The 144,179-nt window shown below is 39.2% G+C and overlaps 7 protein-coding genes and 2 pseudogenes across 7 annotated transcripts; 8 read left to right on the top strand and 1 right to left on the bottom strand.

Annotated features, from left to right (window-relative positions):
* Positions 1-23,603: 23,603 nt before the first annotated feature.
* On the top strand, positions 23,604-24,664 carry LOC111167441 (olfactory receptor 8B8-like). The gene is given in 2 exon segments (XM_022560331.2): positions 23,604-24,240; positions 24,242-24,664. Coding segments are annotated over 2 exon segments (750 nt in total). The 5' UTR covers positions 23,604-23,740; the 3' UTR covers positions 24,492-24,664.
* A 13,293-nt stretch (positions 24,665-37,957) lies between these two features.
* On the top strand, positions 37,958-39,886 carry LOC111167469 (olfactory receptor 8B4-like). Its single transcript, XM_022560379.2, is given in 3 exon segments — positions 37,958-39,510; positions 39,512-39,729; positions 39,732-39,886. Coding segments are annotated over 3 exon segments (921 nt in total). The 5' UTR covers positions 37,958-38,884; the 3' UTR covers positions 39,809-39,886.
* Positions 39,887-60,906: 21,020 nt separating this feature from the next.
* On the bottom strand, positions 60,907-62,589 carry LOC111167440 (olfactory receptor 8C8-like). The gene is given in 3 exon segments (XM_022560330.2): positions 60,907-61,123; positions 61,125-61,565; positions 61,568-62,589. Coding segments are annotated over 3 exon segments (906 nt in total). The 5' UTR covers positions 61,844-62,589; the 3' UTR covers positions 60,907-60,934.
* A 14,210-nt stretch (positions 62,590-76,799) lies between these two features.
* Positions 76,800-79,060, top strand: LOC111167455 (olfactory receptor 8B3-like). Its single transcript, XM_022560356.2, is given in 3 exon segments — positions 76,800-78,640; positions 78,643-78,758; positions 78,760-79,060. Coding segments are annotated over 3 exon segments (939 nt in total). The 5' UTR covers positions 76,800-77,893; the 3' UTR covers positions 78,836-79,060.
* Positions 79,061-88,429: 9,369 nt separating this feature from the next.
* On the top strand, positions 88,430-91,491 carry LOC149748829 (olfactory receptor 8B3-like; annotated as a pseudogene).
* A 1,262-nt stretch (positions 91,492-92,753) lies between these two features.
* Positions 92,754-94,015, top strand: LOC111167462 (olfactory receptor 8B3-like). The gene is given in 2 exon segments (XM_022560363.2): positions 92,754-93,680; positions 93,682-94,015. Coding segments are annotated over 2 exon segments (936 nt in total). The 5' UTR covers positions 92,754-92,768; the 3' UTR covers positions 93,706-94,015.
* Positions 94,016-99,536: 5,521 nt separating this feature from the next.
* LOC111167464 (olfactory receptor 8C8-like) lies at positions 99,537-101,387 on the top strand (annotated as a pseudogene).
* A 25,879-nt stretch (positions 101,388-127,266) lies between these two features.
* On the top strand, positions 127,267-130,583 carry LOC111167461 (olfactory receptor 6M1-like). The gene has a single exon (XM_089914201.1). It carries the CDS (start codon positions 127,743-127,745, stop codon positions 128,688-128,690), a length of 948 nt encoding a protein of 315 aa, XP_089770327.1. The 5' UTR covers positions 127,267-127,742; the 3' UTR covers positions 128,691-130,583.
* A 10,403-nt stretch (positions 130,584-140,986) lies between these two features.
* LOC111167460 (olfactory receptor 6M1-like) lies at positions 140,987-142,940 on the top strand. Its single transcript, XM_030764504.2, is given in 2 exon segments — positions 140,987-142,314; positions 142,317-142,940. Coding segments are annotated over 2 exon segments (945 nt in total). The 5' UTR covers positions 140,987-141,791; the 3' UTR covers positions 142,739-142,940.
* Positions 142,941-144,179: the final 1,239 nt, after the last annotated feature.

The raw sequence follows: 144,179 nt of genomic DNA, 5'->3' as shown, positions 1-144,179 counted from the left end.
GAGAAATGGAAATAAAAACAAAAATAAACAAATGGGACCTAATGAAACTTCAAAGCTTTTGCACAGCAAAGGAAACCCTAAACAAGACCAAAAGACAACCCTCAGAATGGGAGAAAATATTTGCAAATGAAGCAACTGACAAAGGATTAATCTCCAAAATTTACAAGCAGCTCATGCAGCTCAATAACAAAAAAACAAACAACCCAATCCAAAAATGGGCAGAAGACCTAAATAGACATTTCTCCAAAGAAGATATACAGAATGCCAACAAACACATGAAAGAATGCTCAACATCATTAATCATTAGAGAAATGCAAATCAAAACTACAATGAGATATCATCTCACACCGGTCAGAATGGCCATCATCAAAAAATCTAGAAACAATAAATGCTGGAGACGGTGTGGAGAAAAGGGAACACTCTTGCACTGCAGGTGGGAATGTGAATTGGTACAGCCACTATGGAGAACAGTATGCAGATTCCTCAAAAAACTACAAATAGAACTACCATATGACCCAGCAATCCCACTACTGGGCATATACCCTGAGAAAACCATAATTCAAAAGAGTCATGTACCAAAATGTTCATTGCAGCTCTATTTACAATAGCCAGGAGATGGAAACAACCTAAGTGTCCATCATTGGATGAATGGATAAAGACGATGTGGCACATATATACAATGGAATATTACTCAACCATAAAAAGAAACGAAATTGAGCTACTTGTAATGAGGTGGATGGACCTAGAGTCTGTCATACAGAGTGAAGTAAGTCAGAAAGAGAAAGACAAATACTGTATGCTAACACATATATATGGAATATAAGAAAAAAAATGTCATGAAGAACCTAGGGGTAAGACAGGAATAAAGACACAGACCTACTAGAGAATGGACTTGAAGATATGGGGAGGGGAAAGGGTAACCTGTGACAAAGCGAGAGAGTGGCATGGACATATATACACTACCAAAGGTAAAACAGATAGCTAGTGGGAAGCAGCCGCATGGCACAGGGAGATCAGCTCAGTGCTCTGTGACCGCCTAGAGGGGTGGGATAGGGAGGGTGGGAGGGTGGGAGACGCAAGAGGGAAGAGATATGGGAACATATGTATATGTATAACTGATTCACTTTGTTTTAAAGCAGAAACTAACACACCATTGTAAAGCAATTATACTCCAATAAAGATGTAAAAAAAAAAATGGACCATAGACCTAAATGTGAAATGCAAAACTGTACATCTTATTATAGATGATAATACAGAGAAATTCTAAGTGGCCTTAGGTTTAGTCAAAGAGCTTTCAGATAAAACACCAAAAGCACAATCTATGAAAGAAAAAATTGATACACTGGATTTCATTAAAATTAAAAACTGCTTTTCAAAAGATACTTAAAAAAAAAAACCAGACAAGTCACAGGCTAAGAAAAAATTTTTGCAAACCACACATCTAATAAAGTACTTATACACAGAATATACAAAGAAATCTTAAAAGTCAACAATAAGAAAACAAACAACCCGATTTTTAAAAATGGCAAAATTCTGAACAGACGCCTCACCCAAGAAGATATACACACAGAAAACAACTGTTTGAAAAGTTGTTCAACATTATATATCATTAAGGAATAGCAAATTAAAATGACACCGAGATACTACTACACACCTATTAGAATGGCTAAAATTCAAAAAAACCTGACAATACCATATTCTAGTGAGGATGGGGACCTAGAAGAACTTTCATTCATTGCTAGTGGGAGTGCAAAATGGTACAGCTACTTTGGCAATCTTTCCATTTGACTCAGTAATCACACTTTAGTTATTTACCCAAATGAGTTGGAAATTTATGTCTACATAAAATCCTGCATAAGAATGTTTATAGAGCTTCCCTGGTGGCGCAGTGATTGAGAGTCCGCCTGCCGATGCAGGGGACACGGGTTCGTGCCCCGGTCCGGGAAGATCCCACATGCCGCGGAGCGGCTGGGCCCGTGAGCCATGGCCACTGAGCCTGCGCGTCCGGAGCCTGTGCTCCGCAACGGGAGAGGCCACAACGGTGAGAGGCCCGCGTACCGCAAAAAAAAAAAAAAAAAAAATGTTTATAGCAGCTATATTCATAATTTCAAAACAAACCCTTGGGTTGAAGGAATCAACCAAGATGTCCTTCAAAATACAAATGCGTAAACAATGGTACATCCATACAATGGATATTATGTGGTTATAAAAAGAAATGAACTATAAAGTCATGAAATGACATTGCGGTACCTTTAATGCATATTGCTTGGTGAAAGAAGCCAATGTGAACAGGCTACTCCAATGGGAAATCATTCTGGAAAAGGAAAAACTATAGAAATAGCAAAAAGATCAGTGGTTGCCATGGGGGAAGGCGAGAGGGATGACTGGGTGGAGCACAGAATAATCTTAGGGCAGTGAAACTACTCTGATGATACTGTAATGGTAGATACATGACACTATGCATTTATCAAAGCCCAGAGAACCGTACAACAGAAAGAATGAAACTATGGACTTTACTTAATAATAGTGTATTAATGTTGGCTCATATACTGTAATAAGTGTATACCTCACTAGTGGCAAGGTATTAATAGAGAAAACTGTGAATGAGGAAGAAGGGGTACATGGAATCTCTCTGAACTATCTGTTCAATTTTCTGTAAGCCTAAAACTGTTAAAAAAAAGTCTATTAATGAAAAAAATAACAGTTATGATCATTTTCTTTTCTGAGTCTTGAGGTAATACAAACTTTTTTAGGAATTTGGAAAGTAAGAAAATTGTTAAGAAAGAAATTTACCCTTACGACTACTAAGCAAAGATCAGGAAAGGTTCTCACTTTGAAGCATTTTCTTTCAGTAGGATTATACTTTATATTTTATGTTACAAAATGTTTCCACGTGTTATTGTCATGAGTTTTTTGTTGTTATTATTCTTTAAATTATAGTTTTGCTACATATGATTTCATCATATGACTGTATCATACTTTATAACATTTTTGTCCTGTTTCAAATCCTCCAATGTTTTATTAGTATAAATAATACTGTGACTATCACCTTTGTGTAAAAAATCTCTGGCTAGATTTATGGCGATTTCCTCAGGATAGATTCTCCACAGGAAACTGTAGCATCAAACGGCATGATGTGTTGAATTTGTTATTTCTTTCCCAGTGAATTCATTCCAATTTAAACTCCCAACAATAGATTAATACCTTTATGAAATGTCTACTCTTTTCCAGACACATTGTACTAGTAAGCCTATATGGTAGCTCATAAAAAGTAATCACCCTGATTATTTAAGCACAGTTCACATTATTTTCTTCTCCTTACTTGCCTCTCTTACTAGGATGACAGTGAAAGGGCATTGTACATCTATCTTTTCTTCTTGTTTTTCTCTCTGGATACATAAACCTTATCCACTAAGACTTCATCTCATTAATTTTACCACAGTTTTGGCATGCTTCAAATTGGAGGACAGGAATATAGGGCTTTGTGAAGCACGTAAGACACTCTGTCAGTTATAATAAATTTTTTAGAGATGTGTAACATAAATACCCATTTCTTCCTTTTCCCATTAAGACCAGGTGCCTCTATATGTGCTCCCACAGCACTCTTCACTTAACCTGTTAGAACACTTACTGCACATAAAGCAGTTGCCTATTTATGCATGGCTGATCCCCACACAGAATATAAGTTCAGTGAGGGCAGTGTCTGTGGTGTCTGTCTGGTTATCTCAACGTTGCTGACGAGAGTAACTGGCATACAATAGATGCTTAATAACTAGTGGAGGCAAAAAAAGAAGACTCCAGGAGATTAAGAAGATTATTTTTTAAAAGGCCATGTCTGATTTCCAGACCTATGATTCTATACACACTTGAAAAGAAAAGACAGCATTTTAAAACAGAGGTGAATGGTGCACTTTTCCCACAGCAATTGCTCTCTGTTCTTGCTGGTTTGTCTGGGTACAGGCTGTCCGTCAGCCTCCTCTAACTCTGGATGAGAAGGGTCTTTTCCTAGATCAAGTGACTCAGGTCTAAGTATGATATGCAATGCACACTGTCAGAAATTTAGCCTCGTTTAGGGTGGTGTTTTGTAAGAAGCACAGATTCTACGTAAATGTTTTTGTCAGCGCTCACTGCCATGATCTTTCGGTTTACCTTACATCTTGGAGCTGTCTTCATTAACACTTAGGGAGCTGGAGTATTGATGCTTTCACACTAATCAATCATTCATTCTGGGCTGCCTTCAAAGGAACGCACATTCTCAGGAACTTCTGTCTCTCCTGAGTAGGCAAACCAGTCTCCAGCATCCCAAGCCAAGCTTTCTGGCAAAAAGAAGCAGGGACAGGTGTTGGAATTTTGTGAAAGCTTATTTGAAGCTGGCATGCATAAATATTTGATAAAGGGACCTGAGGGAGATGGGTGAAGCACTGACAGTATGTAGTATACTCCCCAACAGACAGACATGTCTTTATGTTACTGCTGTCGTATTAGTGAAAAAAAAAAAGAGAGAGAACTAAAAACACATCACAACTGAATTGTCCATTTGTCTCTTGAGCTTTTCCTCTTTCTGATGTACTTCTCTATGTTCTAAGGTTCTTATGTTGGGTGAGGTTTTGGTTGTGGAATCAACTGCTCCCTTTTGTAATGGAACGCAACAGGCCTGTTTTGCTGTTAGTGGTAAGTATCTTGGTTTCTGCTAAGTTTGCTTTTCCCAAGGCATTTAGATCTGGAACCACTGATTCCTTCTCACTTAATGCTGGCCGTATTCCAATTCTTACAAAACCTGGCAGTTTTCAACATACCTCACTCCCCTGGAGAACGTGGATGTCTTCTTGCTGCTCCCAGCTTCCTGTTTTGATACGCCCGAGATATCTGGGTAGCCTACATTTTATCATTTTGTTCTTTCTATCCATTTGGGTCTCATTTTTAGGGCTGTGTGTAGGACTATGCTGATTATCCTCCTTTTGCTCCATCCAAATCCATTCTTTACACTGGTCCATCCTGCTCTGTCCTCTGGGAGTCTGACTGATATGGACTGCATTAGCAGACTCTTTTATCCTCTGCAGCAAGCAATGCGGGGAAAGGGAGAGTGAAGACAGGGTATTTATTCCTCCGGCCTTCCCCTGTGGGAGTGCTGTGGGCTGCATCCATCCACCAAGAGTCACACTCAGGTAGAGTTGCTGCCCTCCCCACACAGCTTGCTCTCCTTTCCACTTCAGGCCTACGGGTGGTACCAGCTCCTGCATTATCCCTGTGGTTTTCCTACCTCCTACCTACGATCTTGTAAACTATATGGCTTTGCCCTGGTTTATGGGCCTTAAGCACCTAGCTGGAGAACCAGATGATCAGAGGTTTTCTAAGCCCTCATCTGGCCAGCGCTGGTATACTTACCTACCTCACCAGGCTGTAGGATAGAGGCACAAGGTGAAACAGAGATACAATCGGCAGTTACATATCTCTTTCCCCTGCCTACCCACACAGAGAATGGCAGAGGGCCTTGTGCACGCTCTGAATTCAGGAATGTCGTCCTAAGTAGGAAGTGCTGGTGAATATCTTCAGAGCAGGGTCTCTACCCTTTCTCTTCTTGAAGTTATTTATGCTGTGGGAGAGCAGGCTCCTTAAATAACAGCCCCCAAATAGAGCTAACGTCTCTCTGAATTGCTCTTGCACAGTTATGATAATTGTTCAGAAAAATTTTATTCCTTTATCAAAAAAATGTACCTGAATATCCTGGGCTCGCAGATCATGGCACAGTATTAATTAATACAGGAAAACAGAAAATATGAGGGGGAAACAATGCATGAGAATTTGTGTTTTTAACTTTTTTTAGATACTTCTTTGACTTTAAAAGTGTTTCGTATTAAAGATATTTGATTTATATTTATGGAACTTTGGAAGCAAGTATTTAGCGTGTCATTATGTGCATATGTGGTACATGCATTTATATGCTTATCTGTGAAAGGAAATATGGCTTTGTGCAAATAATTCCTGTGAATGGGCAGATTTTCTTTGGTCTAATTGGGTACCTATCTTTCCAGGCCCCAGGAGGATAAAGAGTGGGAGGAATTTCCTTCCTCATTCTTCCTCAAGGGGGAGGAATGCTCCTAACTGCTAGGACTGGGAGACCAAGCTGAGCATATGATGTGCTTCTCCCCTTCTGTAGGGAAGGCCAGTTTCCCCAGGGTAAGAGCAAGCTCACCTACTTCATTTTATTCCCATCTTCTTATCTTTTCTGCCCCTCCCAGGAACTTCTTTACTTTCCTGACAGCTAAGTCAGGCACCAAAATTGTGCTTTTTAAAAAAAAAAATCCAGCATTTTAATGCATGCTGAACTGGAAGGACTGTTTTTGAATTTCAAACAGTAATATAGCCAAAAATCGTTGCCTATACATATTTTTAGATCTTATAAATGAATAGAGTGATAGACAATAAATTATAAAATGAAAGAAAGGAGTTTTATTTTATACCCCAAGGAACCAAGATAATTACTTTTGTCTCATGTCTTTGCTTGGTTATTGCTTTACGTTTGCTGAAACTCACGGGAGAATGAAAAACACGCTGAGTAGAAGAGTCTTCATGCTAAAAGAGAATGCTATTCTTCTAAAAGTTAACCTTAGAACGTTCAAAATTGAAACGGGAAGGAGATTCTCTGAGTACAGAGAAGTTATTGGACCAAGTGACCCAGACTCTTCACTGGAGATTCCTTCTCCTCTTGCCCTTAGGTCTTCTACCTGAGGCCAACAACACTGCCCAGCATGCAGGCCTCACAGGCTGTCCCTGGAAAAAGGGCTGCATAAAAGCCAGGCCATTGACTTTCAAATATTTTTTTTAATACTTAATTTACTTTTTTAATATTTATATTTTCATTTTTGGTGCTGCCGGGTCTTAGTTGGCAGCATGAAGGATCTTTGTTGCGGCATGCGGGATCTTTTTTTTTTTAGTTGCAGCATGTGGACTCTTTGTTGCAGCATGCATGCAGAACCTAGTTCCCCGACTAGGGATTGAACCTGGGTCCCTTGCATTGAGAGTGTGGAGTCTTACCCACTGGACCACCAGGGAAGTCCCTAGGCCACTGACTTTCAAATGAAGCTTCCAAAATGGTTGTCCTGAAGGCTAGGGAGTACCTGCATTGTATGTATATAGATCTATCATATGGAAAAATTCAGTGACACTTAAGATTCTTTTTTGTCTGTATAATATGTATTAATACATAAGAAAAAATGTACATATATATGTATACACACACACAAACACTTTTGTGGAGAATGTGTCTTACATGTTACTCATCTTCAGTGTGTGCCCCCCAGGGGTTACTCTCATTCCATCTCCTGTGGAAGAAGCCACCTTCCACCCTCAGTATTTAAAGTCTCATGTGCATAATGTCTATGTCTTAATGTTCAGACATAGTGGGACACTGACTTCTCCTTCCTCACTGCACTTAGGACTATCTTTCTCAGAGTCGGCTTTTGTTTATCGACTTCTCCCTTGGGAGACCAGCACTGCCAATGCCTTTAACCTGCAAAAGGAATCCTACTACCTTGCAGAGTTCATTTTTGTTCTCGAAATAAATGAAGGAGCTAGAGATTGAACCAGCTCCAACTAGCCATACATCCCATATACTTTGCACTGAATGATATTGGTATATGGCTTCAATTTTTCTGAGAATTAAAGAATTGATTCTTCCCTGAAGCCCACCTAATTTGTAACTACAAATTTCTAATCAGAGTTATAACGTAAACGTTTGGTTATACTGTAGCACGGTGCACTGGTGAGAGCATAACCTGAGATATGGCAGGCATGGGTTTGCAGCTCTGCTCTATCTTTTACTAACCAAGTGTATTTGAGCCAATTATTTCCCTTCCTTAAACCCTGTTTAGTTACCTGTAAAATAGAAATAATACTAGTCTCACAAGGCTGCTACTAATGTTAATGTACATAATTTATGAAAAGCATTTTGCATAGTGCTTGAAACTCCTCCCCCCCACCGCCATTTTCTTCCTTTCAAAAGGAAATGTGAGGCTTCATATCCCACATACAATTTAGTGAAATTTGTTCTTGAAAATCTATACACTGCATAGGGATAAAAAAGAGGCCCACTTCCTGAGCTGCACAATGGTGAAGATAGGTTTTATTAACCCATTTAACAGATGAGGTAACTGGAGTTTAGCGCCTTTAAGCAACTTGCTACTGAGAAATAAAATATTGCCTGCCATATCAGTAAACAAAGGATGTCACAGTCAACAGTGATTGCAGCCACCACCGATGAGCTGGTGAGCCCTGAGGGAACTCAGGCAGGAAAAGAATACCTGCCATCTAGCAGCCATCAGACTGCAGCCACTCCCCACGGTGAGCCCTGAGGAAACTCAGGACGTGAAAACACAGGATACTGGTCCCAGATAGCTGAGGTGCATATCAAAGGAATGATTCCAGTGAGCCCAGACTCCTGCATCTTCCCATACATAGAAAAGGGCTAAATTCCTTAACTTGAGATATCTAGTTTTCTTTTACTAACAATAATCTTTTGTTCCTACTACCTGCCCTTTGTTGCCAAACTCCTATATATCCTGCTCCCCCTTTGCCTCCTCAGAGCAGTTTTCTCAGGCTTACTTGAAATGCTGCCTCCTGGGCTTGAAGTCCTCAGTGTGTCCTCCGAATAAAACATAACTCTCAACTTTTAGGCTGTGAACATTTTTTTAGTTGACACTACTTATATTAATACGTCAGAATAATTGTTGACATAATACATGCTCTTTCTTTCTTACTCCCCTCCCCTCTCACAGGTACAGTTTTGCAATTTTCCTGTCCTTCCGTGGCCTGGCAGAAATCTTAAGGTTTACTCTTTGGAGAGTTTGAACCAGGGGTACCCTGGACCCTGGACACCAGGCACAGCCATGGGCAGGGGACTGAACTGAAAAGACAGGGTTGAAATTTTTGGACTTAATCACCAAACTCTCTGAATGTGGGCAGCATTGTTATTAAGGCCACTCTCTCTCCACTCTTAAATTAGGAGACTGGGCTCTCCTTTCTGGTGAAACTGACCAGCCTATGAGGAAAGACCTATAGATACTGAAGTTAGGGTTTCTCCAATAAAATAGCCCACGTGACCCACTGAAGAGTGAAGTCCTCTAGTTTCCAAGTGTGGCCCAAACCCACTGAGTGTCCTTAGGATATTCTTAGTTTCAAGAGAACAGCCAAGGATCACCCAGCATTTGAAGAAGGATTATAACATGAATAAAAGAAACTCAGATGAAACAGAGAATGTGATGCTGCCACTGTTGTCTCAAGCAGCAGAAGGTATCTAGAGGTGGGCTGTGAATCTAACCCAGGAAAATGGGACTTGCCATCTTGTCTTGGCGAGTCTCGTGTTTGTGGTGAGTGTCTGTGGTGAGTGTTTGTGGTGAGCCCAGTTCCCACATGGGCTGACCACAAAGGCACCCTACTGGTTACTGAAGTTACTGGGAAAGAAGCCCCCATAGGAAGCCCTGGAACAGGAATACTGTTCAGGCAGCCCTCTGCTGCGATAAAGGATGAGAACTGAGACAAAGGAATTCTCTGGGGGCTACTTCTTAGCCTCTTTCCAGATTTTTGCATTTGGCAGGTGCTGTCCATCTCCTGTGCCCAAGTCTTCTGGTTGGGCCTTGCTGTGCCATGGTAGGAAAGGGGACAGCATTCACTCTTCTGTTTGCCCTGGGCCAGCTAAATACACTGACTCAGGCTTCTAGTCTGGGAGTTCTCTTTCCAAACGGCTACTGGACCCAGACAGGCCAGCGGCTGGCTGTGTCTGCTAACCTGCATTTTGGTACCAGTGCTCCTGCAGGATGATGTTGATATCCACTTCCTGGGATAGGTGACATCTTTTAGAGGACTTATTGCCGCAGAGGAGCGGTATAGGTTGGGAATGATCTTGGAGGAAAGGAGTGAATACAGTGGGAATGCCCTTGGCTTCGGTTTTCCCATCATCGTTCCCCAAGAAAGAGAAATTAGAGACACTGATGCTTTTCCCCATTTTATGGTGAAGAAACAGGCAATGTGAGTTTGAGGGTCCCTCCATGAATAATTTAGAAACAGATAGCATCATAAGAAAAAAAAAGGGTCAGATCTCCCAGCTCTTCCACGTTCTCTTTAACAGGGATTGTGGAGTGGCTGAATAAATCAAGAGCCCAAACAGTACAAGTAATAATGATTTAGATGGGGTTTATAAGAGGTGGGAAGAAAAGCAAAGAAGAAATACAAGCAACAACATTTATTTAGCACATACTATGTACCAGGAAGCGTTAGGCACAAACCATATGTAATCAATAGCTTTCGGGGATAAGGAGTGAAAGACAGTTCAGAGATGATAACTGTCTTGCCTAAGAACTTTTGAGACTTCTAAGTCCTGAAAACATATTGTGCCCCAAAAGTAAGAACTACATAATTAGAAATTTTATTTCCCAAGATAATAAAAACTAACCTGAAGATAAAACAGCTTGTTTCTAGGTTTTTGATTGAAAAATTATGGTGCTGATAATAATTATGGAGGTGATAATATAATAATAACTTTCTTACATTTTTTGTCTTTTCTCTTTTTGTCTCCAAAGGACATGCATGCTTTTCAGACTAGGGTTTTTCAAAATATGGGCTACAATTCAAAAGTGGACCATGGCAGTAAGGAGAACACTTGGGAAAATGCCAACATCAGCAACAGTGGGAAGCCTATAGCTATGAACTTGACCATCAGATCCAAGGGGTGCATTGGGCCCAATCCCTTAGGGTGGGGCCCCTGTGGAGGCAGTGGGGTGCCTGGAAGCATCCATGTGCTTTGCAGCTGTATATGTGACATGGTGTTACTAAGTGTGGCAGTATTGGGAGTATCTGTGCTAGGAGCAAGAGATGATTCTCTAAATAACACAGCATGCTATGGGCCAGGACGGTGGTAATTACAGGGAGGTTTGACCTGGACTGGGTCCTTGCTGGTGGAAGATGCAGAGGCTGGGACTTCACCTGGGCCTGGTGCCAGGCTGCTCTCCCGAGTAGGTGGAGCCCTGTGGCTTTATGCTGCTCTCTCATTAATGAGGTGAGTGGAGGAGAGGGAGTGCTGTGGAGCCAGACCACCCATTTAATTGCTGTGGGATTTGGTTTGATTTTTTTAAACACATTGAAGGCCTTCATTTTGTTGTCTGGGATGCAACTGGAGATCCAAACTCATCTAGGATTGCTCCCCCTCATAGTACACTTTGTCCCAGGGACGTTGGCTCTGAGCTCTGATTCATCCCCCAACACGGTTTGTCTCCCTGAGCCTGATCTTTTTCCAAAATGTTTCAATCTCACTGTTAGAATTTCCTTTTAGACCCAAAGGTCTTCTGAAGAAGTCAGGGGATGAATTGCATGATAGAATATTAGAAAGGTCATAAATTTTGAAACTTGAAGGCAAAAGACCTCCACTGGGGTTACAGAGGCTATATATGCCCCAGTCTTCTTTTCTGTAAAATAGGAAAATAGTACGTTCTCCCAGAATTGCAAGGATTGATTAAGATATGGTATTAAGTGGGTTTTAAACTATACAGTGGGGTACCACTGCCAGCTCGTGCTTTAAATGTGGGTTTTGAACTTACAGGGGCAGGGTGATAGCAGATGCAGAAGTTAGGGGCAGGAAAATGTGGACTATTTAGTCAGGACTATATCCTTCCTTGGTCATATGAAAGAAGTTCCCTCTAAAGAGAGGGAGTTGGGGGCAGATACTGGAAGAAGGGGATCTAAGGAAGCTATTTTGGGGGAGATATTGAAATTTGAAGTGTATGTTTATGCAAAACTATTAGGCCAGGTACAGAGAGATTACAAACTCAGAGAAAACAGATTGTCTTTGGCTAAGAATTTGATTGCTAGAGTATGACAATCTGAATTAGCTTCCTGGACCTCTTACTTTTGTGAATTCTAGAAAATTACCAACTTCCATAAATTTCAGTTCCTTCATTTGTAAAATTAGTATAATAACAGAAACTATTTCATTAAGAATTAAATGAGGGCTTCCCTGGTGGCTCAGTGCTTAAGAGTCTGTCTGCCAATGCAGGGCACACGGGTTTGAGCCCTGGTCTGGGAAGATCCCACATGCCACGGAGCAACTAAGCCCGTGTGCCACAACTACTGAGCCTGTGCTCTAAAGCCCGTGAGCCACAACTACTGAGCCCGCGTGCCACAACTACTGAAGCCTGCGTGCCTAGAGCCCATGCTCCGCAACAAGCGAAGCCACCTCAATGAGAAGCTGGCACACTGCAATGAAGAGTAGCCCCAGCTCACCGCAACTAGAGAAAGCCCGCGCACAGCAACGAAGACCCAATGCAGCCATAAATAAATAAATAATTTTATTAAAAAAAAATTAAATGAGATAAAGTATATAAAGACTGAGTACAATGTCTGGCTTCTATTAAGCATCCAAGAAATAACTATTCATATTATTGCTATTAATTTGAAAAAGCTTGACTCAAATATTTACTTGTTATTAGCACATGTCAAAATTTAATTTTATTTATTAATGAGGCAACTAGTAAGAAGACAAAGAAACTGTTTCTAAGAACAGCTTACACACACACACACACACAATTTTATATAGGAATATATAAAATCAAACACATATATGTAAATAGCTAGGAAAACGATGCTAGAGTAAGACTGCCATGCTAGATATATGACTGATTAATGTCCTACAGGTTAGTAAAACCATATTCCCTTTAGGGTTAACTCCTTTAATAAATTATACAAATTATGATGACATCAATTTATGCAAAAATCTCACCTTATAAGGCTTATAAAAATGCCTGCCCCTTTATCATTTGTGAATTGTTAGTCAAATACACTGTGATATTCTCCAAGAGTATCAGATTAGGGTCAAGCAGGTATTTTGGAAAATGCTCCAGCTCGATGTCAAAGAATTAGTCAATCATCTACATACATTTTTTCCATGTTTGGGATACATTTTTCTTTACCATTATTAAAGGAATTTTTGGAAGGGACAACCTAGAAATTATTGAGTAGAAACGAGACAACTGACTATAGGAACTTCTCCTCTCTATCAAACCAACCAGGGTCTTCTTGATTCTGAAATCATGAAGGTGAGACGAAATGAGGCGCAAGACCTGGAGGTTTTGCTACCTGCAACAATGCTCCCTAACCTTGGTTGTCCTTTGGCATCACCCGAGGAGCTTTAAAAAACTACTGCTGCCAGGGCCCCATCTCAAGCTTCTGATTTAATTGGTTTGGCATTTGGATTTATCGTTAGTTTTTCCCTGGGCCTGAAACTTTTTAGTCCAATACAGCTGGGTCCTCTGCGAATCTGGAGAGAGGTTATTAAAAGCTGAAACAGGAGGCATAAATTGGGGTGAAAGCATTGTTTGTTGATAACTGAGCCTCATTCTAGGCAGAATCTGAAGGTATTAGCTTTAATGGAGTAAAAGCAGTCAAACACCAAGAAGATAACAGAAAATCTTACTTTTTAAAAATATTTATTTATTTGTTTGCGTGGGGTCTTAGTTGCAGCAGGCAGGCTCCTTAGTTGCAGCTCATCAGCTCCTTAGTTGTGGCATGTGGCCCCCTTAGTTGCAACATGTGGCCTTCTTAGTTGCGGCATGTGAATTCTTAGTTGCGGCATGCATGTGGGATCTAGTTCCCTGACTGGGGATTGAACCCAGGCCCCCTGCATTGGGAGCACAGAGTCTTATCCACTGCACCACCAGGGAAGTCCCAGAAAAACTTCCTTTTTTTAGACACCACATCAATAATGTCTGTACTGTGGCCAGGTTGTCCTCAAAAAGAGTTTTCAAAAGGGCTGCACTATTTTATTCATTTCCTATTCACCCCATTGATGAGGGATCCCTACCCATGGTTATGGGGATGGCTGGACACACAACACCCAGCATTGGACAGATGGGTTAACAGAAGTTTACTACTCACGTATACTCACAACCTGGGGTGGGGGGAACACTGCAGGTCATGCAGGTTCACGAGAGGGTTGCACTAGAAACAGAGAGGACATCCAGGGGCTGTGGGAAGCAGGCTTCCTAGTATTGAGAGGATGAGGTGCCCCTGGTTCCCAGGGGAGAAGGTAATTGGCTTATCTGAATACCTTCTCAGGCTAACAGGGCACTGAAACTCTAGGATACTCAGGGAGAAGCAGGGACTGTGCCTGGACCCCATGATAAGGGGGGGTTGCTTGGTTGGGAGACCTCATCAGTGGGACTGGAGTTGGGTGGGGAACTCATGGTTAGGCCATTCGAGGCCCTCCTGGTTTCCCTCAGATGTCAAGGCAACACATAATGTTGGGCCTTATATCAAGTGCACACATTCACAAAAAATCATGTGTCTGCATTTATGCATTAATGCAAAGTTATGCATATATATGTGGGTATATACAGTCATCCCTCAGTATCTGCTGGTTCCAGGACTGGTTCCAGGATGCCCCCCACCCTGTGGATGCCAAGACTCGGGGATGCTCAAGTCCCTTATATAAAATGGAGTAGTACTTGCATATAACCTACACACATCCTCCCATATACTTGTATATTTTAAATCATCTCAAGATTGCTTATAATACCTAATACAACGTAAATACTATGTAAATAGTTGTAAATACAATGTAAATGTTATGTAAATAGTTGGTGGTATGAGGCAAATTCAAGTTAACTTTTTGGAACTTTCTGGAATTTTTTCTTTTTTGAATATTTTCAATCTCTGGTTGAACCCGCAAATGCAGAACCTGAGGATACAGAGAGCTAACTTTGTGTATTAACAACGAAATAAAAAGATTAAAAATAAAAAGACGTAGCTCTCTGATTATCCATGCCAAATAACTTGTTTTGCTTTGCATATGGTAACTAACTACTAAGTGACAGGTGTTTTTTTTTTTTAAACATCTTTATTGGAGTATAATTGCTTTACAATGGTGTGTTAGTTTCTGCTGTATAACAAAGTGAATCAGCTATACATAAACATATATCGCCATATCTCCTCTCTCTTTCGTCTCGCCCCCACCTTCCCTATCTCACCCCTCTAGGTGGTCACAAAGCACGGAGCTGATCTCCCTGTGCCATGTGGCTGCTTCCCACTAGCTATCTATTTTACATTTGGTAGTGTATATATGTCCATGCCACTCTCTTACTTCGTCCCAGCTTACCCTTCCCCCTCCCCATGTCCTTAAGTCCATTCTCTACATCTGTGTCTTTATTCCTGTTCTACCCCAGGTTCTTCAGAACCATATTTTTTTTCTTAAATTCCATATATATGTGTTAGCATACGGTATTTGTTTTTCTCTTTCTGACTTACTTCACTGTATGACAGACTCTAGGTCCATCCACCTCACTACAAATAACTCAGTTTCGTTTCTTTTTATGGCTGAGTAATATTCCATTGTATATATGTGCCACAACTTCTTTATCCATTCATCTGTTGATGGATACTGAGGTTGCTTCCACGTCCTGGCTAGTGACAGGCTTTTTGAATCCTTACTGAGAAGTTAAGTTTCAGCTCAATTATCAATATCTATGATTTGGGACTGGATGGAGAGGTCAGCAAATAAGAAGACTGTGTTAATTTTCTTTGTTAATTTTGTATTTTGCCTTCATTAAAGAACATTTTAGGGAGAAGAGAAATTTATTGCACATGACTGAGTTTTAGGTGTTTGAGATATTCAAGTGGGGATGTCTGATAGGCTGTTGATAGTAGAGGGTATAAGTCTGAGCTAGACACATACATTTGGCAGCTATCAATTTTATAGCATGGGTTCATTTTAGCCAGTATGGATTGATTGCATGTTTATCTTCAGAGCTCCCTGAGGCATGGTACTGACCAGTGGCCAAGGCTATGGAATATAGTTACCAAAGATGAGAGTGTTTTATAACTGTGGGCTCCTGAACCGTTTTAGGGCAGGATGTACCAGCTTGCCAACACTGTCTGGTAATAATAATTGGATTATAATAATTTAATAAAATAATAATAGCAATAATAATACTTGGTTTTGGCAGAGGCTGAGGGGTCTCAACGGTTCAGGCTGGTCTCATAGGTAGACTATGTCTACAAGACCAGTTCATTATAAAAGGAGCAGACTTGGGACTTCTCGGTACCAAGAAACTTCCCACGTATGATGGTGGTGATTCAGGACCCAGTGACAAAGTGCATTTTATGTAATCCAGTGGTGGGAGGGCAAGGAAGCCCATGCCAAAAATATCTGGACCTCTTTCATTGCATACCCTTCTTGTGCTGTTGCTGTACTTGTGATAAAGCTGTTCTGTGAGTGTAAAACGTTTGAATGTTGTGAGTCCTTTCAACAATTAAATACTTAAAGCAATTAATTCATAATTAACACATCAGTTAATGACATTTAAACCATAGGAGTGGACGGAATTATTCTGGGAAACTGTATGGGACAGGCAGATAAGAAAGGGGAGGTTGGAAATTTGAGAAACTTCATTTAATGATGAGCAGGGAAGGAATACACCTGGTGTACTGTAGATAACATCATGAGGTAGATAAAGCAGGTTTGATATTCCTGTTTACGGAAGAGGAAATCACAGACTGAAAACTATTTTTACTTTTCCAAGGCCACACAACTAGATCTTTAGACTCCTAAACCTGGTTCCTTCAACTACATCACATTGCATCTTGATTAAAACTAGTCTTTAGAAAAGTTCCCTAGAAAAAGCTTTGAAAAGTACATTTTACATAGGTTTTGTGGCTTTCCTGACCAGTAAAGATGTTAAAAAATAGCAGCGTCTTCACCATCCTGCAATTAGGATTTCTGAGACATCTCTGTCCAACAAAGAAAGGCTGTTGCTTTCTACAAAATTAGTGAATCTTAATTTTTAGGATTTATTTTTAAAAAATCCATTGAGACATCCCCACCAACGCCTAGAATAACCTCCCCTCCATCGAACTGCCTTTAAATAAGGCCATGCTATGGCCTTGCATTTTTCTCCCTCTGGCACAGTCTTGGAACATGGTGTACCCTTAACACACCTTGAAATCATATATTTTACATTGCTAGTGTTAGTGTAATTTGCTTTTTATAGTAGCATACATATTCCTGAGATAAATGTCACTTAAAAATGGATTCCTATTTTAAGAGCCCCAAACTGTGGGCTATGATGAAACTGAGCTCTGGGCAGCTCCTGACTTGGGAAGACTTTGCAGCTCTTTCTGTCACTGAGTAACTCTCCTTTGCCAGTCGTCAAAATATCAGGAGGTTCTTTCTATTCTGTAAATACCTGGTTTACGGAGGTCACACCCAATAGGTACACACCATCTAACATGACTGTCCATTCAGTGCCAACATTAGCATATTTAAGATGTCAAAAATATACTAAAACCACTTGTGTGAAATCTACATTATTTATCTTTTGGAAATGGGTTTACCACATAGCTATTTAGGAAAACTCTTAACAAATTCCTTAATATTTGAAAAAAATAAATGTATCCCTGAACTTATCAATTTTCAAATCTGGACTTTATTCAACCACATTTACGCTTCTTTCTATTGAACTTAGTAAATATTAATGAACAATGTGTGCACTTGTCACTGTGTTCAATATTGGGTGTGCAAATTAAACAGTATTTCGACATACCATCTTGCCTTGCAGTAACTTATGATATAGCTGGAGCTGGGGAAATTCAATCCTGAAACAGTGGATGAAAAGTAAAAGGCAGAATTTGACCAAGTGGATAAAAAGAGATATGCAACAATTCGGATCTTAAGATATTTCATTAATTCAAAATTACTTATTAAAATTATGATAACTGCTCCCCACAACAATCCTGTATGTTAGATGTTAATCTCTCTGCTTACAGACTGGGTCCCTAAGGGGCAAACACTATAATCTTACTTGGCCAGTGAGTGATGTGATCAGGACTCAAGTCATCTGACTACAAAGCCTGCTCAGGGCCAACACACTGGCCTTCTCTGTCACATTTACTAATAACTTCCTCCTCCCTTTGTATTGAAAAGTTTCATCCTTAATCCTTGACTTGTGGTGTCTGTGATCACCCCTGTTTACATGATTTCCCAGTGCACATCTTGATGACCTCCTCCTCATGCCTCCATCTCACACAGCTTTTCCTGACCATCCCTCTTAGATGTACTTTCAGCACTTGACAGGTCTAAATCTAGGTCTTTATTTGCCATCTTTACTTCCTTTTTTCATTGTCCTGGGATTGAAATCTCAGTCACCTTTGATATTTGGTCTTTCCTCTCCACTCTTCTCCTATGATCATTAATCCTAGCTAATTAATCTGTTAATTCCTCCATCACTACAAACACCTGGAGGCTTAAGGAGACCAGGCTGTCCTAAGAGATAACCAAGTCAGGGGCTTCCCTGGTGGTGCAGTGGTTGAGAGTCTGCCTGCCAATGCAGGGACACGGGTTCGAGCCCTGGTCTGGGAAGACCCCACATGCCATGGAGCAACTAGGCCCGTGTGCCAGAACTACTGAGCCTGCGCGTCTGGAGCTTGTGCTCCACAACAAGAGAGTCCGCGACAGTGAGAAGCCTGCGCACCGCGATGAAGAGTGGTCCCCGCTCACCACAACTAGAGAAAGCCCTCACACAGTAAACGAAGACCCAACACAGCCAAAAATAAATAAATAATTTAAAAAGAAAAACAGAAAAAGAATTCATTGCTAAAAAAAAAAAAAAAGAGATAACCAAGTCTGATTCCTCTGAGTCAAGGAAACGTTCTTGTGCCAAGCAGGATAATAACAGTACCTACTTCATAGGATTTTTAAAAACATTAAGTGAGTTATTATGTGTAAAGCACTTCGCATAGCTTTTGGCACATAGTAAGCACTTAAAGATATAAAATATTAGTACTAGTATTAGTATTCTTGTATTCTATAATCCATTGGATGATATTTTTAAGCATGCCAAATCTGTACTTTGGGTAGATTATTCATTTTCTATAAATGACATAATGTATGTAAAATTACTAGCAGAGTACTTGGTACACAGGTGTTCAATACATGTTAATTACCCCCAATATAGACCTCCAAGTTCCCTTCTTATTCTAGGACTCTATGTTAAATACATATACCATTTATGTACAGATTTGCATGTTAAGGAGTTGAAAATGTTTAATAAAAGTATATTGAGATTGAATATAATGCAGAGCCACATAATTCCTGATATTTGTTTTCTCAGGAGCTAACAGAGGCTATGTCAAATGAAGACCTGTCAGCTGCCATCTTTTCCCTTTGGTCAGGTTCTGTGCCTTTTCTTATGAAACTGTAACTTGCACTTGGCCGCCTCTGGTGGGTAGTGATGGTCAATACACTTGGGGCCAACTTTGTGCCACCAGAAATCTGAGGGTTAATACATGTGCATGAGAGCCATTGTATTGAATTTACACGTGTCACACATGGAAGGACACAAATAGATCATAATTCTAAAAAGACAGAAAAACTGGAAATAAATAAAGTAAAGAAGCACTAGATAGAGATTCAAGTTTAGGAAAGAGGGCAGTTCTGCAACAAAAGGAATACAGTTAAGAATAGTTCTTCCTACACTGTTTCCTGCTCGGGCTTCATCTGCTCTTCAGGGAACATGACTTTAGTGAAGCCCCAGTTGAGAAGATTTTGAAATGTAGTTCCCATGGCAACGGGCTCTGAAGTGACATAAATCCAGAGAAACTTTCCTTGGTTGTTCTATTATCCAAACAAGAATCCTCTAAGCTCCTAGAGAAGTCAACTTTTAATGAAGCTTGGGTCCTCCTTGCTTTCTGTGCCCCAAGGTGCCCCTTTCCTGTGAGGGTCATTTCAGGTTTGTAGTAATGATTTATTTTCTTTAACTGTGAGTCGACTACAGTGGGGGTGAGAGTAAGGATTGGAATTTCTTGTAATCACCAAGGCAGTGGCAAATTTCTAAGTGTTAAGATTCATGGTTGAGGCCTCTTGTTATTGAGCTGTGAGCAAAATATATTCCCCGTATGGAGGACTGGCAAGCACCGGGTATGTGCAAGTGTCACACAACACTCACACACAAAACACACACACACATACAAAGGACTGACATAGGGATTATAATTAGCTTGCCAAGTGGAAGACAGACAGCTACCAATGAGATTCTCATTATAAACCCAGTGCATGATGACTCCAAATGCCTCATTCTGACCCAGTGCATGATGACTCCAAATGCCTCATTCTGACCAAAATGTACCTCTCATCAATTGAGTACTGTCTGAAAGTTCATAATTAGAGATGTGTTTTTTTGGTTAAAGATTCGGTCTTCATTAAAAATAATACCTGGAAGAGGGTGTGGAATGTCTGTGATCTCCCATAAGCTTTAGTCGACTGTTGATGAATCTGCGAGATCTTTCTAGAGAATTGGTTCTGACACAGAATTGAAGGTAAAGAAAGCTTAGGACTGTGAGTTTGGGGAAGAGGGATTTTTACCGAGACTAGAAGTGGGTACAGAAAGAGAAGACTGGAGACTGTAAAGGAAAGCTCACCTGACTTGGTGATTTGGCCTTTGTGGTGTGGTAGAGTGTGGTTATTTGAAAACAAAGCATTGGTTTTGGACAGGAAGTAGGGACAAGGTGAAATATTCAAGGACCTTGAGCCTGTCTGTGGATTAAGTTGTGTCGGAAAGATGGGCCTTACATAAAATTTTGAAGAAAAAAAAATTATTTCAGAGCTCCTCTCATTCCTGTCAGCTCTCTTCCTCTTCTACCCTGTATGAGCTCCTCTTGCCCCTTTCAGGTTCATCTACCTCTTGATGAGCTTTTTCTCTTCCTTATTCCTCTCTAAATTATACATATTTTATATTTGTTTTATGTATATTTCTTATAACATTTATAAAGGCTTTTCTATGTGCCCACCTCCTTGCGAAAGTCTTCCATTATTTGATTTAACTCTCACAACAACCCTGTGAATTATTATCATTATCCCCATTCTGCAGATGACGAGATTGAGAATCTGAGATTAATGAACATGTTGTGAGTTGCTGCAAGCCAGGTTCTATGTTCGATTTAAAGATACATTGAATAAACGTAGTGCCCATCCTTCATTTTCCTGGAGGGATGTGGATGTTCACAAAGACAAAGATATGTTGGGAGGAGAGCTGCAGCAGATCTCAGGACAAGGCACTACAGGATTTTTTGGCTAATCTCCATTAGGCTGTGACCTGGTGATGATTTCAGATCCTACTCCTTCTGGCTTTTTTGGCATTTTGATAGAACATACTCCAAACTTTCTGCAAAATGGAATTTCAGGTACTCAATAAATTCATGATTCACATTTAGTTTTCTGCCTGGAATCAAACAGCTTTGGGGGAGGCTGCTTCTCCCAGGTGGAATGAGGAACATTTTGGTCAGACCTGCTCCAAATACTGTTTTAGTACTTGTCTTTGTCTTTGACTTACTTCACTCAGTATGACAATCTCTAGGTCCATCCATGTTGCTGCAAATGGCATTATTTCATTCTTTTTTATGGCTGGGTAATATTCCATTGTATATACGTACCGCATCTTCTCTAACCATCCATCTGTTGATGGAAATTTAGGTTGCTTCCATGTCCTGGCTATTATAAATAGTGCTGCAACAAACATTGTGGCCCATGTATCTTTTCAATTTATGGTTTTCTCTGTATATATGCCCAGGAGTGGAACTGCTGGATCATACGGTAGCTCTATTTTTAGTTTTTTAAGGAATCTCCATACTGTTCTCCATAGTGGCTCTACCAATTTCATGTGCTTTTTGGCCATTTGTATGTCTTCTTTGGAGAAATGTCTATTTAGATCTTCCACCCATTTTTTTGATTGGGTTGCTTTTTTGATATTGAGCTGCATGAGTTGTTTGTATATTTTGGAGATTAATCTCTTGTTGGTCACTTTGTTTGCAAATATTTTCTTCCATTATGAGGGCTATCTTTTGGTTTTGTTTATGGTTTCTTTGCTGTGCAAAAGCTTTTAAGTTTAATTAGGTCCCATTTGTTTATTTTTGTTTTTGTTTTCATTACTCTAGGAGGTGGATCGAAATTATGTCAAAGAGTGTTCTGCCTATGTTTTCCTCTAAGAGTTTTATAGTGTCCAGCCTTACATTTAGGTCTTTAATCCATTTTGAGTTTATTTTTGTGTATGGTGTTAAGGAATGTTCTAATTTCATTCGTTTACATGTAGCTGTCCAGTTTTCCCAGCACCACTTATTGAACAGATGCATTTTATTTTTAATAAATAATTTTTTCTGGATCTTATTACTTTTTTTGCATATTTAGTCAGATATATTCTATCTTATCTTTTCCAAGAGAATGTCAGAGCCTTGAAGATAAGACTTTATACATTTAGTTATCTCCCACAGGGAGATATTAAATGCAATTGTTAAAAATACCAGATTTGGAGTTAGATGGACCTAGATTTCATATGACCTTTGTAACATTTAGTAAAATACTTCATCTCTAAAATTGGAGTGATAAAACTTAGTTCGTAGGATTTGGGGGAGAATTAAAATAAAGTATTATATGTAAAATGCTTTGGATCCTTGCATGCTGGGTTCAGCATACAACTGCTAGGAGAGGAAGACTGCTGGGTATACGTATATAATAAGTGCTCAATAAATGGTAAATTATTATTTTTTTCATTTCACTGAGTAGCTGTTAACTGAACAAATAATGTTTCTAAAACCCCATTCAAATATTATCCAGGGTATAAGCAAAAGTTCCTTCTTTTTAGAGTTAATTTTTAGGGCTGTGGCCCCGGGGGACCTCTGGCTTTCTACTTCTAATCAGGTCCCTAGATCTCTAAAACCAGAATAAAACTGCTCAGTCTCCTGTCACCGCCTGACACTGATTACAGGTGAGGATGCTGTCTCCCTTCTGCAAGCTGGAAAAAAGCCTTGGGGCAAAGCCTCAATCAGATATCAAGTTCCTCAGTTCAGAAAGAATTCGAAGGCAGTCCAAGTTCTGATCTCCCAAATAGAACAGGGACTAAAGGGGCCACACTTAGTTCCTTCACCTGTGTTAGCACCAGAGCCATTTGTCTGTCTGAACAATCGAGGGCAAGAGTTGGACCGACAGGGACAGGGCTAAAGCTGCAGACTGAAAGAGGTGAGTGACGGCATTTGGGCTGAACTTTTCCTAAGTCCCCACCCTCAGGTAGTAAAGGTTTTGGGAAGGACCACCTTCCTTTTCTGGTCTGCCCAAGTTGACCACGAGGTGGACACTCTAGCACAGCTGGGCTGGCTCCATCCTCTCAGAGGACTCTTCCCAGAGACTGACCCCAGTTACTGTAAACTTGAGCAGACACTGGAGTTGGAATGACACAATAAATGGACTGAAGTAAAGATCCGGGAGACTCCTCAGTGCATCCTTGGGTCCCTTCTTCCCAGCAGCAGTGGCCCTCCTCTTGGAGGCAGATCCGTCCCCCGATGGTGCTTCAGAGGCAGAATCACTAGGGGGTCATGGGAACAGACCCATAGCTTCTGGAAAGGCCTTTCTGCTGAAGTCCAAAATATCCAAGTGTGGATCTAATTCTAAAGAACTGGGAGGTGACAGGGAGGGCAGCAGTGCTCTCTCCCCCTCTCCCTCTAAGTGACTCTTTTCCCTTGTTCCCACAGAGTGCCTTAAATAAGAGCAGTAGCTGAGAACTCTTCTGTGACGGAGTTTATCCTCGAAGGCTTAACCAACCATCAGGAGCTCCAGATCCCCCTCTTCTTCCTGTTTCTAGGTTTCTACGTGGTCACTGTGGTGGGGATCCTGAGCTTGATAACCCTGACTGGACTCAACTCTCACCTGCACACCCCCATGTACTTTTTCCTTTATAATTTGTCCTTCATAGATTTCTGCTATTCCACTGTTATCACTCCCAAAATGCTGATGAGTTTTGTCTCAACGAAGAACATCATCTCCTATGCAGGGTGTATGACTCAGCTCTTCTTCTTTACCTTCTTTGCTGTCTCTGAGTCCTTCATCCTGTCAGCGATGGCATATGACTGCTATGTCACCATCTGTAACCCACCGGTGTACACGGCCACCATGTCTCCCCAGGTCTGCTTACCGATTTTGCTGGGTGTCTACGTGATGGGGTTTGTTAGGGCCATGGCCCACACAGCATGCATGGGGAGACTGACCTTCTGTGCCAACAATCTTGTTGACCACTTCAGGTGTGACATCCTTCCCCATCTTGAGCGCTCTTGCACCAGCACATATGTAAATGAGCCGGTAGTTTTTGTTGTTGTGGGTATTGATATTGGTGTGTCCACAGCTACCATCTTCATTTCTTATGCCCTCATCCTCTCCAGTATCCTCCACCGAGGGCAGGTCCAAAGCCTTCAGCACCTGTGGCTCCCACATAATTGCGGTTTCTCTTTTCTTTGGGTCAGGGGCGTTCATGTACCTCAAACCATCTTCTCTTTTACCCATGAACCTGGGGAAAGTGTCCTCCTTGTTCTATACCATTGTGGTGCCCATACTCAACCCATTAATCTATAGCCTGAGGAATAAGGACATCAAAATTGCCATGAAGAAAACTTTGAGCAAAAAATCATTCTCCTGAGAAAGAGGCAATGCTTAGGAAAGGGACATTTTTCCTTCCATAGATGATTCAAGTTCCACTGGTTACATGGAGGAAATTTTTACTTTTTCTCAAACAAGTTTGTCCTTCCCATTTTAAGAGCCCTTTAAATTAAGACTCTTAAAACTAGAGGATACTCACATTTAGTGGACGTTTAGGATCATTTAGTTAAGTTCTATCATATTTCTGAGAATAGATACAGGCTTATGTACCTTCACCAAGGTTCATTAGTTATGCAATTACTCAGCAGGGGAACTGTGACTAGAATCCAGGCTCTTGATTTCTAATACGATTTCCTTCCATTGCTGTTCACTTTCTTCCTCCCTCAGCCCTGGAAGGTTTCATTTCAAATGTGAGCTGGTCTAGGACATGAAAGTCTGGTTCTGTCTACAGAAATTTCAGGCAACTTTTCAAGGGCTAATTTTAAATATCACATTTTTGCATGAAGGTAGGAGGTATAACATTTTGTTGAGATGGTCTTGGCTAAATGACCAGACAAATTCTTGAAGAATTTTGCAGAGTGTGTGGGGGAAGTGTGCTAGGACCTGGAGAGCAGCAAGCATGGTACCTCCTGAGACAGTGATGTGGAGCTTCTGGGACTTGGACTTTAAGGGATTTGGCCAGGCTGGGTGGAAGACCTCAGAGAACATGTCAAAGTTACGAAGGACAGGCTTTGGGAATTATTTCAAACACAGTCATTTCCCTGTTTTCAAGTCGTGCTTTTAAAGCAAGAGTAGAGAAGGCTGCCACTCAGGGTGGTCAGCTAAGGATCTGGAGACTATTTCAGAACCATAGAAAACCTAGTGTTGTAAGTCAGTAATCCGGTCAGCACCACACAGCAGCCCGTCACAGAGGGAACGGCCACTGACTGTGACGGTACCGCTTCTGTTTGCTGTGTGCCTCTCCAGATTAACTTGCTGCCCTTTGTACTTTACTCCAAGCCCCGGGAGGATCCTGTCAATGGGCTCCCTGGCCCCTGGTTTCTGGTTGGGTTGGCATCAGCAGACGAAATCAGAAGGTGAGAGGAGCATGATATTTGTGATATTTATTTCCTGGAATTCCTTCCAGCTGGGCTACAGTGTCAGGAACTGAATGCCCTGTTTCCTACCTGGTTACAGTAAATGCTCCCTCCTTTGTCTCTTCATGCCAAGGGGTGGCAATGTCTCCTGGCTGTTGCTAGTCTTGGGAGCTCGATCATCCCTTTGTGGTTTCTCTCAATCACCTTTCTCTTTAAACCCCTACAAATAGTTCCCTTGTTGTCTTTTTCAATCATTTTGTTTCAGTGGATCATCTGTTTTCTGCGGGGACCCTAGCTGACACAACTTCCAGTAAAGGGTGGAAGAGTTGTACAGCTTAAGTTTGTAGACCCACAGCCTAACGGTACTATGTAAAGGGAGGCAGGGTTGCCTTTTGTTTTAAAAGAAAATTGTAAGTGGTAAATATTTTTTTGGTGAAGCAACAATATGTGAAATGCTGTGAAAATAGCTTTGACTTATGAGAGTCTCTTTAGGAAAAGTCTCTTCTATTTGGAAAAATGAAGTGTGGATGGATATACAGTTTTGCCCTTTGGACTGTACAGATCAATAAGGGTGAGTTCAAAAGAATGAGAGTGGAGTGAGAGAACTGTGCTTTAGACAGCATAGAAAAGACGGATGGACAGTATGGAATCTGGATGACTGGGACGGGGAGGAGAGTAGCATAAAGACCTAGAAAAAGTATAGACTAGGGAATTGGAGGGTAGAATCAAATTTGAACCCTCGCTTTTACTCAGTAGCTATGTGACCTTCACCAAGTTTCCTGATGTCTCTGAGCAAATGTTTTCACAGGATTATTAAGAAAATTAAATGGCAAGTGCTCAGCAAATTTAATCTCCATTCCTGCTAGATCTTCTCCTCCTAGTGTCAGCACTTCCACTAATTTATTGTGTGACCTTGGGACAACTGCTTCATCTTTCTGGGCTCATGCTTGCTTATATGAAAAATGATTATGCTCTATCATTATTTCTACAATCTATTTACTATATATGTTTATTTGTATATTAAATGGGCAGTACATGTTCATGATAATTAAAATTATTACCAAAAAATAATCAGTGAAAGGACGTCCACTTCACTCCAATTTTCTGGTCCTTTTGTACCCTCCCTCGGGTCCATCACTGTTGCTTATTATATATTTATAGACAGTCTTTGCACGTATAGTATACGGTACCTGCACATACATACACACAATGTTGCCTTTGTTTTCAAAGTCTATGAGCAGTTGCTTTAAACTGATGAAAATTAATTAGAAGAGGAGGGAATAAGGAATTATTATTGGATAAATAAATTAACAGAAAAGCAGATAAAATGTATATGAAGGGTCATGGGTAGCCCAAAAGAGGGAGAGAGAAAGGAACACTGTGAAAACAAGGAAGCACCAGCCCTGGTTACAAAAGTGTGTGCCCCAAGACAGAGCTCACAGCAAGAATGTTTTTTCTGATCTCTTGCCTCCAATTTGATTTTCATACTTGTGTAAAATTCTACCATATGGATGTATTATATACAATGGGCATTTTCTACTGCTGTATACTATTTTAATATTTCCAAATTATTAATAATGCTTGATTAACAACATTCAATAAATCTTTGAGTCTCCCCCCACCCTATCAGAATATATTCCTAGACAAGGAATTACTGAATTATACAAGATTTCTTGAATTTTATTGCAAAATCCCTTCTTGAAAGTTTACCTCAACTTGCAGTCTCACTACCAGCGTAAACACATCTGGACTGTCTACTCTGGCCAGACTCTGTACTGGTTAAGGGCGGCACTCATGAAAATTGATCACCTTTAATTTTGGTGGTGGTGGTGTTTGTATTATTGTCTCTTCCTTTTACATCTTTTTTTTTTCTCTACTTCATAAACTACTTGTGGTATCAGGATGGGTAAGAAAAGAAGGAGCAAAACTGAAAATGTGTTCTCCATCCTTCTTTTCCTTCCTTATATACTCCTTTTATTTCTTAAATGGCTCTTTCTTGGCTTAATCATATTGCTGGTAATCCTTTTAATTCTAGGAAGGGAACGTACTCTGGAGCCTTTATGTCTGTGATAATCTATTGTGAGGTGTCTTTCTGGAATATCTTTCTCCTACCCCCCACCCCCGTTCGTTTCTGCACATCTGCTCTGTGCTCCCACAGCAGAACACTGCAGTCAATTTATCAAGTGCTGGTCACAATGTAGGGTCCTTGCTCACTTTCTTTTCTGTAACCACCCCTACCACAAATAAGACTGTAGGTTTTGTGTGAGCAGAGACCCTGGTGTCCATTTTGAGACAGTCCCACACCAAGCACAGTGCCCGGCACATGCAGAGTGGGGATTTAACAAATATATGTTGGATGCAAGATTGGAGCATCTAGCAGTTTTAGCAGCTGACAGAACAGGGGCCTCCCTGTTTTGTCTTCTGGCAACACATTCTTCTCTTCCAGCACACAGATAAACACATGCTTGGCCCCTAACGTCCCATCACTGATGCCTTGATTGTACTATTCTTATGTTTAGTCCTGATCCCCAATTTTAGGCACATGCCACCTGGCGTCTGTAGCAGGAGCCAGACCCTATCATGATTTGTAAACCACAACTTTACACTTCTCTTAAGAGTAAAATGTACTGTGTTATATAAATGTATTGTGTTATATAAAATGTATTGTATTATAGTAAACTCTAAATCACTATCCAATTGAACATAGGGCTTTGAGGGAAATTTTATAAAATACCAACAGTTGGGCATTCATTTTGTACTCCCCATTTTAACTAATATCCCAGAGACAACATACTGAAGAAAAATTTGTACAATAAAGAAGTCAATCGTTCATGACACTCCCAAATGGGGTATGACACTCCCATTTCCCCCAGAGTAACAGAGACTATAAAGTCGAGTGATTGTGTTCAAAAGATAAATACACTTGGAAAAAAGTCACCAAGACCACAATCTGGTTCTTCTTTGCTGACCTTGCAAAGCACCATTTCCTCAGAGCAAAGCTTCCTTTTTCTTTACTCACACAAATGAATATATTCTATGTCCTCTCAGAATTGCTTCTGGGGACATTTGATAAAACAAGAGTTTTTGAAACTTTGCAAGTTCCTTAGTAATTTATTGGGGAAGGTTACCACTTTTTCCTTTGTAATTAGAAGTAAATTGTGGGGAGACATTTTGAAACTATGAAACGTCATGTTCCTTTTCAATCTTTCGCACCCTAGTTTTAGCATCCATTGATGGTGCTTGCCTGAATCTATTACTCTGATGGTTGTAAAATGGGGCCTGTCTAACTCCATCAAACCTTTGTTATTTGTTAGCCTGCATTTTCTCAGGAAGAACCTTTATTTCTTCTATATTTATTCATTCATTCATTTATATCATTGTGGACTCATACATTCTAATTTTATCTGAGTTATGATTCATTAGTGTCATTATTTACTTTGATGCTCAATTTGTCCACGATTTGTCCAGTGTGACCCTCCTCACACTGGATCTTATGTCTTTTTAATATACCTCCATTAGATTTTGAGCACTTTATTACTTTCTGGCAAAACAATCAGGCTCATCCTGTACTTTCCCTGCCCCAGCACTGGTTCTACATAAAGACAAATGGTGTTTAAATATGAGATACGACTATTAGGTGAAATGAGCTGTATTTAATGTAATTCTGCAAGCAGGTATTTAATGGGAGAATATTCGTGTTTGTAAAGTACTCATTTATATGTTTGCTCTTTGAGGATACCTGTCTATGTATAAGTGAGACTTGCTTTCTGTCAATAGGCCAATGCTCTGTGTTCCAAACCCGATGATTCCGAAGTGTCACTTCTCACCACTTTTTACCTGCTCACATGACAGTTTCCTAGGTTCCCATCAGTGACTTGTGAGACTACATGAAAGGAAGAATTAGGCCTTGAGCAGGAGGAAAAAAGCCCCGAGATGCTTGTCCACACATTTGGCTGTAGATGCCATTCAGTCTGGCCTCCTTAAAGATATGACTCCTTGTCCCATTTGCCTCCTTCATTCATGTATCTTGCAATGACTGTGATCTGAGAATGAAGGTGGACAATATTTTCACATTCAAGGAACTCATGTTCTTCAAACAGTAATAATAATATTTTATATGAGTTCTCATTTAGTCTTCCCTACAACTGTATGAGATAATTCTCTCTGCTTTATAGATGGGTAAACTGAGGCTTAAAGACGTTAAGGAACTTGCCTAAGATTGAATAAATAGTAAGCGGTGGAGTAAAGAACTGAATTTAGACTGTCTGACTCTGGTGTCCACACTCCTACCACTCACTGCCTTCCAGAGGCTCAATCTGCATGTGTAAGAAATAGTGATGCACGTATATGCATCTCGTGCCAAGACCAAGGTCTTGCTGCCTTTGAGCTGAACAAGTCCATAATTCACTCTCATTTGAAAACAATTTGCCAAAAACAAATGTCAAGGGAGACACACTAAAGACTCTTCTCCTTACTCACTGCACTGATCTACTAGGGTCAGTAATATAAACGTGTGAGACCTCCTGGACTAATATGGATTATGGATTATGAAGTAATATATTCAGAAAATGTTTATTTGAGGTTATATTCCCAACCTCAGCTAGGTGATCTAACACAAGCTGAGAGCTTAATGCCTGACAGATACAGAAGGTGCTAAATAAATGTTGAATGAACCCTTAGTGAGATCTTAAAATACTAAATTATACAGTGTTTTGTTTTTAATTTTTTTAATAATTCTTCTTAAATTTGCAAAAGCAATGCTTGAGTGTTGTAAGAATATATAAATTTATAGGTAAGCAAAAGATTAAAAAATCTATGATCTTGCCACCTAGAGATAACTAACTACTCTTAGGATTTGGGTGTATATTTTTTCAGAATATTTGTGTGTGTGTAGTCGTGATGGCTTAAATTGGTTTGCAAAGACAATACACACATAAACATATACAAACACACAAAAACAGATGTGATCATATTATGTATGATTTTATAACTATTTTTCATCCTGTAACACATTGTAAGCAGCCTCTGTGTGATTAAATATATATGAAAATCATGATTTTTAACAGCTGTACTCATTATATTTGAAGCTGTAAGGTCAGTGGAATGATGTGAAACGTTTCTGTTGGCTGCACAGAAGGACAACATTGTTTCCTTCTTTTCAAAGAACTTTTTAACAGTGATGTGTTCATCTGAGGATCCTAAATTCCTTTTCTAAGAGTAGCTTTCTCTTTCATTTATTCTCATGTGTGACATTCTGCACATCCCTCCCACCACCTTAGTTCAGGTTTCCTGGTCTCCAGCCCCATCCTTCTCCTTCGCCCTTTACCAAAATTCAAAGACAAGTCTGGAGATGTCAAGGCTCTCCCATTTTGCTCACCATCAACAAAGTGAAGTCCAAACCTGGTGCTAACCACTTTGGGCTCCAAATGCGATTCTAGCTTCATTTATGCTTTACTTTCCCTAGTGGGGGAGAAGCTTCTATGTCCCAGGCAGGTAAATGAAGAAGCAACCCTTTCTCTTCCCCCTTATTCTCCCCACTTCACGCCAAAGGAGAGGATGGTTTATAGCAGGGGTCCCCAACCCCCGGGCCACGGACCACCAGCGGTCAGTGGCCTCTTAGGAACCGGGCTGCACAGCAGGAAGTGAGTGGTGCACGAGCAAAGTTTCACCTGACGCTCCCCATCGCTGGCATTACCGCCTGAACCATCCCCTCCATCGCTCGCATTACTGCCTGAACCATCGCCTGAACCATCCCCTCCATCGCTGGCATTACCGCCTGAACCATCCCCTCCATCGCTCGCATTACTGCCTGAACCATCACCTGAACCATCCCCTCCATCGCTGGCATTACCGCCTGAACCATCCCCTCCATCGCTGGCATTACCGCCTGAACCATCCCCTACATCGCTGACATTACCGCCTGAAGCATCCCCTCCATCGCTGACATTACCGCCTGAACCATCCCCTCCATCGCTCGCATTACCGCCTGAACCATCCCTTCCATCGCTCGCATTACCTCCTGAACCATCCCCTCCATCACTGGCATTACTGCCTGAACTATCCCCCACATCGCTCACATTACCGCCTGAACCGTATCCCCATACCCCCCCCCAACCCTCCACCCCAGCCCCGTCTGTGGAAAAACTGTCTTCCATGAAACTGGTCCCTGGTGCCAAAAAGGTTGGGGACCGCTGGTTTATAGGACTGATCAGAAATTGGGAGAGTTAACTTATAATGTGGCTTAGTGTGGCCCAGCGCCCTTCCTAGAGCCCGTCTCATTTCTAGTCAGGACAGGCACATTCTCAGGATCTCCACTCATCTGTTCCATCGGCAACTCTGTTTCTTTGTCGAGAACACCAACAGTTGTCCAGCTCAGTTTAGACCTGGATTCATAAATTTAGTCTATGGTGTGCAATGAGGGAGCTATAGGGTCCTTGGATGTAGATGTACAACCAAGCTGGGTCTTCCAATCAGCAATAAAGCTGGCATTTTTTTCCCCTGTCTGACTTCTGTATCTAATTTCTCAATTGATTCTGGACTCATAGAGGGAAGAAGGATATAATTTACTATCATCATTAATCTACCCCAGCTACCTCCCACCCCTCTCTGCCATGTATACGATTCAAGTCTGTGTCATTTTCCATTCCCCAAATTTGCAGCGCTTCCCCTCCCCCCGCATATGACCTTTAATATTGCCTTTTGTGATTCCCTTTGCCCAGAACATCCTCCTGATATTCTCTGCTGGTAAACTTCTACTTATCATTCAAGACTAATAGCAATGCATTTTTAAAACCACATCATAAAGCAGACTGTGTGTTTCCATAGTAACAATGTAATAATTGGAGACTGTTTCCAAATAAAGATCTGTTGCAAAATCAAAGATACACTTTCCATAATACTATATAAATGATTTTTTTTTTTTTTTTGCGGTACGCGGGCTTCTCACTGTTGTGGCCTCTCCCATTGTGGAGCACAGGCTCCGGACGCGCAGGCTCAGCGGCCATGGCTCATGGGCCCAGCCGCTCCGCGGCATGTGGGATCTTCCCGGACTGGGGCACGAACCTGTGTCCCCTGCATCGGCAGGCGGACTCTCAACCACTGTGCCACCAGGGAAGCCCTATATAAATGACTTTTAAGAGTAAATTATTTTCCAAGTTTTACAAGGTGCGCAGAAAGCTATTCCATGTATTGATTTTATAAGGAATTGCAAAGACAGAGAAGTGTATACAGAGCCCATGAAAAACAGAACCTTATAATAACAATGACCAATATAAACACACACTAGCAATTTAATCATTAATAAAAATAATTTTTGTGTCATTAGCTTTCTTAGATGTTAAACATAATCCTTATTATTATTTGTTGTTGTTGTTATGGCCCACAGAGCATTAAAAAAGCTGGTCAGACAATTAATCAAATGCATTTCTGTTTAGCTAGAAAAGCAGCTTATTAAAGAAAAGAAGAGTCATTGGAGAATTGAAGGTTTAAAAAACTTTGTGTAGGAGTATGAAGAATGGTCTCCAGAATCTGGAATGTGTGTTCACTTTATCCTCTAAACCACAACCACACAACAGTTCCCTGGAAGGGAAAAATCATTCAAAATAAAGAAAATCTCTGAGAGTTTGTTACACCCTTTTAAGAAGGTGATTTTGGCGGGTGTGTCTGCCTTCATCACAGGGATGTGAGAAAGCTGCTCCACAGCCTGGAATGCTTTCCCTGAATCCACTCCCCACCCACATTCCCCTTAATCTCCAGTCCCTATTCTACCAGCCAGCGTTCTTGACTGCAGACAGCAGACATTGATTCTGGTTAACTTCTTCAAAAAAGGGAGTTGTCAAGAAATGGGGTGGTTCACAGAATCTTAGAACAGACTGAGGAGCCAGTTTCTGGAGTCAGGCAGCAACCAGGGGAAGCCAGGTGGTGGAATCACAGCCAAGTTACACCTCAGAACCATCTGGTTAGGCTGAGCTGGCTGCTCCTGCTGGCACCAGCAACACCTGATGTTTGTTATTGACTGATGGATTTTTTTTTTCTTTCCTTGAAATATAAGTTGTTCTTGTTTCTTGTGTCACTTGCCCCAGACTCAGAGACCTGCATGGGAACATCTGAGCTGAGCTCAGGTCTTATGTTCTCTGGAGAGATTTCACGGAAAGAGGCCAAGTCCTGGCTCCATCCAAGGCTCACACAAGGGCGGATTCCCAAATGCAGAAGGAGTGCCAATGCTGAACAGTCACAAACAAACAACTATTTTTATCCCTACTTACTTTTTGGTTTTAAACCTGAATTTCACTTCCTCAGGGAGGCCTTCCCTGACCCTCCATTAAATGGGTTCATAGCACCCCATAACTTCTTCCTGGCACACTTACTGTATTTCTAATTGATTATTAGAAGTATCTGTTTATTCTAGGTTTCTCCATACAAATTACATGTTTGAAAGAACAGGGACTATGTACGTCTGTTTCCGCTGTTGCTTTATTTTTAGTGCAAAACACAGGGCCTAGAATGTGATAAATGCTCTCTATATATCTGTCGGACCTTCTTTACTTCTACATTGCTTGGGTTATATTTCTAAATGATATTTATTTCCCCATCCCCCTAGCTGATGTTGACTTCTGGATAATTTCTCCTCTCCAAGTTACTTATTTTCTCTTTACCTGTGTCTAATAGGCTGTTTAACATATTCATAGAGTTGCTAATTTTAACAATCATGCTTTTATTTCTAAAAGTACTATTTAAGGGAATTCCCTGGTTCAGGAACTAAGATCCCACAAGCTGCGCAGTGTGGCAAATAAATAAATAAAGTTCTATTTGAGTCTTTAAAAAAATATGCCTTGTCAATTTTGTTTTTTCCTTCATTATACTTTCAATTTGTTTTTTTTTTCCTTTGAATACATCAAGTACATTTTTTTTGTATTCTGTCCCTGATAAGCCTAATAGTTTTGCAGGTCTGGTTGTATAGATTGTGATTTTTCATTTATGGTGATTCTCATCCTGGTGGCTTATTTTGTGTTTGTTTAGTGGTTTTCATTAAGAGCTTATGATCCTTGGATATTTATCTGGGGAAAGTCTTTGATATCTTGATTTAAACTGTATTTTTCCAAGAAGGATTTTTTTTTTGGTTATATATGTAATATGAATTTTCCACCTAAAACACAGAGGTGGTTAGAACTTTTCAGGGGATACTTTATCTCTTTTTCTGCCCTTCTAGAGCCAAGGCCAAGACAGATACATATCTGTGCCCTATTCCTGTGTGAGCTTTTCTCTTCCTCTAGTTAAGCCATGGAAGATGTTTCCCTTTGGGGATCTAGTATTATGCATCAATAGGTTCCAAACTCCCAACCTGCTTGATTCCCAGGCTTTATCTCTTCTGTCCTGCATAGGCAACCCAATTAAACTCTGACTCTGGGCCACAGGGCATCTACTAGTTCCCCAAGGGCAAACCCCAGGTTCAGTGTTTGTGCACCCCTCTGGATTATTACTTCCTTATTTTTTCTCTTTTTCTCTCATAGGAATTCACTTAGTTTCTGCCAGTTCAAAAATTAACAAGTAGATGATTTTTATATTTTATTCTAAATTCTTGGTTTTGTTATATCAGGAGAGATTTTTCTGAATATAAAGTTTGCAAGATTGCTGGAAATAGCTAACCTTAATACTTATTGGATGATGAATAAATGAATACACTGACTTCTACTCTAATGAACAGAGATAATTCTTTCTTACTCTTCCATTGCTGGGTCATTGCTACACATCTGCTAACCTGTTATTTAAGAGGGGGAAGTGCAGTGGGTAAGAAATTATGTACTAGAAAGAAATAACTATTTTCTTCACAAAAATAAACCTCAAAAACATCATCTAAATATGGAACTGGAAAAAGATTTCTCTGAGTAGTGAGGGGGAATCAGACCAAGTAATCCTGACCTGTACTAGAAACTGTCCTGGTCCCTAGAGGGCTTCTGCTCTCCCTCAACATTGGATAAACTGCCATAAACTTTCTGCTTTGTGGTGTTTTTGGAGACAAAGCCAGAGTGTTCCAATATGACTGAGATGCTGGGGATGACAAAAGAGGAATACGAGTACAGAGAGAGAGAGAGAGGGAGGGAGAAAGGAAGGGAGGGAGAAAGAGAGAAGGAGGGGGGAAGGGGGAGAGAGAGAGAGAAAGGGAAAGCTGTATTCTTTCATGACTGAGTCACAAAGCATCACTTCTATCATACTCTTGGTTTAAGAAATCCCAAGTCCCTGCCTAGATGCAAGGTTAGAAAGCACAGACACCATCTCTTTATGGGAGGAGTGTTAGTTTCATTGTACCAAGAGCATGTGGGATGTAAGATGCATGTATGTATGTATGTGTATGTGTGTGCTGGAATGGACATCTTTGGAAAGAATAATCTGCCACACATGCACATTGTCTAGTTGTTATAAACATAATCATAGAAAACATCCAGCATAATGCCAGGTGCTCTGCAGTTGCTCCATATGCATTAATTCCTTTTCCTCTTGATTTCCTCCCTTTTATATGAGAAACAAAAGGGGGTTTTAAGAGAAATAAGATAGATGAGAAATAAAAAAGGGACTTTTGCATGTGTTATCATACTGAAAGTTGGTAGGTTAGTAAATCTCCATTTTATAAATTAGGGAATTATGCCTCAAAGGTGTTTAGTAATTTTAGTGTTAAAGTAATTCCGCAGGATGATTTATTAAGATATTCATTTGTTTTTGTTCTCCATTTATGTTTTAAGTAAACTTTTAATTGAAGGGTAACATAAGAACATAGTTTGATGAATTTTCACAAACTGAACACATCCATGTAACCAGCACCCCTGTCAGAAACAGGACATTGTCAGCAATCCTGAAGCACCCTTTATAGACCTTTCCAGTCACTAGCCCCCAACTGACCAACCATGAATAACTGCTATCTGACTTCTAACATCAAAGATTAGTTTCCTTGCCTTTGAACTTCATATAAATAGAATCATAAAGTATGCCTTCTTTTGTCTGTGGCTTCTTTTGTTCCATAATAGGTTTGTGACGTTTATCTGTTTAACTTTCATGAAACTTTTTGGCACGTTTTTAGGGTATACATGTGTATACTTATTTTTATTTGGTATACATCTAGGAGTATAACTGCTGGGTCAAAATGTATGTATATGTCCAAGTTTGTTAAATACTACTAATCAATGTATTGTACCATATACAGCAATATACAACAATATTATACCATGGTACCAATGACTGCAATATAGAATTGTACCAATGTTTTATTCCTTGTTCCTATGTAATTCTTCTCCCCCATTCCCCTTCCACATACTTCAGGCAGGTAACTACGGTTTTAACTTCATTTGCTTTAGGGTTTTTTGCTAGGTATAAATCAGAAGCAGCCCGAAGTTAATGCCTTCCCACTTTTAAGCCAAAATCTACTGATGAGATAGTGCTGGTTGGCCAGGAAGAGTAGGTTCAGGGAAGGAGAACTCTCAAGGGAAGGAGGGTGAAGGACAGAGAGACTCCCTTGGTCAGAAAGTGGATAGAAGTCAGTGGGTCTAGGAGACAGCAGGAGCCAGAGGACCTGAATAGCTGCTTATGCTCTTTTTAGTAGGGTGACCATGTAATTTGTTATCCAAATCCAGACACTTTTGAGAGTGAGAAGGTTTGCTATTAATAATTATACAGGGATAATGGATGTAAATCAGGACTGTTCCAAGCAATCTGGGATTATTTTAGGCAGCTTCAGTGGAAACTTACAAATGTAGTTGCTCACATATCTTTGAATATTTCTTAGAATATTCATGTAGCAGATCACATGGAGAACAATTTTGTCATCTGAAGGATGACAGGATTAAAACCTTTAGGTACATCTCCTGTTAATACCTTAGCCTGCACACATCCATCGAGTAACTTTGTAAAGGGGCGTGTGTGTGTGTGTGTGTGTGTGTGTGCTTCTATGCATATGTGATGTGATATTTTAATCTCCTCATATATAGTAAAAGCTGGCCTATGGCCCTTAGTAGAGCTGAGGGTAGGTGGTGTTTGGGGCGGGGGGTGTCTCCACTCTTCTGAGCAGCTCATGGTGCTAGAAACATTTTGTCTGAGGTGCTTTCCATATCACCTACAAGTCTGACCTAACTTTTTTTTTGTCCTATTCTCAAAACTCCCTTTGAAAATTTAGAAATAGTGGCTGAAATTAGTTTGGGATCATCCTCTCTTAATGTCAAGTGTAAGTGCCAAGCTTTAATGAAGGATAGGAAAACTGAGGGTCCCCCCTCCAATTCAACACTAAACAACATGAAGTCCTTGGAAATGATGAGAAGTTTGAGTAGAACACCTGAGTCCCAAGATGCTAGGTAAACTTCATCATCCAGGCTGTAAACAATTTCTTCCCTGTAGGGACACATCTCTGAGAAATTCCCAGGGGGTTGAAACTGTACCTAATCAGATCCCTGAGATCATCAAGTAGCATAAAGTTCTTCATGATATGCCAGCTGGGGTGCTGGTGAAAATGAGTGTTGCTGTTTTTTTTCTCCTAAAGTTGATGTATATACCATCTGGGAAAATCCACAAACAGAAATCTTGGTCTGTTCCTAGAGCACCTTGGAGACTGGGGTCTGTAAAAGCTCTGATTCTCAGCACCAACGGAATCAGAAGAGTTAAAACTTGAGGCTGTCTTCTTTATGCACTAACACCATTTTCTCCTTTGAGATAATGGAAAAAGAGATTGCATAGGGCCCAGGACTTTGGGGGGCAAGGAGGAGGAAGGTGAATGTCTGACTCCCATTTTTCCTGATGGCTTTCTTTTAAACTCACAAATAAGGGGTCTGGGATGTATTGAGCCCTTCCCTACTCTTAACACTGACTCTGGTGTAAAATGCAGTGAAGGGACTGAGAGGAGGAAGGTAGAAGGTGCAAACAGAGGGGACACTCTTGGCTTTCTCCCCATGGCGGGAACCCCGTATCTAGTTGGGAGAGGGAGGCAGGATGAATGGAGACAATGGCGACAGGAGAGCTCCTGTCTCTGAGCCTGAGGCAGTGGGCTCGGGTTGTTCTCCTGCTGGCTCTTGGAAGGTCTTTCTGAGAGCCGCTGGGCGGCCGATTCAGGGGCTCCATCCCCTCATCTCCCAGGTGGGGACAGAACTCTTGCTGCCCATGCTAACAGACTCTAGCTTGGATTCACGATCAACCCAGGGGAGCTGAGATATAGTCACAGACACATTGTCAATAGCTTGGGGGGGGGCATAGATGAGAGAAGAAAGGCACAAAGCCATGCACTGGCTCATCTTCTAGACCTTTCTTCCATCAGCCATGCTTGTGCCTATAACCAGTCTATGTATTTTGCCCCTTGTTTCCACAGACAGCTCCCCAGAAGAGAATGGCTCTGAGAAACAGCTCCTCAGTGACTGAGTCTATCCTTGTGGGATTATCAGAACAATTAGAGCTGCAGCTCCCCCGCTTCCTACTATTCTTAGGGATCTATGTGTTTACTGTGGTGGGCAACTTGGGCTTGATCACCTTAACTGGGCTGAATTCTAGCCTTCACATTCCTATGTACTTTTTCCTCTTCAACTTGTCTTTTATAGATCTCTGTTTTTCCTGTGTGTTTACCCCCCAAATGCTGAATGATTTTGTGTCAGAAAACTTCATTTCTTATGCGGGATGCATGACTCAACTATTTTTCTTCTGTTTCTTTGTCAATTCTGAGTGCGGTGTGTTGGTATCGATGGCTTATGTTTGCTATGTAGCTATCTGCAATCCTCTGCTGTACATGGTCACCGCGTCGCCTCATGTCTGTTCTCTGATGATGTTCGGTTCGTATGTGATAGGGTTTTCTGGGGCCATGGCCCACACCAGAAGCATACTGAGACTGACCTTCCATGATTCCAACATCGTTGGACATTACCTGTGTGAAGCCCTCCCCCTCTTGCAGCTCTCCCGCACCAGCGTCCACATCAATGAGCTGGTGTTTTTGATTGTTGTTGGCGTGGTCATCACAATACCCCTTATCAGTATATTCATCTCACGCTTTGACTCTCTCCAGTATCCTCCGTATTCCTTCCACTGAGGGCAGGTCCAAAGCCTTTAGCACATGTGGCTCCCAAGTTGCTGTGACTCTGTTCTTTGGGTCAGGGGCATTCACCTATTTGAAAACCTCTCTTCCTGGATCTATGGACCACAGTAAATTTGCCTCAGTCTTCTACACCAGTGTGGTTCCCATGCTTACCCTCTGATCTACAGTTTGAGGAATAAGGATGTTAAAATTGCTCTGAGAAAAACCCTGGAGAGAGTGCTCTTCTGATGGTTCTGTTTGCATCAGTTATGTACCGGTAAGCATCATACTCAAGAATCTTTTTATCTACAGGTGTAAGAATTTTAATCTTTTTTCCTTAAGGGGGGTGTTCTCTCTACTTAAAAAAATCACACATCCCTTGCTTATACTTTTTTTGAGGTTTATACTGGTTCACTGTATGCAATTTAGCATCTATTAAGTGCCTATTATTTACTGGACTCTATACTAGGTCCAAGAGATGAGCAAGATGAGGCTCTATGCCTTCCATCCTTTTCTTGGTAGGCTAAATGGGTTTGTCCAAGCAACTTTTCTGGCTGGGAGATGGGGCAGGTGGTGGTATGAAGGTCCAGGAGAGTGAATTTATTTTTTTCTTCAGTTATGGGAGCAGGCTTACCAAAGATGAAAGGTAGATATACCTTGGGCCATAGGTAAGGTAAGTCTCCCAACTCTTAGAGAGGTTGCTTGGCTAGGAAGATTGTAAATCATCCCTTTCATATGCATCCATGTACACACAAGAGAAAGCCTCACTTAAGAGTTCTCTACATGGCCTGAAACGTAAAGATAAGTCAAACCTAAAATCTTTCTTTTCAAAGTTTCAAAACTCTTAGGCCATGGATTGGTAACCATGGGGTAGGTAGTTTATAACTGAGCCAAATTCTTGGGCCCTGGGCTCTAAGGCTGAAAGCAAAAGAATAAGGGAGAAATTCCATGGATTTACAAGGTTATGTTAACTGCTACCTCTATCCTGCCTGAGATACTGTGCATATTATAGGCATTTAGGAGAATTCTTTTATTATTTACAATAGATTTAGATATTACTGTCTCTGAGACTGTGTGTATGTATGTGTGTGTGTATTATAGTTAACTATTAGAGAATCAGGAAGAAAGAGGAGTCACATTACACTTTCCACTTGCAGGAAGCCTTGGAAGCAATCCTGATCTTGAGTGCCAAAGACTGCTCCGTACTACTCTGTTGAAGATTCTGCTATTCTATAATGGATAGCTCAGATTTTGAGGAGTACACCCTCATAAACTTCCCTGTGTGTTGGCAGGAAAGTGAACTTAGGGCCAAACCAACCCACATGGAAAGACGGGAGAATGGAGACTCATGGTGGGGTCAGAAGAATGGGACCCTTTCTGTGTAAAGACTAGAACTTGGGGTGTCCATGAGATCATCTGTAAAGAGCATTTGGTACTTTTGGATACCGAAGAGTCATATAAAGTACTCAGTCTATATATTTTGCTTTGCTTATATTTTTCCAACTCACCCATAAAATTGGAGAGCTGCACAGTGTATATTGGTATGAGAAACGAGGAAACAAGAGGTGTAAGACCTTTCTCACATTTATCTCTCTGCTGACACTTGTTAGAAGTGGCAGCATCGTACTGAGAAGAAAGGTAGTTCAAGTGTTCCAGGTCATGGTCAGAAGCAAGGCATCCTGAGATACAGCCGAGAACAGCACAGAGAAGCACCGGCAGCAAGGAACTGACTAAGGAGGAAACGTGCAATAAAACTTATTTTCTCCAAATATGCTAAAGGGGGGGCGTTTGTGAAGGTAGAAAAATCCAATACTTGGATTCTATCTGGATTATGATAAAAATGATACTTAACCTTTATTGAGCACTCTATGTCTGGGCACTGTTTAAGGTGCCTGACATATATTAACTCACTTACTGCAATTGTGTTAATGCCATGCAGAACCCACTGCTAGTCAGTCCTCTGGACTTAGCTGAACTCTACCCTCCAGAGGACTATCTAGGTCTAGGCATGTGGAGACCTGGGGATATTAGTAAGAGTCAAGAATAAGGAACAATAAGGATAAATATAATTTGATATGCATAAAGGAAAAAATTACCATTAGTATAAATGAGTGGAAATAAGGGACAAAGCAAAACCATAAGGATGTGAGTGGAAAGGAATAATTATGAAATAAGTTCATTAAAGCCTAAGAATAACTTTATTTACATTCATCCCATATTGGCATTGGGGTAACTAGAGGTGAAAGCATAAGTATGACTTAATGAGACACGGGCTTGGAACCCTTTGTCACTGAAGATCTGAAATGACAAAAACTCAGAGGCTCTTTTCCTGGTTCTTGTAATAGCCAGTAAGAGCCATTTATTTCTCCCACATAAAAGACAACATTTCATAAATTATGAAGCCATTCACCTCTCTCACAAACTAAGGATGGGTCATCCTTAGTTGACCCATACCCTTCTAGGTTGGTGTTGAGAAGCTGCTGGTTCATAAATGGTCAACAAATAGGGACAGGTTTGGGGGCTTCTGCTTTACAGTAAGTGAAAAACATGATTTGACGCTCTGTGTCAGATGTCCTAAAGTGGGTCCCTCTGCCACAACAGCAACATTCTGTCACCTCATGACATCAGGACATTTTGACTTTCAGCAAGTGAAATTTTCTCTCTAGGAAGCATTATTAAAGTCAGGATTCCTCTGGGTTCAGTCTTTGGTCTACTTCTCCTTTTGGCTCTTCCTGGGACGCCTTTCCAGCTCCCACGGCTCCAACAACCACATGTTTGACTCCTAAATCCATGACTCTAATTTGGATCTACGTTTATAACCTACAATTAGTTATAACTAGAAATATGAAAGTATCGTCAGATACCAAACAGAATTATGTAATAATTTGGTGGTGACGTAGTTTTGGAGAAAAGAATAAACTACTCTTGATAAACTACAATAAACTACACATTCTCCTACATTCTAAACAGGTAGGAGAACACAGAGGTAAGTGACAGACACCAAGTCCGCGAAGAACTTTCCAGTGGAGCTTGGGAGTGAAAGGCACTGCTCTAGGCTGTGGGGCAGTGATGCCTGTTCAGTGCTAAGCCTTAGCCCACATGTTAGATCGACAAACATCGCCCTCTCTCCCCTCACACTTCCATAAACGAAATCCGTCATTTACTAAATGCTGCAGCTGCTGCTAACGTAAGTGTGACTGCAGTGGCTTAAACACATGAAGGTCCATTTTTCTCCAACATAAAAGGCATCTAGAAGTAGAGAGTCCAGGGCTGACATGGCAGAGTCACCAAGAACTCAGTGTCTCTCTCTTTCTTCTCTTCTCAGCAGTGACTTCATTCTCGTGGATGCATCATGGCTTCCATATGGCTGCTAGACCTCATATGGTTTTGTCCACAGTCCAACCAGCAAGAAGACAAAGGGGCAAAGGAGGGCAAAGGGTGCTTTGCCTATTCAATGAGTGACTTTCACTGACATCTCACTAGCCACCCCTACTTTCAAGGGAGACTGGGAAACTTGGCATTCAACTTCAGAAAATTGCCATCCAGGAAAAACTTTAGGATTTTGTTATTAATTAAGAAAGAGTAAATGGCTATTGGGTAGGCAATCAGCAATGTGTACCAAAGGACAGAATTGGTTCCACTTGCCAGGAGGGAGCAGTTCAGAAGTGAGCACCTTCCATCCCTATTATGGCTTCCTTACTTAGTTATACTTGGTTTCAAGTGTAAGGGAGGGAGAGAGAGAGAGTTATTAATATTGCTATATCTCTCACATTACAGTTATCTTTGTCTTTTTAGTATAAAGGGACTTCTGGTAATTGAAGCTCTTATTTTCTTATGCTTTGAGACGCTCCCTCTTGATTTGTAGGTGTTTATTAGAAATGGTAGGAGAGAAAAATAAACTTTCCTCTATCCATCTTAGGTTCATTGACTAGGGCCCTAAAATTAGAATGATGAAAGAGAGATTAACAAGAGAAAAACAAACAGAAGTGTATTAACATGCGTGGTGTACATACACACAGGAGTACTCAGGGATGAGTAACTCCAAGGGGTGGCTAGAACTTGGGCTTAAATAGCATCTTAACAAAGAATAAATTTGTAGAGAAGTTACAAGATAGAGGGAAAGGGTTTTGAGCTTCTGGGGTGGTAAATTGTGGGAAAGTAAATATATGGGGAAAACGAATGGAGGATAAGGTCTAATTAGTAATGTTTTTTAATGTAGGTTCTGCTGGTGAGGTCTCTGGGTTTAGAATGGTCTAGAGTTGTCTCCAGTGATTAACTTCTGTCCCTAACTTCTGTCCCTTCTGGTAGAGAAGAGAGAGGAACACCTCTACACATTTATGTGCTGGTTTTAGGTAAATAGGGAGAGATTTTCTTATATCTACTTTTTCTAAATAGACTTCAGTTCAAAATCCTTATACCAGCATGGTATATTTTGGGTAGCATATACTCTGCTGCCATTAGGAACCATACCAAGAACAAAGTTACTGAGGGCACACAAAAATGCAATTCAAGGGCTTCCCTGGTGGCACAGTGGTTAAGAATCCGCCTGCCAATGCAGGGGACACGGGTTTGAGCCCTGGTCGGGGAAGACCCCACATGCTGCGGAGCAACTGAGCCTGTGCGCCACAACTACTGAGCCTGCGCTCTAGAGCCCGCAAACCACAACTACTGAAGCCTGTGTACCTAGCGCCCGTGCTCTGCAAGAAGAGAAGCCACCGCAATGAGAAGCCCGCGTACCACAACGAAGAGTAGCTCCCACTCACCACAACTAGAGAAAGCCTGCATGCAGCAATGAAGACCCAACACAGCCAAAAAAAAAAAAAAAAATTACATAAATAAATTTATTTTAAAAATGCAACTTAAATAGGGCCACAGACAGCGGGGCTCATTGACAGCTAACAGAGAAATATGACAAGAAAAATTAGGCTAGGAAATCCATAATTTCACAGAACAGCAAGAAGACTTGCTTATCTTTTAAGATTCACCCAACCATTTATGGGTTCAACAGATATTCACTAAATTCTCACTAAGTCACAGGTGAAGAGTTCAAGATTTCACTTAATGGGATCATTAGGACTTCAAACTGTCTTTTTTCCATTAATATGTACAACCACATGCCCTAATTAATAAATAAGCTGAGGAGGGTTTGATTGATACTACTTTCTGAAAACTGAGAATCCGAATTAGGACATTTGCCTACTTAGAACAATTTGACATCTCCTTGGAGGAGGGACAAGAGTATTTACAAGCTGACAATTAATAAAAGACTAAGTATATTTAATAGTGTAAAATAGACACTAAGGAAGAATTATTTTTGGCTAAAACTTGATGGTGGAGAAAAGGGAGCAGAGAGGATAAGAAGAGGAAATGTATTAGTTGTATCATTAAATTATAGTGATAATAGACCCAGTAAGCGTATTTTATAAAGTTATTATAAAAGCATGCACCATTACAAAAATACAACCCAAAATTTCACACACATAAGGAGGAAGAAAGGCAAATCACGTAGTTAGTGACATAAAATAATGTAAATATAAAATGAGAAGTCATAACATAAAATACTATGATAGAACTAAAGCAAACATATATAAATAAATGTAAAAGCCCTAACCTCTTTATTAGTTAAAAAAGGATTAGGCTGGATCATAAAGCAAAATACAAATCCATGTTACATACAAAAACCTATCTAAAACCAAGTGATTCAGAAAGATTGATAATAAAATAGTGGCCAAAGACATACTAAGTAAATGCAAACAAATGAACAAGTATCAATAATATGGGTATCAACTAGAATGGAAGTCAGGCCAAAACTGTTAAGCAAGAAAACTATAATGTTACAGGGTAAATTTTACAATGTATATGTGAGCGTTGTGACTCTCTATGCCCTAAATAGTAAAACAGCAGGACCTATAAGAAGACAAAAACACACTAACGGAAGGAAACTTTAAATTACCTTTCTGAGTTCATGATAAAACAAGGTTACTGAAAACACAGAAAAAGACATAGAAAATCCTGTCTAAATATAAGAATCAGAAAAATATAATTTATATATATCATTTACATGATATACTGTATATAAATCATCTGTATGTGTGTGTGTGTGTGTGTGTGTGTGTCTAGCTCTGTTTCCTAGAAACTAGAAACACATCTTCTTATTAAGAGGTCAAGACAGTCACATAAATTGAATAGCTATTAGGTCATAAAAGCAAACCTCAATAAATGTTATATATTAGAAATAGCACAATGTCATCTGATCTGTGTAACAAAACTAAAACTTAATTACATAAGTAATTAAGAAAAAAGTCCTCTATTATCTAAATAATAAAAACTAACTTTAAAGGTACTTACACGTGAGAGAAAACTGCAAAATTACAAAACATCTAGAAAATGGATATGAAAATGCAACATTTCACAACTCATGGGATTTGTGTACTGCTAAAGCAGAAATATAACATATAACCTTAAATACTGTATCAATAGGGAGAACAATGAAAATAAATTAAGCACTTAATAAATCAGGAAAAAACATAATAAAACCAAGAAAATGAAAACAGAGGGTAGGAATTAATAAAGTTAAAATAAAAAATACTGAATTAGAAAACAGAAAATAGTAGAATTAATAAATAAATAGATCAACTACTATCTATTCTAAACTCAGAAAAAAAAGGAAGGGGAACAAATACTAAATTTAAGAAATATGGGAGAATTAGAAATGGAGGAAATAAAAAACTTCAAACTACTTTGTTTTGCTCTATTCAAATGAATTAAAAAGCCTGGATGAAATAGTCCATTTTCTAGGAAAATGTGATTCAGTAAAACTAATGCTGTAACATGTAGAAAACCTAAAGAGTCCAATTCCATAAAATAAAGTTGTCAAGAGTTATATACCAGTCCCAAATGGTTCCACAGAAGAATTCTACCAAAGAACAAATAATTCCAATACTATTTAAACTGATCTAAAGCCTAAAAAAAGAAGAAAAACTCCAAAATTATTTTTATGAGATAAGTATAACACTGATGCCAAAATCCACAAGATTGCATACAAAAAAGGACCAACCTCATTTATGAAATCAATACAAAAATCCTAAATAAAATATTAGCAGATATTTCAGCAGCAGAAAAAAACAGTAGCTCATCATATCTAAGTAGGGTTTATTACATGGCTGCATGGATGGTTCAATATTAGGAAATCTACTAATATAATTTATTTATTAATAGGGCTAAAGAGAAAATCATATGATCATCTCCATAGATGCTGAGAAGACATCAATTCATCATACAATTGTGACTAAATTCACCTTATAAAATAGGTCTTGATAGAGCCAGTTTGAAGTTTGGATCTCTCTCTCTCTCTCTCTCTCTCTCTCTCTCTCTCTCTCTCAGCTAGAACTAAAAACCCTATTGGACTTATTCCATTTACTTTTATTTCTAGCTATATATAACGCTCATCAAACTGCCTGCCCTCTTTGGACTAAATTCACAGAGACATTTCATTTGTCATATTTCTTTCCTGGCCCTGAGTAACTCATGCTATATTAGGTAAAATGTAACATTTCACTGTCTTATTCGTTTGTATTTATAGCTCCTTTTATTTTCTAGCTGTTTCCAAGTTCTGGACAAATATTCTGGGTTTCACAATTTTAAGAGCAAAAACCACAGTATATTGTCCTTAGCTAAGGGCCAAAGGGCTATCTGCAGCATGAAGTTTCTTTGTTTTCTTAACTGTGCAAAACAGCTCCCTAGTGCAAATGAAGATCTTTTATTCCTCTTTGAAAAAGGAAAGAAATGTGGCAGAGAAACTTCCTAGCAGTGGATTGTACCTTTCCATGCAACTCCCACTTGCCTTTAGCTTCTTAGAAGGTAGAAATAATGTGTATTCTCCTGGCTATCATCTTTTATAGAGGAGTAAACTGAATTCCAGAGTTAAGAATCTGCTGAAGGTCACGAGAATGTGGTAGATCCTATTTTTAAACTCCACTTTATTGGACTCCAACTCCTACGCTTTTTTGCACAAATACACATCGCTTTCTAGAAAGGAATGTAAAGAAATAGGAATATGAAATAGAGAAATATGAGAGGAACAGAGAGCGTGACAATCTGGAGAAATGGTTGCAAATCAGCATGAAAGAGAGGATGGACACAGTGTTGGTGCCCCAAATCCCTGTGAGTGAGATATAGTTTACTTTGGTTTAAGAGTCCAAAATAGACACTTGCACATATTCTTAAAAAGTTTGTCTCCAGGGCTGGATGAAGAAAGCCAGCTACAAGGGAACACTTAACCTTGCTTTGTTCTCAACAATAACTCTAACGAGACTGGAGAATGGATCAACCTCATTCTGGGAATAGGTCAGAATCTTTAGGGACACTGTGTATAGTTAAAAAAAAAATTATTGTCACATGATTTTGTATATTTGAAAGTAAATTAAGTACAAATAATGTCATAATGCAATTTAGTGATATAAAATACTCTGGTGAGAATACCTAAAAGAATTTATCTTCTTAACACCACTTATTCTAAAGAATGGCAAATAAAATTACTCCTTGGAGGTATATATCAGAGCCTTGGGATTTGTAAAATTTAAATTTTTATCAAATGGTTTTAAGATGGTTAAACACACTGTTTTATAGGAATAAATTTAGATCATAAGTTATATTGGTGAGCATTTAAAACTAGATTTTATGTTCATGACACTTTTTATAAATATACATTATATAATCACTAACTTATAAAATCTTTCTTTCACTCAACTTTTTATTGTATTCCTACGATATTCCAGGTTTGGGGGAGAGAGCAGTAAACAACACAAAACAAAAAATACTCGGAGTTTAGATTCAACTTATTTGTTAAATTGGAATAATTAGTTTATATTTGTGTATGTTATTTATATTGTGATTACCATGTCTCATCCATTCTTTCTTCACCACATAACGTAGTAAGCATCCAATAAGATTTGCAAATTGAATATATTCAACCTGCTTAATTTAAATTTTGCTCTAAAACACATCTTTTTTTAAAGTTTATGTGTTTTAACAATGAATTGAAAATTTTATATAATGAGTTATGTAAAATCTCTGGTTATACATTTACGGGCCTAAAAATATGCAAAATATAAATTTTAAACTAAATTCACTTTTTTTAAAAACAACTTCACTGAGTCACCAGCACAACCTGGTGGCTGCTTAAATAATTACTTGGTTCAGTGTTTAAAAGTTTCTCTTCTGAGTTGTGTCTCCATTCCTGTACTGACCTGGCTTTTTCTTTTTTTGTATTTAAAAATCACATTAAGAAGCTTATAACTATCATAATTAAAATGTCACAATTTTTTGTAAAACAAATATAGGTATTTCAAAACCCTATACATACTGGTCCTCTAATAGCAATGTGATTGGATGATTTGTCTCCTCGCCAAGTTAATTAATTTCTAGAGGGCAAGAAGAGCCTCACGAAGTTTTAAATTATAATCCTGCTCCCCACAGGAACTTAATATTCTGCAAATTAAAAGCAATTATTGTTTTACTGCTTTGCAACATTTTAAAGGGTTTGTGTGTTTTGCAGGTGATTTATACCCATTTAATAGAGTCTGGGGTCTTGTCAGATTCATGATATCTATAATCTGAGATGGCTCTTCTTCCAAGTGATCATGACTAGAAATAACTGGGAAGAAGCTGAACGATCATTTGCCAGAAATGTCTTAAAAGGTATTTCACCATGGATGGGGGTGGTTGCACTAGATGACCTCTAATTCTAAGATTTTAAAACTACTAATGATTCATTAAAATAGATCATTTTTGTCTGCTTCCACTTCTGCTTTTGTACTTCCACTAGCTAATGCAGGAATTCAACTCCTGTGAAATTTCCTCAAGAATTTCTGGGAATCTCCAGAAAGATCTTGTTGTGCTCAGGAACCAGTCCTCTCACTGGCAGCACACTACTCCCTTGTGCAACCTTCCCTGTACCCAAGACTGGAGGATACACTGCTCTGCAGAGCAGAAGATCAGCTGCTCCCGCCCCTGAGTTTCTGTCAGATGTGCCTGCTGCCCTCTCTTGCCACAGCTCAGAGACCAGCCCATAGGAGTACAGCCACATTCTCCAAGGCTGTTACCAGGCCCTGACACAGAATTCCCCTTCCTTGGTCCCTCGTTTCCCACCTCCCACACACATCTGCTGCTTTGGATGGTGGCCACTTTCATTGCTTTTATCCTTTTCCACATATCCCTGTAAGAAGCATTTAAATGAGCATCTATAATGTACTGGGCCCTGCATTTGGCACTGGGGATAAAGCACTGAGCTATGCAGATATGGTTCTAGTTCTCATGAAGCATTCATCCCAACAAATAAATATGGAGCCAAATCAGATCATCTCACCATGAATTAATGAAATCCACAACTTCATCAGACATTATGAATCTCCTCTGGGTTCATCTGAACTCCTGCTAAATAAGTATTGATTTTACTTGCTTTGGTAAATAACACAATCTTTATTGCGTTTTAGATGAAATTGTAGGCTTAATCTAAATAATAAAAATCCAAGTGAATCACAGATTAAAAACATCTGTGATTCACTTGAGTGAGTCATATCATCAATCACTGTGATATGTGATGTGTGATATGTGATATGGAGATGATGGAGTTCCTAAATCTTTAAGCAGCCCAGAAACTGAGTATTTTGAAGCCTTGGTCTTCCTTTCTCCTTTATGTTCAGGATTGTATGAAGCTTTCGTTGCTATAAAGCTGGTAGAAATCTTCCCTGGAAAGGAAGAGTATGGATGCTTTTGGGAATGGAGAGAATTGAAGAGAAATTTCTGGAAGGATAGTCCAGGTGAAGAATAACTAAAAAGTTATTTGGATGCAGAAGTAGTGGAAGCGGTAGGGAAGAAAGGTGGATTTTGGCCGTGTTGGGCATGGGCAACCTCGTACACACAAGGAGAATGAGTCATAAAAGCATGTAGGGATCGGGCATATATTATCAACTCTTTGATTCTGAATACTGAGCCTAAGTTGTTTGAACGTAACTTTATTTTCATCAACCTGTACTGATGTGAGATGAAAAACACACACTTCTAGTGGGCCCATTTTGAATCTTTGGAATCCCTTGGTGTGTTGGGTGGCTTTATTAGTGGGGAAATTTATTCAGGTAGGAGCAACATGCACATAGGATGCCCCATAACAATATGTGCTAAGGACACACTAAAGTTTAAGAAAGCTGTTCTAGTACATACAACGTTGATTACATTGATATTGTTCATCTCAAGTTAAATTCAAGATAACGATAAAATTAATCTAAATGGGCAATATCCTAAGATTTTAGTTTCAAGGAGAATAAAATTTACAAATTCCCTTAAATGCCTTAATTTCTCTGTTTCTGAGATAAAAGCCTATATCTTTTATCTTTTTTAAAAAATTAAACCTTTTAAATAGTAGATTAACATGCAGTTATAAAAATAATGCAGGGATCCCATGTATCCTCTACTCAATTTCCCCCAATGGTAACATCCTAAGACTATAGTATAATAGCACAACCAGGATATTGACACTGATACAGTGCATTGATCTTATTCAGATTCTCCCAGTTTTACTTTTATTCATTCATGTATGTGTGTGTGTGTGTGTGTGTGTGTGTGTGTGTGTGTGTTTGGCTACGTTGCGTCTTCCTTGCTGTGCGCGCGCTTTCTCCAGTTGCAGCGAGTGGGGGCTACTCTTCATTGCGATGCGTGGGCTTATCATTGCGGTGGCTTCTCTCGTTGCGGAGCACAGAATCTAGGGCATGCAGGCTTCAGTAGTTGTGGCTTGCTGGCTCTAAAGCGCAGGCTCAGTATTTGTGGTGCGTGGGCTTAGTTGCTCCACAGCATGTGGGATCTTCTCAGACCAGGGATTGAACCCATGTCCCCTGCATTGACAGGCGGATTCTTAACTTCTGCACCATCAGGGAAGTCCCTGTGTGTGTGTTTAATTCTGTACAATTTTTATCACATACGTAGGCTTGTGTATTCGATACCACAGCCAATATGCAGAACAGTTTTATCACCACAAAGATCCCTTGTGGGGCTTCCCTGGTGGCGCAGTGGTTGAGAGTCCGCCTGCCAATGCAGGGGACACGGGTTCGTGTCCCGGTCCGGGAAGATCCCACATGCCGCGGAGCGGCTGGACCCGTGAGCCATGGCCGCTGAGCCTGCGCATGCGGAGCCTGTGCTCCGCAACGGGAGAGGCCACAACAGTGAGAGGCCCGCGTACCGCCAAAAAAAAAAAAAAGATCCCTTGTGATGTTCTTAACTTATGATGTTCACCTTCCTCCTTAAACTTCATTCCCAGCCTTAAACTCTAATCCTTAAGCCACTAATCTGCTCTCTACCAGCATTACTCTTTCATTTAATATTATAAAAATGGAACGATACAATACGTAACATTTTGGGATTGACTCTTTTCACTCAGCATAATTCCCTTGAAATTCATCTAGGTTGTTGCCTGTATCAATAGTTCACGCACGTTTTTGTGTGAAGAAAGTTTTTCTTGCTTTGGGATATATGCCCAAGGTTCTAACTGCGAGGTAATCACGTGTTCAGTTTTAGAAGAAACATACTGTCTTCCAGAGTGATTATAATACTTTATATTCTCACCAGGAATTTATGACTGATCCAGTTTTTCTATATCATTGCCAGCATTTGGTGCTGTCACTTTTATTTTAGCCATTCTGATAAATATGTAATGTTGTTTCATTGTGGTTTTAATTATGTTTCCCTGATAACGTTGAACATCTTTTCATGTGCTCATTTGCCACCTGCATGTCCTCTTTAGTGAAATGTCTACTCATGTCTTTTTCTCATTTTCTACTTGTTTCTTTTTTTTAACTTTTAAGTTTTTGAGAGTTCTTTATATAATCTTGATACGTCTGTGAGATATATGCTTGCAAATATTTTCTCCCTATCTCTGTGTCTTTTTATCCTTTTAACAGGGTATTTGACAGAGCCAAACATTTAATTTTGGTGAGTCTAAATTTACAAATTTTTCCTTTTATAGACTGTGCTTTTGATGTCAAGTCTTAAAAATCTAGGCCTAGCCCTAGATCATAAAGGTTTTCCCCAAATCTGTGTTCTTTTAGCCAACTAAACAAGTTTAACATTATTGGGTTTCTGTCTTAACCTCCAACTCTGTCCATCCTACATAGAAGAGAAAGTTTTAGAAACAGGTGCTGGAAGATCAAAATCTTCCAGGCAGGTTTTCTCAGTGATCTTAGCTAAGAGTTTACTTTTCCTCTTCTACTGTTACTAGGAGACTCTGTGAGTCAGAGTAAATCCCATCATGAACATTTTCATTAGCAAACACCCATTATCATTAGCTTTCATAATGAAATAAATTATTTGGTGCATTTCATTTGTTAATTACAATTGTAATTCTGATGATACTTGCGAAAGATGGGGTGATACCAAAAAAACTTCTCTCCTTTAAAAAGGAACAATATTAATCACAAATGAAAAGGGGCCATTTTTCTCTGAGTGAAACCAAATTACTCCCTTCATGGGTTGATTTTTCTTTATCACGTTTTGACCTATTTTCTGTTTGATATTCAATCATAAAAATTAGGAGAATAGGATATTTCATAACTACAATTCCTTACCATAGTGTGAGTTCATGAATGTAGGGAACTCTGTTTTGTTCTGTATTATATCCCACACATAGTACCTACTATGATAGGTGTTCAAAAATTTTTTGTAGAATGATTGAATTAATGAATCAATGAGTATTACCCCTAATTATTTCTTCAGGCAATTTAGGAGAGTCATCACTGAAAGAAAGATCAGAGCAGTGAATTCATTTAGTGTTCTACTTCTAAATAACAGAGGTATGTAGAAAACAGCAAGAGTTTCTCAGACTGGTTACCTTGGAGAGGGAGGCGTCTTTCTATGCTTCCCCAGTAATACACAGTCACAAGTTCTGAAGTCTGTGTTCTGTTGGTTCATCTATATTCCCTTCTGAGCTGAAAGTAACCAAAATGGGCAATATGGGTATCTATGCCCATCAAGCAGAGATATCAGCCCTATTCCTAAACTCAATATTTGGTGGGCATATGCTAAATCTCTGTGAGCCTTCATCCTCTTTGGCCTGCTGCAATCTCCCCTAGCTTCTTCTATTGGTGCCCAACCTTAGTTTTGGACACCTGATTATATTCGAGCCCCTGCGGGGACTGAGTAGATAGATCCTCACCCTAAATTCTATGCCACACCTTAGACATCATCCAAAATGTACTGCTGTTAACATTTTGTTGTAATTCCTTACAATCCTAATTTGTAATTTCCAAATAAATTCCACTGCATGATTATGCTCTCCCTGAAGTGCTTCATGCTCTGCCATCTTTGGCCCTTTCTTCATGCTTTTCCTTGTTGAATTTTCCTCACTCTCCCTAATGTGCTCCCACACTTCTCACCTGACAATACACACTTCTACTTTTGTTCAGGTAACTCATATCCTTCTTCTGTTCTCCGTTGAAACATTACTTTCTCCATTAAGTCTCCCAGCCTCTTAAATCAATCTTATATGCTTGGATACAAATGTACCTATTATCCTCACTGTGAGTATAAATATTTGTCAGATTCCACCACAGACTTTCAGTTCTTCCAGGACAAGGGACATGTTTAAATTATTTGCCATTGTGTCAAGATGTCAGGGGTGTTTTTGATATGTAGGCAACAGGTTTCTAACCTTGGAAATACATAGGAGAGAAGAGTGTGGAGCTGAGAGACAATGAGCATTATCTGGTACTTGCTGTCTTGTTTATTCTCTTCTGTTCCACATTTAATCCTGAATAAATATTGTGGGTTCTAGAGTCCACAGTGAGTTAAATTAACATTATGCTGAATTTAGCTGGGCACCAAAGTGCCACGGTATTATCACCAAATATCTTGAGAATGTGACTTGAGAGTAGCTTAAATTAGACAATTCAGGTGAACTAAGTCTTTTTGATCCTGTCTTCCTCATACTTTTTAATAGAAGGAAAATCTGCATGTAACTTATCTCTAACAGTTTCTAGAGGCAAAACCCCAAAATCATAGCAGATGAGGTTGATGTTACATGAAAGAGGATTCATTATTGGCAAAGCCAATAATGACATTACTTGCCAGAGGAGGAAGCTAGAACTTTCTCTTTTGATAAGTGAGGTACAGAGGAGGTTACAAAAACTACCACTTTCAATCATTAATCATGAATCAAAACACCCTAAAACCAGTTTTCACAATGTTTAACTTTTCATGTACATATCTTTGGCCAGTTTGTCCATGATGTGGCATATATGGACGCAGGGGAAAATCCTGTCTCAGGATTTATGTTGATAAGCAAGTCACTCTAGTAATTTACAGAAAGAATACTGGGGATGCAGGCACTTGGTGTGAGCCTGTAAAGCTATACTTGGAGAAAAGGCAGAACCGAGGCAACCCAGAGGCCAAGAGCAGGACGTATTCAGCAGGAACAGTCTTGCTACAACGCCACACCCCTGCTCCATACAACTGGCACGGCCCCTGGACATGCTGCAGCCACCAAAATGGTTCCCAACTGTCTCACTGTGTTCACATCATTCCCATCAGATTAATTTCTCCGGTGGAAGCATGCAGTTGGCTGCGTCTAGGTCAATGTGCCTCTTTTCTGTGAGCCTAGGGACATGGGGGAGGTGTTTCTCTCCTACCTGGATTCTCCAGTGGGAAGTTGGGCACTCAATCTCATCAACATGACACTGAATGGAAGATTATCCTCCAAGATACATGCCCACACATTTGTTTTTTTCATATCTACTGAAAGAGTGAACCTATATTTTCAACTCTGGTTAGTTGTTTATTTACATAATATCCAATATGACATTTGGGAGTGGAGCACTTGCTGTTTTTTCCTTGCATGTGATTAAATCGATGCCAAGACGATTCAGGTCATCTTCCTGTAACCTGTTTCAATTTGTTTTCATATTTTTAAGATGCTTTTTATTTCTGGCATCGGCATTGAATACTGGTGGAACCGAATAGTAAGCCAGCTGGCAAAGCAGAAATATAAGCTCCAGAGGCTTAGCCCCAGTATCATGAAAAAAAGTACAGAAGGGTGGATTTGGACTGAGAGGTAATTTAAACTTACATGAATCAAAGAAACAGGTCTATTAGGGCAACTGGACAATATTCATCAAATTTACATATATACATATCCTTAGGCTTAATAAATGCACTCTAAAAACCTATACACATGCCTAACGATTTATGTACTGGTTTACTAATTTTAACCTTTTTTCACAATAACAAAAAACTGGGATTAACCTAGTTATCCATCAGAAAGAGACTGTTCAAATACTTTTTTGGACATTTGTACAAAAATTTTATGTAGGTGTACTAAAAACTAAGACTATCTTTATATATATAAGACATATATCATATATGACTATCTTTATATATATATATATATATATGATATGATATCCAAAATGTATTGTTAAGTGGAAAAAACCCCCCTAAACCACTGTTCCAGTCTGGACTGGTTGCTTTTAGGCTAGCTACACAGCTGTCATCCTGGGACTTCACTAGTCTTCTGAATTTACTCTTTCCTGGATCCTAAGTCTTACTCGTTCTCTAGCTGTGTCTCAAGAAATGGTATATATAAGATAAAAAGCAGGTTAAACCAGTGTGCACACAGAATGCTACCATTTATGTAAAATCAGTGGGCTAATATATATGAACTTTATTATATGTGAATAAAATGTCACTGACAGCACTGACAGTAACTGATAGGACTGGCTGCCTTCTGGGAGAACAAGTAGGTAACTGGGGGTATGTGGAATGTAAGGGAGACTTTTCATTGTATACCCTTTCTGTAGCTTTTGAATTTTGAACCATGTGAATGCATTACGGACTCAAAAACTAAATAATTAAAAAGGACCCCAATACTAAGAAGCCATATTTCCCTTATATAATGAGTTATTAATTCTATATATACATATAGGAAAGGAGAAAAATCTTGACAGAGATGGTGGTGGTGGTAAAAGAACACAGTAAAAGTAAACTTTCCAGAGGAAATACCATCCTAAGAAGAAATATCAGTAAGAAGTCTAAAAGGCATGAGAGAGCATGGCATCAGGAACAGTGCTTTCATAGAAGGAAATCTTTACTGACACAGGAAAATGCTCATGACAGAAAGGGATGAAAAAACAGCAGGAGCAAAGGACATAATCCATATAATGAAAAGGCATCCTACAGAATGGGAAAAATATTTGCAAACCATAGATCTGATAAGGGTTTAAATATACAAGGGACTCAATACAACTCTATAGCAAAAAAAAAAAAAAACCTGATTAAAAAATGGACAAAAGAACTGAATATTTTTCCAAAGAAGACATACAAATGGCCAACAGGTATACAAAAAAGTGCTCAACATCACTAATTATCAGGGAAACGAAAATCAAAACCACAATGAGATATCACCTCACACCTGTTAAGATGGCTTTTACCAAAAAGACAAGCAATAGCAAGTGTTAGTGAGGATGCAGAGAAAAGGGAATCCTTGTACACTGCTAGTGGGAATGTAAATTGGTTCAGCCACTGTGGAAAACAGTATGGCGGCTCCTCAAAAAATTAAAAGTAGAACTGCCATATGATCCAGCAATTCCACTTCTGAGTATATATCCAAAGGAAATGAAATCAAGATTTTGAAGAAATATCTGTAATTCTATATTCATTGCAACATTATTTACAATAGCCAAGATATGGAAACAACCAAAATGTCCATCAATGGATGAATGGATAAAGAATATGTGATACACACACACACACACACACACACACGCACACACACGTTCGAATATTATTCATCCATGAAAGAAGGAAATCCTGCCATTGCAACAACATGGATGGACCCTGAGAACACGGTGCTAAGTGAAATAAGCCAGGCACAGAAAGACAAATACTGCATGATCTCACTTATATGTGGAATCTAAAAAAAGTCAAACTCATAGAAGCAGAGAGTAGAATGGTGGTGGCCAGGGGCTAAGGGGTGTAGGGAATGGCAAGATGTTGGCCAAAGGGTACAAGCTTTCAATTATGATAGGAACAAGTTCTGGGGATTTATACTTTAAATTTACTAAGGGAGTAGATCTTAAGTGTTTTCACCACACACAAAAAGTGGTAACTATGTGAGATGATGGATGGGTTAACTAGCTTGATTGTGGTAATTATTTCACAATGTGTGTGTGTGTGTGTGTGTGTGTGTGTATATATATAAAATCATGTTTTATACCTTAAATACATACAATTTTTATTTGTCAGTTTTATCTCAGTAAAACTGGGAAAAAGAATGCATAAATTTATGTGTAATATCACTCCCATTTCCCCCTAAATATATCTGCAGATGTAAAGAGAAAAGACTTGAAGGTAACATACCAATGATGAAGGGTAGTTTTCTCAGTGTGGTATCTGATACGTAGCATTCTAGTAGCCTAAAATTTAGGGCAAGGCAAGTGTCAATCCTACTGAGGAAACTGAAATGCAATCCAATTTAACCACGGTTCAAGCCAAGCATGAGGACTGTGCACAATAGCAGGTATATGTCTGTTATATTTCTGCTGCCACCCTTAGAAACAAAATTTTACCTACCATGATGCATTTGGGGGTTCTAAAAATGCCACAGCCGCTTTGCAGGCACACCTAATTTATTTACTTGGTTTTATTATCTTCTACTAACACATGCAGAGGTTACATTTTGGAGACAGGTTTTATTTTATTTTTTTGTTTTTTTTTTCTGTGCCTTTTAAGTTTATTTTATTTATTTTATTTTTGACTGCGTTGGGTCTTCGTTGCTGCGTGCAGGCTTTCTCTAGTTGCAGCTAGAGGGGGCTACTCTTCATTGCAGTGCGTGGGCTTCTCGTTGCTGTGGCTTCTCTTTTTTTTTTTTTAACATCTTTATTGGGGTATAATTGCTTTACAATGGTGTGTTAGTTTCTGCTTTAAAACAAAGTGAATCAGTTATACATATGTTCCCATATCTCTTCCCTCTTGCATCTCCCTCCCTCCCACCCTCCCTATCCCACCCCTCTAGGTGGTCACAAAGCACCGAGCTGATCTCCCTGTGCTATGCGGCTACTTCCCACTAGCTATCTATTTTACCTTTGGTAGTGTATATATGTCCATGCCACTCTCTCGCTTTGTCACAGCTTACCCTTCTCCCCCGCCATATCCTCAAGTCCATTCTCTAGTAGGTCTGTGTCTTTATTCCTGTCTTACCCCTAGGTTCTTCATGACTTTATTTTTTTCTTAGATTCCATATATATGTGTTAGCATACGGTATTTGTTTTTCTCTTTCTGACTTACTTTACTCTGTATGACAGACTCTAGGTCCATCCACCTCACTACAAATAACTCAGCTTCATTTCTTTTTATGGCTGAGTAATATTCCATTGTATATATGTGCCACATCTTCTTTATCCATTCATCTGTTGATGGACACTTAGGTTGCTTCCATGTCCTGGCTATTGTAAATAGTGCTGCAATGAACATTGTGGTACATGACTCTTTTCAAATTATGGTTTTCTCAGGGTATATGCCCAGTAGTGGGATTGCTGGGTCGTATGGTAGTTCTATTTGTAGTTTTTTAAGGAACCTCCATACTGTTCTCCATAGTGGCTGTATCAAATTACATTCCCACCAACAGTGCAAGAGTGTTCCCTTTTCTCCACACCCTCTCCAGCATTTATTGTTTCTAGATTTTTTGATGATGGCCATTCTGACTGGTGTGAGATGACCCACCTCCTAGAGAAATGGAAGTAAAAACAAAAATAAACAAATGGGACCTAATGAAACTTCAAAGCTTTTGCACAGCAAAGGAAACCATAAACAAGACCAAAAGACAACCCTCAGAATGGGAGAATATATTTGCAAATGAAGCAACTGACAAAGGATTAATCTCCAAAATTTACAAGCAGCTCATGCAGCTCAATAACAAAAAAGCAAACAACCCAATCCAAAAATGGGCAGAAGACCTAAATAGTCACTTCTCCAAAGAAGATATACAGATTGCCAACAAACACATGAAAGAATGCTCAACATCATTAATCACTGGAGACAGGTTTTAAATTTCATGTATATAATAAGTAGTACAACAAATCCCTATTTTATCTTAGTTTCTGAAGGTAAAATTACATGCTTTTCCTAATTTAATTTGTAACCAAACCAAAGAGTTCTTCTTTTTTCCAAAAGGGATCCAAATTCTTCAGGAGGAACATGTTAGTTTGCAAACAGGAGTGCTGTTTACCTGAAACAGTCAATTTGAAAGATACCTATGTTATAATAGACCCTGGAAAACCCAAAAGCTGAGGGATTCCATCACCACTAGACCTGCCTTATCAGAAATGCAGAAGGCTGTACTTCAAACTGAAAAAAGAATGGCATTTCCTTCTATTGTATCAAACCAGACTCTTCACCGTTTTGAAGATTTATGGCCACGAATTTTAAGAAAAGTCATTTTCTGAAAAAAAAGGAAGTTTTTACTAACAAAAACTTTTAGTTTGCTTTAGAGAAAACATCTGTATCAAACAAGTTCAAACTATTAATTTCATGAATATTTATTTTACCAGATTCTAGTCTAACCATATAGGAGAAAGGAGTAAACACTAGGTGGTCAAATTCTATTTGATTAGGCAGAGATGTAAACAAAATTATGTACATGTACATTACATATTATGTACATATCTGATACATGTATATATACATATACATCATACCCCTGATGCTATTACAACGAGTCAGACTAAATTGATTTAAAGTAACTAGGTTCATTTCTCTCAGTTCCTAATTGGTATTAACACATTCCATACTTATAAGCTAATACTTGTGATCCCTGTTAACTAAGCATAAATATCTCATAGATACTATTGAAGCTTTGCTGAGTTTGGAAATGCAGTACTATAGAAACCATGACTAAAAGAGCACTGAAATTCTAGAAAATTTATAACTTACACAGAAGGAACTCCTCAAATGGTTAAAAAACAGAAAGGGCTACATTAACATTGTCTTTAGGGAAAACAAAGAGGGGTGGCCGCATCAGACCACATTCATGCTGATGTATGAAAAGTACACGGGAAGAGGCAAAGTGGGAGGTGGTGTGAAAAGGAGCAGGAATCAAGCTGAGTCTCTGGAGCCCACTGTTAAGAATAAAGCTCATTCAGTGAGTAAGCATGGAACTGAGAACAATCATGAGACTCAATAATATTTGCATGTTTAAATGGCATGATTAGACAGAAAAAAGGATCTAAGGCAAAAACCTTGTGCTGAAGAAAATTACGGGAAAACACATTCACACACACACACACACACACACACACACACACACACACACACCCAACAACCCAGCAATACTGGTTCTGCTTAGTTCGCAACTCTCTTTAGGGTTTTCTTCAGAGCAAGTTTGACATCCTTGTTCCTTAGACTATAGATGAGGAGGTTCAACATGGGGACTACATTGGTATAAAATACTGAGAAGAACTTCCCCTGGCCCACAGAACCATCAGAAAAGGTCTTGAGATGTGTAAACAACCCAGAACCATAGAAGAGGGCAAACAGTTATTACGTGGGAGCCACAACTACTGAGGGCTTTGGACCAACCCTGAGCTGATGAGATGTGGAGGATACTGGAGAGGATCAAAGCATAAGAAACAAAAATAATGAAGCTACATATTATTACAACTGTGCTCACAATAATGGAATCCACCAGCTCACTGGCATCAGTGCTGCTGCAGGACAGCTGGAGGAGGGGGAAGATGTCACACATGTAATGGTTGTTGATGCTGGAATCACAAAAGGATAATCTGACCATGTGCCCTGTGGGGGCCACGGCACTGGCAAACACCATTACATATGAACCAAACATCAGCAAAGAAGAGACCTGAGGGGACATGGTGACTGTGTACAAAAGGGGCTTACAGATGGACACACAGCGATCATAGGCCATGGCTGTCAACACATAGCATTCAGAATGGACAAAGAAACAAAAGAAAAACCCAACAGAGTCATGCACCCTGCAAAGGAGATGATGTTCTCTGACACAAAGCTCATCAGCAGTTTAGGCGTAATGACCAAGGAGTGGTAGGGATCTATGAAGGACAGGTTGAAGACCAAAAAATACATGGGAGTGTAAAGATGAAAGTTCAGGCATATCTGATTAATTAAGCTCAAATTCCCTACCACAGTGACCATACAGTTCAATAAGAAGAGGAAGAAGAGGGGTATCTGGAGTTGACTTTGGTCTGTAAGTCCTACCAGGATGAACTGAGCCATTTTCCACAGACATTATCGGCAGGGGTGTGATCTGTGAGGAAATGAGAAAACAATGTCACATCAAGAAGAGACTGAAATCCTTTCTTTCTAGACCGAGGACTTGTTCCATGGGGGCTCAAGGGTGACTGCTGGGACAGCACTCTAGAAGAGCCAGAGTGACAACTCCGTATCTTTCAACTTTCTTCTCTCATCTGTCCTTTCCTTCCATGTTTTCAAATCTCAGCTGCAACTCCTCACCTCCCCTGGGCTGACACGATCCAGGATAAAGTCTTTCAGCAGGGGTCCAAAGTGATGTCCACATCTGAGAGATAAGGAAAAATATCTTGAAGAGATGAGTAGGCTGGCCAAGGCCGTACAGCAAGAGAGGAAAGGAGTCCAGAGTGGTACCCGGGACTGCTTGCTATGGAAATTCCTGAAGCTTGGGACAGTGAGGTCACTGTGATCCCCACTGTGCCCACTGCTCAACCTATTCTCTTCCTCCTACCTTTCAGAAACTCAGAACCAGGCTTAGCAAAAGTACTGAGAGTGTCCCCTACGATCCTGCATTCCTCCCACCCATTCCCTTTATCCAATCTTACCTCAAAATCACAATGGATTGTTTAAGAAGGGCAGGTGACCTCCCACATCTCTCCACTGCTGTAGCAGTGGGAATGAAAACATCAGAACAGAGAAGACTCGCCACCCAACTTCCTTCAACCTGGAGACTTCACTACTACCAGGCCTTATGTGCTCTTTTCCCTTCATTGGCGGGAAGGAGACAGAGGTTTTGACAAAGGAGGAGACAACATCCCTTCTGTCTGTAGATTCACATATGTCTTCAGGGCAAGGCAAATGCATCAGCTTTATGTCTCCAAACCATCAGCGGGCTAATAGTGTGAACGCATCTTATTCTCTGTGGATCTCAGCAACTTGTTTGGAAGCTTGGAAAATGAGCCTCATTTAGGATCACAGTTTGATCAGGCTCCTTAGGGAAGAAATTACTGAGCCTGTGTTTACATCTTTTGTTAGTAAGTTGATATTGGTACATTTGTGACTCAATGTTCTTCTCCAACTACCAGTTCACATTAAGAATTTATTGATGTGTAATAAATTATCATAAACTTAGTGGCTTAAAAGAACACCCACTTATTAGTCATAGTTCTGTAAATTAGAAGTCTGGTATGGAATCACATGGCTGGATTCTCTGCCCAGGCCGAAATCAGGGTGTGGGCAGGGCTGCATTCCCTTCTGGAGGCTCTGGGGGAAGAATCTGTTTCCAAACTCATTCAGGTTGTTGGAAGAACTCAGTTCCTATAGTTGTAGAACTGAGAGCTCCATTCCCTTGCTGGCTGTCAGCTGGGGGTCACTCTCAGCTTCTAGAGGTTGCCTGCATTCCTCATCATGTGGCCCTCTTGTCTTCAACCTGGCGGTAAATGGAGAATCCTTGCTGTGCTTTGAATCTCTCAGACTTCCCCTTCTGCCACTAGCTTGAGAAAAACTCTCTTGTTTTCATATGCTCATGTGATTACATTAGGCCTGCCCTGATAATCTCCCTAATTTAAGGTCAACTGTACCATATAACATGCATAATCCCTAAAGTGATATATCGTTATATATATGGTTCCTTCCACATTCAAATAAGAGGGGATTATACAAGAGGAAAAGACATTGGGGGGCGGGTCATGTTTCAGAATTTTGCCTGCCACATCTCTCTTCTCTGGAAATCTATTCTTCACACATTTTATATGGAATTACTTGTGAAAATGCTGTATTCCCTTGTTTAGCTTCTCTCTCAACACAGATGCAAATTCCTCAGAAAGAGCCTTCTAGGGTCTGCTCCCCAAATTTGGCGTCCACAGCCTTTTCTCCCGTGTGTCTACTTCTTGAATTTTACTCTCTAGTAGTACTTCTCACGCATTTTGATGATTTCTTGGCTTCATGCCATTTCATCTTCCTGAAATGCCTTCTCCCTTGTTCTCATTGGATACCACTTACTCATTCTCCGAGACTTGTTCTGTCATCATTTCTGATAGAACATCTATTCTGACCTCTTCTCCTGTCTCTACTCCCGGAACCTAAAGTGCCTTCTCTGTGTGCTGCTGAAGCATCTCCTGCATTTATCTTCTCCCATTTACATACAGTGAGTTTACATGCGTACCTTCATTTAAACTGTAAACTCCTAGAGGGCAAGAAGTCAATCTTATTTATTTTTATTCATGCTGCTATTAACAGGTCTTTCTTTCTATTTTTTCTTTTTTTTTGTTTTGGTCTTTATATTTCTAAATAACATGTGGTTGTTTCTTGATTTTTCACTATTATGTCTTGTCAATTGACTTTAAGTCTGGGAAACTAAATCTAGCCAATTTTCACCTTCTACCACTGCAAATATACTTCCTAATGTCTTCATCTTCCCAGTACAGTTAATTTTTAAAGTTCCATTAATATTCAGTGTTTACATGATTATGAGGATGTAAATGCTTTGCACAACTAAGGAGTAAAATATGCTGATTACTTTTCCTTCACAAGCCTGTTTTCTCTAGAGTAAATAATGATCTTGGTGGATTTAAGCTGCAAGGTACTCTGAATACAAAAAGGAATAAGATGCAGATCCTGCCCCTTGGTTCTCTCATTCTAATTAGAGAAGCAACAAAAGAAAGTGAGAACTGCACAATTTATAGATATCTGGCTCTAGCTACAATACTAAACTCTTTCATTAACTTATCCTTTATAATCTTCAGAATTATTTGAGAAAAGTATTTCTGTTTTACATATGAAGAAACCAAAGCTGATGTTAAAAAGAAATTTGCCAAAGTCATAACAACTAATGGCAGAGCCAGGATTTAAACACAGATCTTTCTTAATATAAAATTAATTTCTCTTACAATGCTATACAGAAAAAAGGGAGTAATTACTATCATAGAACTTTGTACAAGGTACAGTAGTGACATGTATTAATTAAAAACCTTTTCATTATAATAAATAATTACTTTTCATTGTAAGTGAAATGATATTGAGACAAACAAAAAAGTTCACTTAACTGGCAAGTCCAGGGATGCATTATGCTTCAGAATTGAATGGATCCGAGGAATCCAGAGGGTTGTGTCTCTTTCTTTCAATTACTTGAATATGCTTGGTTCTACCTGGCTTTTTTCTCAGACAGACTTTCTCCTTGTGTAGACCAGAAGACTCTACTCTGTTCCTCATGAATATGTATCTCCACCTTTATTATTCTGACTCATGCAATGAAAAGATCACTCCTTTGCTTGATCTTATTTTAGCTGAAATTTCAAAATGGACCTTACTAAGAGTTGGGGTATAACTCAAGGGGAAAATGGCTTACCATGAGACCATATAGGACTAGCTTGTTCTGTGGGGCTCCACCGCCCTTTTCCATATACTCAGATCACATGAAATTGAGTAGCTCTTATCTAGGTACCTACTTTTGTAACTTCCAGTATCAACATGTGGCAGGCATCAACATTATCACCCTTCACCCAAGACTACCCAACAGGTATTTTGAGCTTTTATAGTCCAAAATGAGGAGAAGGAATAAAGAGAAAGGAAAAGACTCAATATATGCTGCTCAATGCCTGTACTTTTAATTTCAGTCTTCTGTTAGAAGAGATGCATCTTTCAAACATGACTGATGCCAAGAAAATGATCTCACCCTCAACTGCTTAACTCTGGGTGAGATTTCAAGAGAATATCATTCTCAGGAAGGGACTGGAGAGAGACCAACCCAGTGAAGAATCTCATTGCTTGCTTGATTTTGCCTATTTTTCTTCTTTTCCGTGTTCTAATCTTTAAGATTTTATTTTTAAAACCGTTACAACACAAATTTTATTCTGTACTTGACCTCTCTGTTACTAGTGTCTATTACTTCTTTACTCCACACATGGTACTTTTATAATTTTATTTTTTTTTCTTCTCTCAAGGTACCAAGAGGTGACACTTCAAATTGCATATCCTTTCCCTTCCCTTCCTGTATATCTCACTCTCATCTCTCGAGACAGATTCTTCCTTTTCACATTTAGTGTGAACTTAACTCTTTCTGACCGTGGTTTTGGATCAAACTAGATCCATCACAATCACAACTCTTCTCTCTTACCTAAGCTTTTTCCACCTGCTCTTGCTCATTGCAAAAGCTTGAGGTCTCTAGAGCAGGAGTGAGAGAGATTGCTTCCTGGGATTTGGAGTTTTTCTTTCTTAATTTATAGTTATTTTGAAGTTCGGGCATATTTTTGTCTTTGGATTATGCTGTAGATATTGTTTTTACAGATTTTTATTTGTTCATCTTATTCTTCTGTATTGCTTTTACCAGAAATATTGGGAGGTGCGGATCTAGGCAGCTGTCATTTTTTCTGGCTTCCTGAAAGTCTTCTCAAAAATAACACCTGGGGCATATATCCAGAGAAAACCATAATTCAAAAAAATACATGCACCCCAATGTTCACTATTTACAACAGCCAAGACATGGACGCAACCTAAATGTCCACTGACAGAGGAATGGATAAAGAAGATGTGGCATATATATATAATGGAATATTACTCAGCCATAAAAAGAAACGAAATTGAGTTATTTGTAGTGAGGTGGATGGACCTAGAGTCTGTCATACAGAGTAAAGTAAGTCAGAAAGAGAAAAACAAATACCGTATGCTAACACATATATATGGAATCTAAGAAAAAAAAGTTATGAAGAACCTAGGGGTAAGACAGGAATAAAGACACAGACCTACTAGAGAATGGACTTGAGGATATGGGGAGGGAGAAAGGTAAGCTGTGACAAAGTGAGAGAGTGGCATGGACATATATACACTACCAAAGGTAAAATAGATAGCTAGTGGGAAGCAGCCGCATAGCACAGGGAGATCAGCTCGATGCTTTGTGACCACCTAGAGGGGTGGGATAGGGAGGGTGAGAGGGAGGGAGACGCAAGAGGGAAGAGATATGGGAACATATGTATATGTATAACTGATTCACTTCGTTATAAAGCAGAAACTAACACCATTGTAAAGCAATTATACTCCAATAAAGATGTTTAAAAAAAAGGACATTAGGTAAATACTAAGGAAATCTGTATCAAATATGGATTTTAGTTATTGATAACACAACAATATTGGTTTATTAATTGTAACAAATGTACTGTAAGATGTTAATAATAGGGGAAACAGAATTTGGGGTATATGGTAATTCTCTGTACTGTGTTCTCAATTTTTCTATAAATCTAAAACTGTTCTAAAAAATAAAATTCATTTAAAAAAATGAAGAAGGAAACCAAGAAACAGGAAGATATAGGATCCAGAGAATAGGGGACCTAACATAGGTACAGGGACCTAACATAGGTAAGAGGTGAAGAGTATCCCCAGAAAGATGGTGAAGGGAGATCTCAAGATGTTAAATCTTCAACAAAGTAAGAGGGCATCGTGTCGTCACTGGAGTGGATCATAAATTTATTGGAAAGACATCTTAAAGAAGATAACACTTTCAGACTACCAGCTAACATCATATAGCTACAGCTGTACATACTGAGAGGAGATCTGTACAAATGGGCACGAGGTTAGGGATGAATCACAGAAATCCATAGAATATTAAGCAAATGAAAGCACCTAAAAATATTAACTTCAAGGAAAACAAAATAGGAAACGAAAGCAAAAATAGCATTTTATGTACTATCTATAAATACTGTTTAATAATCTAACTGCCAAGATTTATCTAACAATTTACAGTTATAACCATATTGCAAGAAAGAGGCGCGCGCGCGTGTGTGTGTGTGTGTGTGTGTGTGTGTGTGTGGTGAGAGGGAGGTAAGATTCCACAGGAACTCACACTGGAAACTATTAGAGTAATCTAAACATGAGATGAGGAGAAGCTTATCAAATCAGTATAATTGAGAGAGAAAGGCCAGACCAGGATTTCAAGGAGATAAGTTCTCTGGGACTTGGAGGCTGGATGAAGAAGTTGAGTGAGAAGAAGATGTTTACAATTTATTTGTTGCCTAGGTGGTAGTGAAAAAAAGCTTATAAATTGATGACCAGAGGAGGAGCAGTGCTGAGAATCGCCAAATAAATGCTGACTGCAGTTTGGGGCACTTTAACTTGAGGAACATAAACAGACATAAAACAGAACCGTCCAGGAGGCAGGTAGGGAACAGGTTCAGGCTGTACATTCAGGTGAATATGAATGAGGAGAAGAAGAACAAAAACTTATCAGACTCTATGTTCCAGGCAGTGTTCTAACATTTTACATGTAGTAAGTCATTTATGCCAAAAGACAATTATTCTCATCTCACAGATGAGGATACCAACGGTGAAGGAGGTCACATAAATTGTCTAAAATTTCACAATTAGAAAGTGGAGGATCCATCTGGGTTTAAATTTCAGAAAGTCTGACTTGACGACCCGTTCCCTTAAACGCTTTGCCGCAAGTCAAAACCTCAGACTAGCAGAATCATTGACCTGCTCTGCTCTCCTGACACTGAGAGAATAACATATCCACAACTACACTACATGATGTGGGTGTTGCCAACTGCTCAAAATTGGGTGAGCATCCTTTGTCAGTGGCAGCACAGCTGCCAGTCCTTTTGGCCTGCCCCACCTTTGCAGAACCTCTGTCTACCAAGCTGTCTATAAGATGCCTTATAGATGCGGATACCTGCCACATCTGCCTATTCTCCAACCCTGGTTTTAGAACTTCAAAACAATTGTCTGAATTCCCAATCTTCTTTATATTAACTCTTTTCTATTTAAAAGAGCTAGTCATTTTTTTCTAGTTTTATTGAGGTATAATTGACATACAGCACTGAATTAGAGTCACTTTCTATTGTTTGTGCACATAAACCCTGATACAATATTTCTCCCCCACATGTATCAGCCAAAGTATGATCTAACTGGCAAAACACGTATCTGTCAAATGGGTTAAATTCTAAGTTAGAAATATGAATAAACTTTGCAGTACAAGATTTCAGGGCGTTTTAATTCTCAGTTAATCATTGAAATTTGTGTAATCTTTGTACCTCACTTCTCAAAAGAGAATATTCTAGCTTCTTCTTTGGCAAACAATGTCACTATTGGTTTTCCCAATAAGTCCTGTTTCATGTAACAAAAATTCATTTGCTACAACTTTGGATTTTTCCACCAAAAATTATTAGAAGTTACAAACATAGTTTATATTTCCTGAAAAATATGGGTAAGTCAAATCAAAAGGACCTTCTTCAGTGGAACTTATGGTTGAGTGAGGTCAGCAAATCTTCTCCACAAGAACATCCACAAACTTGGCCAAAATTGACAAACACAATGATTTCAACACTCTGGAAATCAACCAACGCACACAACAATCAGAAATGTTGATGCTTCAGAAAGTGTTGAAGTTTATGTAAGAACAATGCGAGTCTGTGATATTTTACACAGGACTCCTCCCAAGGCCAAATTCTGACTGGCTCTTCGAGCTGTGTATAAACACTGTACTCTAGTTGCTGAATTTGTTTCTCACAGAGCTATGTGTTTCCAACTCTGAAACCCTACTCCACGTATACTGGGGTTGACGGAATAATAATAAATTGTAGATAAAAGAAATTTTGTTATATTCAAATGCCTTTTCCCGGCTGATTTGCTTATGAAGAATAATATTGATCTGGGGAGCCAGCGCCGCAGCAGCGAGAGCGGCCGGCTCCACCCGCTCGACTCCTCCCACAGCCGCCGCCGCCGCCGCAGCTTTACCGCCGCCAATCGACGCGACGCGCGGGCCAAGGTTCGCTCCACCGCAGCCTCCCGGAGCCCAGGGGCAGCCCGGAGGCCCTGTGCCCTGTGCCCAAACGCAGGCGCAGCCTCACTCTTACCTTCTCCGGAGAATCTCTGAAGACCCGGCGGGCGCAGGAGGCGGCTAGCGGACCCTGCGAGGTCCTGCGCGAGGGCTCCCTGGTCTCCGGCATCTGCTGGGCCCCGAAGTAAGCGGCGCTAGAGAACAGGCAGCCTGAGAGCCCCGGGCGGCCGGCTGGGCCTGGGTGACCGCTCGGAGGCTGTCACGGGAGACGAGTGGGGCCTGCGGGCACGCGTGGCCTGGGCCACCGCCAAGGCCTCCTACGGCAGCAACTGCGAGATGGACGGCACGGAAGCCACCCTGGGGCAAATCAGCGGCTAGCACCAGAAGTGCCCTGCAGCCCACGCCCCGGCCCACTGCAGCCCCCGGTTAGGCCGCCCACCAGCTGCCCGTGGCCTGGCGCCTGACGGTCCCACAAGGACAAAGCTTCGTCCGTCTTCTGCTCTGCAACATGGGGACCCCAGGCCCGCCGAGCTGCACACCCGCCTCGGAGGAGCCGGCGGCTGTGGCGCCGTGTGAGGAGCATGCGCACGAAGAGCCCGCCCGCTGCCGCCTCGGGTCTTCCGCAAAATGGAGAAGCAAAGCCCTAAGGGGCCGCCGGGCCAGGGCCTGGCCAAGAAGGACACCAGGGGCAGCAAGCTGAGTAAGTGCCCGTCCATAACCCTAAGTATGTTCTAAAACAAGAAGTGCGTCTCCCAGCCAGCCGCTCAGGCCGGGGTTCCCGTGTCACTGCCGCCCGTCAGACGGGCACCTGGCCCTCGTGCCGAAGCAGCCTGGAAGCCGCTGAACACGGCGGAGCTCGGCTCCACTTGGGGCCCACCGGTGGATGCCCTGCCTCTCGCCCATCGGCCTCTCCGGTCTTGGGGCTCTGGGCCCCCACTGCCCCAGGCCTTGCTCCCCCAACTCCCATCTCTTCTCACACCTCAGTGTCTGGGCTCTCAGCCTCCCCTTCTTACGCATCTGCCTCCACTGTCTGTTTGGGCTTCCGGCCCCCTTTGGGCCCCCATTCACTTCAGGGTCCCATCGCTTTGTGCCTCAGTCCCCCATTTGTAGGGGTCACCTTTTTGTACTTCAGTTCCCCATTCTCTTCAGGCCTCCTGTCTTGGGCCTTCCGTGGTCTTGGGGTTCCCCTCTGCTCACGACTTCCCGACCTTGCAGCTTCCTTACTCTGCTGCTGCGTTGCTGTCTCTGGTAGCCCCCGTCCTCTCTGTCCTCCTCAGACCCTTTCTCTCCCACCTGCATCTCAGGCAGCTGGGGGCTCACTTCCTGTCCTGCTTGTATTCCGGTTCCTTCACTGCCTCCCTCCCTGCCTCCAGACACCTTTCTTGACGGCCCATCCTTTTGCTGTGAGGAAGCGAGCTGGTTGCAGGCAGTTTGGGAGGGAGGGGTGGAGCCAGCTTCAAAAAAATGCCTTTCTTGGCAAGTGCGATAGGACAAGCCCTTGAAGCAGACCTGGCCCCCTCCTCCAGCAAGGCTGTGGCCAGCATCTGGTGAGGAGTGAGCGCACTAGGCTTTGTACACAATAAAACCTGGTCTGGATGGATGATGCCCCAGCCTCACGAAGAGTCCCTGGCATGCCCCACAGACACGTGTTCACAGGCACCATCCCCAGCTATGCCTGGAAAGGGGCTGAATGTGGAGCACTTGTTCTTGAACAGGTGAAGGCAGAGTATGGTGGCTGCTGAGCCCCAACCCACTGCTCTGGAGGGGTCCTGGCACCCCATGGGGTGGGAATGGTCCTTGCTCTACAGGTGCCCAGCAGACCCCATCTCTACCCTGTTCTTGGAGCCTTTCCTCTTTGTTACCAACCTGCAAAATCTGTCCTCTTAACTTTCTTGTATTTTTTCACCTCCAGAGAGTAACTTTGATTTGGAATGATACCTTTTGGTACCAAAAGCCAATCCCCCCCTCAACATGTAGGTGTTAGCACTGTGAAATTAGTGTTTCTGCTATATCATTACAAATAGGTTTTTTTTGTTGTTGTCGTTTTGTTTTTGTTTTTAAGTCTAAGAAATCCCAAGAGAGAAAGAGTTTAAGAAACAAGGCCACTGAGCAAAGGCAGCAGTTCTGACTCCCAGCATGGAGAAGGGAGAATGGTGGGGCTTGGGGGACACTGTCACTTTCACTCCCTTTTAGCTCTCTGTCCACCAAAGCCACTGCCCAGCGAGTGGTGACACCAGGGACTTTTGTTCAGGTGGAAAAGGTCACTGGGGAGCTGGATGAACTTGAGCATTTCTTGGCCTTAATATGCTTGCTCCTTAGTTTGTTTTCATGTGGCCTGGTGTGTCACTGTTCTGAGCAGACCATTCCAGGCCTGTTGCTAAGGGAAAACCCTAACAGGCATTCTGCCCATGGAGAGGCCAAAGACTGGGACCCCAGCCAAGACTCTTAAGAGCCTCCTGTCTGTATCCTCCCACACCATGCTGCATAAGACATCTCCTAAAGTGAGATTCTGCACATTTTGTTGTTAACAGTAAAACACAATACATACACAAACACAGGCACATAATGATGATGTTGTGAATTTTCACAAAGAGTTAGTAGTGGGACATACCGTCTTTGACTGATTATAAGACCAACTCAAATTCTGACCCAACTGCGCAGGCCTGGGAGAAACCACAAACTTGAGCATGCAGCACCACCCTAGGGAAAGCAAAAAGGAGGCTATCAGTAACTGAACTAGTTTTGCAGCATTGAAAGAAGGCATACAAGCATAAGAACTCTGCTGTAAGTTGAAACAAGTGTGGAGCACCATAGAAAAGATCTGAGAAAGCCTCAGAATTACTAGCAGGGCTGACAGAAGGTAATTCTCTCCTGAAGCCTGTCAGAAAGACCAGAGGAGGTGACTGCTTCTCCAGATTTGAAGACAGTAGCAAAGTCTTCAAGGAATTTGAAAAATCAGTGTAGCATGACATCACCAAAGGAGCACAATAATTTTCCAGAATCAGAGCCAAAGAAAAATGGAGATCTGCAGTTTGCCTGATAAAGAATTCAAAATAACAGTTTTAAGGAAGCTCAGTGAGCTACAAGAAAACAGAGAAGGACAATTCAATGAAATCATGACAAACAAAATGTGAAGCTTAATAGAATCATAAAAAAGAACCAAATAGAAATCCTGGAGCTGAATAATTACAATGAATGAAATTTTAAAATGTGATAAGAACAGCAGAAGCAGATTAGATCAAGCAAAAGGACAATTCTATGAAATAGAAGACAGGACATTTGAAATTATGCAGTCAGTAGAGAACAAAGAAAAAAAAATGAAAAGGAGTGAAGAAAGCCTATATGAACTGTGGGATACCATTAAGAGAAACATTGTAGACACTATTGGAGTCCCAGAAGGAGAAAGATGGAGAAAGGGGCGGAAAGCATGTTTAAAGGAATAATGGCTAAGAACTTCCCAAATCTGGGGAGATATCTGGACATCCAACTTCATAAAGTTAATAGGTCACCCCAATATTTCAACTCAAAATGATCTTCTCCAAGACACATTATAATTAAGCTATCTAAAATCAAAAATTTAAGATCATCCAGAGGAAAAATAATACTCAAATACAAGTGAACCCCCATTAAACTATCAGATTTCTCAAGAGAAAGCTTGCAGCCCAGGAGAGAGTGAGATAATATACTCAAAGTGTTGAAAGAAAAAACTGCCCTGCCAATCAAGAATACTTTACCCAGCAAAGCTGTCTTTAAAAATGAAGGTGAGATAAAGACTTTCCCAAACAAACAAAAGCTGAGAGAATTAATCAGCATTAGACCTGCTCTAAGAGATGCCGAGCGGAGTTCTTCAAGCTGAAACAAAAGAACACTAATTTGTAACATGAAATGTAAAAAAGTATACAGTACACTGGTAAGTATATAGCCACATTCAGAATATAATACTATGAGACGGTGGTGTGTTAACCAGTCAACTCTAGTAAAGGTTGACAAAACTAAAGAACAAAACTATTAAAAATAACTATAACTTCAATAACTTGCTGATGGATGCACAATATTAAAAGAGGTAAATTGTGACATCAAAAACATAAAATGTGGGAAGGGAGTAAAAGGGTAGTGTTTTTGTGTGTTACCAAAGTTAAGTTGTTATCGCCTTAAAATAGAGTTATATCTATAAGATATTTTTTGTAAGTCTCATGGTAATCACAAAGCAAAAGCCTACATTAATATAAAAAGATAAAGAGAAGGGAAATAGAAACATACCATTATAGAAAATCATTAAATCACAAAAGAAGACAGCAAGAGAGGAAGAAAAGAACAAGGGAATTACAAAACAGAGCACAATTAGGATGGAATTAGTAAGTCCTTACCCATCAATCATTATTTTAAGTGTAAATGATATAAATTCTCCAGTCAAGAAGAAAAGAGTGGCTGAATGGATTAAAACAAAATGAAACAAAAAACAAGACCCAATTATATGCTGTCCATAAGAGACTTACTTCAGCTTTAAGGACACATACAGACTGAAAGTGAGGAGATAAAAAAAGGTGTTCTATGCAAGTGGAAACCAAAAAACAGCAGTGATAAATATACTTATATCAGACAAGATAAACTTTAACAGCTGTAACGAGAGACAAAGACGGCAGTGATATCATGATGAAGAGGAAACATTACAACTGATATCACAATAATACAAAAGATCATAAGAGACTACTATGACCAATTATACACAAATAAATTGAATACTATAGAACACATGGATAAATTCTTAGAAACAAACAATATACCAAGACTGAATTATGTAGAAACAGAAAAATCGAAACAGATCAATAGGGCTTCCCTGGTGGCGCAGTGGTTGAGGGTCCGCCTGCTGATGCAGGGGACACGGGTTCATGCGCCAGTCCGGGAAGATCCCACATTCTGCGGAGCGGCTGGGCCCGTGAGCCATGGCCGCTGAGCCTGCACGTCCGGAGCCTGTGCTCCGCAACTGGAGAGGCCACAACAGTGAGAGGCCCGCGTACCGCAAAAACAAACAAACAAACAAAAAACATCAATAACGGGTAAGGAGATTGAATCAATAATCAAAAACCTCCCAACAAAGAAAAGCCCAGGACCAAAAACTAGATGGTTTCACTGGTGAATTCTACTAAACATTTAAACAAGAATAAATGCCAAAACTTCTTAAACTCTTCCAAAAATGGAAGAAAGAACAGCTTTCAAACTCATTTTACAACCAGAATTACCTTCACACTAATGTCAGGTAAAGACAGTATAAGAAAAGAAAACTACAGGCCAATGTCTGATGAATATAGATGCAAAAATTCTCAATAGAATTCTAGCAAACCAATTCAACAGCACATTAAAAGATCATACACCATGATCAAGCGAGATTTAACCATGGGATGCAAGGATGGTTCAACATACACTAATCAATAAATGTGCTATACCAGATTAATAGAATGAAAGATAAAAATCATTATTTCACTAGATGCAGAGAAAGCATTTGACAAATTTCAACATCCTTTCATGATAAAAAAGGGGGTGGATTGCAAAGGGAGATGAATATACTTTTGGGGGTGAGGGAAATGCTCTAGATCTTGACCATGGTGGTCTTTACATGACTGTATTATTTTTGAAAGTCACTGAACTGTACTCTTAAAATGAGAGCACGTTATTGTATCCAGATTATGCCACAATAAAACTGATTAAAAAGAGAATATTATAAGAAGAGCCAATCTGAACTGTGATATTATATCCCCTGCCCCTTAAACATTTTCCATAAATAAAACAGATTTAGTTTTGCATTAAACAAGAACCTAGTAGTTTTAAAATTACTACAGAAGTTTGAATAAATGTGGGTTGTATAAAATGGAATGCAACTCAGCAATAAAAGGAGCAGACTGTTGATACATGCAACAACTGGGAGGGACTTAAGGGCATCATGCTTAGTGAAAAAAAGCCAATTTCAGAAGTTATATATTGTATAGTTTCATCCGTTGTCTTCCTAATGACCCAACTATAGAGATGAAGAACAGGTTAGTGGTTGCTGCAAGACAGATGAAGGTGGGAGGGGATAGGTGTCACTATAAAGAGGTAGTGTAAGGGGTTCCTTTATGTTAGTGGAAGAGTTCTGTATCATGATGGTGGTAGTTACATGAATCTACACAAGTGGTCACATTACATAGATCTACACACACACACACACACGACAGAAACACATACTGCATATAAAATTGCTCAAAGCTAAATAATGTCTGTAGTTTTGCTATTATACTACAGTTGTCAAAGATGTCACCATGGTAGGAAGCTGGGTAGATTTCAGGGGACTCTATCCATTATTTTTGAAATTTCCTGGGAATATATAATAATTAAAAATTTTTTTTAAACTTAGATTTTTTTTCTCATAAGCATGATCATAAGCTAATACATACATAGGAATTTTAAAGTCATATTTCCTTGTAATAGAAGCTTATTTACAGTGATTTTTCTTATACATTTGATTTTAATCTATTAAAAGCATATTGAATCAGAACAACTCAAGGTAATTAAATTTCCATGGAATAATTTTTATAGTAAATAGTGTTTTATTAAACAATAATCTCTGAAATCAATTAAAAAGATTCTTTGGTTTATGTCTATAAAATTTGCGTAAACACTGATTATTTAAAGAGACTCAACTATTATAAAGGGCCATAATAAACTTTTCTGAAATGGTCATATATCTTTATGAACTTAAATTCTTGAAACTAATTTTACCTAGAATTATAATTAGTGAATTTTCAATGACATTAATTATTTGCATCTTTATAAGAGACAGCAGAGGAGCCTTTCTCCTATGCTCTGGGGAATGTATAATCCCTGATGGGAAATTAACATTTACTGTAACAATTAGGGTGTAAACACAGACACATTTCTCCCCTGCAGAGCGTATCATGATGGGAAAGTCCTGGGGGACCCCTATACCTGAATTTCTAATCAGGTCCAAAAGAATTATAAGCCTTAAGCAAATGCTGTGTGCTCTATGACATTGTGGCTCAGATGTGAAGCCTGTGGTTTCCCTTCATGATCTCTTAGTAAATTTATAACCACAAGTTTGATCTAAATCATAGACTGACTCTTGGAACATTCATACTGTGAGATCTATGCTATGACTCTTTTCCAGGGAAGGAAGAAGATTCTGTGACTACATCTGCTCAGCTTTGATATCTCCAAGGCCAGTTCTTCTTTCAGGACAGCGGAGGTAAAACACGTATAAAGGGTCAGCACTGAATTCCCTCAATGGTTGCAGAGTGAGATAACCAAGTTTCTATACTTGCTTACTCCCTCTGTTGCTGAAAAATGAGAAGTATTTATATTGAATAACAAGAAACTCCAAAGTCTGAAGCTCTGACTCTACTGCCTGTATTGTTCGCAGCATACACTCTGTGTTGACTCCATCTTCATTCTGGGAGCAGGAGAACGAGCAGTTCCACGTGACAAATCCAGACAGCAACATCAGAAGAAATTAGTGTTTTTTTTCTAAAATTTTTTTATTGAAATGTATAAACAGAGGAAAGTTGATATATCATAATAAGTATACAGCTTGAAGTGTTTTCACAAACTTAATAACTAACTTAATCACTCAAATTAATATTTCTCATTCATGCCATCCTACAAAACCTAGGAAAGCACATCCACCTTTCTTTATTCATTCGCTGTCCAGCTAGGATAGAGCAGAGGAGGAGAATGTGTGGAAACACTGGAATATATGGTTAAGTATAAAACTTAGGTTACTAAGGTTCACCTCAATACCTGTTATCAATTATTAACTTCCTGGATTCTTATAGTAAAGTATCTGAAAACCTTAGAGACTATGAGAGACTTCCTGGTAGCAGAATATCTGTATGGTCTCTTCCCTGTAGGGATCCTTTCTTGATGGTCAAAACAGGGGACCTGAGGTACCTAGCAGGGTAATGGAAACATGAGTAGGAACTAGGAAGTGATGAATCAGATGAATAGGGGGGAGAAATGGGGATACATTCCCACCACTGAAGCCCATCAGCAAGTAGGCTTGTTCCTCAGCTACCCCATCCCTCTATCTTCTAGTAAGATAGAGCAGTTGTTTGTCACATGCAGTTCATGCAATGAAAGACAGTGATTTAAATGTTGAGGGGTGTGTACCTTCAGACCTTATGAAGCAAAGGAGGACTTATGTGATTTCTGCCAGTCTGAGTCTCTTTCTCATAAAGCCCATATAAAAGAGAGTTTGTAAGAACAGAGCTGGGTTCCCTATTGATGGAGTTTTCTTCTATTCTCACAGATTTCCAAAGTTGAGAATGCTGGCTAGAAATGACTCCTTAGTGCCTAAATTTATTCTTGCTGGATTAACAGACCGTCCAGAGCTCCAGCAGCCCCTCTCTTACCTGTTTCTAATGATCTACATTGTCACCATGGTGGGCAACCTGGGCTCGATCATTCTTATTGGTCTAAATTCTCATCTCCACACCCCCGTGTACTATTTAGTCTTCAACTTATCCTTCATTGATCTCTGTTACTCCTTTGTTTTCACCCCCCAGATGCTGATGAACTTTGTATTCAGGAAGAATATCATCTCCTATGTTGGGTGCATGACTCAGCTGTTTTTCTTTCTCTTTTTTGTCATCTCTGAGTGCTATATGTTGACCTCAATGGCCTGTGATCGCTATGTGGCCATCTGTACTACAATGCTATATAAGGTCACCATATCCCATAAGGTCTGTTTGGTGCTATCTTTGGCTGTGTATGTGATGGGGTTTACTGGAGCCTCTGCCCACACAGGGTGCATGCTTAGATGAACCTTCTGCAGTGTTAATATCAACCATTACTTGTGTGACATCCTCCCATTCCTCCAAGTCTCTTGCACCAGCACTTATGTCAGTGAGGTGGTAGTTCTCATTGTTATGGGTATTAATATCACAGTACCCAGTTTCACCATCCTAGTTTCTTACATCTTCATCCTTACTAGCATTCTTCATATCAAATCTGCTCAGGGAAGATCGAAAGCCTTCAGCACGTGTAGCTCCCACATCATTGCTCTTTCTCTTTTTTTTTTGGTTCAGCAGCATTCATGTACCTTAAATATTCTTCTCCTGGATCTATGGAGCAGGGAAAAGTTTCTTCTGTTTTTTATACTAATGTGGGACCCATGCTCAGTCCTCTGATTTAGTTTGAGGGACAAAGATGTCAGAGTTGCACTGAGAAAATCCCTGTTTAAAATCCAGAGGAGAAACATGTTCTAATTACAAACAACAATAATGTAAAGATATTCAATTTTTATTGTCTTCGAAGATGATATTTGTTCATAACTGTGTTTCTTCTACAGATTGTGTTATATGTGGTATAATAGACTTGTCTCATCACTTTCCTTATAGCTTGTCTAACTTTTCCTACTTATCTCTTGCACCTTGTACCAGTTTCCTAAATAACTAGTAGCATCTTTATAAGAGGAAAATATGAACTGATTTTTTTCATACTATCTTTGTCTCCTGGGCTATTCCTAATCTGGACAAATATGGTGAGTTTCATAAATACATAAAGTTAAAATTAGAGCTTGCTGTTCTAGACACAGAAGTGCCCAAACACTGCAGAATAATTGTCTTTTAAAACAATATTGTTCCTGGTATAGGAAGAAGGATTCAAAGAAATGTCTTCATTGCAAATTGCATATATAGCTTAAAGTAGGATCAGATCCTTCTGATGTTATCATTTTGTTCTATTTTTCATACCACTTTTCCTTTTATTATTATTACTTTTCTTGTTCCCTTTGAAAATGGCCAAATCTGTTTTACATGCCACCTGCTTCTGAGAACCTCTATAAGGCAAATGCCTTTAATATTGAAGAGAATACATATAACACCACCATTTATTGCCAAACATGGCATTAAGAGGGGATGATTAGAAGAATAATACATATGTATCTCAGGATCCCAGTAAGCATAATGGGTGGTTTATTATAAAATTTGTGTTTATTACTCTCTAAAATGACACCAGATATTTTGAAAAAAGCACATGGTTTTACTGTCAATTTTGTTTTTTATCACTTTAGGAAAATACTACACATGGTGTTAGGAGAACCATTTTAGCCATGTTTCACTTATCCAGTGCAGTATCATGAAAAAAGTTGTGTATTAATATAGTAAACCATATTCCTAGCAACATTTTTTGAACATACTTAAACCTCGTCTCACCAGTAAGGCAATAAATATATTTACCTAGATGCTTCTCCCTATAATTTCCCTATTTCTCCAATGCTTTTCCCATTCATATATTTAGAGTATCAAATATAGTGGTAGGTCAAAAATATTCTTGTTGAATTGGATTATCTTGTTTGAATAATAACTAATACATTTAATGTTATAAATAATAATTAATAAAATATAGTAATAAATGACAATAACAAAAAATAAGTCAGAAAGAACTTTGGGGTATAATTTCTTTTGAGGAGTAAAGTGTGGCAACCATAGAGAGGTGCTGCTAACTCCCTTTCAGTAGAGCCACCTGTGGGGAGCATCATTGACTGTCTATAGCCGATACTCCTTTGGATCCACCATAGTGTTCAGGCAGAGTCCATGCTTACTCTAAGATGGCCTCAGCCAATGGCTTACCATGGTGGGTCATACCGGACCTGGCCAATTTCTGTGTAACGTGAATCTCTTCTGATAGGCAGTCTTTGTTTAGGGACTTCCTATCATCCTATTTGAGATTTTTTTGAACTGCACTGTGGTCTGAGGTTTTCCTACCCAATCCTTTCTTCTCTCTCTCCTTTCGTAGGTATCACACTTTCATCCTGGTCTGAAGGCTTTCTCACTGACTCCCACTCATTCCCATTTTATCCTTCACAGGCACTTACCACAATAAATGTCTTGGAAGTCTAATCATTTCTTAGCATCTGTTTCTTGGAGAACTCTAAAATGACATAGAGGACTTAACACTAACTGATTTTAAACCTTAGTTTTAGGATATGGTAATCAAGACAGATTGGTTTTGTTACAAATATAGATAAATCCATGGGACACAATAGAATATTCAGAAACAGATCCTCACTTATATAGTTGACTGATTTTTAACTGAGCAACTGTGTAAATCCGTAAGTAAAGAAAAATCATTCTAAGCAATTGATGCTGGAAATACTAACTACTCATGAGGAAAACAATGAACTTTGATCTCTACCTCACATCATACACAAAAATTAATTTTAAATAGATCAAAACTATACACATGAAACTTTAACATTAACCTTCTAGAAGAAAACATAGAAAAGTATGTTAGTGTAGGCACAGATTTCTTAAACATATTCTGGAAAGCACTAAATCTAAAAGAAAAAAAAGAAAATGAGTTTCATTTAAATTAGAACATCTGTTTATCAAAAAAATATTTATAGGCAAGACACAGACTGGAAGAATATTTGCAAAACATATATTTGATAAAGGTATTGTATCCAGAATATATAACAAATTAATTAAAATGTATCTCAGTGATAAAAAGATCACATCATATATTGGCAAATGATTTGAAAGACACATCCCAAATGAACATATGTAAATAGCCAATAAGCACATGGAAATGGGCCTAACTTGGTAAACCCCCTTATGTATAGTGAATAGCTGGACAACAGTTCCTTAACAGCTGTAGTATCCTCCCTCACTTTATTGCCCAGACTTTGCCCCTTGAGTGGCTCAAGCACTTGTCAGGCCTTCTTCTTGGTCTCCCTCCATGTTGGGCCTTGCACCCTCTTGGAGCCTCTATTGCAGAGGTCCAAGCACCAGCTGTGGGGCATCTCCAAACCCTCCATTAATCCAAGCACCAATCCTATAGAGCTTCTCCTCTTAGATTCTAGAATCTGGTTATGCTTCTTATTCTTTCTGTTTGTTCTATCAGTTCTGGGTAGCTATTTTTTATAGGTTACTAGTCTTTATGTTTTCTCTGCTTCATCTTTTGCTCTTTCCTCCTTGCAATGTCTATATATCCAATTATCTTTTTTTTTTTTTTTTTTTTTTTGCGGTACGTGGGCCTCTCACTGTTGTGGCCTCTCCCGTTGCGGAGCACAGGCTCCGGACGCCCAGGCTCAGCGGCCATGGCTCACGGGCCCAGCCGCTCCACGGCATGTGGGATCCTCCCGGACCAGGGCACGAACCCGTGTCCCCTGCATTGGCAGGCGGACTCTCAACCACTGCGCCACCAGGGAAGCCCTGAAACAGGGAACACCTTTTATGTGATTTTGTTGGACTGACTTGCCCATCTCACAAGACATATCCTGTCTAATTAGCACATGCCAAACTGGATCAGTGATTAGTCAGAAATAGTCATTTGACTACAGTCTTTTCTGCCAAAATTATTTAAACAAACTTTTCTTCTTGTAGTTACTGAATTGGTAAGATTAAATCTAGGGATTCTAGTAGTCCTGTTTTCACTACATGGGGAGAGTTCATCTGAGGTTAAAATGCAGTAGAACCAAGCAGACAAAACGCGTGGAGAGAGACACGCCTCCATGAATGGTTGGCCCTGTCCAGCCAAATAAAAGGCCATGTATATTCATGACTTACCAGTTTCACACACTTTTTGGGATTATGTTGGTTTATGTAGGCAAAATATAGTTGCAGGCATGACACATGCCTTGTAGTCTGAATGTGATATCCAATTTCCCAGCACACTCTGCTGGCAGTATGAGTCAGTAAAATGCCTGGCTCGGTCTGTGAATCAGGTTGACTTTATATTCTTTTGATCAACATGGCAAAAATGATCATTTAAAATTATTAAAATCACAACTCATATAAAACTAAAATGATTAAAAATTCAATTGTAGTGTTTTAAAAATAACTATAATTATAGAATTTGAAGTAAAAATTATTTCAATATATCAAGCGTTTTTAAAACACCTTTAGGATATTTGGAAGTATTATGTCCATAACTTGATGAATTTCTTGAAGATATGGGTAGATATGGCTTTATTATCCTTCTGTATATGCTGCATAAATACAATTTTAATTGGGAAAAATGTTTGTTTTCTTCATGCGGTATCCCCAGATGAATTCACATTAAAGGCATCGAGCCTAGAGTATATCCTAGACAGATGCTCTCAGAAGGGTAAGAATAGAATGTGTCTGACGTGATGGCATATACCGTACTTTGGCCAGCGTCAAGAATGGTCAGCCAAGTGAGGCACTCACTGCTCTATTTCAACAGCCCGACCAAAAAGGCACTCCACCACCTGCTTACCAGCTACAGCAGCCACACGCAGAGGGGTCAGTGCCTGTGGTGGACCAGAGTCCCACAGGGATGCTGGGGGAGTCTGTTTCAGGTGCCCAGGAGCACAGTGCTTGGCCTGTGGTGGATGCCAGGCAAGAAGTCCTGATGTTCACAGCTCCAGGCAGATGCCCTAGTCTCTGACTCCCCATTTCACATACTTCTGTCCATCTCCAGCCAATTTATCCTTTTCGTGGCATCTAAACTAGTTGAAGTGTGATTGCTCTAAGAATGCACACGCCTTCTGCAAATTGGGTTTCTGTTATTTTGAAATATTTGAAATGAAAAAGCAAAATTAGTTCCAAATTTGTTTAACATTAAATTTGTCAGTAAAAAGAAAATAACTCACATTATTTAAATATGATTTCAACGGCAAAGTTTTAAATGGTGGTAAGAATGATCTAAACTCTACCACTTATGCATACAAAATTTCTCATTGATGATGATTATAAAAGAAATTGGAGATATAGTCATTAAAAATTCTTGCTCAAGAATTGCAAATAACTATTTCAAGCACAAAGCCTGTTAACAAAGAAATTATATTCCAGAAGCAAGTACCAATTTTCATTTAGAATTATGAGTATATTTTATTTGGGAATGTTATTTAATAAAAAATGATAAATCTCATTTAAGAGATATTTTTGATGTTTGAATAATTTACATTATTATAGTAGGTAATGAATATACCAACTTTTCTGATTTTACCATCAAATATATCCTGAAAACTTCATAATACATACATTTTCAATTTAATAAATAATGCAAAATTTATATAATCACAAACCAGTTCATAAAATAGAATATTGTAGAATATTTTATTCAGTATTTTTAGCTGTTTTGAGTGGGTGGTAGACCCAATAGCCTAGCCCAACAATACCAGAAATGACAGTTGTTAAATAGCTTATTTAATCAACTTTGTTCTCAAATTAGATTAGGTGGTAAGGGGGCATTCACTGTATAGTGATACTTTAGGTGGATGTCTTCAGCTGTTATGTCTTCAAATATTTTTCTACCACTCCTCCTCTCTGCTGTCTGGGACTCCAATTACATATGAGGTTACTCCAATTACATAATATGATATCTTAGGGCTCACTGATGCTCTGTTCATTCTTTTCTAGGCTTTTTTTGTTGTCTCTGGATATCATTTTGGTTACTTTCTATTGCTGTTCTTTAAGTTCACTCATCGTTTCTTCTGATGTGGTGTTAACTCCATTCAACACATTTATTTTTACATAAATTTTTTAGAATTATTTTAGATTTATAGAAGAATTGTTAATGTAACACAGAGAGTTACTATATACTTCATATCTTGTTCCTCTTGCTATCTTACATTAGTGTGATACATATGTCACAGTTAGTGAACCAATATTGATAATTATTGTTAAAGTCCATACTTTATCCAGATTTTCTTAGTTTTTACCTAATGTCCCTTTTCTATCCTAGGATCCCATTTGGGATACCACATTGCGTTGATTAGTCATGTCTCATTGGGTTCCTCTTGGCTGTCACATTTTCTCAGACTTACCATGTTTTGGATAACTTTGACAGTTTTGAAGAGTATTAGTCAGGTATTTTGTAGAATATCCCTCAATTGGGATTTCTAATGTTTTTCTCATGATTATTTTTGGATTCTGTACTTTTTTGGATTTGGTGTATTTTTCATTTCACACGTTGTATTTTTCAGATCCAGGAAGTCAATATGGGCCTTGTCATGCCTTGACATTTTTTTTCTTGAATATATAGAATATATTAATAACAGCTCTTTTTTTTCTTGTCTGCTGATTTTAAAATATGTTATTTTCAGTATGTTTCTACAGATTGAGGTTTTTCCTCATTGTGGATTGAATTTTCCTGCTTTTTGCATGCCAAGTTTTAAGCTAGTTTTTAGTTGGATTTCCTGTTATTTTAAACATGAAATGTTGCCATATTTTTAAACTGAAATTACTCATTTGTAAATTTTTTATAAGAAAGATAAAAAGAGATTGAAGCTTGGCTGTCACTATTGGTGATAGAAACACAAACACACTGTAATAATTGGCAGGGCTTATGGAGCACAAGCTTAAATGGGAAGTGATTAATGTCCCAGTTGTATCTGATTATTTTTTTTCTCGGTTTTCTTTCTTTATGTCAACTTCATTGAATTTCCCCAGGTTGGAGACATGGATTCAATATAAGTCAGAATATTCTTTATGGAAACACCCAAGCCCAATCCTGTGTAAGACTACTGACCCATCTGGTCCAGTATTAAGCCTCTAAGGTTGGTACGGAAAGGTGTGGATTGGCCTACCCATACTGATAGTAGATATTAGAGATGTGTTACAAAAACACAGACTAGTTTTCCATAGTAAGTCCTGAGAGATCTACTGAACAATATATTGTTTAAACTATTGAGCTGTATAAATTTTTACACAAATAAATTTTCCTTATAAAGTTTTATAAAAACATTTCAAATTATATTTTATGAGGTCTAGTTTACATATAGTAAAATATACAAATATGAGGTCTACAGCTTGATGACTTTTTACCTAAGTATAAACTCATTTAATCACCACCCAGAAAAAGATACAGAACATTTCCATGACCCCAGAAATTTCCCTTATGTCACTTTCTAGTCAATAGACAAATCCCATACACCAGTTGAGGTAACCATTGCTCTCATTTCTATCACTTTAATTTTGCCTGCTATTTAAAATCTTATAAATAAAGTCATACTGTTTATACTCTTTTGAGTCTGCCATCTTCGTTCAACATAATGATTTTTGTATTTCAACCATATTGGTGCATGTATCAGAACATTGTTTTATGAGAAATATCTCACTGAATGTATTTTCTACAATTTCCTTATCTATTCTCTTATTGATGGAAATTTGGCTATTGAAATAAAACCTCAGTGAACATTCTTGTACAAGTATTTTTTCTGACTTATGCACTAACTTCTCTGTATATGTGATAGCCGTGGAATGTCTGGATCAGATGCTACATATGGTGCAACTTTATTAGAAAATACCAATTTGTTTTCCAAAGTACCTATATAATTTTACTCTTCTAACAGCAGTGTATGAAAGTTCCAGGTGTTCCACATCCACATGTTCACTTGGTATAGACAGTAATTTTAGCCATTCTAGTGTGTATGCAGTGGTATCTCATTATAATATTAATTTGCATTTTCCTTAGGACAAAGGATGTTGAGATACATTTTTTCAAATTTATTAATATTTGAGCCTGTATTGCTTCTTGGAATGATAACTTTAAACCGTTTTTAAATACATATTGGAAAAAAAGAAATACAATTGTCTGTGTTCTCAGATGACATGATTGTCTCTGTAGACAGTCCCTCAAAATTGACAGCAACAACTACAAAACAAACAAATGAACAAAAAAACCTCTTGGAACTAATAAGTAGCTAGAGGAGAGTCACAGGATACAAAGTTAACATACAAAGGTTAATAGCTTTCCTATATACCAAGCACTGGATGATTGGAATTTGTAATGAAAAACTCAATACTATTCATATTGTCACCCCACCCCTACCCTCCAAAAAGAAGAAGTGCTTAGTTATAAGTCTAACAAAATATATAAAGGATCTATATGTGGAAAACTACAAAACTCTAATAAAAGTAATAAAAAATCTAAATAAATGGAAAGATACTCCGTGTTTGTGGATTAGAAGACTCAATTATGTTGTCAATTCTTCTTAACTTCATCTGTATCGTCAATGTGATCCCAATCAAAATCCCAGCAAGTTTTTGTGGATATCAACAAACTGACTCTAAAGTTTATATGGAATCGGAAAAGACCCTAAATATCAAATACAATACTGAAGGAGAACAAAGTTGTAGGACAGATACTGTCCAACTTCAGGACTCACTATAAAACTACAGTAATCAAGTCAGTGTGGTAGTGATGAAAGAAAAGACAATGGATCAGAAGAGAGAACCTGACGTTGACCGACAAAATATAGTCAACTGATCTTTGACAAAAGAGCAAAGGCAATCAATGGAATAATGGTAGTCTTCTTCACAAATGATGCTAGAAAAATCAGATGCCCATTTGCAAAAACATGAGTTTAGACACAGACTTTACACCTTTCAAAAACAAACAGGGCTTCCCTGGTGGCGCAGTGGTTGAGAATCTGCCTGCCAATACAGGGGACATGGATTCGAGCCCTGGTCTGGGACGATCCCACAGGCCACGGAGCAACTAGGCCCGTGAGCCACAACTACTGAGCCTGCGCTTCTGGAGCCTGAGGCCCGCAATGAGAGGCCGCGATAGTGAGAGGCCCGCGCACCGCGATGAAGAGTGGCCCCCGCTTGCTGCAACTAGAGAAAGCCCTCACACAGAAACGAAGACCTAACACAGCCAAAAATAAAAATTAATTAATTAATTAATTTAAAAAAAAAAAAGAGTAGAGGCTTCTTCCTTCAGCTCTACCATGCTGTTTATCCATTGAACTTCCAGTCAGAAGACCTGGGTTTACCTCAGGTTCTGTCACTAACAGTCAAATCTTGCATGGATCACTTCACTTCTACTGACTTTTGTTTAAAAAACAAAACAAACAAACAAAAAAAACCAGAATCAGGACCAGAATCTAGGACCCCACCCAAGATCTGCTGAATTAGATTTTGCCTTCCCATTTTCTTCCTGACACTTGCAGATTTAACTTTCTTTCCATTATATATTTACATTTAAAAATATATTATTAGCCAGTGATTCCAGATGCTTGCAGCAGCTTAGCTCAGTGTGACATAATACTGCAAATTAAAATTCTATTTAGTTAAAAAAGGTTTACATTTTTTGCATCTTTATGATAATATAGTATGGTATAAAACTTAAATTACCACTGACATTGATAAAGTAGAACATATCGGGCTTGAGTTACTTAAAAAGGAGCCAGGAATTAACAAAAGATACCATGGTATATCTCAGTGAAAAGGATCAGGCTACTGTGACCATCATGTAGGTAGAAGAAAGGAGGGTAATAGGTAGTTTTGCAATGTAAGAATAAGCTCAGAGTATCTCTACACTCATTCTCTGCCTGTATTTACACTGGTTGTGTTAAAAGTGAAAGAATGACCTTTAATTCTAATTTAGTACCTTGCTATAAACTTTTCTTGTAATGTGATTTGATGTAATATAAACTTAAAGGGAGTGTTTCTGGTTCTTGCATCACCTAAATAAGAGTTCTTAACATTTCCAGGAAATAAAATAGTTTTACTGAATCTCTAAGGTCCTCATCAAGGCTAAGCCCAAGAATGTCTGTCTTGTGAGACACATTTCAAGTTTGCCCTAAGGAATTTTTAGTCCCCTTGTAATTTCTAAGGGTCTGATGATAATAATTGGGACTCATTTTTGTAATGATTAGGTTTTCAACTATCCTACGTGTAAAACCCATATGAGGGATTTCCCACATGTATTTCTTGCCTCTCTGCTCTTTTTCTTTTTATTCTTTCTCATTGAGTTCACCTGATTCCATGGCTTTAACCTCTGTGGAAATGGTCCCCAAATATTTTTCTCAGATTCTGGTCTTCCTCTTGAGCATTATTTAGCCTTATTTAGGTTGTATACTTCTACTTGCTTGTCCAGCTGGCAACTCAAGATCACCATGTTCAAAGCTGAATGCCTATTGTTTATGAATATTTCCATTCTTTCTGAATTCTCTCTGTAGTTAACACCATAATTTAACCAAGCACCTAGGCTAATATCTTTGGGATTTTTTTGGTCTACTTCTATCCCCTTTGTGAGAAGTTCTGATGACTCTTTCCTTTCAGTGTCTCTTGCATGTGTTTGTTTCTTGGAATTGCTCACAGTAGCACTGTTAATTCAGGGCATTTTTATCATTCATTGACTATTGTAATTGCCTCTTGCGAGTCACCTTGCCTCCGGTCTCTCTTATGCCAGTCCATTCTGCCAGCCATTGCCATATTACTCTTTCTAAGCTTGCACTTAGATTATTTCAATCCTGTGTCAGAAAAGAAGTAAAAATGTCGAATGGTTCCTAATGGCCTCTCATAGTGAGCTGACCTTGATTTTGGCATTTGAAAACTTCCTGTATTGACCCAAATCTGCCTTTTGATCTGAGTCTTAGGCAGTCAGGGAGAGACATTGAGACCTTTCTGAGAGTCTGTGGAAGTCCTCTTTGTGACATTCAGGGAGGATGGAAATTATATTCTTTTCTCTGAGCTTAGCAACTTTGATCTGAGTCTGTGTTGCATTCAGCAGGGACCTTTCTGAGAGCTTGTGGAAGTCTGACAGTCTGGGGGGATGGAAGTTACTTTATTTCTCTGAGCTCAGTTAATCCAGCAGGATTGAGGTCCCCATGTAAAAGGGTGAGTGTTGAATTTTATCTGTCATGTTATTCTTCCAAACCTCATCTCAGAAAGCCAAGGACTCCCTGAAATGACATACCTTCTCTCTGCTGAGACAATCATGGATCATTAGGTGGGCCTGGTAAGGTATCAAAGCAGAAGTGGAGCAGAGATGCTGTAGTCATGAGTGGTCACAGGGTTACTGAATCTTATCCCTGTAGAACTTGCTCGTTAGTGTTTTTGATATATATTATCTTTAAAAATTCCCTCAGCCTTTACACAAAGGAGAAAACAAAGGCACACAGAGGGTTGGCTTGGGTTCATTCTCCTATTCTGGGTCTCAACCTAATTATAGTGGGATTGGGTGGAGAGAGCTGGGTACTCATTTTAATGTTACCCTTTGTCCTGTTCCCACAGATATGTCCTAGGGAAGAATGGCCCCAGGGAACGACTCTTCAGTGACTGAGTTTATCCTGCTGGGTTTAACACAACAGCCAGAACTCCAGCTGCCTCTCTTTTTCATTTTCCTAGGAATATATCTGGTCTCCGTGGTGGGGAACATTGGCTTGATTATTCTGATTGGTCTGAACCCTCACCTGCACACTCCCATGTATTACTTTCTCTTCAACTTTTCCTTCATTGATCTCTGCTGCTCCTCTGTCATCACCCCTAAAATACTGATGAGTTTTGTAAACCAAAACGTCATCTCTTAAGCAGAGTGCATGGTTCAGCTTTGTTTCTTCTCCTTCTTTGTTATTGAAAAGTGCTGTATTTTGACGTTAATGGCCTAAGATCGATATGTGGCTTTCTGTAAGCCCCTGCTTTACAAGGTCTCCATGTCCCATCAGGTCTGCCTCACACAGATGGTGGGTGCATACGCGATGGGGCTTGTGGGTACCATGGCCCACACTGGGTGCATGCTGAGACTCTCCTTCTGTGATGGTAACATCATCGATCATTACACGTGTGACATTCCTCCTCTCCTCCAGCTCTCCTGCGCAAGCACCTACATCAATGAGCTGGTAGTTTTCGTTGTGGTGGGTGTCAATGTCATAGTGCCCAGTCTCACCAACTCCATTTATTATACCTTGATCCTCTCCAACATCCTCTGCATCTGTTCTACAGCGGGTGGGTCCAAAGCCTTCAGTACCTGCAGCTCTCACATAATTCTGGATTCTCTTTTCTTTGGATCATCAGCATTCATGTAATTGAAGCCTTTTCCTGCTGTGTCTCTGAATCGAGATAAAGTATCCACAGTTTTTTACACCATTGTGGGGCCAATGATGAATCTTTTCATTTACAGTATGAGGAACAAAGATGTCCAAGTTGCACTGAGTAAGACTTTGCATAAAAGGGTGTTCTCCTGAATGAAATCTGTGTTAGTTATTGATGCCAAATCCTCATAAGGGCAAACAACATATAAAGCTATGGAGATAATAGTAAGAAATCAAAAAAGAAATGTAAATGATTTAAAAGTGTAAATTAACTTAGTTATATAAATCACTTCTCAAGAAAATGTAAGGAAGAGGAGGATCAGCCGTTCACTTTCACCTTCTGATATTCCAATTATGCATATTTTTTGACTTTTGAAGTTGTTTCAGAGTTTTTGAATGTTCTGTTTTTCACTCTTTTTCTCTTTGGATTTGATTTTGGGAAGTTTCAATTGACTGATCTTCAAGCCACTGGTTCTTTTTCTAAACTGTGCTGGGTTTTGATGAACACATAGAAGGAATGCTTCATTTATGTTACTGTGCCTTTTATTTCTAGCATTTTCTTTTGATAGTTTTTGTTAGAGTTTCCATCCCTCTGTTTACCCATCGATTCTTACACGTTGTCTACTTTTCCCTTAGAGTCCTTAACATGTTCATTATAGACATTTTAATTTCCTGTTCAATAACTTCTACATCTCATTCTTATCTGAGTCTGGTTCTGTGGCTTGCATTACCTCTTAAGACTGTTTCTTTGTCTTGTAATATTTTGTTGAAAGATAATGTGCTGTCTCAGGTACTAACCACTTAGTTAATGGCTATTAGGGTGAGAATTTTTGGTATCCTGGCTAGGATTTTGGCTATGTTTAATTCTGTAGTGTCTATGGTTGCCAGAGTTATTTGTATGGAAATATGTTAATATAAATGTTTCAGACCTTACATGAAATTTCTAAAAATCTTATATGTTCTGGTATAATGTTATAAGTCATAATTCTAGTTATTACTTTAAAATGTATATCTCAGAAATAACTAAATTTCCTTGTCAATTGCATTATCATGAACTTTCATCAAATCTTTAACTGTGGTCATTCTTAAGTCTTTTGTCATTTACAGACAGTTCTGGGTGCACTCTGATGCTTTTGCAAAAATGTTCCTGTAAAAGGGCTTCATCTTCAAGGAACTCATGGAAAAGACTCTGACAAGTACAGGTTTTTGGTAACTGACTATACTGCTGAACTGAATGAATAAGCATTTTCAGAACTCTAATGGAAAACTGATGAACTCATAAAAGTGCTAACAAAAGATCGAGATAAAAAAAATTAATTACATGGGACTGAGTGAACTGCTGAGGATGATTACAATTTTTGTGACTTTCTGTTTGAATAAAAGAAAATCCCACAAGGACTCAGAGGCAAAAAATATACAAATCAATTTTCACTGCAAAGTAAAGGAGCTGTTACAGTGGAGGATCACTGGACTGAATGTCCATATTATGACGTAGTATGAGTGTGTTTCGTGTTTGGTAATTGCAATCATTGTTTGCATCCATTTACAATACTTGGTGTCAGTTTATTTATCTCTTGTAAAAATAAAATACAGTGTGGGGAAAAAATTTTTTTGTCAAAATATATGTACTGTACAAGTTTACATGTCATAATAAGTATACAGCTTGATATATATTCACTAACAACAGATAATTTAATCAGCACCCAAATTAATTTATTTCGCTTTCATGCCATCCTACAAAACCTGGGAAAGCACATCCACCTTCCTTTATTCATTCTATGTTCAGCTAGGATGGAATAGAGGAGGAGAATATGTGGAAACAATGCAGTATATGGTTAAGTATAAAGTTTAGGCCACCAAGGCTCTCCTCCATACCTGTTATCAATTGTTGACTTCATGGAATCTTGTAGTAAAGTACCTGAAAATCCGAGAGACTCTTAGCAACTCCCTTCTAGGAAGCAGAATATGGTTATGGTCTCTGCCCTGTGGGAATTCTCTCTTTCTTGAAGGTCATCACAGGGGAACTGAGATAACTTGTAGAGTGATGGAAACATGAGTAGGAACTAAAAAGTGACTGGTCAGATGAATAGGATGGAGAGATGGGGATACAACCCCACCACCAAAGCCCATCAGCAAGTAGGCTTGTTCCTCAGCTACCCCATCCCTCTATCTTCTAGTAAGATAGAGCAGTTGTTTGTCCCATGCAGTTCATGCAACAAAAGACAGTGATTTAAACGTAGAGGGGTATGTGTTGCAGTACTTACAGACCCTATGAAGCAAAGGAAGATGTGATTTCTGCCAGTCTGAGTCTCTTTCTTGTAAAGCTCATATAAAAGAGAGTCTGTAAGGACAGAGCTGGGTTCCCTATTAATGTAGTTTTCTTCTATTCTCACAGATTTCCAAAGTTGAGAATGCTGTCTAGAAATGACTCCTTAGTGACTGAATTTATACTTGCTGGATTAACAGACCATCCAGAGCTCCAGCAGCCCCTCTTTTACCTGTTTCTAATGATCTACATTGTCACCATGGTGGACAACCTGGGCTTGATCATTCTTATTGGTCTAAATTCTCACCTCCACACCCCCGTGTACTATTTAGTCTTCAACTTATCCTTCATTGATCTCTGTTGCTCCTCTGTTTTCACCCCCCAGATGCTGATGAACTTTGTATTCAAGAAGAATATCATCTCCTATGTTGGGCGCATGACTCAGCTGTTTTTCTTTCTCTTTTTTGTCATCTCTGAATGCTATATGTTGACCTCAATGGCCTATGACCGCTATGTGGCCATCTGTACTCCATTGCTGTATAAGGTCACCATGTTCCATAAGGTCTGTTTGGTGCTATCTTTGGCTGTGTATGTGATGGGGTTTACTGGAGCCTCTGCCCACACAGGGTGCATGCTTAGATGAACCTTCTGCAACGTTAATATCAACCATTACTTGTGTGACATCCTCCCACTCCTCCAAGTCTCTTGCACCAGCACTTATGTCAGTGAGGTGGTAGTTCTCATTGTTGTGGGTATTAATATCACAGTACCCAGTTTCACCATCCTAGTTTCTTACATCTTCATCCTTACTAGCATTCTTCATATCAAATCTGCTCAGGGAAGATCGAAAGCCTTCAGCACGTGTAGCTCCCACATCATTGCTCTCTCTTTTTTTGGTTCAGCAGCATTCATGTACCTTAAATATTCTTCTCCTGGATCTATGGACCTGAAAAAAATTTATTTTTTCTATACTAATGTGGTGCCCATGGTCAATCCTTTGATTTACATTTTGAGAAACAAGGATATCAAGGTTACACTGAGGAAATCCCTGTTTAAGAATCCAGAGGAGAACCATGTTCTAATTTGAATCAGCGATATTGTAAAGAAATTCAACTTTTTATTTATTTTTACTGGTGTCTTTCAAGAAGAGTGTATTTATCACCATGTTGCTTCTACAGATTTTTTTATATGTGGTATGGGCTTGTCTTATCACTTCCCTCATTGCTGATCTTGTCTCATATTTGGCCTCTGTATCTCCTGCACCTCATATCAGTTTACTGAATAACAACATGCTTATAAAAGGAGTAAATATGCTGACCTTTTTAAAAAATAATTTTTTCATACTTCCATCTTCTCAGCTATTCCTAATCTGGACAAATATGGTGAATCATAAATCACAGAAAGTTAAAATTATATCTTACTCATCTAAACACAGAAGTGCCAGATACTGTAGAAATATTCTCATTCTTGTCGATACTCTTGCTGGTATAGGGAACAGGATTCCATAAAATGTCTTAATACAAACTAGTATATAACTTGAAGTATCATCAGATTCTCTGATCTTTTCCTTTTGTTCTATATTTCTTATCAACCTTCTTTTTATATTTTGCCCTTTCTTGTTCCCTTTGAGAATGGCAAAATCTATACAATTTACCACCTGTTTCTGAGAGCCTCTATCAGCCCAGTTCATTTAATATTGAAGAGAATACATGTAGCTCCACCTTTTACTGCCAAAGATGGTGTTAATAAAGTACCATTAAAGGAATAATACATGTGTACCTTAGGATCCTAGCAAGGGGGCTGACTGGTTTATTATAAAACTTGCATTTGTTATTATCTACAATGACAGCAAATATTTTTAAAAAGAGCATATAGCTCTTACTGCATAGTTTGTTATTTATCACTTTAAAGGAAAGTACTGCACATTAAGTTAGGAGAAATATGTTAGACATTGTTTTACTTATCTAATGAGATTTATCATGAAAAAAGGTGTATATTAATGATAATAAACTATATTTTTTCAACATTTTTTGCGATTATTTAAACCTGTACCTCAGTCCATTCAAGCTGCTGCAACAAAATACCACAGACTCAATGACATAAACAACAGAAATTTATTTCTCACAGTTCTGGAGGTTGGAAGTCCAAGATCAGGGTATCAGCATAAATGGGTGAGGGCACTTTTCTGGGTCGCTCCCTTCTCATTATATGCTCACAAGGTGGAAGGGGGTAGTGATTTCTGTGAGATGTCTTTTATAAGGTACTAATCCCAATTATGAGGGTTCCATCTTCATGACTTAAGTACCTCCTAAAGGCTCCATCTCCCAATATCATCACCTTTGGGGGGTTTAGGATTTCAACACTTGACCATAACACCTTGTCTACCCAATAAGATAATAAACAGATTTAAAGTAGATGCTGTTTTCTCTAATTTCCCTATTTCTCCAGCACTTTTCCGTTTGTATATTTAGAATGTCAGATGTATTTGGAGGGCAAGAAGAATAGTGGTTACCTCTGGGGAGGGGATGGGTATTGACTGAGAAGGGGAACAAGGGAACCTTTCTAGGAAATGTGTATCTTGAATTATATTTTATATGGGCATATATATATATAGGTAAAATTCATTGAGCCATACACTTAAGATTTATGTTTCCTTTTTAACGAAGTATAGTTGATTTATACTATATTAGTTTCACTTGCACAACATAGTGATTCAATATTTTTATAGATTATACTCCATTTAAAGTTATTACAAAATAATGGCTATATTTCACTGCACTGTACAATATATCCTTGCTGATTATTTATTTTATACATAGTAGTTTTTAAGCCTTAGTCCCATACACGTAATCTGCCCCTCCCTCCTTCCCTCTGCCCTTTGGTAACTAGTAGTTTGTTTTCTATATCTGTGAGCATGTTTTTGTTTTGCATATACATTCATTTGTATTATTTTTTTAGATTCCATATGTAAGTGATATAATACAGTATTTGTCTTTCTCTGTCTGACTTATTTCACTAGATCCATTCATGTTGCTGCAAATGGCAGAATTTCAATATTTTTATGGCTGAGTAATATTCCATCTTTATCTATCTATGACATCTTTATCCATTCGTCTATTGATGGGCCTTTGGGTTGCTTCCATATCTTGGCAATTGTAAATAGTACTGCTATGAACATTGGGGCATATGTATCTTTTTAAATAGTGTTTTTGTTTTTTTCCCAGATATACCTCCAACAGTGGAAATACTGGATCATATGGTAGATCTATTTTTTAATTTTTTTGAGGAACATCCATACTGTTTTCCATGGTGGCTGCACCAATTTACACTCCCACAAACAGGGTACAAGTGTTCTCTTTTCTCCACATCTTCTCCAACATTTGTTATTTGTAGAGTTTTGATAATAGCCATTCTGACAGGCGTGAGGCGATATCTTGTTGTTTTGATTTGCACTTTCCTGACAGTTAGCAATGTTGAGCATCTTTTCATGTGTCTGTTGGCCATCTATATGCCTCCTTTTGAAAAATATCTGTTCAGGACTTCTACCCATTTTTAACTTGTGTTGGTTTTTTTTTGATATTGAGTTGTATGATCTGTTTATATATGTTGGATATTAACCCGTTATCAGTCATATTATTTATAAATATTTTCTCCCATTCAGTATGTTGTCTTTTCATTTTGTTGATGGTTTCCTTTGCTGCGCAAAAGCTTTTAAGTTTAATTAGGTCCCGTTTGTTTATGTTTGCTTTTATTTCATTTACCTTAGGTGACAGATGTAAAAAAATATTTCTACAGTTTATGTCAAAGAGTGTTCTGCTTATGTTTTCTTCTAGGATTTTTATGGTTTCATGTGTTACATTTAGGTCTTTAATCCATTTTCAGTTTATTTTTGTATATGGTCAGGAAATGTTCATCCCATTGTTTTACAAGTAGCTGTCCAGTTTTCCCAGCATCACTTGTTGAAAAGAATGTCATTTCTTCACTGTATATTCTTCACTTCATTGTTGTAGATTGACAATAAATGTGTGGGTTTTTTTCTGGGATCTCTATTCTGTTTCATTGATCTGTGTGTCTGTTTTTGTGCAGGCACCACTCTGTTTTGATTACTCTAGCTTTGAAGTATAGTCTGAAGGCTGGTAGGGTAATACATCCAGCTTTGTTCTTCTTTTCTCAAGATTGCTTTGGCAGTTTGGGGCCTTTTTTGGTTGTATGTGAATTTTAGGATTAATTTTTCTAGTTCTGTGAAAAATATCATAGGTATTTTGTTAGGGATTGCATTAAATCTTTAGATTGCTTTGGGTGGTATGGCCATTTTAACAACATTAATTGTTTGAATCCAAGAGCACAGGATATCATTTCATTTCTTTGTATCATATTCAGTTTCCTTTATCAGTGTTTTATATTTTCCAGATTATACATCTTTCACCTCTTTGGTTTAGTTTCTTCCTATGTATTTTATTCTTTTTCAAACTATTTTAAATGGGCTTTATTTTTTACTTTCTTTTTCTGATAGTTTATTGTGTATGGAAACTCAACAGATTTCTGTATGTTAATCTTGTATCCCGCAACATTGCTGAATTCATTTATTCTAATAGCTTTGGGGTGGAGACTTTAGCATTTTCTATATAATGTATCATGTCATCTGCAAATAGTGGCAATTTTACTTCTTCCCTTCAAATTAGGATACCTCATTTCTTTTTCTTGTGTGATTGCTGTGGCTAGGACTTCCAATTCTGTGTTAAATAGAAGTTGCAAGACTGGGATCCTTGTATGGTTCCTGAATTTAGAGGAAAGGCTTTCAGCTTTTCACCATTGAGTATGATGTTACATGTGGATTCATCATAAATGGCCTTTATTATGTTGAGATATGTTCCCTCAATACCCACTTTGCTAAGTGTTTTTTATCATGACTGGATGTTGAATTTTGTCAAATGTTTTTTCTGTCTATTGAAATGATCGTGTGCTTTTTATTCTTCCTTTTTTTTTTTTTTTTTTAGCGGTATGCAGGCCTCTCACCACTGTGGCCTCTCCCGTCGCGAAGCACAGGCTCCGGACGCGCAGGCCCAGTGGCCATGGCCCACAGGCCCAGCCACTCCGCGGCATGTGGGATCCTCCCAGACCGGGGCACGAACCCATATCCCCTGCATCGGCAGGCAGACCCCCCAACCACTGCGCCACCAGGGAAGCCCATATTCTTCCTTTTCTTAATGTGGTTTATCACATTGATTGATTTGTGAATGCTGAACCATCCTTGTGACTGTAGAATAAATCCAACTTGATCATGGTGTATGATCCTTTTTATATATTGTTGGATTTGGTTTGCTAATATTTTGTTGAGGATTTTTGCATCTATATTTGTCAGAGATATTGGCCTCTACCTTCCCTTTTTTGTAGTGTCTTTGCTTGATTTTAGTATCAGGGTAATGGTGGCCCTGTAGAATGAGTTTGATAATGTTCTGTCCTCTTCATTTTTTGAAACAGTTTGAGAAACATAGGTATTATTTCTTCTTCATATTTTTGGTAGAATTCCCCTGTAAAGCTGTTCAGTCTTGGGCTTTTTTTTTTTTCCCCCCGGGAGACATTTAATTGCAAATTCAATTTCACTACTAGTGATTGATCAGTTCAAATTGCCTGTTTCTTCTTGATTCTGTCTTGGAAGGTTGTATGTTTCTAGAAATTTGTCCATTACTTTTAGGTTGTCCAATTTGTTGGCATATAACTGTTTGCAACATTCTCTTATGATATTTTGTATCTCTGTGGTATCAGTTGTTCTTTCTCTTCTTTCTTTTCTTATTTTGTTTATTTGGGTTTTCTATATTTTCTTCCTGGTGAGCTTGGCTGGTGGTTTATCTTTTTTAATCTTTCAAAAAAATAGCTCTTTGTTTCCTTGACCTTTTCTGTTGTTTTTTCTATTTCTATTTTATTTATTTCCTCTCTGAACTTTATTATTTCCTTCCTTCTCCTGGACTTTGGGCTTTCTTACTTCTTATTCTAATTCCTTTAGGTGGTAGATTAGGTTGTTTACTTGAGATTTTTCTTCTTTCTTGAGGAAGACTTGTATCACTATAAACTTCGTTCTTAGAACTGCTTTTGCTGCATCCCACAGATTTTGGATTGTGTTGTTTCCATTTTCATTTGTTTCAAAGTATTTTCTGATTTACTCTTTGATTTCTTCATTGACCAATTGCTTTTTTAGTAGCATGTTGTTTAGTCTCCATGTGTTTGTGGTTTTCCCATTTTTCTTTATGTAATTGATTTTTAGTTTTATACCATGTGGTTGGAAAAATGCTTGATATAAGTTCTGTCCTTTAAAATTTGTTGAGACTTGTTTTGTGCGCTACCATGTGATCTATCCTATAATACACAGAACACAACAAAGAATTATCCACTTCAAAATACCATTAGTGCTAATTTGAGAAATCCTGCTATAATGAATATGGATTAATAGCAATGGGAACACTTCTCAGGCTCCTATTATATGTCAGGGATGTTCCTAATAAACTTTGGGTGATTTAACTAATTTAATCCACAAAACAGCCCTATGAGATAGCTCTTTTGCTAGCCTCATTTTATAGATATACATAGGGATAAGTATATAAAAATATGCAAGGATCAGAGAGGTTATATGATTGTCTATGGTCTTACAATTAAGAAGTTTAACAGCCAGATTTAAACTAAGTCTGACTTAAGGGGCCCATTCTTTTAACCATTTTGCTACAACACGTCTTTACAGAGGTGAAATCCATAAGCATGGACAGTGCTAAAGCTATGATATACTATTTCACTAATGCAATCCCAGAGGCTCTAGGAAAGTGCTAGTAAAGGCAAGTGATTATGCCCCAGATGTTCCTTTTTTAGAACTGTGCATAGACACCAGGAGATGATGAAGAAAGTACAAAAGGGGCACCCATTTTTCTGCATTGGGGGTTAAGAATTCTCAATGTGAAATTATAAACTGAGTAGAACATTGTGTCTCCAAGGATCTATGATACAGGATGGAAACACAAACTCAGTAATTTCTACCCTCAGTGGGCTCACTTAACTTGAAATCACGAGGGAGAGAATAATTTTCTGTGCTTCCAATCAATTTTCCCAGAACTATAGGGCATGGAATAGAATCTCATTTGAATCAACTGATTGTTTTGGAGCTCATATAAGGTTGCTTTCCTCCTTGCAAGTGAAGAGGACCTTCTGGGTAAATTCTCAAATAGAAATTATGGCTTGTTCCCCAGCATACCTCTTTTAGCAAGTCAAAGACTGAGGACCGTGCTGGTGGATATTGCCTCCTTCATTGTCAGAAACTTTGACCCTCTCAGGACTGTAAGGCAGAAGGGGCCTTAAGGTTCAATGGCAGTGAGGCATTCAGAAAAAAGAAGGTGAGGGTTGAATCAACCCCCTCTTTTCTTTTCAGACCCCAAACTACATAAATCAATGGTTGTGGGGAACACTACCTGTTTAATTGCTCTTTTCAGCCCTGATCCTTAACCGACACAGGGGAGAAGGGAGAAAATGACATGCAGAGACACTGGGAGTCTACCAGCATGATTTCTGAACAGAGACAAACAACGGTAGTAAGGGTAGAAAGGAGAAAATGAGGAATCATCAGGAATAATCATAAGTCTTGCTTTTTGGATGTCTTAATGTATGTCTTTATAAAAGTGAGATTATAAACAAGCAGATCCAGCTCTCCCTTGGAAAACAAAGAGGAAAAGTCCATTGTTAATGTCAGTTTCTACCCCTGTTCCTGCAGATCACAATTGTGCAATTAATGGCTATGGAAAATGCCTACTCTGTGACTGAGTTTATCCTTATGGGATTCACAGACCAACCTGAACTCCAACTACTCTTGTTTTTCCTGTTTCTGGTGAACTACATGGTCACTGTGGTAGGCAGTTTGTGCTTGATGAATCTAATTTGTCTAAATTCACACCTTCTCACCCCCATGTATTTTTTCGGCTTTAATCTGTCTTTTATTGATCTCTGTTACTCATGTGTCTTTACCCCAAAATGCTAAAGAGATTTATTTCAGAGAAGAACATCATCTTCTTTGCAGGATGCATGTCTTAGCTATTTTTCTTCTGATTTTTTGTCAACTCTGAGTGCTATGTGTAGACAGCCATGGCCTGTGATCACTATGTGTCCATCTGTAAGCCACTGCTGTACACAGTCACCATGTCCCCTCAGGTCCGTTCTCTGCTTATATCTGGTTCATATGTGATGGGGTTTGCTGGTGGTGTGGTCCACACAGGGTGTATGATCAGGCTGATCTTTTGTGATTCCAACATCATCAACCATTACCTGTGTGACATCTTCCACCTCCTCCAGCTCTCCTGCAGCAGCACCTATGCCAATGAACTTGTGGTTTCTGTTGTTGTGGGTACAGTTGTCATGGTATCTAGCTTCATTCTCTCTGTTTCTTATACCTTGATTCTTTTCAATATCCTTCACATACCATCAGATAAAGGTTGGTCCAAAGTCTTCAGCACCATGGCTCCACATAATAACAGCTGGTCTATTCTATAGACTTGGGCTGCTCATTCATGTCAAGCCATCATTTGCTGGGTCTGTGGGTCAGGGGAAATTTTTCTCAGTGTTTTACGCCAATGTAGTACCCATGTTGAACCCTCTCATTTATAGCCTCAGGAACAAGGATGTCAAAATTGCTCTGAAGAAAACCATGAAGAGAATTACAAACTGAGCTGAACCATTTATACCTCCATTTTTGTCTTTTCCTTCTCTTCCTGCTCCACTTTATCTTCTTCCTACTATTCGTTTTTTTTCTTCGTATTTCTAAATTCTTCTTGGCAGGATTTCTTCTCTAATTTCTTTCTTTTCTTGCCACATGATGTAACCCCATGGGCCTATTCTTGGACTACAGGATCATTCTCAGCCCTTAGTAACCCTATACAAGTTGGAGACAATGGGCCAATAACCTTTCCCATCTAAGGATAACACTACTTCTTTTCTTGTGTCTTTCCCATCCAAGGTAAGCCATGGAGGGGTATGCTGTCTAACCAATTTTTTTCTTTCTTGGTTTCATTACACAGCACCCTTTCCTGTTTCAATGATTTATTACTTACAATTTCATAAAACAGAGAATGACAAAAATTGTGGGTATGGTAAACTTGTAAATATTTCCAGAATTTTTTATTAATCACTCTTATTCTAGATTTTCAGTATGCATATATATAGCAATTGAATACTTTATTGAACTAAGGTTCTTTATTCTTGAGGATGCTTGAGAATGTATCAGCTACACTATTCTGCTCACCTTTCACAATACACACCAATAACAAATGCCTCTGTTTATGGTATTGGTCAACTGACATTTTGTCAGAAATGTAATTGAAATTGTTATCAACTTGTCTACATATCTGTGGATTGTGATTGTGATTAAAAATTAACCAATAGCATTTTTGGCTACAGAATAGATTGTCACATGTAATGTCAGGATTCTTTGTCTAACTGCAAAACAGGGGTTCCCCTTTGCAAAGGAAGATTTATTTCCTGCTTTCAAAACACAAACAATAATATATGGCAAAACCTTGTCCTACTGGGATTTACTCTTTCAACATGGTAATTTGACTCCTCCCTTTTGTCTCTCAGAAGGAAAATCTGTACTCCATAGCAGATTACTCCATAATCTGTACTTTAATTCCTATTAAAAGATAAGTATCCTCATCCCGTTTTATAGATAAGGAAATAGTTATGTGACTTAATCAAAATCCCACAGCTAATGATGCAGAGCCCAGTTTTTGAACCCACTGTTCATCTCACGAAGAAATGGAATGAAAGAAAGAAATGTGAAGGGACAGAGAGAGCTCCGAGAGCATTGTTTCTGAATGAGCTTGAAAGTGGGAGTTTTCCTCAGCCATGATTGCTGTGGCAGAGGGATGTTCTACAAGGCTCTGGTACCTAACTAAAGTGTACCTGCTTTTATGCCAATACCATACTGTCCTGATTACTGTAGCTTTGGAGTTTTGTCTGAAGTCAGGAAGCCTGATTCCTCCAGCTCCGTTTTTCCTTCTCAAGATTCCTTTGGCTATTCAGGGCCTTTTGTGTTTCCATACAAATTGTGAAATTTTTTGTTCTATTCTGTGAAAAATGCCAGTGGTACTTTGATAGGGATTGCATTGAATCTGTAGATTGCTTTGGGTCATATAGTCATTTTCACAATATTGATTCTTCCAAACCAAGAACATGGTATATCTCTCCATCTGTTGGTATCATCTTTAATTTCTGTCAACAGTGTCTTATAGTTTTCTGCATACAGATCTTTTGTCTCCCTAGATAGGTTTATTCCTAGATATTTTATTCGTTTTGTTGCAATGGCAAATGGCAGTGTTTCTTTCTCTTTCAGATTTTTCATCATTAGTGTATAGGAATGCAAGAGATTTCTGTGCATTAATTTTGTATCCTGCAACTTTACCAAATTCATTGATTAGCTCTGGCAGCTTTCTGGTGGCATCTTTAGCATTCTTTATGTATAGTATCATGTCATTTGCAAACAGTGAGAGCTTTACTTCTTCTTTTCCCATTTGGATTCCTCTTATTTTTCTTCTCTGATTGCCGTGGCTAGGATTTCCAAAACTATGTTGAATAATAGTGGTGAGAGTGGACATCCTTGTCTTTTTCCTGACCTTACAGGAAATGCTTTCAATTTTTCACCATAGAGAATAATGTTTGCTGTGGGTTTGTCGTATATAGCCTTTATTATGTTGAGGTAGGTCCCCTCTATGCCCACTTTCTGGAGAGTTTTTATCATAAATGGGTATAGAATTTGTCAAAAGTTTTTTCTGCATCTATTGAGATTATCATTTGGTTTTCATTCTTCAATTTGTTAATATGGTGTATCACATTGATTGATTTACGTATATTGAAGAATCCTTGCATCCTTGGGATAAATCCCACTTGGTCATGGTGTATGATCCTTTTAATGTGTTGTTGGATTCTGTTTGGTAGTATTTTGTTGAGGATTTTTGCGTCTATATCATCAGTGATATTGGTCTGTAATTTTTTCTTTTTTTTTTTCTTTTTGTTGTATCTTTGTCTGGTTTTGGTATCAGGGTGATGGTGGCCTCACAGAATGAGTTTGGGAGTGTTCCTTCCTCTGCAATTTTTTGGAAGAGTTTGAGAAGGATGGGTGTTAGCTCTTCTCTACATGTTTGATAGAATTCACCTGTAAAGCCATCTGGCCCTGGACTTTTGTTTGTTAGAAGATTTTTAATCACAGTTTCAATTTCATTGCTTGTGATTGGTCTGTCCATATTTTCTATTTCTTCCTGGTTCAGTCTTGGATGGTTATACCTTTTGACGAGTTTGTCCATTTCTGCCAGGTTGTCCATTTTATTGGCATACAGTTGCTTGTAGTAGTCTCTTAGGATGCTTTCTATTTCTGCAGTGTCTCTTCTAACTTCTTTTTCATTTCTAATTTTATTGATTTAGTTCTCTCCCTCTTTTTCCTGATAAGTCTGGCTAATGGTTTATCAATTTTGTTTATCTTCTCAAAGAACCAGCTTTTAGTTTTATTCATCTTTGCTATTATTTTCTTTGTTTCTATTTCATTTATTTCTGCTCTGATCTTTATGATTTCTTTCCTTCTGCTAACTTTGGATTTTGTTTGTTCTTCCTTCTCTAGTTCCTTTAGGTGTAAGGTTAGATTGTTTGAGATTTTTCTTGTTTCTTGGTGTAGGCTTGTATAGCTATAAACTTCATGCTTAGAACTACTTTTGCTGCATCCCATAGGTTTTGGATCGTCGTGTTTTCATTGTCATTTGTCTCTAGGTATTTTTTGATTTCCTCTTTGATTTCTTAAGTGATCTCTTGGTTATTTAGTAACGTATTGTTTAGCCTCCATGTGTTTGTGTTTTTTACGTTTTTTCCCCTGTACTTGATTTCCAATCTCATAGTGTTGTGGTCATAAAAGATGCTAGATATGATTTCAATTTTCTTAAATTTACTGAGGCTTGATTTCTAACCCAAGATGTGATCTATCCTGGAGAATGTTCCATGTGCACTTGAGAAGAAAGTGTAATCTGCTGTTTTTGGATGCAATGTCCTATAAATATCAATTAAATCTATCTCATCTATTGTGTCATTTAAGGCTTCTGTTTCCTTGTTTTCATTTTGGATGATCTGTCCATTGGTGTAACTGAGGTGTTAAAGTCCCCCATTATTATTGTGTTACTGTCGATTTCCTCTTTTATAGCTGTTAGCAGTTGCCTTATGTATTGAGGTGCTCCTACGTTGGGTGCATATATATTTATAATTCGTATCTTCTTCTTGAATTGATCCCCTGATCATTATGTAGTGTCCTTCCTTGTCTCTTGTAACATTATTTTAAAGTCTATTTTATCTGATATGAGTATTGCTACACTCAGTTTCTTTTGATTTCCATTTGCATAGAATATCTTTTTCAATCTCCTCACTTTCAGTCTGAATGTGTCCCTAGGTCTGAAGTGGTCTCTTGTAGACAACATTATATATGGGTATGTTTTTATATCCATTCAGCACGCCTCTGTCTTTTGGTGGAGCATTTAATCCATTCACGTTTAGGGTAATTACCGATATGTATGTTCCTATTACCATTTTCTTAATTGTTTTGGATTTCTATTTGGCGGTCCTTTTCTTCTCTTGTGATCCCACTTAGAGAAGTTCCTTTACCATTTGGTGTAGAGTTGGTTTGGTGGTGCTGAATTCTCTTAGCTGTTGTTTGTCTGTAAAGCTTTTGATTTCTCCATCGAATCTGAATGAGATCCTTGCTGGGTACAGTAATCATGGTTGTAGGTTCTTCCCTTTCATCACTTTAAGTATATCATGCCACTCCCTTCTGGCTTGCAGAGCTTCTGCTGAAAAATAAGCTGTTAACCTTATGGGAGTTCCCTTGTATGTTGTCATTTTTCCCTTGCTGCTTTTAATATTTTTACCTTGTATTTAATTTTTGAGAGTTTGATTAATATGTGTCATGGTGTGTTTCTCCTTGGATTTATCCTGTATGGGACTCTCTGTGCTTCCTGGACTTGATTAACTATTTCCTTTCCCATATTAGGGAAGTTTTAGACTATAATCTCTTCAAATATTTTCTCAGTCCCTTTCTTTTTCTCTTCTTCTTCTGGGACCCCTAATATTTGAATGTTGGTGCAGTTAATGTAATCCCAGAGATCTCTGAGACTGTCCTCAATTCTTTTCATTCTTTTTTCTTTATTCTGCTCTGCAGTAGTTATTTCCACTATTTTATCTACCAGGTCACTTATCCGTTCTTCTTCCTCAGTTATTCTGCTATTGATCCCTTCTAGAGAATCTTTAATTTCATTTATTGTTTTGTTCACCAGTTTGCTCTAGTTCTTCTAGGTCCTTGTTAAACGTTTCTTGTATATTCTCCATTCTATTTCCAAGGTTCTGGATCATCTTTACTATCATCATTCTGAATTCTTTTTCAGTTAGACTGCCTATTTCCTCTTCATTTCTTAGGTCTGGTGGGTGTTTGCCTTGGTCATTCATCTGTTGTTTCTCTGTCTTCTCGTTTTGCTTAACTTACTGTGTTTGGGGTCTCCTTTTCGCAGGCTGCAGGTTCGTAGTTCCCGTTGTTTTTGCTGTCTGCTCCCAGTGGCTAAGGTTGGTTCAGTGGGTTGTGTAGGCTTCCTGGTGGAGGCGACTAGTGCCTGTATTCTGGTGGATGAGGCTGGATCTTGTCTTTCTGGTGGGCAGGTCCACGTCTGGTGGTGTGTTTTTGGGTGTCTGTGACCTTATTATGATTTTAGGCAGCCTCTCTGCTAATGGATGGGGTTATGTTCCTGTCTTGCTAGTTCTTTGGAATAGGGTGTCCAACACTGTAGCTTGCTGGTCGTTGAGTGCAGCTGGGTCTTGGCATTGAGATGGAGATCTCTGGGAGATTCTTGCCATTTGATATTACGTGGAGCTGGGAGGTCTCTTGTGGACCAGTGTCCTGAACTTGGCTTTCCCACCTCAGAGGCACATCCCTGATGCCTGGCTGGAGCACCAACAGCCTGTCATCCACACAGCTCAGAATGAAAGGGAGAAAAAAAAGAAAGAAGATAAAATAAAATAAAATTAAAATAAAAAATTTTAATAAAAAAAGAGCAACCAAAGCAAAAAACAAATCCACCAATGATAACAAGTGCTAAAAACGATACTTAAAAAAAAAAAAAAACAAAAAAAACCGACAGAGAGAACCCTATGGTAAAAGCAAAACTACACAGACAAAATCACACACAGAATCATACACATACACTGAAAGAGAAAAAGGGGGAAAATATCTATCTATATTTATATATATTTATACACAAAATATAAATTATATATTTAATATATATATTAAATATATAATATATATATTAAATATATATGTATATTATATATATGCGTGTGTGTATATATATATGTATATATATATTGCTCCCAAAGTCCACCTCCTCAATTGGGGAAGATACATTTTCTATTCAGGTATTCCACAGCTGCAGTGTACATCAAGTTGACTGTGGAGATTTAATCTGCTGCTCCTGAGGCTGCTGGGAGAAATTTCCTTTTCTCTTCTTTGTTCACACAGCTCCTGGGGTTTAGCTTTGGATTTGGCCCTGCCTCTGCGTGTAGGTCGCCTGAAGGCATCTGTTCTTCGCTCAGACAGGACAGGGTTAAAGGAGCAGCTGATTTGGGGACTCTGGCTCACTCAGGCAGGGGGGAGGGAGGGCTACGGAATGCGGGGCGAGCCTGCGGCAGCAGAGACCAGCATGACGTTGCACCAGCATGAGGTGTGCCATGTGTTCTCCCGAGGAAGTTGTCCCTGGATCATGGGACCCTGGCAGTGGTGGGCTGAACAGGCTCTCAGGAGGGGAGGTGTGAATAGTGACGTGTGCTTGCACACAGGCTTGGTGTCTGTAGCAAGCATACATATTGTCTCATGCCCATCTCTGGGGTCCGCGCTGATAGCTGCAGCTCGCACCCATTTCTGGAGCTCCTTTAAGCCACACTCTTAATCCCCTCTCCTCACGCACCGGGAAACAAAAAGGCAAGAAAAAGTCTCTTGCCTCTTAGGCACCTCCAGACGTTTTCCTGGACTCGCTCCCAGCTAGCTGTGGCGCACTAGCCCCTTCAGGCTGTGTTCACACAGCCAACCCCAGTCCTCTCCCTCGGATCCGACCTCCGAAGCCCGAGCCTCAGCTCCCAGCCCCCACCTGTCCCAGCAAGCAAGCAGACAAGCCTCTCAGGCTGGTGAGTGCTGGTCGGCACTGATCCTCTATGCGGGAATCTCTCCGCTTTGACCTCTGCACCCCCGTTGCTGCACTCTCCTCCGTGGTTCTGAAGCTTCCCCCCTCTGCCACCCCGTCTCCGCCCGTGAAGGGCCTTCCTAGTGTGTGGAAACCTTTCCTCCTTCACAGCTCGCTCCCACTGGTGCAGGTCCCGTCCCTATTCTTTTGTCTCTGTTTTTTCTTTTTTCTTTTGCCCTACCCAGGTACGTGGGGAGTTTCTTGCCTTCTGGGAGGTCTGAGGTCTTCTGCCAGCATTCAGTAGGTGTTCTGTAGGAGTTGTTCCACATGTAGATGTATTTTTGATGTATTTGTGGGGAGGAAGGTGATCTCCACATCTTACTCTTCCACCATCTTGAAGCTCCTCCTATCACTCACTTCTTTTAGAACAAGTTCCCACAGGTCAACAGCCTGCAGACACATGGCTGACAGGAGTGTCCTAGATCACAACCCACCTTCCTGCTTCGAGCCAGACCACCTCTCTCATTTCATTCTTTTAATATTATCTTTCTCAGAGGAAAAGTCTTTAATTTTGATAACATCCAGTTTATTTTAAATTTTATGGACCATTTCTTTTCTCTCACATTTTAGGAGAGTAAAAAATAATTACCCAATTTTTCTTCCACATTATATGTATAATATCTTTTGCAGTTTTAAAAATAAGATATATGTATATCTCAAGGATCTTAATTTGATATTTTTAAATGTTCTTAAAGCCTTCTTGGGATATTCCAAACAATTGTTTTTCCTTTTAATTCAAATATTGTCTAATACAAAAGTCCCCATCAGAGGGAGCTGTTTACTAAGATTCTCACTGAAGCAATTTCCAATAGACAATAATTCCCTTCACTGATAGAGACCTACTTAGACCACATAACACTGTGGCCTAATTAATTCATAGGGAAAATTAATACAGATTAATTTTTCACACTGTTCCAGTACTGATATGAAAGAAAATTATTACTTTAGGACAGTTAAAATTATAAGAAGGTTTTCTCCTAAAGACCCAGTGTTCCTTTTCTCCTTTACCAAGAGTTATGTTCTAGACTGTTTAGAGGATTTATGAACTAGCAAATCTGAGAGGGAACATTTTTCCTTAAGTGCAATTGATAGGAGAGTTAATAACCAAAATAAGGTAAAGTCCTGATTCCTGCATTTCTCTTTAAATAATAAATGTACTGTCCCATTGTGGGATTTGCTGGGATATATTTCTGAGTTCTATTGTCCAGAAATGCAATTGTTCATTGCCTTTGTACCCAGCTTCAATATGTCTGGCTTCGTGCATGAAATGAGTGAAAGGCCCTCAACAAGTTTCAGAATTTCCTACAAATTCTCTACATAAATTGTTTTGACAGAGAAATTAAAATCTTTACAAACAAGTAAAAGTTAAGAGAATTGCACAGCACCAAACCAGCTTTACAACAAATGCTAAAGAAACTCTTCTAGGGAGGATACACGAGAAGGAAAAGACCTACAATGACAAACCCAAAACAATTAAGAAAATGGTAATGGAAACATACATACTGATAATTACCTTAAATGTAAATGGATTAAATGCTCCCACCAAAAGACACACACTGGCTGAATGGATATAAAAACAAGACCCATATATATGCTGTCTACAGCGACCCACTTCAGACCTAGGGACACATACAGACTGAAAGTGAGGAGACGGAAAAAGATAATCCATGCAAATGGAAATCGAAAGAAAGCTGGAGTAGCAATTCTCATATCAGACAATATAGACTTTAAAATGAAATCTATTACAAGAGACAGGGAAGGACACTACATAATGGTCAAGGGATCAATCCAAGAAGAAGATATAACAGTTGTAAATATTTATGCACCCAACACAGGAGCACCTCAATACATAAGGCAAATGCGAACAGCCATAAAAGGGGAAATTGACAGTAACACAATAACACTAGGGGACTTTAACACCCCACTTTCACCAATGGACAGATCATCTGAAATGAAAATAAATAAGGAAACACAAGCTTTAAATGACAAATTAAGAAAGATGGACTTAATTGATAATTATAGGACACTCCATCCAAAAACAACAGAATACACTTTCTTCTCAAGTGCTTATGGAACATTCTCCAGGATAGATCATATCATGGGTCACAAATAAAGCCTTGGGAAATTTAAGAAAACTGAAATCATATCAAGTACCTTTTCTGACCACAACGGTATGAGACTAGATATCAATTACAGAAAAAAACTAAAAAATACAAACACATGGAGGCTAAACAATGCACTAATAAATAACCAAGAGATCACTGAATAAATCAAAGAGGAAATAAAAAAATACCTAGAAATAAATTACAAGGAAAACACGATGACCCAAAACCTATGGGATGCAGCAAAAGCAGTTCTAAGAGGGAAGTTTATAGCATTACAACCCTACCTCAAGAAACAAGAAAAATCTTAAATAAACAACCTAACCTTACTCCTAAAGCAACTAGAGAAAGAACAAAAAAACCCCAAAGTTAGCAGAAGGAAAGAAATCATAAAGATCAGATCAGAAATAAAAGAAATAAAGGAAATGATAGCAGAGATCAATAAAGCTAAAAGCTGGTTCTTTGAGAAGATAAACAAAACTGGTAAACCATTAGCCAGACTCATCAGGAAAAAGAGAGAGAGGACTCAAATCAATAAAATTAGAAATGAAAAAGGAAATGTTACAAGAGACATGGCAGAAATACAAAGCATCTCAAGAGACTACTACAAGCAACTCTATGCCAATAAAATGGACAACCTGGAAGAAATGGACAAATTCTTTGAAAGGTATAACCATCCAAAACTGAACCAGGAAGAAATAGAAAATATGAACAGACCAATCACAAGCAATGAAATTGAAACTGTAATTAAAAATCTTCCAACAAACAAAAGTCCAGGACCAGATGGCTTCACAGGTGAATTCTATCAAATATTTAGAGATGTGCTAACACTTATCCTTCTCAAACTCTTCCAAAATATAGCAGAGGGAGGAACACTCCCAAACTCATTCTACGAGGCCACCATCACCCAAACCAGATAAAGATGTCACAGAGAAAGAAAACTACAGGCCAATATCACTGATGAACATAGAAGTACAAATCCTCAACAAAATACTTGCATACAGAATCCAACAGCACATTAAAAGGATCATACACCGTGACTAAGTGGGGTTTATCCCAGGGATGCAAGGATTCTTCAATACAGGCAAATCAATCAACATGATACACCATATTAACAAATTGAAGGAGAAAAACCATATGATCATCTCAATAGATGCAGAGAAAGCTTTCAACAAAATTCAACACCCATTTATGATAAAATCCCTCCAGAAAGTAGGCATAGAGGGAACTTTCCTCAACATAATAAGGGCCATATATGACAAACCCATAGCCAACATTGTCCTCAATGGTGAAAAACTGAAAGCATTTCCACTAAGATCAGGAACAAGACAAGGTTGCACACTCTCACCACTCTTATTCAGCATAGATTTGGACGTTTTAGCCACAGCAATCAGAGAAGAAAAAGAAATAAAAGGAATCCAAATCGGAAAAGAAGAAGTAAAGCTGTCACTGTTTGCAGATGACATGATACTATACATAGAGAATCCTAAAGATGCTACCAGAAAACTACTAGAGCTAATCAATGAATTTGGTAAAGTAGCAGGATACAAAATTAATGCACAGAAATCTCTTGCATTTCTATACACTGATGATGAAAAATCTGAAAGTGAAATTAAGAAAACACTCCCATTTACCATTGCAACAAAAAATAAAATACCTAGGAATAAACCTACCTAAGGAGACAAAAGACCTGTATGCAGAAAACTATAAGACACTGATGAAAGAAACTGAAGATGATACAAATAGATGGAGAGATATACCATGTTCTGGGATTGGAAGAATCAACATTGTGAAAATGACTATACGACCCAAAGCAATCTACAGATTCAATGCAATCCGTATCCAACTACCACTGGTATTTTTCACAGAACTAGAACAAAAAATTTCAAAATTTATATGGAAACACAAAAGACCCCGAATAGGCAATCTTGAGAAAGAAAAACTGAGCTGGAGGAATCAGGCTCCCTGACCTCAGACTATACTACAAAGCTACAGTAATCAAGATAGTATGGTACTGGCACAAAAACAGAAAGACAGATTAATGGAACAGGATAGAAAGCCCAGAGATAAACCCACACACCTATAGTCACCTTATCTTTGATAAAGGAGGCAAGAGTATACAATGGTTAAAAGACAGCCTGTTCAATAAGTGGTGATGGGAAAACGGGACAGCTACATGTAAAAGAATGAAATTAGAACACTCCCTAACACCATACACAAATATAAACTCAAAATGGATTAAAGACCTAAATGTGAGGACAGACACTATCAAACTCTTAGAGGAAAACATAGGCAGAACACTCTATGACATAAATCACAGCAAGATCCTTTTTGAGAAAAAAAGACATGGAAATAAAAACAAAAATGAACAAATGGGATCTAATGAAACTCAAAACTTTTGCACAGCAAAGGAAACTATAAACAAGAGGAAATGACAACTCTCAGAATGGGAGAAAATATTTGCAAGTGAAGCAACTGACAAAGGATTAATCTCTAAAATTTACAAGCAGCCGTTGCAGCTCTGTATCAAAAAATCAAACAACCCAATCCAAAAATGAGAAGACCTAAATAGACATTTCTCCAAAGAAGATATACTAATGGCCAACAAACACATGAAAGGATGCTCAACATCACTAATCATTAGAGAAATTCAAGTCAAAACTACAATGAGGTATCACCTCACACCAGTCAGAATGGATCATCAAAAAATCTACAAACAATAAATAATGGAGAGGATATGGAGAAAAGGGAACCCTCTTGCACTGTTGGGGGAACGTAAGTTGATACAGCCACTACGGAGAACAGTATGGAGGTTCTTTAAAAAACTAAAAATAGAACTACCATATGACCCAGCAATTCCATTATTAGGCATATACCCTGAGAAAAGCATAATTCAAAAGGAGTCATGTACCACAGTGTTCATTGCAGCACTATTTACAATAGCCAGGACATGGAAGCAACCTAAGTGTCCCTGACAGATGAATGGATAAAGAAGATGTGGTACATATATACAATGGAATATTACTCAGCCATAAAAATAAATGAAATTGAGTTATTTGTAGTGAGATGGATGGACCTAGAGTCTGTCATACAGAGTGGAATAAGTCAGAAAGAGAAAAACAAATACCGTATGCTAACACATATATATGGAATCTAAAAATAAAAAAGTGGTTCTGAAGAACTTAGCGGCAGGACAGTAATAAAGATGCAGATGTAGAGAATGGACTTGAGGACAAGGGGAGGGGGAAGGGTAATCTGGGATGAAGTGAGAGAGTGGCATGGACATATACACACTACCAAATGTAAAACAGATAGCTAGTGGGAAGCAGCCGCATAGCACAGGGAGATCAGCTCGGTGCTTTGTGACCACCTAGAGGCGTGGGATAAGGAGGGTGGAGGGAAACACAAGGAAGGGGGACATGGGGATATGTGTATACATATAGCTGGTTCACTTTGTTATACAGCAGACAGTAACACAACACTGTAAAGCAATTATACTCCATAAAGATGTTTAAAAAATGTCACAAGACACGTCAAATGGAAAGGTAAAGAACATTCCGAAGACATCAAGGAAACATGAGAACCCAACTCAGATATGGTAGGAATATTGGAATTATCAGAGAGGAAATTTTAAATAATTAAGAATATTTACTCAGGCACAGCGTTTTTTTTTTTTTTTCTGCTTTGTTTTTTTAAAAAATCTGTTTAATAAAGGTCTGAAACAGAGTATTTATTGAGGTCTCTTTATACTAAGGTCTTTGACTATGAACACTTACAAAACTCTGATTGACTTTGAAATCCATATTATGCATTGTGGCATTCTTCTGTCTTTCACTAACAGAAGTCATAGAAACAATGATCAGTGAAGGTGAGTCAGGATAGTTCTTACAGATGTCAACTGACAGCTTGATAGTTTCCAGGCATTCTTTTTCTTGAACAATATAAATGGATATCTAGAGAATAATGCTGATCCATGATTTTCTGTTAACCCTTAGGTGGGCTTAAGAGTTTCACACATGAGGTATTAAAAGCTGTATTCTTCACAAATAACAGATCAACATGAAAGGGTAGATGTTTGCAATAGGAAGTGTATAGCCCACAAGAGCCTTCCAAAGTCTGGTGAACCAGCCTAGGCAGAAGCATAGCCAAGCCAATCACCTCCTTGTTCAAAACTTTGCAGAATGATCCCAAGAAGAAGGAAAAAAAATCCAGAGTCTCAGTCTAGCTCTGTCTTATTATATTCTTTATTGTATATTGCTATGGACATAGAAGAATGAACTTGTTACCTCCAAAGTTCTTTCTGTTTATTTCAAGCTTTAGGAAAATTGGAATCTGCAGAAGAAGGGATTATATTATACATTTAAGGACTATAACACATGGTCTAGGTGACTAACAAAGAGTATCAATGTCTTTTGGGGAAAACTTGAAAAGGTTATAGTTAATGGTTTCATTTTCATTTCTGCCTAGAGACAACAGGCTGACTGATAGCTTCTTCTTGGTTTTGTGCTTCTAGGATTTTTTTTCACCTTCCATCATCCCTGCTCTGTGGTCTTTACCACAACAGTCTCAACTCTGTTATTTCCTGGGACTGAAAATGAACTCTTCCTGGAATCCATGATTCATCTGCAAGGCCTGTGCTTCAAAGAGCTCACTGCAGAGCTTTGCCTTGGCTTCTCAGGAGACTAGGAACTGTGAGATTTATTATAAAGTTGTATAGTCTACTTGAATTCTTAGAGGATGCTAAAACAGTTAATCATTGAGGAAAATTAAATCTGGAATGTATTAGTCATAAACTCACAGGCTTTAATCCTCTCAGGGTATGAGTTCAAATCAGGAAAGGAGTATGTAAACTGAGTCTAAATTATTCTCAGTTCCTATCATTATGCAACAATGATGTCTTAATTTTGACTCCTTTTCTGTTCTTGAAGGATGATTTACATTCGGTTCCATTGTAGCCATCTAATTTCTACACCTAGAACAAACCTTAGAATATCCATTCATAGTGATATAGATGCACTCTTTCTTGCTCCTGGACCCACTCACTTCCTTGTTATGGGTAGAAAGGAGACTTTTTCATTCTCTGTTATTCTCTGTTTTAGTTGGGTGTTTGCCCAGCTGGAGTAGCCAAGAGTTTGCATTTCATGTTAACATCAGGCCACAGGCTGACCTCTACCATCCTGTACATACTGAGTCTTTATGTTCAGGAATAGGTCTGTCTGTGACAGGAAGGAATAAATTACTCCTGACTTGACATAGATACTACATACTCCCAGGCTCTGAGTTAGCTCTGCTTCTTCAAAGGCTGTATGTGGTGATGGGCTGCTCAGTCACTTGTTTCCCCTCATTTGTATAGAACTTTACCATTTATAGAAACACATTCTCATGTATTATCTAATTTTATTTTTATTTTTTATTTTTATTTTTTTGCGGTATGCGGGCCTCTCACTGCTGCAGCCTCTCCCATCGTGGAGACGCACAGGCTCAGCGGCCATGGCTCACGGGCCCAGCCACTCCGCAGCATGTGGGATCTTCCCGGACCGGGGCACGAACCCGTGTCCCCTGCATCGGCAGGCGGACTCTCAACCACTGCGCCACCAGGGAAGCCCTGCATACAAAGTAAGGTGTCTATAAATAATAATCTTCATACTACTGAACCAAAGACAGCAAGGTGAGGCACAAATGGGTGAAGAGGCTATTTAAAACAATGAAATACAGACAGTCCCCAACTTGCAATAGTTCAACTAATGATTTTTTGACTTTTTGATGATGCAAAACCCACATGCATTTAGTAGAAACCCTGCTTCTAATTTTGAATTTTGATATTTTCCCAGGCTCACGATGTGTGGTGGGATACTCTCTCGTGATGCTGGGCAGCAGCTGTGAGCCCCAGCTCGCAGGCAGCCACGTGATGCCGAGGGTAAACAACAAATGTAGAAAGTGCGTGCTATTATCAGTATCACAAATCATACATTGGATATGAGAGGCAGTAGAGCAGAGCTGGGCTTGGAAGTGTCTTACTTTTCCAGGACTTTGGCAACAAAATATCACAAACTTGGGTGGCTTAAACAACAGAAATTAATTTTCTCACAGTTCTGGAATCTAGAAGTCTAAGATCAAGGAGACAGAAGGGTTGGTTTCCACTGAGAGGACAAGGGATCTGCCAGCCTCTCTCCTTGGCTTGCTGCTGGCCACCCTCTTGCTGCCTCCTCACGTGGTCATTCCCCCGGCAGTGCATCCCTGGTGTCTCTTTGTGTCTGCAGATTTCCTTTCTTATAAGAATACCAGTCACATTGGATTGGGGTCCACCCTAACAGCCTCATTTTAATTTAATTACCTCTATAAAGGTCCTATCTCCAAAAACGGCCATTCTGTGATATGGGGTCTGGAGGGGGTGTTTAAGCCTTCAACATATGAATTTGGGGGAAAAACACAATTCAGCCAGTAACAGAGTAAGACAAACACAGGGATGAATGCTAGCCAAGGTACCCACCACATGTATGGTTTTGAATAAGTCTCCCATGCTCTCAGTTGCATTTTTCTAACTGTAAAAGAGGGATAATAATGATAAGCATTTACCTCATAGGGTCATTAGGAGAATAAAATTAGGTAAGAATGGCAAGAACCTAGCATAGTGCTCAGCACATGATATATGCTCTATAAATCTCAGCTAATCACAACAAAAATTTACATTTTCTTGGTACCTCAAACATTTTCTGGTGGTAGCTTCAGTTTGTCCTTTTCCATCTACAGTTATGATTTGGTAGCTTCAGTTTATCCTTTTCCATCTACAGTTATGATTTAATGTCTATCAGCTTGCTTCTTTACTATAAGTCCTTTTCAATCTAATATAACGTTTAAGCTTGTATTTTTGCTTCTTTTAAATGGCTTTGACAAAGTCTCAAATTTTGGTAGCAGTTTTAAGCGGCAGCAGCATTTCTGATATTTTCTAAGAATTTTTATCTTGTCTACTTTTTTTGGCAAATTGGAAAAACGGTCTTTGTTGGCTTTTTTTCTAAGTCTTTGTTTACATCTCTTTACAATTTGTTAGCTGTAGATAAAACATAAATAGAAAGTAAGTCAAGAAGAGAAACAAATACCGTATGCTAACGCACATATATGGAATCTAAAAAACAGTACTGATGAATCTAGTGGCAGGGCAGGAATAAAGGTGCAGACATAGAAAACGGAGTTGAGGACACAGTGGGGGAAGAGGAAGCTGGGACAAAATGAGAGAGTAGCATTGACATATATACACTACCAAATGTAAAATTAGATAGCTAGTGGGAAGCAGCTGCATAGCACAGGGAGATCAGCTCAGTGCTTTGTGACCACCTAGAGGGGTGGGCTAGGAAGGGTGGGAGGGAGGCTCAAGAGGGAGGGGATATGAGGACATGTGTGTATGCATATAGTTGATTCACTTTATTGTACAGCAGAAATTAACACAACATCGTAAAGCAATTATACTCCAATAAACATGTGGAAAAAAAACATAAATAGATGTTGGGTTGAGATAAAATGTATAATTCCAATATTCCAACATCTATCATATATTTGTGGGATCATATATTCAAGGGTTCAGCATTTTAGTGACTAAGTGAAGGAAAAGTAATTGTGAGAACTATCACAGGAAACAGCCTCATCCAATTTTGCCTCAATTCAAAATATTACATAATTATAAATTAATGTATAAAAGTTTATATTAAATTAAATTTAAACATTTTATTATACTTACTACTGGCTAACATTTACCATGTACTCATTACATGCTCAGCCCTGTACTAAGCCCTTTACAGATAATATCTATTCTTCACAGTGACCTGTGAGTTGGGTACTTGTATCCTTCTCATAGTGCATTTGAAGAGCGTGTGCTCAGAGAGCTTGCCTAACACCACACGAATGACCAGTGGGAACTTAAACTCTGTCTGGCTATGAAGCCCAGCACACTCTTAAACAGTGTTCTTTGCCCCTAATATTCTTGAAGAATTATATCCAAAGGAAAACCTTGTAAACTAAATATTGCCTTTCTTTAGCTTTTTAAAAAAATTATTACTTAAAATGTATTTCTTAAGAAACAGAGAAGAGAGGAAGATAACATTTGCCAAATCCCTATTATGTTCAAGATAAGTGTGAATTGCTTTAAAGAAACATCCAAGTCAATCTTTACAATTCAATAATGTAGGTTTAAATATCTCCATTTTGCTAATTAAAACATAGCAATTTAAATTAGCTAAGTAACTTATTGCAAGTCATAAAATGCTTACATGTTAAGATCAAATTAAAACTATCTCTGATTCTATCACTTCTCTTGGCTTAACGATTACTACAGTTTATTCCTCTCAAAGAAGAACACGAATCTGTTCTTAACAGATGCTTAATAACATCTGACAAATGTACAGACTGGGGTTCTGACCATCAACAAAGTGTCACTGAGAAGTCACACTTTCATTTATTGTTAACAAATGAAGGGCTGGACAGTTCTGAACTGTAAATATTGTCTCCTTTCTTCACTTCCCTGCATCTAGTTAACTGTTACTCTTGAGGTTCACTTTACCAATCTTATTTTCACATGATTAATTGATGCCGTATGCTATAACGTAAAATTGGAACACAAAGAAATAAGAACTTAACTATGTCTGAGATAGGGATATTCCACAAAGAAAATGAATATTTAACTTGGGTTTTGAAGGATGTATAGAAAATTTTCCAGCAGAAGAATCAGGGAAGGGCATCCCAAGTGGCGAGAGTAAAATTTTTAAAGGCACAAAATTGTGAATGAATCTATTTTAAATGCTTTTTGGAAACCTTCTCCAACATCTGTACAGGATTAATCATTATATATTTTACATATTTCTGTTAAACATTTATTACCTTTTATTTTCATCAAGTGTATATTTACCTCCCATGCTCAGGTATGAGCTTCTAAAGAATAGGACTTCTAGATCTTTGTAACTACAGTGCTCAACATAGTAAATGCTCAATAAATATGTGTTTCTTGAAAGAACAAGTCAATGAATGAATGAAAAATGAAAGGGGTGTCTCTAGGCAATGGTGAAGACATTTTAGCTAAATAGTAGACTGTGCCTGAGAGAGATGTGTGTGCTACTGGGTAAACACATGGCTTTGAGGGGACTACAGAGGTAGGCTGGGTCTGAGTGTTAGTTCCATAATACTATGCAAAGTTATTAAGTTATTTTAATGCAACATATAAGCAATAAATTATTGAAGATCCTAAAGAAGCAGAGCAGTATTACATGGTTTGCATTTTGGAAAGATAATAGTTTAAGAAGTGAATGAATTATGACCATAGCATTTCTTAGGACCTCTGTTCACACCCTTCCAGCCCACTCCAGAGGTCACCTTCAGATAATGTCTTTATGTCCTGAGGACTCCCCACATCCTCTGCCTGGCAGTAGTCTCTGGCCAAGGACGTTTTTTGGTTTACATATATGAGGCAGGCCACGAACCAATGTGGGGCAGGAGTCAGTACAAAAATACCCCAGCTTCCTTTTCACCCTAGTGGGACAACTTGGAGGTGTTTAGAGACCATTTTTCCAGAAAATCTCCAGTGTGATTGAGCCCCGTTCCCCACAGCAGTAAACTATTCATTGACACTTGCTTAATTGACTATCCTTTCCTGACTCACTTTCACATTCCCTTATCATGTTTCTTGGGATCATCTTTCAAATAAATTGGGTTATACCCAAACCCTCGTCTCATTGTCTGCTACTGGGCAAATCCAAACTGAATAAAGTTTTCTATTTTTCTTTTCCCTAATAGAAGGAATTCTTGCAGGGAGGCTGGTAATAGTATCTTTGTGTCATATCTATACCTATTGACGGGTATGAAGAACCCACCAAAACATTATGGATGTTTAAAAGAAAAGGGTTCTTACATTCTGGAAATTCATATTATTTATAGATAAAAACAACAGCAGAAAAAGACATGTTGATCTACTCATACAATGGGATACTACACTTTGGCTAATGAATTACTTTCACACACATGCAATGACATAAATGTCGAAAAAGTAAAAATTTCAGTGAAAAAAAGAAAATTTCAGTAGAATTAAATTAATATAAAGATCAAAAACTTGCAATATGGACACATGAGGTAAAACTTTAAAACAAGGGAAAAATGAACCCAAAATTTAGGAGAGTGATGACTTCTACTATGAAGGGAGTGAAGGGCACGGAATCAGCCCAAGGTTCACTGGGAACATCCAAGGTACAGACATTGTTCTACTCAAACTAGGTAGTGGGACCCAGGTGTTCATTGTATCAGAGTTTTGTATATTTTACATATTTTCGATTAATATTATTTTTTAATTGTTTACTATTTAATAAAAACGTTTGAAAAAAACTTCCAACAGGACAATGAAGGATGTCCTATTGATGTCATTGTAGAATATTATTGCCACAAGCATTAAAATATTATTTTTAAACAATGGAATGTAAAATAAAGGGATGATTAAATAATCGACTACATTGTTTTTCACTAATTTAGCATCCCAGTAATCACAGGCATTATTACTCCTCCTACCCTAAGTGAACTAGCAGAGTATAAATAATGCTATTCTCTTAGCTTGAATAATTATTTTTGTAAAAGTAAAGCCAGTATTCTTGACCAAAACAATTGCAACTTAAGTGATAAGTGTCAGGATGAACCTAGAAGCCTTTAAAGGAACTAGAATCTACCTGGAGTCAGGTCTTGGATACCACTTTCTAGACCATGTTTGAATCCAGTGACTCAGGAAATGCTGCTGCTTGTAGCCACTCTTCTCAAAACAACCTCTGAACCTTTGCTTTAATATTCTTGTTCTTCTCTGGCCTCCCTGGTCTTGGATTTTGATTCTCTTTCTTTGCTCTGCCCCTGTGGATTAAATATTCTGCTAGATGGTTTACTTGATTTGGGGTTTCTCCCACTGAGAATTTTTCTTAAGTTCTTCTTACATTGTCCCTTTAATTGTAGAACACAGAAAAGTCTTATTCCACTATTTAAGCCGGCCTGGGCCTCCACCTCCCAGGCCGGGCCCGACATTTTGGGCTCCTTCTCAGGTGAAAAGAGAGTTCAGACACTACCTGGAGACATGAGAGCTGCCAGCAATTCTCTGGGACAAGCAGAAAGGTCAATTTGTTTAAGGAGATGATAAGAGTCCTTCTGTGTGAATCATTCCTTCAACCCAGGAACAAAGAGCTGAGCTGAAGGAAGAACCCTGAAAACAGGTCAAATGAATTTTATTTTTCCTGCAAGAATATTCACTCATAGATGGCAAATACTTAAGAGATACCAACCCAAGGAATTATCTCTCATCACTGTGTGCACATGCGCGCGCACACACACGCACACGCACACACACACACACACAGCAGTGTGTTGTTTCTCCCTGTGAAGCATTTCTCAGCTATTCTTCATTTCATTCATTCATTCAAACAAACAAACAAACAACGAAAGTCAACCTTCAACACCTCTTCTTTGTGGTCCCTCCCCAGTCCCAGAAAAATATACTCCACATTTTCTGCTTTATTTCATACCTTGACCACAGTATTTATCCTGGGATGGTCTAGTTAGTTGTATATCTGTTTTCTAAAGCAGACTATGACATCATTCAGGTAAGATCATGTGTGTCTTCTTCATCTTTGCCTTCCCTGCTTCTAGTACCGAGTTATCCATCAAATGACATCTGAATGAGCGAAAATGAAAGGGAACTGGATCCCATCTTTTATTATTACAAATTGTTCTAGGCTGACCATCTGAGCAGCTACAACCAGGAAACTGAGGAATGGGAAAAGATCTTGAAATGGACTCAGAGAGACCTGAGCAGGGTTTGCAATACACTAAATTTGGAATCATTTGAAATGTACTTGCACCTTTCCCTTTAGGTTCTTGTTTACTGAGAAACAAGGAAGAAACCGCACTGAGGGGGGTTTTAGGAGCTTAAGAGAAGTGACCAGGCAAGAGTTTGTCTCCACTCCAGGAGCAAGTGCTAGCTCACCCCAGTGCCTGAAGACACAGACACAGTGGTGCTGGTCTCGTCTGGAAGGTTCCATGACTGCTCTCTGATTCTGAGAAGTACAGAGACAGAGGAAAAATGGTCTCTGCCTCTGCCCCCTTCTCTTCCTTCATCCTTTTACCAGTGTGCATTTATTGTTTGTAGATTCAAGAGCAATTTAAAAGTTGTTTTTAAACATTTCAACACATCACACAGCACTATTAAAACTATGACAATTGGAAGTATTTTACAAGGGTGAAGTCTAGATCAGCATTTCTCAATAGAAAAATGATGCAGTCACATGGGTAAAGTGTGTAGAAACCCATTTTTAAAAAGCAAAACAGAAAGATGAGGTAAATTTTAATACTACAGTTTATTTACTTGGTTTTGTCACCAGCATGGCCCATTAATAATTCCCAGGAAGTAAAAATAGAATCTCCCAAAAAAAAGGCTCAAATATCACAAACTAGGGTGACCTACCTCGGCTTCATTCTCACAGAAGGTCAGGGAAGCCAACCTCATGAAAGAAAAAAAGCCATTTTTCAGCCTGACCCCACCCAAAACTAGAAGACAGCTTAGAGGTTTCCTGAGGATGGCTGGGTTTTGCCCCATCTGAATCCCTAGCTCTGGTCTAATAGCTAGGCCTCTGTATGAATAGTTGAAAGGGAAGGATAATGATCCTTTTGAATGGAAATCAGAGTGGGAAGGGGCGTTTTAAGAACTGAAAAAGCAATTACCCTGCCCTGGCCCTCCCAGATTTAGCTAAACCCTTTGACCTTTACTTTCATGAGAGAAGGGGAATTGCCCTTGGGGTACTAGCTCAAAAACTGGGACCCCCTTACTTAGGTGGTTGCTTATTTCTCTAAACAACTAGATCAAACCACTAAGGGATGGCCTTCTTGCCCCTGCTAAGGGATGCTAAAAAGTTAACATTTGTTCAGCTAATCACTATATGGACTCCACACCACGTTCAGGTTTTAGTACCTTCTAAGGGAACAGAATGGCTATCCCCCAAAGGTCAATTCAAAGTCAAGCTGTGCTTTAAGACGACCCAGTGGCTCCTATAAAAACCTGCTACACACTAAATCTTGCCACCCTGCTACCCACAGAACCTGGGCCCCTGAAGCATGATTGTATAGAAACCATATATAATCTATTCCAGTTGTCCCAACCTAGGAAGTGAGCCTCTCCCAAACACCAAAGAGGAATGGTTCACAGACAGAGCAGTTTCATGAGAGAAGGAAAAAGGCTGGTGGGATACACAGTGACCTCCCAGACCCAAGTCATAGAAGCAAGAAGCCTAGCTCCAGGACTTCTGCCTAAAAGGTGGAGCTGATAGCTCTTAGAAGAGCGAAGCCTTAGAGCTTGGGACAGGGAAGTTCTTAAAATGTTTACACAGATTTCCGGTATTCGTATGCCATCCTACACACACACGGGGCTACTACTACAGAGAATAAACAAGTGAAACATGGCTTAAACATACTGAAGCTCTTAGACGCAGTACAGCTTCCAAAAAAGACAGCAGTAATTTATTGTAGGGGTCACCAAAAGGATGATGCAGAGGTAATAAAGGGAAACAACAAGGTGGATGCAACCACCAAAAGGGCAGCCCCAGACCAGTAACTTGGCAGCCACCCATCATACCTTGAAGCCAGATCCATCCAATTATTCCCCAATCTACACAAAAGAAGAATTACACAAAGCCCGAAAATGGAACTTCAGTAAAGATCTAGGAGGCCGTGGGTGGCTAGTTAATAAACATGGGCAATACCTCTTTCCCCAAACTGCAGCTTGTCAAGCCATCAGGGAGGCTTATAAAGGGCCTCAATATGGGAGGGAAGCCCTACATAATTAGTTAGTTGAGTTGAGGTCTTGGTAACTCCTGGCATGAAAAGTATAGTTAGTCAGAGAGTCGAGACCTGTCCCATCTGCACAGTGAACAGCCCCAGTACCAGAACCCCCAGGCCCCCAGATGAGGTCCATTCAGACCAGAGGAACATACCCTGGAGAAGACTGCCAGATTGATTTACTGTCATGCCGAGAATACTGGGCAATTTCAGGTATCTCTTGGTGCTAGTGGACACATTTTCTGGGTAGAGAGAAGTATTCCCTGCTAGATCTGAAATGGCAGCTGAAGTGGCTAAGGCATTACTAAAAGAAATAATCCCTAGGTTTGGGCTCCCAGGATCCCTACAAAGCAATAATGGTCCAGCATTTGTGTCTCAAGTAACAAATCGGATAACGAGTTCCCTGGGCATAAAATGGACCTTGCACTTAACCTGGAGACCCCAATCATCAGGAAAAGTAGAGAGATCCAGTCAGGCCTTGAAATCAATCAGGCCTTGAAATGGGCCTTAGCAAAGCTATGTCAGGAAACTCAAAAATATTGTATTAACTTGCTTTCAATGGTCCTGCTTTGCCTGGGGTTTAAATGTGTTCAGACTCATGTATGATAGACCCATTCCTCAAGTCCCAGAGAAGGGACACCTTAAAGTCCCTTGAAATGGAATAACTCAAGTGTGCCTCCAGGTAGGAGAAACCAGGAGAGCTCTTGCTGAATATGGTCACCAGGTGCTGCCCCTACCTGACCTGACTCTGCACCCCTTCCTGCCAGGAGACTGGGTGCACCTAACCTGGAAAACAGGAGCGTGCAAGACCAGCTCGCTCCTAAGTGGGACAGACCCCACTCAGTGATCCTAACCACCCATTCTGGCCTGAAGTGGCAGGGGTCACTCCATGAGTACATCAACTCTATGGAAGAGGCCCCCAAGCCCCAACCTCCAGAGAGACAATATGGGGCAAGAGCCACCCTTGACTACTTGTGTGATCCTCTCTCTAACCTGAAGCTTCTCTTCCGAAAAACAGCAATGTGTGACCAGGGGTATTCAGGCCACAGCAGTGAGCCTCACCATCAGGGACCATTTTTACCTACAGGCCAAAGACCAAGGTACCTTCATTTTCAGGAAAAATTTGATATAAGACCATTATTCTCTTGCTAATATTTGGGCCACGCATCCTACATTGTCTGGTGTCCTTTGTCTCCAAAAGGATAAACAAGTGGTGCTCACTGACGGAGACAAACAGTCAGGGCCGAGGCCTGGTGACCATCACACGCACCTAAAGGCAGCAGCTGGGGAGCAGCTCTGCTTCTCTCCCAGGGTGATGATAACACCCACACTCAGCAGGAGGCACTCACAGGAGACAGACCTCCACCCTCAGCCCCCCTCAAGACCGAGCGAGACAAAAGGCAGAGGAGGGGTTTGCCACCAACAAAGACCATTAACAATTCCCAGGAAATAAAAATAGAATCTGGGTAATAAAATTAGGTCTAACCTTTTTTTTCTTTTCTTCTGTGCTCAGTCTAGTTCCACTTGCTCATAGGGGGCCGCGTGCGGAGGCCTCGTCCCCTGCACTTCAGACCAGACTTTCTCGCGGGAAATGCCGACGCCGACACCCCAGCTCGAGGGGCTATGCGCAGAAACACCGCCCACTACACCCAATTCAAGATGGCGGCAGCGGGCTGTGTGCAGAGATGCTGCACCAGGCCCTGTGATCTGGAGCGTGAGCCGCAGAGCTGCTCCAGCCTCGCGAGAACTCCTTGCGCCCGACACTATCCACACGCTATCAAGCAGCCCCGCCCTCGCCGTCCGCCTGTCCCGGAAGCCTGTGCTCCAGAGTGGGAGTACGCACCACTCCATTCTCTGATCAAAGGATAACACCGTCCTTTGCTTCTGAACTGAACTCGGTCTTATTCTACTGGCGTGAGTGACACCAGGTAGGCGGACACTTCGTGGGGACAGACTCCAGAAGGTTAGTAGAACTATATCCAAAAATATTAACTTTTAAACATGTAATAACATAACTCTATTAAGGTAATTTACGTTCTTTTTTTTTTTGGTGCAAATCTTTAAAATTCATAATGCATTTTATACTTACAGCACATCTTAAAACTAGCCACATTTCAAATGCTAAGTGGCCACACATGGCTTGTGGCTACAATATCAGCCAGCAAAGGTCCAGAATAGAATTTTTTTAATATATAAATTTATTTTTTTTTTCTGTGTTGGGTCTTCGTTTCTGTGCGAGGGCTTTCTCTAGTTGCAGCGAGTGGGGGCCACTCTTCATCGCGGTGCGCGGGCCTCTCACTATCGTGGCCTCTCTTGTTGCGGAACACAGGCTCTAGAACGCAGGCTCAGTAGTTGTGGCGCACGGGCTTAGTTGCTCCGTAGCATGTGGGATCTTCCCGGACCAGGGCTCGAATCTGTGTCCCCTGCATTGGCAGGTGGATTCTCAACCACTGCACCACCAGGGAAGCCCTAATTGTGTTAACTGTTGGTATTTATTTATATTTTTGTTTTAGTTGAGTTTTGTTTCTCTTATAACATTTTTTCCTGTCTACAAATTTGGAAATTATTTCTATTCTTTCAGTGAGTACCCTAGAAAAGTTATCCAGTTTATTTAACTTAAAATCTAACATGAAAGAATATTTCATCCCCTCTTGTATCATTTGGTTTGGAAGCTCCAATTTTTCCTCTCCACTCTCACATTCTATTGTCATCCTAGCTTAACTTCACAAATTCAACACTATTATGACTTTTTACAAAGAATTTTCATTTAGATTTATGTACATGTTCACATTTTATTTTTTATTATTTCTTTCTACATATTAAATTATCTTAAAATTATTTTTTTATTCTTGAATTGTATTTTTTAGAAATTACAGCTGGTCCCTTGGTAATAAATCCCGAAGTTTTTGTCTGTAATATATTTATTTTACAATGAAGATAATCTTACTAGATCTACAATTCTGAGATGGCAATCATTTTCTCACCATACTTTAAAGATATTATTTAACTAAGTTTTGGCTTCCTTTGCTGCTGTTGAGAAACCGACAGTCATTTTAACTCCTCTTCCTATATAAGTGATCTTCCCTTTCTGGTTGTTTTCCATATTCTCCCTTGAGTGTCCTGAATCTGTTTCCCTTTTAAATACTGCCCCACCTTCACTGCCTCTATTCTCTCTCCTGAAGGATACAAACTATGTATATAAATGTTCCCATTCCTTTCATTTCTTTGAACATTGTCTCATATTTTCAATGTCTATCTCTCTTTGCTTCATTAAAGATAAATTCTTTTGATATATCTTCCTAATTACTAACTCTGTTTAAAATTTTACCTAATCTATTGTTTATCTCATCTTAACTCATTTGAAATAACTCAGTTGTTATTTCAATTATGATAGGTTAAAAGGATCCTTCAGTTCATGATATGCTAGTCAGTCTTAACAGAGGAATGAAAATAGAATCTGTCTGATAGCCTCTCTTCCTTCAATAAATATAATCTGAGGTTTTCAGCTAGGATATCCATATTATTAAATGATTACAATATATGATCAAAATAACTTGAATGATTTTCAGTTAATTACATATTTCAGTTAGTTTGAATACATTTGGGTTTAAGGAAGGAAAAAAGAGAGAAGAAATATTTTAGTTAAATAAAAATCAAATGGTTAAAGTTTAAAATGATCACAGAGTTGCTGTTTGCTTTTTTTCCCCTAGCACATCAATTATATAGATGAGAACTGAGGCCTAGTGATATAATTTGATTTGCCCAAGGCCACAGACAGAATTAGAACCCCTCACTCTTGAATGTTCTCTCTATTCTATATTTAGTGAAATCATAAAACATTTGAAAGACATCTTAAACTGTTCTAACCTTCTTCATTTCTTCACCCCTCACACAGAAATGGCCATGAGAAACCAGACTAGCATGATTGAATTCACCCTTGTCTCCTTTCCCTCTGTCCAGGAGCTTCAGATCTTGCTATTTCTCATTCTCCTGCTGGTTTATACACTCACTATAACAGGAAACATTGTTATCATTTCCTTAATATGGACTGATAATCGTCTCCAAACACCAATGTACTTCTTCCTCAATAATAAGTCATTTTGGGACATTTTATTCACAACTACTATTGCCTCAAAGTTGCTAGCTTGCCTCTTAGAGGAAAAGAAAAACATACCTTTTGCTGGCTGCGTCATCCAAACATATTTCTACTTCTTTCTGGGGACAGTGGAGTTTATCTTCTTGGAGGTGATGTCCTTTGACCGCTATGTGGCCATCTGTAACCCGCTGTGCTACACCATCATCATGAATAGCAGGGCCTGCCTCCTGTTAGTTCTGGGCTGCTGGGAGGGGGCCTTCCCGTCAGTGCTTTGCCCAACTATTGTGGTGTCCAGATTGCCATACTGCACTGAAGAAATTAGTCATTTCTTCTGTGACATCGCTCCTTTACTGCAGGCGGCCTGCATAGACACTCATTTCATTGAGATGATAAGCTGCTTCTTATCTTCCCTCGTGGTCCTGACCTCGCTGGTGCTCACCACCGTGTCCTACACCTACATCATTTCTACCATCCTGCGCATCCCCTCGGCCCAAGGATGTCAGAAAGCCTTTTCCACCTGTACTTCTCACATCACTGTGTTCTCCATTGCCTACGGGAGCAACATTTTCATGTATGTGAGACCCAGCCAGAGTCATTCCCTGGAACTTGACAAAGTGACAGCTATCCTCACCATAATGGGGACCCCTCTTCTGAACCCCTTCATTTATAGTCTAAGGAATGAAAAGGTAAAGGAAGTGTTGAGAGATGCAGTCAACAAAATTTTGCCCTTTTTGCACAGGAAACCTTGAAAGTTTGTTTGCTAAGAATGTCATTTTCAACTCTTGGACACAATGTGGAGTAAGGCATGCTTGAAGATCGTAAAATCAAAGATGTGTAAGAAGAAATGAAAAAGCTTTGTGCCACATCAGATGCAAAGTATTATAGTCAAGGTCCATAGGAGACAATTCAGCCATCGAGAAAATAACATGCTCTGAACTGTTATTGGACCGTCTCACACACAGAACATTATGAATTAAAGAAAAATACTGAAGTCAGAAAACCTGAATTTTAAGGCTAGCTCTATTACTTCTTTACCAGGTGACACTTAACCTCTCTGACCTTAGTTTCCCATCAGTAACATGCTTTTCCTATTTTTTTTTTAATAGTTAAAGTAGGATTAACGGAGATAGTCTAAGTCATGCAACCACATGTAATTAAAAATGAATCTTCTGGGACTTCCCTGGGGGTCCAGTGGTTAAGACTCTGCGCTTCCACTGCAGGGGATGCGGGTTCGATCCCTGGTTGGGGAACTAGGATCCCACATGCCACATGGCACAGACAGAAAAAAAAAAAGTGACTCATCTAACTGGGTTTTTTCAGAATTTGCAAGATGATTGGAATTGTCCCTGACAGCCAAAGACTGTAAATAATAATAATAATACAAAAACAAGGAAGAGGAGTAACATAACCCTGTGTTTGTACATGTACTTAAATATGTACATATATATCTCATTTAATCCTCTTAACCTTGAGAAGCTGATATTTTTATCTCCATTTTACAGATGAGAAAACTGAGGTTCACTGAGATTAAGCGTCTTGCCCCAAACTACATCACTAGTTTTGAATATATACTTCACTATGTCATGAAGTATGGAATGGGAAGAAACTTAAGAGGGGAAACAGAAGTTAACATGGAAGTTATCCACTTTTTCTGAGACAAGAGCATTCCCTACCAGTCCTAATTACCTGGAAAATCTACAGACCAGGAAGCATCAGGATGACTGACAATAGACTGTGAGAAGCAACGGTTTGAAAGGAGAACCAACTATTCAGAAGCAGTAACTGACCATGAGTCCAGATTGATCATCTGTGGCAACTGGCCAATGTGACCATCATCTACAGAAGAATTAGTATCCTAGGATGCATTTGGTTGGGGGAAAACAAAAGCAGAAGAGTAATCAAGCTGGCTTAAGTGAAATGGGTATTTATTATAATAATAATCAAGAACACCACATAAAACCCCAAAAGGTAAGAAACAGCAAGACCTGCTAAGGGGCTAGAATCAGGAACTAGAAATCCTTGAAAATCCAAGGCAAACACTCTCTTCCCTCTGAATTTCTCTCTTGCTTTCTCGGGGTTCATTTGGTCTCTGTATTATTGGTTTTTTTCCAAATATCTTGTGGTAAGCTGAATGATGGCCCCAAAAGATATCCAGACCTAATCCCTGACCCTGTGACTCTAAGTAACATATAAAGTTTATATGGCAAAGGGATTTTGCAGATGCAATTACAGATCCTGCGATAGGGAGATTATCCTGGATTACCCAGGTGGTTCTATTGTATTTACAAGTGTCACATGAGAGAGGTAGAGGCAGATTTTACCACACAAAAGAAGGTAATGTGATCTTGGAAGCAGAGATTTGAAGATGCTATGCTGCTGGCTTTGAAGTTGGAGGAAGGGGCCATAAGCCAAGGACTGCACATCTCAAAGCTGGAAAAAGCAAAGAAATGGATTCTCTCTGCCCTAGAGCTCTTGGCATGGCCCAGCCGACACCCAGGTTTAGGCCCAGTAAAACTGACTTTGGATTTCTCTCTTCCAGAGCTATAATAGAATACCTTAGTGTTATTTTAAGCCACCAAGCTTGTGATAAATTCCTACAGCATCACAGCAGACTAGTACATGCCTGATTCATGTTTCTCTGTCTGCAGACTCTTTCCACTTCTCTCTGCACATGGAAGGTAATGGTTGCTTCAGTCATTTACAGATATATGTATATTTCAATCATAGATATATATATATACAAGTATATATATTGGATACATTTAAATATTTGAGATATACATTATTTATATCAACATTTATTTTAAATTATCAGAGTTCTAAATCCAAATTCCTGGAAAGAGGATCTGATCGATCTGATTGGAGAGAGATGTCTTCCCTGATTCACTTATTTGTAAGAGGAAGGGTTTGGCAAGAGGTAAACTGCCCTCTGTCAACACAGCCACTGAGCAGGTGCTGTGGGGACAAGCATCTAAAAAGAGAGCTTAGGAACACGGAGAAGACAAGAGGCATCTCAAAGATCAAAATAGGTCATTACCAGTGCGGTCATTGACCGTCTAGCTATGTAGACAAAGATAAAGACCTTAAGAACTGGCAGGGAACCCATCATGGGAGAGCAGGTAGAGAAAGTACCATCTTCAGAATGGATTCAGAATATTATAAAAGAACAGTGGGCAAATGTTTAAAGGTCAAAAAAATGTAGAACAGGGAATTCCCTGGCAGTTCAGTGGTTAGGACTCCATGCATTCACTGCCAAGGACCTGTGTTCAATTCTGCAAGCTGTGGTGAATGGCCAAAAAAAAAAAAAAAATAGAACAATATTACCAGAAATGAAGCATTCACATAATTTTCTGCTCTGTATTCATAATCAGACATTAATTAAGATGGGATTTTGAAAGTTTGTGTCCTATTGAGGCCATAACAAAATAAGCAGCTAAAAAAATACAGATTTATTATCTTACTGTTCTGTAGGTCAGGAGTCCAATACAGGTCTCACCAGGCTGCAGACTGCATTCATTTCGAGGGGCTCTAGGGGACAATCTATTGTCTTCTCATTTGGGCTGTTGACAGAATTCATTTCCTTGAAGTTTATGACCAAGGCCCTGTTATGTTGCTGGCTATCAGCCAAGGGCCAGTCCCAGTTTCTAGAAGCTGCTGCAGTGCTTGGCTCATGGCCCCCCTTCCTCCACCATCAAAGCCAACAACAGGGGGGCAAGTCTCTCATGTTTCACATCTCTCCTCCTCCTTCTGCCATCCCCTCTCTGACTCAGATGGAAAAAGTTCTTCCTTTTTAAGGACTCATTTGATTGGACTGAGCCCACCCAGAGAATCCACAATAATGCCACCAACTCAAGGTCCACATCCTGAATTACTTCTATAAAGTGCCTTTTGCAAGTAAAGTAGCATAGAGCTGACCCTCCGCACCCTCGTGTTCCACATCCACTGATTCAACCAACTATCAATCAAAAATACTTGGAAAAATTAAATTCCAGAAACTTCCAAAAGGCAAAATAAATTTGCTATGAGCTGGCAACTATTTACATAGCATTTACATTGGTTTTATAAGTAACCTAGAGATGATATAAAGTTTCAAGAGGATGTGCACAGGTTTATAGGCAAATACTATGTCATTTTATATGAGGGACCTGGACCCAATTCCCCTTGAATACCAAGGGAGAAGTGTATTCACAGGTTCAGGGGATTAGAACAAGACTATCTTTAGGTGCCATTATTCCGTTTACCAATGTTAAATTGCTAGTGTTAAAGGTGCAAGAATGTAAAAGTAAAGAACCAAACATGGTATGTTTTTTTAAAGCCAATACTAAATCCTAAACTCTCTGTCTTTCATCACTTGCAACCAGAAGAATTTACAAGACTCTTACGAAAGATTAGTGAAAAGCAGCAAAATATCTGGCAAATTCATATTTTAATAGTTATGTTTGTTTTTATTTCAATCATTGTTAGGTAAAATTTTATAACTTCATGTTGACCAATATTTGAGAGAAACTTTATCTGTAAATTTTTGATCACCTTCTAATTGATTCATCTTTTATGCTTTTGAAAAAAATTATATGGAAAATAGCAATTTCAGGTAATGCTATTTTTAACTGAGACGTTAAATCAGAAAACCAAGAGTAAATACATGTAAGAGATACCTGAATGAAACTTGGGAACCATTTCTTGTAATTCTGCTTGTATCCTAATTCACTGGTAAATCCATTATCGTGATTTAATCTGAACTGTTATTAAAACAGAATGATTTTGCAACAAAAAAATCATTGTTAGGTGAAGATAAATGTAGTCGACACTTTGTGCTGTTTTAACTTCTTAATGAATTCCCACGTTACTCAAAAGTCCCATTCTGAGATCATTAATGCAGGAAAGAAAGTCCTCAACAAATAAGGTAATTTAAACATGATTCAGGTATCCAAGTAGGGCTGGCCCCGGGTTGGACCAGCCTTGAAACTGAAAGTGCAAAAAGACTTCATAAACTCTTAAAAATGGTATAAATATACTGCTGTTTGTTGATCATTATTATGATGATGACCAACATTGTTATAATCGCAGACAAGGATGTTTGTTTAATCAATGTAATGATACATTGATTCTGATTAGTTCAGTTAATTGGAAAATGGGGGCTACTTGTCCCAAATTTGAGGACTGCTAGAGAATTCTTCACTCTTCCTATTCTCACCTATGACCAGATGTTTCAAACTATTGTTTTTCATATCAGAGACGGAAGGGGGAATATACCAAAATAACTTGTAGACATTTTAAACAATATCTACTTATTAGATATATTATATCCTCCAAATATGGATGAAGGGCATCCAACCAGAGAGCCACTGTTGTATGTAATGAGTTCATTGACGCTTCTACTTACCAGCTAATTCTCACATATTCCTTCCTCCCAACTCAGTTGTAACAGATTATTCAGTAAGAATAACCATGATCATACATTCCATTACATGACAAGGATTCTAAGGACTACAGTAAAATGTGCCAAATAATTTATTTGGAGTTTGTCAAGAGCTTAACACAGTTACTCCATCAGTCTTCTCGTGCCCTTGGAATGGGATTTACGCTATTGGCTCCCAGATTCTCAGGCCTTGAGACTTGGACTGGAATCACACCACCAACTTTCCTGTGTCTCCGGCTTGCAGATGGCAGAATGTGAGACTTAACCTCCATAATCACACGAGCCAGTTCTTCATAACATATATATATGTGTGCATATATATATGAATTAGAAAATGGAACTTGAGGAAGGTCTTCTGAAAAAAACTAAAGGAATATTCTTCAATGGCCACATCCCTTCTCTTGCATGGCAGAAAATATGTGACAATTATTGTGTTGGTACATATTTAAAATTTTTTAAAGTCATATAGGGCTGTCTTTCCAATAAGCAGCCTGAAAAAATATCACTTTGGGGGTGAAGTTAACCTCACAAATGTAAGGCTCTAATTAGACATCCATCAAGAGAAGACTGCCTAGATCCCGGTTAATTAAAAACGGCGTGAAAAGGGTGATGATAGATGGAATGTCTACCAAAATTTTGCATTAAGTGATCCCAATGCTCTACCAACTCCTCAAACTTGTAAAAGGACCACAATGGATTCACTCAGTTTATGTTAGCTTTGGTAAGTTTCTGAATGGGGAAAAATAGATAATTCCTTCAGCACTAGTGCCGATTAAAATGGTGAAAGGCAAAAGAGGGGTTATGAATCTGAGTGACAGGAGGACCAAGGTCTCTTGGCACAAAACCCAGCAGAAGACTGGAGCCAGTTTGCATCGGCATAAGTGAAACAGCCTGGTGAAGAAGGTTTGCTGGGATTGTGGACACTGGTATACAATGTACTTCCATGTATTAATGTAACAATGAAAAGTTAAAGGATAATGAATTAGAGGGATATGGTGATATGATTGTAAAAATCAGGATTTAAAGTAGGAATTTTTGCTGTAGTTTTCAATTAATCTTTATTATAAGACATGAAAGTAGTAATAGGCACCCTGAGGATCCTCAGCATTCCAGTCATAATCCTCTTTGTCTCCATTATGTCCTAGCAACCCAATTTACTCTTGGGAATTGGGGTCAATACTCCAGCCAGTAGTAAACCTTTATTTTACCCAAGTGCTCAGTTGCATAAGGAGTTCAGAATGGCCAGGTGGCAGTTCAGTCTTCCAATTCAGTGGAACCACTGCTGTGTCTCATGGTGGAAACATTCTCTCCTTGGGGTCTAAAACCTAACCAGCAGAGCTCAGAGTTTTCAAGATGAGAAACAAAAATTCTGTGAGTGTGTTATTAGAAGTAAAGTGAGATCATCACTACCACTTCTACCCCTTGATTACCAGCCCCTTGTATTCTGGATTTGGGGGAGACAGTATCACACAATAGTTGGTTCAAAGACTATGTTAAGTTTTTCAAGACAGAATCTTAAGCTTTCAGTTTGTTGTCTCCCAACAAGTGCTGTAACTGATCTGTCAATAACCTGTACACTCTTCAGCTGGACCAGCCATTTCTAGGCGATAGGATATGAGGTGATACCAGTTAAGTACATGGCCATGAGTCTATTGCTACACTTTTTTTTTTTTTTTGCTGTAAGTGAAGTGTTGTGCTCCCCAGTCTTGTTTGCTCTTGTTTCCTCTTCATCCCACTGGTGAAGTAGAGAGTCCTGCTCTAGAGTTCTGGGGATGGCTGAACACAAGACACTCGATACTGGATGGATAAGATGGACAATACGTTATTAATCACATATGTTCACAGCCCAGGGAGGAGAACACAGCATGCCCTGTAGGACCACACAGGGGTTGCATTCAGAAGCAGAGTGAACAACTGCTCAGCTGGCAGAGAACTGAAGCTGGTTAGGTTGACGACTGGGTGGGATCCAGGTGGTCTGGCTGTTATGGGAACTAGCCAGGTGGGAGACTCTCCTGCTATGGGGGAGCATATCTGGCAAAAGCGGGGGGGCTCACAGTTAGGCCTTCGGGGCCCTGTGAGGCTCAAAGATGTTAAGACAGCACAAAATTTTAGGACTTATGATACGCCTCCCCAGTGGTACTTGAGGTATATTTTAAAATAATGCCCAGAGGCTCTTATTTTTATTTCAGCTCCATTTTAGAGGTGTTCATTCCACTGCAACGACTTATTCTCAGTATCTCTCTCTCTGTCTCTTTGTCTCTCTCACTCTCTCTCTCTCCTTCTCCCTCTCCTTCTCGTTTCCTTTCTCTCTTTGTAGAAATATATATACTTGTAGAAATAACGTACTTTTTATATTTTCACACGGAAAAAAATATTTTTTAATATTATTTATATTTTAGGCAGAAAGGTTGATAAGGAGAAAATGGGGTCATCCATCTGCTGGTGGCTGGATGAGGCCATGGAGTAAATGTACAGAAACAAAGAACTGTAGAATTGGGAGATAATGGTCCGAGATTGGTATCTTGGAGTTTGGGATTTCAGAGATTGAGTAATTCAGTGTAATGGCAAAATCCAGTTATAAAAATGGAGGAATGCAGGCGATACTCATTGATAGTAAGATTAAGACATTCAAATTTTAGCATCTTTTATAACTCTATTTATATAGATAATAAAGTTTCCCATAATGATTGAAATTCTTAGGATGAAGCAGGAGACCATGAACCACTAAAAAAGTCTTTATTAAATGTATCTCCAGCGATTTTCATGTTTTCAAATTCAGTAAAAACTCCCCCATCATTGTCTTAATGTTATGCTCTATGGCAGTTGTTTACTTCTTTCTTGAAACTCAGCTGGGCACTAAATGACGTAACCAAGGAAAACGAACAAGATTGTGTAATATAAGCCTTGGAGAATTTTTATCCGAAACCAAAAGAGAGTGCAAATTGGGAACAAAATAACACCATCCTCAACAGCAAATAAGAATGAGCCTGTCCCTCCAGCCATGCATCCCTCACCCTTGGGGACAGGGAAAGGAGGAGGTGCATGCTCGCTTGAAAGAGACTCAGTGGAATCAGCGTCCTCAAGTAAAAGTCAGATTTATGTTAAGATGAAAAGTACAGCGTTTTTAGTTCGGAGGAGAATTTTTTTTTACTTCTTATTTAAAAAATATGTACGTATTAGAGAATGAAGTTAAAGTTTATAGCAAGCTTGTGACTGTGAGAGATAATTCAGGAGGATGGAATAACCGTTGAACTGGGCTGAGTTCAGTATAAGGGCTTATGTTTCTGAACAAGGACAGGACAGGGATGAGAAACATAATGGAATTTACTATGGCTATATTTTCACCTGGAAGTTTTTTGTTAAATCTATGCTGGTACAGACAGAGGTACTACGTGTTGTCTGAAACTCTAGAATATTCATTGTTGGAGAATATTTCCTATTGTATCAATAACTTAAGTGGGATGAAAAGTTTTCTGTTTTTAACTTCTTCGTTGATTTTTTTAAGTATTCTTTTTCCTTTAAATGGATAAAGCAGGGCTTCCCTGGTGGCGCAGTGGTTGAGAATCCGCCTGCCGATGCAGGGGACATGGGTTCGTGCCCTGGTCCGGGAAGATCCCACATGCCGCAGAGCGGCTGGGCCCGTGAGCCATGGCCGCTGAGCCTGCGCGTCCGGAGCCTGTGCTCCGCAACGGGAGAGGCCACAGCAGTCAGAGACCCGCGTAACGCAAAAAAAAAAAAAAAAAAAAAAAAAGGATAAAGCAAAATACCTGAGGAAATCCCCCAAGGAGCCCCTAACAGGTCTATTACACCTTCTAAAACTTTGTAATTGTGATTAGGTAGTTCAAAACCAACATTCTTTTATAACAATATTAATTAACTTCGTTTGACCCATATTCCCAAGAGCTGTTCCCCTCTAAATCTCTAAGGCAAATAAGCCTGTGCAAAAAATATAGTTCATCCACTGAGGAAAGAATCATAAAAAAAAGGAAGTTTTATAGAGAAATGGAAAGGGATAACTTTTTTATTTTTTAATTCAAATCATCTTTAATCTGGTGATGTAGAGCATTCAAGACCATTTGGTAAAGCTCCAATGGAAAAATATTCTAGTAACCATGAAGGTGGAATGAAATACCAAAAACTGTACTGAGCACCCTTCACTGGCCATCCCTTGGTGAGGATGCTCAAAGGATTCTGCCTCAGACACGTCTAGATGAGTTAATTGTATGAAATTCTATATCTAAAATAGCCGAGTTACTAAAAATTAACCAAAGAGACAAAACATAGCCTTCTTGCATGGGGAAAAATACTTGAGAATTGAGAATCAATGTTTTTTTCTCGGATGAATTTCTTAAGTGGAGTTCGAGATGATCTACTCTTAATACAGCTTTGACTGATTTAGTCCTGCAACGTTGTCAAGCCACTTAACACAACTACCACATTCTCTATCTGCAGAAACAGACTGGAGTTTGAGCTGTGCTGAAATCACTGGGATGTTGTGGGACAAAGAGGATTTCCAGATCGTTGAGGTGTTTGACGGCTGTTGGGGTGGAAAAGGTCAGTATTTGGTCCCTAAGGAAAGTGCATGAATGTGTATTTGGAAGTTACAAAGACAGAGTTTTCCACTCCAAATAAGAGCTTTTTATTTAGCCAGTGCAAAAGCAGGATAGTCATTTCCCAATCACTGGAGTCATCCAAGCAATGGCTGGGTTGGGTATGTGGCGAGAATACTAATCAGAAGGACTCACATTAGGGTGAGATGGTTCAGTGACCTAGTAAGGTTTATTTTATCTTTGAGAGGTATTTCTATGAGCTAGAAATAGCAATAGAAATGGCCAAAAATTGTTTTCAATGTACAATGCTTAGAATTAATTCATGCACACAGAATAATCAAAGTTTGAGCCTCTTACTGTGTCTGCACGTTAAAAACATGTTAGGAGAATCTTAAATCATCTGTTCAGCTGCCGAGATGTAAGTATACACTTTCACATATGTTTTGTTTACTAATATATCACTTTCGTTAAATTTATTTCTCTGTGTATAGTCTCTCTGATCTGTCGATATACTTAGTGGGGTCAGATGTCAACCTGGGGGGATTCAGATTAAGTACGCATTAAAAATATCCCTCAGTTACAAATTAAACTTTTCATAATTTATTGATATTTACTCAGATAAGAAACAAGTAGCTCTAAGTGTTCATCTTCTTTAAGTCCATCCCAGTCTTTTCTGAATGGAACCATATTTTTTTAACAAGAATCTATTAAATATTGTCACACACATGATTTAATTTAAACCTCACAGCAGCTCATTTTGAATGTTATAATTACCCTCATTTCTCAGATGAAGAAACTATGACTCAGTTGAAGACTTTAATCTAATGAAGATGAAAGTGATATAAACTGGGACTGGAACTCAGTTTTTCTAACTTCTCACATTAGTTAATACTTGAATCTTAACATGTGAAATATCATTTGCCAGTTGAATGACCTCGTGGAAATAGTGATATAAAATACACACAAAAATGGTATCAGAAAGCCTCTCACGGAAAGTTCATATGAGATTTCATCTGCTATTACATTTGTATACATAGTCGTGAGCAGCCATTTCTGTGGAGTCATTTACAGAATCATTTGGGAGGCTGTTTACTAGAATAAAATAAGTTAGAATATTTGAGGTGGGGAAGAATGTTGGAAAAATAACTGGTAGCAGGACTCCAAGACAACGGATGAACCTTTTAAAGGTGTAATCCAACATTCTAATTTTTCAGACAAGAAAATTGAAGTTCAGAACATAAAAGGAGACTTTAAGAAAAGCACATCAGCTTAATCTTGTTAAAGCCATCAGCTACCCAGCTTTAGGTATGATGTGGAGCTATTTATTACCTCAGAAAAAGAACCCATGAAAGCAATCTGTAAGTGATTTTGCATTATCAGAGGCTCTAGTAGGGCAAAACCTTTCTTGTATTTTTATATTATGATAGAAATAGTGAGAACAAATATGCTATTGGAAATAAGAGTATTCTAAGGAATAGTAAGATAGCTGCACAAAGACATATGTGCAAGAATATTTATTGGAGCATTATCTGTATAAGCAAGAAATGTTGATCATCTAAGTTACCAACACTAAACAACTGGCTGAATACATCACAGTCCCATCCATAGAACTGAACTATATGACCCTTCATAATGATTGTGTAAAGGAAACTCTGGGAGGTGTTAGGTGTGTCTGTGAGCGTGATTGTGATGATGATCTCCTGGGTATTTGCATACGTCCAGACTCGTCAAATGGTGCACATTAAAGATGTGCAGTTCTTTGTATATCAATTATACCTCAAAAAGTTGTTTTTAAGAAATGATTGTGTAGATTTCTAGTTATTGACATGGAAAAATGATTATTATAAAAAAGAAAGAAAAAGCTGGTTACAAAATAATATGTTAGTAATTTATTCTAGGTACATATGTATGTAATTAGTACTTTGAAACAGCCTGGAAATATATACACCAAACTGTTGTCCTGTATCTCTAACTAGTTTAACTACAGATTATAAATTTTTTCCATTTGCATTTTCTAATTTTTTGCACTGAAAAATGTGTTTTTGTAATAGGAAAAACTTCAAATAAAAAGTGAAATAAGAAGGCAAACTTTTTATCTTGAAGGGGTCAGAGAGGAGGTGAGAGAAGGGAAATGAGGGGATTAGCTATAACTTATTTATTAAGGAGCTAAGTAAAATCTAGACCGAGAAAGCACTGAGGTCAGAGTTCAAGAATGGGTAGTTTTAACCTGAAATGGGGAAATCTATGCAAAAGAACCATTTCTCAGATAGTAGGCGAAAGTACAACTTGGGTGATGTTGATGTACAGTTTTTTTTTGCGGTACGTGGGCTTCTCACTGTTGTGGCCTCTCCCGTTGTGGAGCACAGGCTCCGGACACGCAGGCTCAGCGGCCATGGCTCACGGGCCAAGCCGCTCCGTGGCATGTGGGGTGTTCCCGGACCGGGGCGCTAACCCATGTCCCCTGCATCGGCAGGCGGACTCAACCACTGCGCCACCAGGGAAGTCCCAATGTACAGTTTTATGATTTCAACTGATCAAGTAAATAAAGTAAGCTGAATTACCTCTACTTTACCTTTCTGTGTGTAATTTGTGAATTTTATTACATCGTATAATGTCCTCTTAAATAATCAGCCAGATATTCAATGTACATATTACATACTTCATGGAACATGCAGGAAGTAGGATTTGGACACAGGACCTAACCTGATAACAAGATACTCATGATTTCCTTTTGATGTATCATCTAAAGTGATTAATAGGAACCATGAGCCGTTGTTCCTTTTCGACATTCCTGGTCTATTTCCATAGATCTTTGCCTGCTAGGAAAAGACTTTAAAAATTGGGAGACTCTGGTGATCAGCAAATATTGGAAAAAAGAAATCAACATTTACCTCTTACTAATGGCAGATCACCAATGTCAACCGCCACAGTGAAAGAAAACTTGTTATAGAAAAGGCTAGAAAGTATTTAAAAGGGTTTCCCTCTCAGTGACTGTAAACTTCAGAATGATAGAAGTTCTAGATAAAGTATGAGTCAGTACTTTAGCACATATTTAGCTAGGAAAGTAAAGCTGGACAGGTTGAAAAGAGCAGAAATTGCATTTTATTTATTTTATTTTTTAAAAATAAATTTATTTATTTTTGTCTGTGTTGGGTCTTCATTGATGCGCGCAGGCTTTCTCTAGTTGTGGCGAGTGGCGGCTACTCTTCGTTGTGGTGCACGGGCTTCTCATTGCGGTGGCTTCTCTTGTTGCAGAGCAAAGGCTCTAGGTTTGCGGGCTTCAGTAGTTGTGGCATGCGGGCTCAGTAGTTGTGGCTCGCGGGTTCTAGAGCACAGGCTCAGTAGCTGTGGAGCAAGGGGTTAGTCGCTCGGCAGCATGTGGGATCTTCCCGGGCCATGGCTCAAACCCAGGTCCCCTGTGTTGGCAGGCAGATTCCCAACCACTGCGTCACCAGGGAAGTCCCAGAAATTGCATTTTAATGAGGAGAAATCTTAGAGTTTTTTTTTAATCCAGTCTTATCTCTTAATTTTATAGAAAAATGTGTGTCTAAATAGTATTTTGACTTTCCCAAGTTTGCACCATAATGATTTCAGATCAAGGAATATATCGCTCGAGTCATTTCCCAATATAAGACACTCTCCACAATACATTTTCAACAGATATTTATAAAACTACCTTCTAGGGAACTGCCTGGCAGTCCAGTGGTTAGGACTCAGCGCTTCCACTGCCAGGGGCCCAGGTTCAGTATGTGGTCTGGGAACTAAGATTCCACAAGCCACATAGCATGGCCAAAAACAAAAAAACAACAACAAAAAACTATCTTCGAGGCTGATTTCCTTTTTCTTGTTTCTTCAGGGAGACCTATTGTTGACATGTAACAATGGCCGTGGGGAATTGCCTCACAGTGACTTAGTTCACCCTGACTGCCTTCCCAGCCCTCCTGAAGCTTCGAATATCCCTCTTTGTGGCTCTCTTGTTGGCTTACACACTAACAGCAATGGAAAACATTATCATCATCTCCCTAATATGGGCTGATAATCGCCTACAAACCCCAATGTACTTTTTCCTCAGTAATTTGTCCTTTCTGGATATTTTATACACCACTGTCGTTACCCCAAAGTTGCTAGCCTGCCTTCTAGGAGAGAAGAAAAACATGTCCTTTGCTGGCTGCATTACTCAAACATATTTCTACTTCTTTCTGGGAACCGTGGAATTTATCCTCTTGGCAGTGATGTCCTTTGACTGCTACGTGGCCATCTGTAACCCACTGCGCTACACCATCATCATGAACAGCAGGGCTTGCCTCCTGATGATTCTGGGCTGTTGGTTGGGAGCCTTCCTACCCGTGTTGGTACCAACCATAGTAGTGACAAGGCTACTCTACTGTAGCAAAGAAATTAATCATTTTTCTGTGACATTGCCCCCCTTCTACAGGTGGCCTGTATAGATACTCGTCTCACTGAGAAGGTAAACTTTCTCCTATCTGCCCTTGTCATCCTGAGCTCCCTGGCATTCACTACTGTATCCTACATCTACATCATTTCTACCATCCTGCACATCCCCTCAGCCCAAGGCCATCAAAAAGCTTTTTCCACCTGCGCTTCCCACATCACCATCGTTTCCATTGCTTATGGGAGCAACATCTTTGTGTATGTGAGACTCAGTCAGAACCACTCCCTGGATTTTGACAAGGTAGCCACTGTCCTCATTACCGTAGTGACCCCTCTTCTGAACCCTTTTATTTATAGCTTGAGGAATGAAAAAGTGAAAGAAGTGTTGAGAGAGGCAATGAACAGAATCACGTCCCTGGTACTAAGGAAAACCTGACATGAACACTGAGTGTATCACACAATGTTTATCTTCAGCACATTCATTCTGCATAAGTATAGTGCCATGCTGGCATGTGAGAAACCTGAGACTATGTCTGCAGGATGAGCAATGCCCACACCGAGCAGAAAGAAAATTCTGCTTATATCTGGAAAAAATTTAATCCATGTACCTTCTGGTATATTCATAGCTTAAGATCATAAAAAGTTACCTGACTGGGATTCAGAGGTCTTCAAATCCAGTCTTGGCTAACTCAGTTTATTTTCCAGGTGACTTTGACCATGTCAGAACTGATCTGAGCCTCAATGTCTCTAATCTACCAATGAAATAATAAAGTATCACTACTTGTAGTATGACATGTTAAGTTAGAGAATGTTAACTTCATGTTAGGCACTCTTGAATATTTCAGGAGACTCAGTTCTCACCTCTATTAACCAGATCAAATAAATATGAAGTGAGGAGTGAGGGAAAAAGAGGTGAGACTCAGGATGATATCAAGCCTCTGGTTATAAACCTAAGTGAGAAGTGGAGATAGTCAGTGAGATAAGGAACATAAGAAGGGAGGTGAGTGGTTGACCTATTGAATTGGAAGTTCCTGTAGGACATCCAGTTGTAAGTTGTCAGTTGGGTTATTATTTGAAGCTGAGGAAAGAGATATGACCTAGAACTATAGGAAATCATCAAATATATTAATGATAATTAAAGCCATAGAAGTGGCTGAGATAACCAGGAGGATAAAAAATTAGATTAAGAATGGGTGACCAATGAGAAGAAAACTCAAGAGTATGAGATCATGAAATAGGATGAAAAACAAGGGGGAAAATAATACAAGTAGCGTGATAAAGAATTAAAAGTATCTGTTGCATTTAGTAGCAGCAGATCATGAATAACTCTGGTAAAAGTTCGATAGAATTTAGGGATAAAATACAAAATATGTTGTAGATATTAAGAAACAGATGCAGCATAGAGTATAGATACGAAGTAATGGAGAATTTAAATACAGACAACACTTTGCAGAAGGCTGGCTGAGAAGCTAAGCGGTATTATAATATGAAGGAAACGTGGGTTAGAAAAGGTTAGTTTCTAACAGGAAGTGTGTTTCCTTATTTAAAATATTGATTGGAGGAGGACAGTAGTGGAGGAGAGAGCAGGAAATGACCCATGTGATGGGTTACCTGAGATGGTCAAAGGTGATGACAGCAAGAACATTAGAGGAAAGATTGTTGTTGGCAGAAATTTGTAAAAATACTGATAAGTAGTAATGAATGAATCCAGAAGTGGAACCATGCCAGGTAACAACAAGGTGAAAATTGTCACAGTGCCTTTTGATGCATGGCCCAAAGTGAACCTAAAGAAGATACTTAGCCCCTAACTTCAGGTAGAAAATGACCAAAGAAAAGTATAACTTTAATAATGTGTGCAGATTGAGTAGATGAACTAA

This window comes from Delphinapterus leucas, chromosome 7 (genome assembly GCF_059928025.1).
Source record: "Delphinapterus leucas isolate spDelLeu-1000000601 "Yukka" chromosome 7, BTC_Dleu_Yukka2, whole genome shotgun sequence".
Taxonomy (NCBI): domain Eukaryota; kingdom Metazoa; phylum Chordata; class Mammalia; order Artiodactyla; family Monodontidae; genus Delphinapterus; species Delphinapterus leucas.
This window is presented reverse-complemented; position numbering and strand designations above follow the sequence as displayed.

What these genes read in the sequence shown, in the direction of transcription:
- LOC111167461 (XM_089914201.1), top strand. Translation starts at nt 127,743, where the DNA reads ATGGCCATGAGAAACCAGACTAGCATGATTGAATTCACCCTTGTCTCC.